Below are 133,581 nucleotides of genomic sequence, written 5' to 3'. Positions count from 1 at the left end.
TGTGGGAATGTGTATGTACGTGTAGTGAAACCTGACGTGAAGTTTTTTTCTGTGTAATGCTTGTTATGTGTAGTGCTGCCATCTGCCACCAGTTTTTCTAACTATGAGTGAAGTGTAATGATTGAATAATTAATCGTTGTAGGCCTGTTGCTCTCTGTGGCGAGAATTTTCAATGGGGAGATCGGCTCGCATTTGCGCCTCGAAGTTGGGAGCCACAGGGAACCAACTTCAGCCGACCACCACTATGGCGACGGTGGGATACGAACCCGGATCCTCGCGATGCGAGTCCGTCATTATGACCACTCGACCACCACAGCGGCTGCCCACTCCCACTAGTTGCGGCCCTTCCCACAAGAGTAGGCATGACTGCAACGACTGCAACTAGATGCTTAGTCAACCGGGGCAAGGACGCATTTTGGTACCTCCCCCCCCCCCCGATCCGACGCCCGGGTCACAAGAGACGTTGCTCCGAGGGCCGTAACTAGAGGGGAGCAGACACAGGACGATAATTATCATTTTTTTGTGTATTTTCTCATATTATAAACTTACTACAGAGGGGGGGGGGCATGAAAAGTTTGGCCTGGAGGCGTACCAGAGATCCCAGCCTAGAAGCCATGCTGTAGGATAAGGGATCCATGGTTTTTATAAATTCATTACAGTGTAATGAATATCCGGTAAAAAAATCTGACACAGCGGCCCTTCTTCTAGAGGGATGGAGGGGACCCGATGCACCAATATGCGTTAAGAACAGGAGTGACTCGAGAAGATATCTGTACTTGTGCGGAACCTATTTTTGGTGTCCCCCCGCCCACGTTATTTTTGTCGACAAAGCTTCTCACTTTTTTCAGCTCAAATTTCGCACTCCTCTTTGAGCAGTGCCCAAGTGAGGATCCAGACGGGGAGCGATCGCCCCTCCCAAGAGTAGAATAATATGGGAGAAATTTGTCTGTCCCGTGAAATACGGATGATCCAATGCACCTACACAGGAAGTCGCTTCTCCGACACATCGCCCTGAATCCGCCTGCCTTCACTCCATTCGAAGCTGAAGATGCCTGCCACGGCTTTATTCGAAGCTAAAGATATCTGTCTCGGCTTCATTAGCAGCTGAAGATATCTGTCTCGGCTTCATTAGCAGCTGAAGATATCTGTCTCGGCTTCATTAGCAGCTGAAGATATCTGTCTCGGCTTCATTAGCAGCTGAAGATACCTGCCTTAGTTCCATTCGCAGCTGAAGATCTCTGCCTCCGCTGAAAATCTGTGCCTCGGCTTTATTCGCGGCTGAAGATGCCTGTACCTCCGCTCCATTCGGAGCTAAATATTTCTGCCTCCACTCATTTCGCAGTTTATGATGTCTGTCTCAGCTTCTTTCCCAGCTGAATATTTCTGCCTCTGCTCCATTCGCAGCTGAAGATATTCACCTGTGCTTCATTCGCCTTTGCTCAGGAACGGATCCAGGGGTGAGGACGATAGGTAAGAACCGAATAATATTGGAAATTTTTCCTGTCCCGTAAAATACGGGATGATCCAACGCTTCCAATTCAATTCGCTTATCCCGACACATCGACCTGGATCCGCACCTGGCGGTACGTGCGGGTCGCACGGCCAAAGAACCGTCCCTAGTTAAGAACACCGATTATGGTTTCTTTTCTGAATTGTTTGAAACTCTGCTTCAACATTACAAGAGGGTGCCAAACAGCTGACTGAACCTTTAGTTGTGGCCACGGGTATACGATGATATTAAGGTGGTACAAATGGGTAGGGGCAGAAAAGAGAAAGAAATCTCTGCCCGTGCGGGATCTATTTTTGGTGGCCCCGATGACGTTTCTCAGCTCAACAATTTTTTTTTACCTCTCAACTCGGATTCGGCACCCTTTCCTAGAGAGGTGCCCCATATGTGGCTGCACAGGTTGATACCCAGTTCGCCCTTGTCAGAAAACCTTCCTGACACAGGGGTACAACAGAAACCGCGATATGACCGCAGAAAAAATTGCTACCGCAGGGAGTCCCCGATCGAAGGGTTAACATACCAACCTCTCGACGAGTATAAAAAACAAGCCTGCCGTTCGGAATCGGTAATAAATTGTAGGTCCGGGTCTAATTAGCTCTCGTGTGCAGAAAATGATTCGTGGTGCGACAAAAATGATCAAAATCAGAAGTGTCTTATGTGGTGATGACGAGGCTCAGGTATAAAAAACTAAATTCTTCTTCGAAGTTCTGATGAAATTTTTGAAATAACTTATGGTTTGTGAAAGGTTAAAAAAAACATTAAATTTGCAAACTGGACATGGGCTAGATAAGTTATAGCTGGTATCCTTATAAGGCTGGGATCACACTATAAAAGTTTGCCAAAACATCTTTTGCAAAACTTGAAAAACAACCAATAAGATTGTTGGTTACATTTGCTTGAATGTAACTAGTAAATGTAACCAGTGCACTTACTTATTGGTTACATTTTCAAGTTTTATAAAAGAACTTTCATGAAACTTCTATTGCATAGTACTGGCCTAATAGGGATCCCTTTCCTAAAGTCTTGGGTCGGTATTACACTGCAAAAATTATTTTATAAAATAATATTGACAAAGAAATATGATAGTGTAATGAGCAAGTTTGATACAATTCCTCTTTGCCAAAGTTTCTTTTACTGAAGTTGGCTTCATCCAATATTTGATAAAATATTTTCATTGAACACAGAGAAACTAAAAACTTCACGTCAGGTTTCACTACATGTACACGCACATTCCCGCATGTACCGATTCGTTGGGGGTTTCCGCGGGGGGGGGGGGGTGCATGTGTGGTGTAGCAGTATTAGGTAGGGCTCGGGGATCCATGATGTTCTTAAGACAGCCACCTCGTTGGGCAATTTGCCTGTTGTGGCGTTGTACTTGTATTTGTATATTTGTATTCAGTTTTGCTCCATATAAACCATAGTTCCCAACCTTTTTTGTCCCACACACACACACATCGCCCCCTTCTTCAGAAATGTTTTTCTCAAAACGCAATCTAACCATTGAGAAGAAATATAATATTGTATTTCTCCTCTTAGAATCTAACCCATAGGATCCTATGTTACACCCATAGCTTCTACCGACCCCCTGGAACATTCCAACTGGTCCCCCATTCCTGGTCCCCCAGTGGGCGTTAACGCCCACGTTGGGAATCACTGTTATAAACAAAGCCTATAAACTGACCTTAAAGATCAAACTTCCAGTTCATTAAATTTTTCAAGACCCAAAGAGACATCCACAACAGAGAACCTCACTGGTAAGATCATAAAAAGTGAATTTTTCCATTTTCCGCTTTATAGTAATGTGCTGCCATCTAATGTCAAATTTAAAAGTGACTCATGTGGTGATGAAGTTTAAATAAAAAAAACTATATTCTTTATTCCGCTCAGTTTCTTATAAACAAAGCTCATAAACTGAACTGGAAATTTAAACTGAAAGTTCGGTTATTTTATTTGAGCATAAGGAGGCGTCCAAAACGAAGAACCTCTTAATGAGCAGACGACAGACAAAAAGTCGATTTGTTCGGTTCCCTACAAGATAAGTTCACAAACAGAACTGACAGTTCGAACTGCCAGTTCAGTAATTTTTTCAGGACACAAGGACATATCCAAAACAAGTAACCTGGAAAGAAGCAGACGACAGTTGTATTGAGCTTATAATTACTGGAGGGATCATTCAGCCACCGCGACTGCAGCGACATCAAATGCAATGAAATCACGGGACTCGATGAAAACAAAGTTCCCGCCTGGAAATTTGCCCATAGAAATGTGCAGTTCGGTCTCTAAATATTGGGTTTTAAAGATTAGAAAAAAAGGATAGAGAACTCTTCTAAAGGTGAAAAAAAATTAAATCATTTATTTCATTAATACTGAAATCATTTCTTTCATTAATACTGAAATCATTTCTTTCATTAATACTGAAATCATTTCTTTCATTAATACTGAAATCATTTCTTTCATTAATACTGAAATCATTTCTTTCATTAATACTGAAATCATTTCTTTTATTAATACTGAAATCATTTCTTTCATTAATACTGAAATCATTTCTTTCATTAATGTCGAATAATTTCTTTCATTAATGTCGAATAATTTCTTTCATTAATGTCGAATAATTTCTTTCATTAATGTCGAATAATTTCTTTCATTAATGTCGAATAATTTCTTTCATTAATGTCGAATAATTTCTTTCATCAATTCTTGAATATATAATATTTTCCTTCATAAATTCTGAATTTTCTTTCATTAATTCTGGAATTATTTCCTTTATTAATTATTATTTTTAATTATTTCTGGAATAATTGCTTTCATCAATTCTGGATTTGTTTCTTTCATTAATGCTGAAATTATTTATTTTATTGATTCTGAAATTATATCTCATTAATTCTGGATTTATCTTTCATTGATTTTATTATCACTTTCATTGATTTTATTGTTATCACTTTCATTGTTTTTATTATTATCACTTTCATTAATGCTGAAATTATCTCTTTCATTAATGTTGAAATTATCTCTTTCATTAATGCTGAAATTATCTCTTTCATTAATGTTGAAATTATCTCTTACATTAATTCTAGAATATTTTCTTTCATTAATTCTAGAATATTTTCTTTCATTAATTCTAGAATATTTTCTTTCGTTAATTCTAGAATATTTTCTTTCATTAATTCTGGAATTATCTCATCGATGCTGAAATTACCTCTTTCATTTATTGTTTTAAATTCCTGAATATGCCATAAGAAAATAACGAGGATCGTGTTTTTTTTTCACGAGTCACGTGATGATCCGACGAAAGATGTTGGGGCACACCGTTCTCAGCATTGAGAAGAAATATAAGGTTCTTATTTCTCCTCTAAAGCCGGGTTTTCCTCGGAATAGGTTTTTTGCGCCGCGTGAACCGAATTAGACCATTTCGCGCCGGCAGAAACGTGTTACATAATCACGCTACGCGTTTGTGTTTTCCTAGTATGGCGCATCAGATCACAGGGCGGTTATATAGTATATGGCCCTGGCAATAGCTACTCTGTTGTCTGCATGCTCCGGTTTGAAGGGAAGGGAAAGAAAACACACAAGAGTGAAGAGAATATCGGCAAAACCGCGGCGCACGACACATTTGACTCATCCACAAGCAGTCGGCCAATTACGCCCGACGTAAAGCGCCGTCGTGAGCCGTATTACGCTCTGTAGGAAAACAGTCATGCTGATTTTCTTATTGGTGAGTGGACGGCGTGTCTCACTGGGCGAATCACGCCTATAGATAAGAATCTTATCTATAGGGGGTGTTGTCTCAGCACTGCCAAGGTGGAGACCGCTGACGTCATACTCTCTCCATTAATATAAGCTAGAACTAGAACTCCTTAATACACGAAGGCGTCATAATATAAGCTCCATGGAGGCTTGAATTATATACTGTTGGTGCTGCCATCTAATCTCGAAATTTCAGGCAACTCATGCGATGATGAAAAAGAGAGCGAGAGAGAGTTCTCTGTTATTTTTTAGCATAAAATATTTTTGAGACGAAAATTTCGGTAACAAAATTCGTAGATTTGCAATAATCGATTTTTATGTAGAAAAATAATTATTTATTTCCACAAAAAAATTCGGACAATATGGATGATCGAACAAATAAGTGAAAATACTGATTATGTGGTCTTTAGATAGGGTTACCAGATTCAAAACTGAAAAAGGAGGACGCCTTGTGTGAATGTTAGGCAGTGCCAACTTAACGCATGCCTCCCCCCACCCGTGGCCGAAAGGCCTCAAGAGAAGAGGTGCCTCAGAAAAACGAGACGTAGTTGAATTTTTCGAGAATTTTTTAGGTATGGCTTTCAAAAAATTCCTTGGCTCGGGGGCCTATGATGCTATTACGACGATCCTGCCTGTCACTGTCCGTCCCACCCTTGTGGGGGGTCGTGGAATTCCAGTAATTGATTCCTTTACTTCTATTAATTTACATTAATTAAACAAAAACAGCAATAAAAAATTCGAAAAATGATCAAAGTTATCGAATTGCAACGCATATTTGATAAAGAGATGATGAAGCGCTTTAAAAGTATGACAAACATTTATGTCTGTTCAATATGGTTCCAGCCACGATGAAGTTTCAGCGGGTGGACCACGCGCTAATTATTATTAATAATTTATGAATTTTGAAAAATTAATTTAAATGCCATTCGCTCTCAATGGATCGCGTTTGATTACGATCCAAACTATCAACGCGTTCCTGAAGTAATAAAAAGATGAGTAATAAAATGCGTTCTTTCTGAAAAAAAAAATTTCCCCTTCAATATTTATGTTCGTTACTCGAAAAGTTTCTAAGTCGGGGAGCAACTACATAAAATTTTTTTAGAGGGGGGGCCCACCAAAATTTTTTTTGCATTGGGCCGCGAAATTATCTTAAGCCCGGACCTGTCTCGGACCTGATTTTTCACACGGACCGTTCTGGCGGACCCTCGGTTGAAGTCGGAGGATAACACGAGAGGGAGATGTGCCGAACACGACACGGCCATCGCGCCGCTCGTGGGAGGCCTCGACCGAGGATCGAATTCCGAAAACTGATACTTAGTTGATCCTGCCAGTAGTCATATGCTTGTCTCCGATTTTTGAATTTAAATAGCTCCGGGAATACTTGGTTTACTGCACGGGCACTTCTGGTACCTGGGTGTCAAGTGACACCCAGTAGTTCCGATTTTCAAGAGTAAATATGCAAATAGGTAGAGGTAGGAATTTTTAGATAGGTAAAGTGCCTCTCTCAGAAAAATCGCTTTGTGTGTGAGCGTATGATAATGTTAAGACTGGGGCGTCGGGCGTACTTTATGAAAATTGTGAAAAGCTAATCGAAAAACTCAGCAATAATGTTAAGTCCAGTTTGCAATATTATTAGTTTCTTCATCTTTCGTGCCATCCTTGTGATAATGATCTTCAACTATACAACCAAGTGTTCTTAAAATTTTAGGATCTTCTATTGGATGATCGATGTTAAAAAAATTGTACATTTAAAAACAAAAACATTTGATATCTTTTGTGGTGCCCCTTTAGTACTGATGCCCTAAGCACGTGCTTATTTTGCTTAATGGTTAATCCGACCCTGGTCTCATTATTATGAGGTCCTTGAGGCCTTCAGGCCGTGCCCGGATGAGTCCATGCACTAAGACGGTACATGATGTTTTTAGCATCATGCGTAATTACATGCAGTGTAAAAAACATTAAAGAAATCGGATTCATCTGGAGCCATGAAGGCTAAAGCTTAGTCAGCCCCCTCCCCCTCCTTCCCCTCACGGCCTTGTTTAAACATTTACAATAATCTAGAAACCTCTATAGCAGTGGGTTCTGGGTGGTTATAATTTAACTGAGTAGGCGTTTTACTGAAATAAACAACACTATCATCACCGCATGAGTCATGTTTAATTCTGTGTATAGATTATCAGTATCAGGGCCGTAACTAGGCTGAGGAAACCGGGACCCCGGGACTCCGAGCCAAATGGGGGCCTCACAATGAATGTACACGTATTTTTCATAATTTTTTCCTTTTCAAGTGGCCCTCAAGAAAATGTCTGCCCAGGGACCCCGAGAAGGCACACTACGGTTCTGATCAATACTATGAATTCACCCCAGGGCCGTCATTTCAACTTTTTCCGGGGGGGGGGGAAGGCAAAGCACATGTACTCAATGTATGTATATATATTTGTGTATATGTATACATATATATACATATATATACCATTTTCAGTGTATTTTCAAAAGCCGGGGAGAGAGACAACGGCCCTCCCCTGCCCCCCCCCCCTTACTAAATGACGGGCCTGGAATTCATCCGTCGTCTGCTTCTTCCAAGGTTATTCCGCTCGTAGGGAACTGAACTGAATGAAAAATTTTTATCCTTTGAACCCGAATACCCGGGCGACCCCCAGCCGATTCCATTCATTTGTGCTGAGTCGGCCGTGGATCACCTCACTTTATTCGCACCTCATAACTCATCTATGATTTCGAAGTTAGATGTCAGCACGTACAGTATAAACTAAATCAGTAGAAATTTTTTCTTCAATTCCCCGTCTGCTTCCTCCTCTTCTTTCTTTTGACCGTGTTTTTCGCTTAAGCCGGGTTTTCCTAGGAGCAGGTTTCCTGTGCCGCGCGCAACGTGATTCGTCCAGCGCGACACGCCGTCCACTCACCAGTAAGAAAAGCAGCGTGACTGTTTTCCTACAGAGCGCAATACGCCTGACGACAGCGCTTTACGTAGGGCGTGATTGGCTGACTGCTTCTGGAAGAGTCAAATGCGTCGTGCGCCGCGGTTTTGCCGATATTCTATTCACTCTAGTGTGTTTTCTTTTCCTTCCCTTCAAACCAGAGCATGCAGACGACAGAGTAGCTGATGCCAAAGCCATATACTTTATATAGCCGACCTGATCTGATGCGCCTCGCTAGGAAAACACAAACGTGTAGCGTTATTATGTAACACGTTTCTGCCGGCGCAAAATAGACTAATTCGGTTCACGCTGCGCAACAAACCTATTCCTAGGAAAACCCGGCTTTAGACGCTTAACGTCCCGTTATTGTTTAGAAAATGTTCATGAAATTTGTCTTTATTATAGTTTTCCCCCCATCACTTCTGAATTCAGTAAAGTACGATTGGCAACAAATAAGAGTAAATAACTGTCACGTGACATGCTCCCGCCATGGGTTTCATTTTTCAGCAGTTTGAAATCAGCGTGACATGGTCATAGACGATGTTTAATTGGCGTTGGTTTCACAAATAACAGGGCTCGTTGAGCAGCTAAAAAGGAGTTTTCATTACAATGTTAATATACCAGCATTTAGCTTTCTAGTCAAGGAGCATCTCTTATCAGGGTATGGATTTTGCAACGGATGCGGGAGCCTTTATGTCAATGACATAAAGGCTCCCATCATTGGTATTTGATGACTTCTTTTGCTAGGTGATCATCATCTTCATCATTTCCCCACAGGTCCTCGTGAGCGTTGACCTATAAGATCTTGACGTCGGGGTGCCTCATTGCCAGATCTTTCGGGCCGTCTGGTGCCTTGTAGTCGGGTTCAGGCACGACCACCTAGATAAGTTATATAGGAGGTCGTGGTTCAGGATGGCCATCATTCCTGAGAGGCTGTCCGTCCTGATGTGGCCTGGGACTTTTGGCCTTGTGACTTTCCTGGTTGCTTTGAGGATGGCGAGAAGCTCGGGAACAGCTTCGGTATAAGGGGCGGATTGGCGATTTTTTTCGGCGCCAAACGTGTCCGACGACGCGATCAAAAGTCACCAAGGCCGTCAGACACTTAGTTCCATTCGCAGCTGAAGATCTCTGCCTCCGCTGAAAATCTGTGCCTCGGCTTTATTCGCGGCTGAAGATGCCTGTACCTCCGCTCCATTCGGAGCTAAATATTTCTGCCTCCACTCATTTCGCAGTTTATGATGTCTGTCTCAGCTTCTTTCCCAGCTGAATATTTCTGCCTCTGCTCCATTCGCAGCTGAAGATATTCACCTGTGCTTCATTCGCCTTTGCTCAGGAACGGATCCAGGGGTGAGGACGATAGGTAAGAACCGAATAATATTGGAAATTTTTCCTGTCCCGTAAAATACGGGATGATCCAACGCTTCCAATTCAATTCGCTTATCCCGACACATCGACCTGGATCCGCACCTGGCGGTACGTGCGGGTCGCACGGCCAAAGAACCGTCCCTAGTTAAGAACACCGATTATGGTTTCTTTTCTGAATTGTTTGAAACTCTGCTTCAACATTACAAGAGGGTGCCAAACAGCTGACTGAACCTTTAGTTGTGGCCACGGGTATACGATGATATTAAGGTGGTACAAATGGGTAGGGGCAGAAAAGAGAAAGAAATCTCTGCCCGTGCGGGATCTATTTTTGGTGGCCCCGATGACGTTTCTCAGCTCAACAATTTTTTTTTACCTCTCAACTCGGATTCGGCACCCTTTCCTAGAGAGGTGCCCCATATGTGGCTGCACAGGTTGATACCCAGTTCGCCCTTGTCAGAAAACCTTCCTGACACAGGGGTACAACAGAAACCGCGACATGACCGCAGAAAAAATTGCTACCGCAAGGAGTCCCCCATCGAAGGGTTAACATACCAACCTCTCGACGAGTATAAAAAACAAGCCTGCCGTTCGGAATCGGTAATAAATTGTAGGTCCGGGTCTAATTAGCTCTCGTGTGCAGAAAATGATTCGTGGTGCGACAAAAATGATCAAAATCAGAAGTGTCTTATGTGGTGATGACGAGGCTCAGGTATAAAAAACTAAATTCTTCTTCGAAGTTCTGATGAAATTTTTGAAATAACTTATGGTTTGTGAAAGGTTAAAAAAAACATTAAATTTGCAAACTGGACATGGGCTAGATAAGTTATAGCTGGTATCCTTATAAGGCTGGGATCACACTATAAAAGTTTGCCAAAACATCTTTTGCAAAACTTGAAAAACAACCAATAAGATTGTTGGTTACATTTGCTTGAATGTAACTAGTAAATGTAACCAGTGCACTTACTTATTGGTTACATTTTCAAGTTTTATAAAAGAACTTTCATGAAACTTCTATTGCATAGTACTGGCCTAATAGGGATCCCTTTCCTAAAGTCTTGGGTCGGTATTACACTGCAAAAATTATTTTATAAAATAATATTGACAAAGAAATATGATAGTGTAATGAGCAAGTTTGATACAATTCCTCTTTGCCAAAGTTTCTTTTACTGAAGTTGGCTTCATCCAATATTTGATAAAATATTTTCATTGAACACAGAGAAACTAAAAACTTCACGTCAGGTTTCACTACATGTACACGCACATTCCCGCATGTACCGATTCGTTGGGGGTTTCCGCGGGGGGGGGGGGTGCATGTGTGGTGTAGCAGTATTAGGTAGGGCTCGGGGATCCATGATGTTCTTAAGACAGCCACCTCGTTGGGCAATTTGCCTGTTGTGGCGTTGTACTTGTATTTGTATATTTGTATTCAGTTTTGCTCCATATAAACCATAGTTCCCAACCTTTTTTGTCCCACACACACACACATCGCCCCCTTCTTCAGAAATGTTTTTCTCAAAACGCAATCTAACCATTGAGAAGAAATATAATATTGTATTTCTCCTCTTAGAATCTAACCCATAGGATCCTATGTTACACCCATAGCTTCTACCGACCCCCTGGAACATTCCAACTGGTCCCCCATTCCTGGTCCCCCAGTGGGCGTTAACGCCCACGTTGGGAATCACTGTTATAAACAAAGCCTATAAACTGACCTTAAAGATCAAACTTCCAGTTCATTAAATTTTTCAAGACCCAAAGAGACATCCACAACAGAGAACCTCACTGGTAAGATCATAAAAAGTGAATTTTTCCATTTTCCGCTTTATAGTAATGTGCTGCCATCTAATGTCAAATTTAAAAGTGACTCATGTGGTGATGAAGTTTAAATAAAAAAAACTATATTCTTTATTCCGCTCAGTTTCTTATAAACAAAGCTCATAAACTGAACTGGAAATTTAAACTGAAAGTTCGGTTATTTTATTTGAGCATAAGGAGGCGTCCAAAACGAAGAACCTCTTAATGAGCAGACGACAGACAAAAAGTCGATTTGTTCGGTTCCCTACAAGATAAGTTCACAAACAGAACTGACAGTTCGAACTGCCAGTTCAGTAATTTTTTCAGGACACAAGGACATATCCAAAACAAGTAACCTGGAAAGAAGCAGACGACAGTTGTATTGAGCTTATAATTACTGGAGGGATCATTCAGCCACCGCGACTGCAGCGACATCAAATGCAATGAAATCACGGGACTCGATGAAAACAAAGTTCCCGCCTGGAAATTTGCCCATAGAAATGTGCAGTTCGGTCTCTAAATATTGGGTTTTAAAGATTAGAAAAAAAGGATAGAGAACTCTTCTAAAGGTGAAAAAAAATTAAATCATTTATTTCATTAATACTGAAATCATTTCTTTCATTAATACTGAAATCATTTCTTTCATTAATACTGAAATCATTTCTTTCATTAATACTGAAATCATTTCTTTTATTAATACTGAAATCATTTCTTTCATTAATACTGAAATCATTTCTTTCATTAATACTGAAATCATTTCTTTCATTAATACTGAAATCATTTCTTTTATTAATACTGAAATCATTTCTTTCATTAATACTGAAATCATTTCTTTCATTAATACTGAAATCATTTCTTTCATTAATGTCGAATAATTTCTTTCATTAATGTCGAATAATTTCTTTCATTAATGTCGAATAATTTCTTTCATTAATGTCGAATAATTTCTTTCATTAATGTCGAATAATTTCTTTCATTAATGTCGAATAATTTCTTTCATTAATGTCGAATAATTTCTTTCATCAATTCTTGAATATATAATATTTTCCTTCATAAATTCTGAATTTTCTTTCATTAATTCTGGAATTATTTCCTTTATTAATTATTATTTTTAATTATTTCTGGAATAATTGCTTTCATCAATTCTGGATTTGTTTCTTTCATTAATGCTGAAATTATTTATTTTATTGATTCTGAAATTATATCTCATTAATTCTGGATTTATCTTTCATTGATTTTATTATCACTTTCATTGATTTTATTGTTATCACTTTCATTGTTTTTATTATTATCACTTTCATTAATGCTGAAATTATCTCTTTCATTAATGTTGAAATTATCTCTTTCATTAATGCTGAAATTATCTCTTTCATTAATGTTGAAATTATCTCTTACATTAATTCTAGAATATTTTCTTTCATTAATTCTAGAATATTTTCTTTCATTAATTCTAGAATATTTTCTTTCATTAATTCTAGAATATTTTCTTTCGTTAATTCTAGAATATTTTCTTTCATTAATTCTGGAATTATCTCATCGATGCTGAAATTACCTCTTTCATTTATTGTTTTAAATTCCTGAATATGCCATAAGAAAATAACGAGGATCGTGTTTTTTTTTCACGAGTCACGTGATGATCCGACGAAAGATGTTGGGGCACACCGTTCTCAGCATTGAGAAGAAATATAAGGTTCTTATTTCTCCTCTAAAGCCGGGTTTTCCTCGGAATAGGTTTTTTGCGCCGCGTGAACCGAATTAGACCATTTCGCGCCGGCAGAAACGTGTTACATAATCACGCTACGCGTTTGTGTTTTCCTAGTATGGCGCATCAGATCACAGGGCGGTTATATAGTATATGGCCCTGGCAATAGCTACTCTGTTGTCTGCATGCTCCGGTTTGAAGGGAAGGGAAAGAAAACACACAAGAGTGAAGAGAATATCGGCAAAACCGCGGCGCACGACACATTTGACTCATCCACAAGCAGTCGGCCAATTACGCCCGACGTAAAGCGCCGTCGTGAGCCGTATTACGCTCTGTAGGAAAACAGTCATGCTGATTTTCTTATTGGTGAGTGGACGGCGTGTCTCACTGGGCGAATCACGCCTATAGATAAGAATCTTATCTATAGGGGGTGTTGTCTCAGCACTGCCAAGGTGGAGACCGCTGACGTCATACTCTCTCCATTAATATAAGCTAGAACTAGAACTCCTTAATACACGAAGGCGTCATAATATAAGCTCCATGGAGGCTTGAATTATATACTGTTGGTGCTGCCATCTAATCTCGAAATTTCAGGCAACTCATGCGATGATGAAAAAGAGAGCGAGAGAGAGTTCTCTGTTATTTTTTAGCATAAAATATTTTTGAGACGAAAATTTCGGTAACAAAATTCGTAGATTTGCAATAATCGATTTTTATGTAGAAAAATAATTATTTATTTCCACAAAAAAATTCGGACAATATGGATGATCGAACAAATAAGTGAAAATACTGATTATGTGGTCTTTAGATAGGGTTACCAGATTCAAAACTGAAAAAGGAGGACGCCTTGTGTGAATGTTAGGCAGTGCCAACTTAACGCATGCCTCCCCCCACCCGTGGCCGAAAGGCCTCAAGAGAAGAGGTGCCTCAGAAAAACGAGACGTAGTTGAATTTTTCGAGAATTTTTTAGGTATGGCTTTCAAAAAATTCCTTGGCTCGGGGGCCTATGATGCTATTACGACGATCCTGCCTGTCACTGTCCGTCCCACCCTTGTGGGGGGTCGTGGAATTCCAGTAATTGATTCCTTTACTTCTATTAATTTACATTAATTAAACAAAAACAGCAATAAAAAATTCGAAAAATGATCAAAGTTATCGAATTGCAACGCATATTTGATAAAGAGATGATGAAGCGCTTTAAAAGTATGACAAACATTTATGTCTGTTCAATATGGTTCCAGCCACGATGAAGTTTCAGCGGGTGGACCACGCGCTAATTATTATTAATAATTTATGAATTTTGAAAAATTAATTTAAATGCCATTCGCTCTCAATGGATCGCGTTTGATTACGATCCAAACTATCAACGCGTTCCTGAAGTAATAAAAAGATGAGTAATAAAATGCGTTCTTTCTGAAAAAAAAAATTTCCCCTTCAATATTTATGTTCGTTACTCGAAAAGTTTCTAAGTCGGGGAGCAACTACATAAAATTTTTTTAGAGGGGGGGCCCACCAAAATTTTTTTTGCATTGGGCCGCGAAATTATCTTAAGCCCGGACCTGTCTCGGACCTGATTTTTCACACGGACCGTTCTGGCGGACCCTCGGTTGAAGTCGGAGGATAACACGAGAGGGAGATGTGCCGAACACGACACGGCCATCGCGCCGCTCGTGGGAGGCCTCGACCGAGGATCGAATTCCGAAAACTGATACTTAGTTGATCCTGCCAGTAGTCATATGCTTGTCTCCGATTTTTGAATTTAAATAGCTCCGGGAATACTTGGTTTACTGCACGGGCACTTCTGGTACCTGGGTGTCAAGTGACACCCAGTAGTTCCGATTTTCAAGAGTAAATATGCAAATAGGTAGAGGTAGGAATTTTTAGATAGGTAAAGTGCCTCTCTCAGAAAAATCGCTTTGTGTGTGAGCGTATGATAATGTTAAGACTGGGGCGTCGGGCGTACTTTATGAAAATTGTGAAAAGCTAATCGAAAAACTCAGCAATAATGTTAAGTCCAGTTTGCAATATTATTAGTTTCTTCATCTTTCGTGCCATCCTTGTGATAATGATCTTCAACTATACAACCAAGTGTTCTTAAAATTTTAGGATCTTCTATTGGATGATCGATGTTAAAAAAATTGTACATTTAAAAACAAAAACATTTGATATCTTTTGTGGTGCCCCTTTAGTACTGATGCCCTAAGCACGTGCTTATTTTGCTTAATGGTTAATCCGACCCTGGTCTCATTATTATGAGGTCCTTGAGGCCTTCAGGCCGTGCCCGGATGAGTCCATGCACTAAGACGGTACATGATGTTTTTAGCATCATGCGTAATTACATGCAGTGTAAAAAACATTAAAGAAATCGGATTCATCTGGAGCCATGAAGGCTAAAGCTTAGTCAGCCCCCTCCCCCTCCTTCCCCTCACGGCCTTGTTTAAACATTTACAATAATCTAGAAACCTCTATAGCAGTGGGTTCTGGGTGGTTATAATTTAACTGAGTAGGCGTTTTACTGAAATAAACAACACTATCATCACCGCATGAGTCATGTTTAATTCTGTGTATAGATTATCAGTATCAGGGCCGTAACTAGGCTGAGGAAACCGGGACCCCGGGACTCCGAGCCAAATGGGGGCCTCACAATGAATGTACACGTATTTTTCATAATTTTTTCCTTTTCAAGTGGCCCCCAAGAAAATGTCTGCCCAGGGACCCCGAGAAGGCACACTACGGTTCTGATCAATACTATGAATTCACCCCAGGGCCGTCATTTCAACTTTTTCCGGGGGGGGGGGGGAAGGCAAAGCACATGTACTCAATGTATGTATATATATTTGTGTATATGTATACATATATATACATATATATACCATTTTCAGTGTATTTTCAAAAGCCGGGGAGAGAGACAACGGCCCTCCCCTGCCCCCCCCCCCCTTACTAAATGACGGGCCTGGAATTCATCCGTCGTCTGCTTCTTCCAAGGTTATTCCGCTCGTAGGGAACTGAACTGAATGAAAAATTTTTATCCTTTGAACCCGAATACCCGGGCGACCCCCAGCCGATTCCATTCATTTGTGCTGAGTCGGCCGTGGATCACCTCACTTTATTCGCACCTCATAACTCATCTATGATTTCGAAGTTAGATGTCAGCACGTACAGTATAAACTAAATCAGTAGAAATTTTTTCTTCAATTCCCCGTCTGCTTCCTCCTCTTCTTTCTTTTGACCGTGTTTTTCGCTTAAGCCGGGTTTTCCTAGGAGCAGGTTTCCTGTGCCGCGCGCAACGTGATTCGTCCAGCGCGACACGCCGTCCACTCACCAGTAAGAAAAGCAGCGTGACTGTTTTCCTACAGAGCGCAATACGCCTGCCGACAGCGCTTTACGTAGGGCGTGATTGGCTGACTGCTTCTGGAAGAGTCAAATGCGTCGTGCGCTGCGGTTTTGCCGATATTCTATTCACTCTAGTGTGTTTTCTTTTCCTTCCCTTCAAACCGGAGCATGCAGACGACAGAGTAGCTGATGCCAAAGCCATATACTTTATATAGCCGACCTGATCTGATGCGCCTCGCTAGGAAAACCCAAACGTGTAGCGTTATTATGTAACACGTTTCTGCCGGCGCAAAATAGACTAATTCGGTTCACGCTGCGCAACAAACCTATTCCTAGGAAAACCCGGCTTTAGACGCTTAACGTCCCGTTATTGTTTAGAAAATGTTCATGAAATTTGTCTTTATTATAGTTTTCCCCCATCACTTCTGAATTCAGTAAAGTACGATTGGCAACAAATAAGAGTAAATAACTGTCACGTGACATGCTCCCGCCATGGGTTTCATTTTTCAGCAGTTTGAAATCAGCGTGACATGGTCATAGACGATGTTTAATTGGCGTTGGTTTCACAAATAACAGGGCTCGTTGAGCAGCTAAAAAGGAGTTTTCATTACAATGTTAATATACCAGCATTTAGCTTTCTAGTCAAGGAGCATCTCCTATCAGGGTATGGATTTTGCAACGGATGCGGGAGCCTTTATGTCAATGACATAAAGGCTCCCATCATTGGTATTTGATGACTTCTTTTGCTAGGTGATCATCATCTTCATCATTTCCCCACAGGTCCTCGTGAGCGTTGACCTATAAGATCTTGACGTCGGGGTGCCTCATTGCCAGATCTTTCGGGCCGTCTGGTGCCTTGTAGTCGGGTTCAGGCACGACCACCTAGATAAGTTATATAGGAGGTCGTGGTTCAGGATGGCCATCATTCCTGAGAGGCTGTCCGTCCTGATGTGGCCTGGGACTTTTGGCCTTGTGACTTTCCTGGTTGCTTTGAGGATGGCGAGAAGCTCGGGAACAGCTTCGGTATAAGGGGCGGATTGGCGATTTTTTTCGGCGCCAAACGTGTCTGACGACGCGATCAAAAGTCACCAAGGCCGTCAGATACTACGGGGCACCGAAACAAAAAATCGCCAGCATTAAAAACAACAACGGAAACCAACAAGCACATAATAATTACTAAATATGGTAATAATAAAACAACATAAGACATCCAGACGAAACAACAGCCCTTCCTGTTGTTTAAAAAATAAAATCGATCAGGGTATAAATAAAACCCAGGCATTGATTCAATAATAAATCGATCAGGGTGTAAATGAAATCCAGGCACTGTTGAAATAAAGGAAAATATTAAAGGTACGATCTGAGGGACAATAGAAAAATCTGATGATGTTGGTTTCCATTGTTTATTATGCTGGCGATTTTTTTTTCTGTTTCAAAAAACGCTCCAGGAACAACGGAAAACAACAACCAGTGTCACTGGCTGTATTTTTTTTATCAGAAAGTACATTATAGAACAACGACAACCCAGCAGGCAACGCAGAACAACACAGCACGCCGGCGCTGGTGATTTATTGTCCAAAAAAGCTGTTCCGAAGCTCGGCTCGACAGATAGAGTTCTCCTGGTGCAGCTTCGCTTTCCACGTGTTCTTGATGGTTTAATCCTTTGTGTGCATGTAGGCTGCTCCCACCGCCCTTCATCCTCGACCCATCCTTTGAGAGGAATGCTGCAAAGATACTTGTTCTGGGCTTCCCTTCCCGGGATGAAATTTATTTGTGTTTGCTTATATCATGACTGGACAAATCCCAGGTGCCAGTTCATCGTGGTGACTAAAGGATTGGTATTGGCGCCCAAAATTTTTCTTTCTGTAGTTGATAAATTGCGGGCTGAGAGCAGCACAAAATGATTGGAATTTATAGCAACACATCTGCCAACACGAAAGGGGATCAATACGTCCTAAAGAAGTCAAAAGAAAAGCATTATTTTGGCCCTTATTCTTATGGTTAATTGTTCTGGCACTAGATTTTTTTTTTGCGATTAGTCCAGCCCTTGCTTGTATATATACTGCAAATTTATTGGGAAGCTACCCTCCATCCCCAAAAATATTTAACTCACAGCTCTTAGGTGCTCATCGGTTATTCCCTGTAGTATTCTGTTGGCAATGGAAAATGAAAGATAAAGCTGTAGTTCAGGGCTTGACTAATTATAGAAAGAGCAAGGTGTAAGAACAGTTTTTTTAGGCGCCGAACATTTTTCCTTCATAAAACAGGTCAAAAATAGTATTTCCTGCAATTTTTCCAGGACATAGTAAGTTTTTGCAAAAATTTCTGAAAAATCGCCAGCCATGGAAAACAATGGGGACTGGACAAAACGAAAATGTATATGTTCGACAAATATGTAAGACAAATATATTTATAAGACTATAGTTAATTATGATATAGCTATATTATCATAATGTAATTTATAAGTCATGAAAATAGATTCAATTCATGAGTCTTTTTGGAAATACGGAGAAAAGCTCGACATTTTATAAAAAAAGGTTTGGATAGCTGAAATTATGGGAATATCCTGTGAAATACGAGCCATATGGTAACCCCTTCTTAGAAATACCAGTTACTGATCCACAAGCGATGGAAAAACCCCTGTCTGACCCGCTGACTGAAATGGTTGTGCACCCCCTGCCGGACAAATAATTATTAAATATGTAAATATTACATATATAATAATTACATATGTAAATTTAAAACTGTGAATGTATTTTACGGAATAATTTCATACAGTGGAATTCTGTGTCCATTTTCTGGGCAAAGCATCAAAATGACTCTGTATACCTCCAATGGTTGTCGCGATAACTGACTAGTATAGATAACCATATTATGCAATGTAATATCATTGAATGCAGATGCATTAAATATTTTAGTGTAATCTGTCTTTTTCAGGTGAATGACATAGACTGCCTTGCAGTTTCCAATGATAAGACAAGATTGGTTACGTGTGATAAAGGTGCTGAGAATGCACTTATCATATGGGATTCTGAGACTAAGTGAGTACAAAATTGAAAACCTCAGTTAACGTGGAAAATTCCGAAAAATGTAAAAAAAAACACAACAGCTTGTTTGATGATAGCTTTTCACTGCAAGTATTCATCTCTGTGATCCCACGCTGGTTCTCAGTATTTTCAACAGACATCAAACTTAACATGAAATTTTATTGTTTTCATTGCCAAACAGTTTTTATTGAAGGCACAGGCACATTATGTGTTTTGCCACATTTTGGCTACACAAATTTCGCTGCCCCTTTTGCCATTCTAGTCGAATTGTCTTGACTACCCTCTTATTTGCCACTGTGTGCTATAAACCGCTTGCTCCCCCCCCCCTCCTGCAAGTACACCTGTGTCCCTAAGTCCCTGTATTTTGGTCACTCCCCATGCTCACACACTCTCATGCTTCCACATTGTTTTGGTCCCTCAATGCGCATGCACATGCTCCAGGTCACTATTTGTTTGTTCACTGACATGGTTCCTTGCTTTGTGGGTCACTCTTTTGATCATTTACATGTTTACACATACTCCAGATTATTCTTTTGGTCATTCATATGCTTGCATGCACTCTAGGCCACTGTTTTTAATAATTCACAAGCTTGCATATTCTCAGGTCACCCTTTTGGTCATTCACGTGCTTGCTTACGCTCTAAGTCGTTCTTTTGCTCACTCATGTGCTTGCAAACTCACTAGGTTTTTTTTTTGGTCTGACCTAGTCTTTAGCTATCTGGGCAGAGGCAGGGGTTTATATTGAGGGTTTATATAAATTTTGCTGCCCTCCCCCCCCCCATATTCTACTACTTTTCTTAGCCACTCATTCTCAGATTTTCCGCCCTGGGCTACAGCCCGCTAAGCCTCCCTGTAGATACGCGCTGATTGAAAGTCATTATCTTTTCTGCAAAATAGCAAACCTTGGTGATGTTGCTATCCAACAAAACTGCTTCATTAAGCTCATAAAATTTAGCATTTTGGTTGTGGCAGTTGTGGCATTTTCTTTTTATGCAGTCTTTATATGAGTTATAACCAGAGAGAGAAAAGACTGCATTTATTTTACTTTTAAACACCTGACATCAGGAGTTTTTCAGCAAACTCCAATCTCATTATCAAAACAAGTTTTAATTTTGAATACACCACATGCAGAGTTTTTCATATTATATTGTGGACATTTCTACTGGTAATAAAGAGTTCTAGATCATTTACAATTTTCTTTAAAGCCATTTTTTTTTGTTTATCTTAAGACAGCCACACTCCTGTCAAGGCTGATCCCAAAATGTTCCAAGGTTGGTCATGACAGGTAGTGTGGCGGCTCCACCATCGGCAGTGATCGTTTAATGTTCGATGTTAGAAGGTATTGGAAGGCTGGAAGGAATTGCTAGGTTCACAAAACATACATGTATATTCCGGCATGAACCAATTCATTAGAAATTCTGTAGAGGAATGTGTGCATATACGGTTAAGTAATGGTAGTAGCCCATATATATACATACTGCTGCTTCTTCCGTGTATCAGGGAAACGCAAATATTTGCAAATGACTATTTGGAAACTCCTGACATGAGAGTGGACCCTAGCTTTCTTCTTTACTACTGATATGTTGAACACAGGAGTCTACCCGTACCTTTTTCCAGAGACTAAAATTTGTAGTTCTTCGAGAACTTTTCTAACCAGTGTATCAGACTTACCAATTGCACGAGAAATTAATCTACACATTTTTGAAGTGTGGATCTTATCTTGAGACAATCTTTTGCCTGGTCTCATTGCCAAAAATTGAGCATCGCAGGAAACAACCACATTAAATGAATCAATAAGCTCTTAGAACTGATGGCTAACCATAAAGATATCCAAATAAGGTGAGTGACATGAGAAAAGGGAGAGAGTAGCTGTGGCGTTTTTTCCCAACGGCATGATGATGCTTATAATGAAATAAATATATATTTATTAAAAAACATTACAAATTTTCAAATGTTATTTAGGGTTAAATTTATCATTAAAAAAATTTATTTTTGGAAAATTCTGGGAGCTTCAATTCTTTTAACTATAATTTTTTTTATCTATAGCTATTGCATTGCTGCCAACTCTCCCAAATTCCTACTTCATTTCCCCGACTTCTGGAAAATTCTTGTATCTCCTGAATTTTGGCCATGAGTGTAAAAAATATCTACTTTTGGGGGAAATAAAATTATTCCCTAACAATTTACCTGGAAAAAAAGATAGTTATTTTTGTTTTTAATGACAAAAATGACATTACAAGCGTAACGTAAATTTCCGCTATTGCGTTAAATCACTAAAGTATTTCATTTGAGGGGGAGACAAAATTTGCAAAAAGCCAGTGTCAATTCTGCCTTTTGACTGCCCGAAATTGATGGGATGGCTTGTATCTACTTTAACCACATGTTCTGTTACTTACCAGATGATGATGTTGGTGCGATTTGATTTCAAAATAGGGCAAGTAGTTTTACCTACTCGCTGGTGATGATTGGTGACTTGGCGCTAATCAGCAATGGCTTTCACAATGTCACATTTTTGCAAAGGGGAAAAATTCCTAAGTTTTACTTTTATTAAAGAAAATTCCTAGAATTTCACTTTCATCAATTCAAAAAACCAGGGTCGCAACTAGATGCTTGGTCAGCCCGGGCAAGAACACATTTTGGCTCCCCCTTGTGATGTTCAAAGAGAGGTTAAAGAGTGAAATTTGCACCCCCTCTGGTCCAGAGCATGGGCACCAAACCCGCCTGCTCTTCCCCCCCCCCTACCCTAGTTGTGGCCCTGGAAAAATCCCTAGAATTTTACTTTCATGAATGAAAAATCGCTATTGGTTTCATCAATGAAAAATTCCTATTGGTTTCATCAATGAAAAATCCCTATTGGTTTCATCAATGAAAAATCCTGTTGTTTTTCAAAAACCAATTTTATATTTAATTTTGAATCTATTTTGTGTATCCGGGTGAAACCTCCCTAACATTTTCATTCTCTCAAGTTGGCAGCTATTATTTTTTTTCCCCTCATGTATCAATTTGTTATGTTTATTCTGTTTGTTCTTTTTTTTTCAAAATAGTAAATATTTTTTCTTCTAATAAGATGTAATTTTGTCCTGTTCTTTTACTTCAAATTCATTAGATTGGCTATCAGGGTGGAAAAGGGACGTTTCAGTGAGGGAGTTTCCAACTTGAACTTTACTAAAAGTGGAAAACATTTGCTGATTATTAGTAAAGATTCACCACAGGTTTGTTATTCAGTAGCCATACTTCTTTCTTTCTTTTACTCTATTTGCTCCTAGAATTCTATTCATATATTCCTTCTTGCTTCATCATGACCATTGCTTTTCTTGTATGTAAGAATAAGTTATCAGCACGATAAATTGTATAGGAGTGTTAATTAAAAAGAAAATAGTCATAAGTGTTTCCTTTGTAGAGTGATATTCAAATGAGACTTGAGACGAATCAGCTTGCTATTCTTCATGTAAAATAACATGATTAATTAATAAGTTTAGTTAATTATTAAATGAAGTAATAAGGCGGTGGTGGTGATTTAATGATAGCAAATTTATGAAAAAAGCGAATGAACTCGCAGAGTCGTAGAAAACAGGCTTTTACTGACCAGTGTTCATGAATGGTTTGGTGAAAGCCTGAAATGGTGTAGTTTTTTTTCCCGTAAACATTTCGCAGGTTTTTACCTGTTCGTTTTGATAAATCCAATGTGTTTTTTTTTCTCGTCTAGAGAATGTGACTACTGGGAAAACCAAAGACCAGTGCCGTCTTAATGCATAGGCCCACCCGGGCACCTCACAAGTAGAGAGGCTTCATAAAAATGAGATCTGATTAAAATTTACTAGAATTTACCAGGTAGGGCCTCAGAAAAACCACTTTGCCAGGGTACCTACGATGTTCTTAAGACGGCCCTACCATAATATTTATACTACTACCATAGTATTTTTCATATACCCAGTTCAACATCATTAATATTTCTTGTCAGCGGCTACAATGCTAATTTCTTTTTTTGAATTTTTCGTTGCCAGAGAATGTGACTGTAGGTAAAACTGGGGCTTCATGATCCAATTTTTGAGTGAAACAGTAAAATTTTAGTCTTTTCTTTATTTATTAATAATTTTTTTCATGTTTTAGAATCTTTATTTTTGGAACTGGAAGTCTCAAAAATTTCCTGCTCCTCTGTATGAATTTCCTGAAAAAGTTGGATTTCAAGTAAATTTTGTATTATATTATTATTGTTATTATTTGCAGTGATACCCTGACTTATATCAGTTATTTTTCCCAAGACTGACAATGTAAGTTGAAGTAAACTTTCTCTATGGTAATGCCCTCCCCCTTCGGTAGAAGAAGGGAGGTACGGTCGAACTCGTTATAGCGCAGGGCTATATAATAAGGGCTGTTTCATGATGCTGATCTCATTTCAGTACCAGCTGATCTCACTTCTCAAACCGAGCTTAGTGTGCCTGCTTCCTGTCAACTATGACAGTTTGCTATCGCTGCACTGCCCATTCCACTGAATTATTTTCAAAATTATCTTTTTGATTATTGTCATTAGTATCTGGCTATTCATTGGTTTGCTTCAACTATTGGTTTTTCAACTATTTTAAACTTTAAATTAAGAAATTTTTCATTTGCTTATGAGATGACTTCCACTGAGAATATTTTTCTCAGATCCATTTCAGTTGAATCACGTACGTTAGTTAATTTTTTATTGGATTGATTGAAAGCCAACTCTGGACACATAATTTCAATTACCTTTTGAACTTTCTAATAATTTTTAAATAATCCTCTGGTGAATGGGTCAAAAGCAACAAAAATTACCTTTAAAAAAATATGACAGGCATAAACTTCATAGTTAGAGAAATTTTATTGTTATTACTGCTGATAGAATTCAGCAATAACTCTTATTTATCTTTTCATTAATTTTTTTACAGTTCTTCAGTACCTTCCACAAACATGATGGGCGTCATTTCCTTACATCTGGGAAGAAAAGAGTTGTGTTTTTTCTTTTGGCAAGTTCATCAGACATTTTGACTTGATATTTATCCCCTTGAAATTCATAATAACTGAAACAAAGAAAAAAGAAAATAGAGTGGAAATGTTATAAATCCTTTTTTTTAATGTTTTGTAAATACTGATACATGGTTATTTATCTTCACAGAGAGAAGGGAAACTTACTGCACATTCTCCCTATTACAGACCTGATGTGAGTAAATTTTTCATCTCGATAAAAGAAAAAACTTATTATTTCAGTTCAGTTGAAATACAGTCAGACCTCTAAATAACATCATCATAACTGGGGACTGAATAAAAATGATTTCATAAGCGTTCTTACTTTATGACGAGTTCTAAACCTAATTTACTAATTATGCTAGCAGGGAAATTCAAAAAATGATGTTATAGGTTGGATGACGTTAAAAGTCAATGTTTTCCTAAGGTCTTTCGAAGTTCCTCCTACTGTAATAGCTAGTAGGATCACTTTATAACAGCAGTGTGGTTAGTTCAACATTCTTTAGTTAATCAGAGGTGAATTTACGGTTTTGCTGTCCTTTACCCATTTTAATTTTCTTGACCACTCATTCATTCCTAAAATTGGCTGTCCTAGTGCTCACTTAGCCCTAGTCTCCTCCCCATGTGAGTATACACCTGTACCTAATTCACTCATTTGGTCACTCACATGCTTACACACTATCAACATCACTTTTTTAGTCACTCCCATGCTTACACACTGTCAACATGACTCTTTTGGTTACTCCAATGCTTACACACTCTCAAGTCCACTCATTTTGTTGTTCATTGATGTGCTTTCTTTCTAGGTCATTCCCATACTTAGACACACTCTAGGTAACTCCCATGTTCACACACTGTTTAGATCGCTCTTTCAATTACTCTTTGACCTTTCACCTTGATTTTTAGGTCACTCAATTTGCACATTGTTTTGGTCACTTACATGCTTGTGCTTTAGGTCACTTTTTGGCCACTCACTAACCTGATCCTTGCTGTCGTAGCAGAAGAAAATTTATGGTTTTGCCACCCTTTTTCCCCCTCTAAAAATTCTATTCTAATTTTCTTGACCATCCATTCCTCGAATTTTCCTGCCTAGGCAAATTTGATAGCCCACTTAGCCTCCCTATAAAGTTGCTCTGCAGTTAATAGGCTACTACTATTACTATAAAAAAAGTGTTTTATATATATTCATTTCTCAGAGGAATATCTAGCAAATAATGCTACATCCTTGAAAGTGCTATGTTTCTCCCATGTGAGTGCACGTTGCGAGTTAACAGATTCGGATTTGAATCACAGAATATGGAGGCCTTCACAAATAGCTATCAAGAATCAATTTACACAACTGTTTGGTCCCAGTCTTGTTAGCCACCGCATGCATTACCATGAGTTTCTCAGCCTCATTGGGCATTTTGCCTGTTGTGGCATTGTATTTGTATTTGTATTGTATATCTTCAATGTTTAAATGCAATGATGTTGCTGCTATGTTTGATTGTTTCCTTAAATTGATTGTGTTTACTAATTTATATGTGACATGATCATTGAGATCTGAATTAAATCAGTAAATTGAATTTTTTCGTGTTTCACACGTATGCTATTTTGTGCCATTATTACAAGTTTTAAAATGAAATATAAAGTTTTTTGTTTGGTAGTTGAGATACAATATGACACACTTGCACATCAATGTAAAATTTTTAAAAATAGTTATTTCAAAGTTCAGTGCGTTTGTGCATTTACAAGTTGAATGGATTTGTATTGATTTCATTTTTTTAACTTTATATAGCTTTTCAACAAATCTATAGGTGATTTCACTCAAACTGCCTATTTTCCCAACTCTGAGTTTGCAGGATCAGCGACAAATTTAGGGAATTTCTTACTTTGGGGCAATACTAAATCGATTGGTAAGATGAATTCACTTGTGTACAATTTCTTACCAGAGTTTATTCACTGACTAAGAATATTATAGATGAAGCTTTAATTCAAATTCATTTGGAAACGTTTTGCTATTTTGGCAATGCACCATATCATATATCTGTGTTCCCCAACTTTTCTGAACTCAGTTACTAGTAAAATATCTGAAGCAAATCAATGAACCACCAACTTACATTGATCATTCTTGTCGCACCACAGTCATTTTCTGCACACGAGGGCTAATTAGACCGAGACCAGAATGGGCCTGACCAGGACCTACAATTTATTTACAATTCCGAATGGCAGGCTTGTTTTTTATACTCATCGAGAGGTTGGTGCGCTAACCCCTTGACGGGGAACTCCCTGCGGTAAAAACATTTTCTGCGGTCATGTCACCGTTTTTGTTGTGCCACTAACTTACAGTTTGTGCCTCTAAAGCCAGGTTTTCTGTTCCACGTGCAAAATGAATCACCCAGCGTTACACACCGTCCATTCACCAATAGAAAAAGTGATACAATTGTTTTCGTACAGAGTGAAACACTCCTCAAGCCAGTGCTTTACATTGGGCATGATTGGCTGACTGCTTCTAGAGGAGTCAAATCTGTCGTATGCTGTGCATTTACCAGATCTTCTCTTCACTTTTGTTGTATTTTCTTTCCCTTCCTCTCTGTCTCCCTCTTTTATTATGAAAAAATACGTGGATGTAAAAGTTACGTGATTCTGAACATGTGAAATGATCCTATTTGGTTCACACAGCACAGAAAAACTTGCTCCTAGGAAAAGCTGACTTTAGGCAGTGGTTTTTAAAGTGTGTTGCGCTCCAAATTTATGCTGTTATTGGCATTGTTAAGTACCCCATAAAAAGCATTTGTAAGTATTTATTCGCACCAAAAAAAATTTTAATTGATCAGCTAATGAATAAAACTCAGTTAATTGTTTCACACAGTAAAGTAGTTTACTGCATAGCACTTACATATACTATACAGATAAGCAGTTTCATTGCAACTTTGTCAACTACTTTCAGAGGACAGATAGTGCAAAATGTACAGATGCTATTGAATATCCACGGAAAACAAAAACTCATGAGGAATCAAAAAATGTATTGGAAGGGGCATTTTTTGAATGAAAAATACAAAGAATATTGTTAAAGCGGTTACAAAATATCCTCAAAAATATTTTAATAGGGAGATTTATCCTATTAAAGGATATTGTTGTATCTAGAAGAGTTTTACATTTGACCAAAGGCAATTTCAAACAAGATTTGAAAAAGTAGCTTTGTAGTGGTATTTTTAGTTATATCAAGTGTCATTGTAGTGAGGTTTCACTGTAATTTAACTTAACATATATTGTAAAGCAGTAACTTGGATTTTGCTCAGTACAGTCAGTTGATATACAGATTAGTGTATTTTATATTTTATTATTTTTTAGGTCAAATGCGAATCCATTCTGTGCTTGTGGATCCAGTTGATAGACTAGCTACTCGCTTGATCCAGCCTCACAAAGTTGAGGAACCTATCGCCATGTTCAGCAGTTTCAAATCATGGCTGATTTCGGGAAATGATTTGGGAGAAGTGCACTTTTATGACAATCAAATGAAAGTCATTCATAGGTAAGGAACTTTTCCAGCTCAGTTATGTGTATTAAACATTCCAATTCACGATCATTTTTAAGCATTTGGTTATGATGTTATTCTCGTGGAGTATGTATTCTTGATACACACAGTGCTACCTACATTTGTATAGCTGGCCTTTTTTTCAGTTTATTTTAATAAAGCTCTGATTTTATTAATTGAGCATGCTTTTGGCCAAAATATTGGCAATTTTGGGCGAATGTGATCTCATTCTGACATTTTTGTTCAATGATTTTCTTTTCTAGCATCAGAAAACTTGGTTGTGGACCAATCAACAGCATAACTTTCCAAGAGGGAGCTGATTCTATAGATGAGTGAGTTAGCGTTTCTTGTGCTTATGTTGAATTCACCTAAAGTGGAACTTCAATGGTGAAATATCTGATTTATGAGCATAATTTGTTCCATGAATGTGGTTGTAATCCAAAACCACTCTTATATCGAATCATACTTTTTCATAGGAGATAAAGGAAACTCAAATGATTTGTTTTATGACTATCTCTCATATGCTCTGATCCTTTTTCAAGGAGCTGTTCATAAGTTCAGGGCCTGGATAAGTATTTATTTTTAGGGCCTCTTGTAGTATCCTTTGAGGCAGAGGCTTATGCGGGGGGAGTCAAGAGGCATGTGAGCCCCTATTTAAAATACAGAAAGCAGCTGGTTTTGGGGTCCTAAAGTTTTTAGGTCCTGGGCATATACCCTTTTTACCTATGCAAGAAACAATACAGGAGAGCAGGGGGTTTTTACTTTGGACTCTCCACTTGCATTAATATACAAAAAGAGGGTGAGACAGTCTTTCATGGGCATGTGCTATGAATGCTACTCCCATAGTCAGTGAAGTCTTAACACCAAAATTTGTTAAAATTTTTTTCTCATATTGCAAAACACTTGTCAGCTGAGTGATTCATAATCCGAAGTTTCACCGTATTAGCAGCAGGTCCTGATTTCAGCATTGGATGGAAATTGATTCATATTGCCTCCAGACAAGCCTTTGTATGCTATTCATAAGCTAGGTATGATACAAATATGCTTTTTTATGGGGATGAGTCAAATTTTCTGTTATGCACTGTAAGACTACTTCAGCTCTAACTAAAATCTAAATAACTTAAATTGTGTGTTTGAATCAAATTCAGCTTGGTTAGCAATTTAAAACAGTCTTACAAACCTATTTGTTCCTACTGCTACCTCTCTCCTCTTAGTAATTTTTTTTCTTGACTCCATCCTCAGTCTTAAGCATACCTGTAGGATCTAGTATTGTACTCATCACTTCGGTGACCCTGTTCTCGTGTTCCAACGTAAATCTGGTGGACAGATTTTTTGTTTTTTATTGCCGTGTATATATTTGACAATGCTTGTAATCCTTGCTGCTGTGTTTTGGTTTTGATTATTTGAGTGAACCATTGTTTTCTATTGTTTTCGGAACATTTGTACATGTGTAGATGCTTTGTAAATTTACACTCTGTGACATAGTGAACTGGAGTACCTACAATACTGCAGGCGCATTTGTCTGTTCGGCAGCATTTCCGTTTCCGTTGATATATAGAGAATGAGCCGTTTCCTGTTATGAAGATAGTCACCTCCCTATTTCAGTTTAGTGGGTTGTATGTGACTCGAGGCACCCCTACGGTATACCATATTGCCAACTTCAGAAACACTGATTTAGAACATCTCATTGAACTTAATTTTATTCAGTGAAATTAGATATAGAAAGGAATAGTTCATAACATTTTGGAAAAACATCTATGTATAGATGCTCAGTTGAAAGTCTACGATATTTTCTGGGAGAATTGGGATTCATGATATGGGAACAAAATAACTTAAGTATTGAGAACAAAAAACATTTTCCTTTAGTATAACATAATATGATGATGAACTGAATTATAGCATTTAATATCACGCACACACATACATATAGAAATACAAATACCAGACCACAACAGGCAAAATGTCTATTCTATTTATTAACAACCCTATTAGAGGAAAAATCTCCCTGCAATACCACCGCCTGGAGATGTCCCTTACCAATCGACACTGGTATCCCCTTGTCAAAGCAGTCAATTGACGGCATATTAATAATTCATGGATCATCCTATTGATCCTGTTTAAAATTTTAAACGCTTCAATCATGTCCCCCAGACACCTGGGTTCTTCCAATGTCTCTTCATAATTCAATCCCTGTGCGCCAACAAGGACATACATAGCTCTTCTGTGTATCCCCAACCAATGTCTCTCTGTAGGTATGGTGTCTGAAACCTTATGGCATACTCCAGTCCAGGACAAACTAAGCCTTAGAAAAGTGGAAGAATAACTTTAGGAGGACGTGAAGAGACATTTTTGAAAATGGAACCAATCATTCTATTCACTTTTTTTACCACTGCTGAACAATGTTCAGAAAACCTAATATGCTTGTCAATGAGAATGATATTTGATGCAAGATCCCAAACAATAAGTATGTCAGACTGTAATGATAAGAAATTTCTTATTGTCTTCATGTTTTATTGTAGAAATCCAGAGGCTGCTGTTCCTGGTATCAGAAAACTTGGCTGCGAACCAGTCAGCAACACATCTAATAAGGGAGCTAATCATCGCAACAGCAGCGATGAGTAAGTTTTTCTTATGAATATTTTTAATGCTGCTGATAGTGACAGCTCATGTTATAATCTATGGGTGAAGTAGGTTCATAGTGCTTTAGCTATGCCCAATAAGTTTCTAACCCTGGAAAGAAATTTGTGGCATATGGTCAGAACATGATATCGCCAAAAAGGGGCTTTTTGATCTAGTTAGGTCTTGCTAATTATAACTGATTAGAAGTGAGATAAATGCAGAAATACTTGCGTACGACTAAACAACATGCTGACGTATGATATTTTCATTTGCATTTGTGTGTATGATTTATTTCTGATTTTTAAATGACAAAAATGCTTATATATCTAAAAAATGTGATTTTGGAGTTATCCTGTTCTGACCAAACACCACAGAAATGACATACAAATCCCATCTTCATTAGATTTAATATTTTAAAAATTAATTTTTTTTGCAGCTAGTTTTTACAGGACTTTTTTTTTTGTGAATGTCCCATTTCTTATCGTTCACCATACTCAGTTATAACCTCAATTCCAGGGCCTGTTCCTCATAAGTGTGAGCTTTGGGCAAATAAAAATGTTTAGGGGTCCCTTTTATATAATATTCATTGAGTCAGGGGAGAGAGGCCTGTACTTTAATGCAAAAAAGCAGGTTTTTTTGGGCCCTGGGCACGTGCCCTATTTACCCATGCATGCAATAAACAGGCCCTTCTCAATACAGATCAACCAGAAAGTTCAAAGCAATCTCAATTTGATTCTAAACCATCTCTATGTGAACTTTAACCTCTATAGCTTGACATAAGCCAATGTCAAATTAGTATAGTTTCATGTGTTTTTTCCCATCATATTGATTTTTAATGAAGGTTAAAGCATCAATATATACAATTGGTCCCTCTTAAATAGATATCAATGGTTCTAGCATACAATATCTGGTTGTATTCGATTAGGCAGGAACCAATTCAATTGCTGTTTAACATTGTTAGTGTAGTTTGTGTATTAAAAACTAATAAAGGGTCATCAGAAAACAGAAGGGTTTAAAAAACTGAATGAAAATTTTATTGAATTATGATGATCACAATACCTATGATTTTTGCTTTTTATTTAGATTTGACACCCTCTATGGGCTTAAAAGAAAACAAAAATTATGTAAATAAATGTACGTACTGAAGATAACTTGGGTACTTCTAAGCCAGTACTAATTCTTTAGTCTAGGTCTTTTTTAAATTGAAGCCATACCTCTACAATGGATGGTTGATGAGATAAAGACTGCATTAGCACTTTCAGGACATTCTGTATAGTCCTAAAAGCATTAGATGAGACTTGGTTATATTATGCTATGTCAGAGAGAGAGAGAGAGACAATTCTATTTTTTTCTGGAAGGAGAAACCAATTATCTCAAAATGAAAGTTCAGTCACTAACGAGCAATCACTTTACCTAAAAATAAAAAGAATAGAACCGTCTGTCATTTGACATAGCCAATACTGCATATCAAAGGTGGCCAAGAGCTGGCCCGTGAAGGGATTTTGTGCAGTACGCAACAAGGTAAAAGTACCATGAAATAATTTAATTTGGGGTCATTATTTTAACTATCGGTTCTAACAGCAGATTTCTTGATTAACAAACTGCTTACAAACTTCTTATTTCTAGTGATGAAATTAATTTCATAAGGAACTAATTAATTCAATTAAAATGGAGCGGCTTATACACTGAAGTTGCACCACTGATGCGACCCGCAAACAGAAAGAAGTTGGTTACCTCTGCTGTATATCACACTACCAATGGTGAGAAATTTCCTAACCGTTTTATTTTTATCCCAGAAATGCCAACGCTACAGCCTCTGATTGGGAAGCACTTCGTGAAGATTTCCTTGTGTCTACAACTAGTGGATACTGTGCCATGTACAGGACAGCTGAAAAGAAGTTGAATGTTATTAACCATGGTTGGGATAAAAAAATTAAGGCTATATCAATTAATCCTATCAGGTACCCAACTTTTTTATATTTAAGTATATGGCAGTGAAATTCATTATTATTTATAATTGAACTTTAAAATTATTTTTTACAGCTGCTTGTGCAATTTAAAATTAGTTTCAGTAATGGAATTTGTTTTTTTATGTCTTTTTTTTTTTTAAATATAGGACTCATATTTGCATTGGTGATAGTGGAGGCAGGCTTCAAATGTGGAACTATGAAAACAAGTATTAAATATATTTATTTGGTTGCCAATGTCAGTCTTATGCATTTAATGTGTTTGTATTAAGTCTTTTGGTCTTATTGATGTAATCACGGAAATAATCCATCAGTTGACTCTAACATGCCCACTTCTAATTTTTTTTACCTGTATAGACCTGTTGTTTTCAGAATTTTCATAGAATTTTTTCATCTCAGCAGAATGTCAAAACAAAATGTTGTAAATTATACAGTAAATTTTCCCTATGAGGCAAAAACTGTGTGCATCTGTTATGAATGGCTTCTCATGCATGAAAGTTAGAGAACAGTTTAGGCTTATTCTATCTTTTGTGTAAAATATATGTGAACAGTTTGTTCTTACAAGTATTATTTATAATCTTTCAAATGTTGACCAGCACATTTAAATTTGATGGACTAGAGGAAACTGGGGGAATCATGGCATCTTAAGGAAATTTTTTTTCTATACTGCAAAGTTACACAACAGTTTAAATATGACAACTATATTTAGTTTTACAGTTTCTTCGACATTGCACAAATATGTTGATGAAGCTTACATAAGTTTTTAACATTATTTAGAAAGGAATTTTCGAAACAATCACAGTGGCTTGATTAACCTGATACATGGGTAATTCCATCACACCCATGGTCACATGTAGGATCGACCTTTGGAGTGGGCACAAAAAGCTTGAGAGGGGGCCATAAAACTTTTCTTCTTGAGAAATTTTTAGTTTCCACCCTTCAAAAACAATAGATATTGGTTAAAATCCTGTATTAGACATTTTCTATTGATATTTAAATTTTTTCCCAGAAATGTTAGTTTTTTTAACAGCTTGGGGCTGGGTACAATCCTTTTAGGCACCCCCCCCCCCCCGGGTACACCTTTGTCCAAACCCAAATTCATGTGGCCACCATGGTAGTATTGTCTCTATTGTAATGACGTTGTTACCCCAGTGGGACAGTATGGCAGATGACCTTAATTTACGGCTACTGAAGATACATAACCTTTATGACATAGAAATGTAGCAGAATATCAGGTGAATGTGCACAAACACTAATTGCGGCTGTAAAATGACAAATAAAGAACTAATCTCAGAATCTCATATAAGTCAGAAATTAGAACAAAACAGTAAAAACAATATTTTCAGCAATAACAAACACATTTTTCCAGTCAGAACATTGGCGATATGGAGACAGTTTCTCCGGTTGCTCGTTAGAGTGCAGCCCTTATCTCAACCTCCCTACAGATTATAGTTTGCTGGTTACATAGCATGGCGCCAGCCAGAAGGTACAGAGCCCTTGTCTGGTCTGACAGTCACTCCCCCAGCCTCCCCTAAAGCTTTCACTGTTGAGATTTCTATCAAATCGTAATGCGTAGATCCAAAAGTATCAAGTCCAAATATGAAACTATGGGAAGATATTTCCATGTCAAACCATAAGAGGATATAGGCTCCTCAAATGGGGAGGGCGAACGAATTACAGAGTGTGTGTATAGCGAATGGGGGTTCCGGCATGTCTATCCCTGCTCTCCAGCCTATGCCAAAAAAATACTTAACTTTTTCAATTGCCCTGCTGCCTTCCCCCCTATATCCATCTATAGGCTGAACAGTCCGATTTCGGGTCATAGCTCTTTATTCTGGAACTATTGTCTAATCACAGTAGGATTTTTCATGTCTTACTCAATTAAGGCTCATCAAATGTATAGTTTTCTTCATTTCTATGTGGGGGGATTCAGCAGCCATCAATTATGTATATACAGTGAAAGTCCTATAAAACGATACATTCTATATAATGATAATTGTTGATGTCAGTGGTTCTCAACCTTCGGAAGCCTGTGGCCCAGTTATTGTTTTTAGGAGTGAAAGACCCAGCAACATGCACACACACAATTAATGGGAAATAAATGAGGGATAAGTAAAATGTGTGATTTTATGTGTAAAACATGAGGCCCAGTACAAGTCCCTGTCCCAGTGGTTGAGAAACAACTGCCTCTATAATATTGCTCTCCAGTCTTGGCATATTTTCTAGTGTTAATATGTTTCAACTGTAATGAAAAATCCTTTTTTATGATACTTTTTCCTTGCCTCTCGAACATTGCTATGTACAAGTTTCATATGTATAATTGTTATTATTACTTGAAATACTTGAATGAACTTAATAGTATGCGGTTGAGTTAGAGTTGGCTTAGTAACTGGCTAAAACTGAGTAAAGCTTTTAACTCTTCTATATAAACCTATAAATTTATATAATCTTTAGAAAACAAAGTGATGGCTACAAATGATGCTGCTTATAATATCCCAAGTTTTACTAATACTCACAGAGCTTTCCCCTTTAAAGCGTTTTCCTGCTTACAATGTTTTTTTGGAAAACATTATGAGCAGGATCCAATGCATATATAATGTTAAAGAAATATTGTAATTTACTATGCATGTTTTCTTAATATTTATGTCATTTCTGTTATGAACTTGTCTTCAAGTAGCATATTCTTCGCTTTACTGATTATTATCTTGTGTAGCAACCATATATATGTTTATCTTCAGGGTTATCGAAAACCTGCAGTATATTCAGAGTGAATGTAAAGACATTTCATGTCTTGCCTATGATCCTACAGGAATTTATTTAGGTAAATAAATTCGTTTCTTCTATGAATATATTATTTTTAAATCAACTTTGTTTGTATGGTTATTTTTGGATGAGGAAAATAGCTTGTGAAACTACATCAAGCACATATGCTGTAATTTTTCATTGACATAAGAATGAATCAAGATGAAAATCTCTTAATCTTCTTGATGATCTGTGATACACATGTATATCTGTATCAAATCTCATTGGTGTCAACTTATATCGGCCCCATGGGCCTCAAGTCGCCCCCCCCCTTTCCCACTGATATGCTGTTGAAATATTGGGCCTGAGCTCTTTCTATATTTTCAAGTCAACTCCATCCTTATGTTATGAATTGCTGTAGATTTATTTTCGATATGAAAGCAATCAAAGAGAAATGTCACTGTCTTCACACTTCAATGCTTGATGGAACTGTAATTTTTTCCCCCATCCTAGCATGTGGTTTGACGAGTGGCAATGTTTTCATTTTTGATGTACCAGTGCTCACAGAAACTCCGAATTTCGACTTTGAAATAAGCAAAGATGAACTTATCCTTTGTAAATTCTCTGGTAATTCTCAATTCCTGGCATTTGCGGTAAGTTTCTGGAAAAAAAACATATTTTCAAATCCTTTCAGATTGAAAAAATAATTATTAGTAATTAAAGCTGAGCTCTCCTTATCAGTTCGTATTTTCAACATAAATCCTTTTCAATCGTTCCTGGTATAACTGTCCATTAGTTTTTCTATTATGCAAATGTGAGAAAATTGTAGCTTAAAGCTTTTAGTTTTTCCAAATATTTGTTTCCTCTATTGTTTTTCCCCACTAAGCACATCCATTTTTATATAGTCAGCACTCAATTTTTTGAACCGGCATGTTTCTACAAAGTAATCATGTAGTCCCAAACCATAAGTCATTTTGTGAACATCTTTCTCGTTTTCAAACTTTTGATTTTACAAACTAATTGCTGAAGTCAGTATGAGTTTGTAAAAGCAAGTGTCAACTGTAATTGAAGAATTGAAAAATATGACATCACAAAAGAAAAATTTTTACCTCCACTTTTTAAGCCAATAGTTTTTCCCTTCAAATATTTATTTTTGAAGTCTGTGTTTGTTCGCAAAACATTTATCACATATTTGCGTGAGACTTCCATAGTGTACGAACAAATTTTTTTTTTATTATGCAAATCTTTATCTATGCACTTATTTATTATACATACAGTTGAACTTTTTTGTTTAATTTGAAGTACAAAAGTTTCAATTACCTTATTAATAATAATTATAAATTATTGTTTTATTAAATTATTTATTATTATTAATATAATATAATATTTTATTATTATTATTTATTTAAAAAAAAACCAGGATAATAATTATAAATTATTAAAATTTCATAATCAGTTGCAAAACTGTTTCCCAAATTCTAATAATTGATAATTAATTTATCTCAGGTGCTATATTATTCTGCTGTTCTGGAATCAGCATCACTGCAGAATTTTTTGACCATGTTCCTAGCCTGATTTACGGAAACAGTTCATGATCATCTGTTATGAAACTGTTTCCCGAATTTTGCTTATCATTATTACGCTATCAAGGAAATAGGCTTTCATTAATATATTACAATCTGAACTTTTTGATACTTTCCATACTCTTGATGATGACAAAAATATTCAGATTTTGAATGTTACACTTTGATCTATTAGTTGAAAAAGCATAATCAGTATTATGCTCGGTATAGTTGGCAGAGTGGTGTGGTGTGGTAAGATGTATCGTCTATCATCTACCACTGTCTAGGTTGCCGTCTTAATGCATGGGCCCGCCCGGGCCTCAAATAAAGAGAGGCTTCGCACAAAAATGAGAACTGTTTCAAATTTTCAATAATTTGCCAAGTAAGGCCTTGGAAAAATCACTTGGCCCGGGGGGGGCATGATGCTCTTAAGACAGTCCTGCTGTCAGGTCCCCGGTTCGATTTGAGAGCAGAATATAGATGACACAAGACAATCAATCTTTTTTATGGGCAATGTATTATATAGCATTACTTATTAGTTTTTCTTTCAAAGATATATGCTTTCATATTGGGTTGCTGTATTTTGGTTATATTTGACATTATGGGCTTCTTTTTTCAGCCACCTCATTGGGAGATTTTCCTGTTTTGGCCTTTGTGTTTGTATTTTTAAAGTGATGCAGTCTCAGTGCCTCCAGCTGAACAATATTAAAATGGGCATTAAGTTATCAAAGAAAAAGTTCAGATTGTAATATGTTAATGAAAGCATATTTCCTTGATAGCATAAAAATGATAAGCAAAATTTGGGGAACAGTTTCATAACAGATGATCATGAACTCTTTCCATAAATCAGGCTTTGAACATGGTCAAGAAATTCTGAAAATAGAGAAAAACAGAATTTTCGTACTTTTATTTGTTTTTAAAAATTTGTTTGAAAACTTATTCAAGAAAAGCAAAGTCTGGATTCTTGTAGAATTATTTATACAAAAATCATGATTTTCTTTCCTCCAGCATCGAATTATCCAAAACTTTGAAAAAAAAAGTTTGAATTAAACAAGAAATTTCAACATTAAATTAGATAAAAGAACTCAAGGAGAGTTCGAATTATTCAAAATTCTACTGTATACACAGCTTCATACTCTGTAGGATTTTCTGTCTTTTCAGTGTGTTGCAATTTATTCATATATTATTAATACTTTAAATTTTGCTGAGATCTGGACATGAATTTCAGATGAATTTTTATATTCATCAACAATTCATATATCAGCTTTTCAGCACGTAGCCCATACATAATTTTTACATGGAACTTAAGTAATGTTAAATTGGTATAAACATTTAGTAATTGTAATTTTTTATCACCCCCAGTTTTCTTCTTTCTATGCAAAACAAAATTTTCTTTACATGCTAATGTATTCAATTCTTCTGATATTAAAAAACAATTTTTATTATAGGATTCGACTCATGCTGTTGCTTTGTTCCACATGCGATGCGTAATTCCTCCTAGACACAGAAAGACAGTAGCTCCCAGGGAAAGACCGAAATGGGAACTTGAATTCAAAGTCAGAGAGCATTACTTAAGAATTGTTGATATGGAATACAATAATCCAATGGAAAATGAAAATCTGTTACTCTTCACTCTTGCAGAAGACAGGACTGTGGTGGGTGAATCTTTTGCTTGTTAATTTAACTTTACATTCCCCTTCTGCTTTTGAATCAAGAATAAATGCTTGATTTTGAAGGTACAAATGTAATGCAAAATCCCATAATTGAATTTCTGTACACAAAAAAGATGAACACAATTGCTATAGTCAGACCCGGTTATAATGAAGTCGGTCGGAAAAAGAAGCAAAAATATTTTTTACACACAAACTTTGCGTAAATAAATACAAAAATCCCACAGCAGACAAAATATTTTTGTATTTATCTATATTTATCAAGCTGGTATATACGAAGTATGTGTGTAATGAATATTTTTGCAATGAATAACAAGCAATACAAAACTCACAGGAAATGGAAAATTTTCATTATATGTGAAAATTTCTGATATCAGTGTTCGTTATAAGTGAGATATGATATGCTGACTGTATTATATTATTAATATGTAGCATACTAATATTTTAACCTATGTAGATTCAAGTTGATGGATTTTTTTTATCCCACACATAGGGTTTTGCTTCTTTTTTTTTTATTCTTCATATAGTTTTTTCTTTTAAATAACTATTACCAATGATACAGATCATAAAATCAAAGATGCAGATAATAGAATTTTTCTATGAATATTTTTCATTCTTTATGGAATATTTTTCTGAGACATACAATGTAAATATTTCATATTCTACATTTAGAATGTTGTGTAAGCTGTAAACCTATTATAAATATTTCACTGATATAATAATTGCAATTAACAGAGGCATATTCAATTATCTGTCATCAACAGAATCAGGATTATGTCATGATAACCAGGAAGGAGGAGGGGCATGTTATTAGTGATATGAAAAAAAATTGAAGTAAAAATAAAAATGAAGTGCAAAATAAGATCTTACACACGAAAAAATAAGGAATCAGAATGTTATATAGAAAATAATATATCAGAATCCTATATATAGAAAATAATATATCAGAATGATTTAGAAAATAATATAGTATAAATTTTATATGGAAAATAAGACATTTTTTCATGCTTTATCCTATCAGTTTTTTCCCTAATTCGATAGCCTAATTCACTGTAGACTGGAACTGAAAATCCTCAAACTGAAACTACTCATTTTTTTGGGGGGGGGGGGGAAGGGATGGTTTCGAGATTGAAGAAAACAAAAAAGAGGGTCTTGAGAAAGAAATTTTAATCCCTCAAATTAAACAGAACCATGATCTTTCAAGAACAATGTAGTACAATTATACCTATACTTCTATCCCAAAGCTATCAGTGGCTTTCGTAGTTCCACAGGTCAAGTTTTCAAACTCCAAACAGCAGGAAGAATGTGAAGTAACCCTACCCGAAGATGTGAGAAAGAATCTTCAACACTTTGAGAAATTTAACATTCTTCATCAATCGAGAAATAAATGTAAAAAGAAAAACTGCTATTACAAGTAAGCAATGTCATAAAAATTTTCAAACTGATCAACAAATGGGCAAATGCTGATCATTTCGGATAACACAATACAAATCCTAGTTGATTATGTGTCGTCATTTGTGTCGAGTTGGAGGCTTTTCTCCATTGAATTTAGTATTGTGCCAACCATCGGAAAAAAAAAGTTGGGTTACTGGGGGGGTAGTCAAGTTATCTGCATGTCCATATATTGAGGTTCTACTGTATTGTGGGATTCCAGTTTTCATCCAGTAAAATTTATTATAATAAAAAACTAAATATGGCCGCTATAATATAGAATGACAATTAACCCCTTAGCTGCTAATGAAATCTTATACAATTTGCTTCCCAGTCTCAGTGCGACCCTTTTTCGATCACAAAGAGTAAAGAGGTATAAAAATTGCCCATGGCAGTTAAGGGGTTAAGTGATTGTAATGGTTTTCTTTTGATACAAAAAAGCATCCTGTGTTCTTTGTACTAGGTAATTGTTCTATTATACTAGGTAACTAGGTATTCCAGTAGAATTTTTTTTACATCGGATAATTATCCAAAATGATCCTATATTAAAAAAGTTATCCTAAATTATCCTATTATCCAAAAAGTCCAGAAATGTTGTTAAATATTGTTTGAATTTCTTTCTTTCTAAGTTGTATTAAATTTCTATGTTCCTACGATTCCAGGTGATTTATGACATTACAGATTGTTTGAAACAAGAGAAACTATTCATAAATCGACTCTACATAGAAGAAATGGCCACACCTACATGCTTTAGCTTGTATCCTCTGTATGAGGACTTTTCAATGCTTGCAATAGCTAATGACGAGGTAATGATTTACTTCAAGTCTTTATCTCTCTCTCACGTATTATTGCAATTGCGTATTTTATCTGGTGGTGATTTTTTTATTAATATCATTCTGAGCAAGATAGCTGACATTAAAATCATTACATCACTTTATAATGAAAACCTTGTACATCATTTTTGTTTTCAAAAAATGACTTCTTCACAGTTTTAGATTGAAAACCTATTACAACTCAGTATCAAACCTATTACAGCTCAGTATCAAAAACCTATTACAGCTCAGTATCAAACATATTACAGCTCAGTATCAAACATATTACAGCTCAGTATCAAACCTATTACAGCTCAGTATCAAAAACCTATTACAGCTCAGTATCAAACATATTACAGCTCAGTATCAAACATATTACAGCTCAGTATCAAACCTATTATCTCACCTATTATAGCTTTTGAAAAAAAAAATCGGTTCTCTATACAGAAAAAGAAGTGAACCCCCTTGGTATGTTATTCAATGAGACGTTCCCATCCTTTTTTTTACTCTTCCTGTAAAGTTAGGAATTTTGTATGTATGAGATTTTCATTATAAGGTGACGATTAGATGTTTAGTTTTACATAACATTAAACTTTTTCTCAGTTTGGTTAATTCACTTTTCTCTCTTCAAAAATCCTTGCTACAGTGAGGTGAGTTTTTGGCTTCCTGTTTGAAATAAATCCCATGTGGCTGATCTACAATGCAAAAAATACATTCATATCACTAAAACACTCACAATTTCATTGCCAATACCAAGTAAACTCATAACTACCTGTACTTGTCTAAGGGCTGTATTCACCGACATGGTTTTAAACTGTAGTCACAGTTTTTGGATAAGAGATCAACATATATTGGTTAAAAACCTGAATTTCACCAATCCATGTGGGTTTCTCAAAAAAATTGGGACTGTAATTTAAACCATGTCTGTGAATACTGCTATAACTAAAACAATGATAGGGTGCTGTATTCCAGGTAGATAAGACACTCTCATACAAAATTGAAAGATATTCTGAGGTGATGTTGTGAATTTGATACCAGTTTGACTCTGCCTTGTCAAAACAGGAATGGGTGGCTTCATGGTACTTAGCACGGTGACCACAGGTCTATTGTACTGTTTGAAAAAAGGATACCATAGAAGTGGTTCCAAGATGGATACAAAAGCACATTGTTACTACATACAACAGGCTCAAACCTCTCAGCAAGAGACATAAAAGAAGAAAATGCAGAACATTGCTGTTCTGAATCAGAAATAAACTAAGTCTTATCCTGACTACTATAATTTCCTGCATATAATTCCATGGATTTATATGTAAAAAAACATCTGAATTTTGTGTGGCTTTTAGACTGCTGGGTATCTTGTTTTATTTCTGAGAGCTCAAGAATAAAAATGAATATTTTTTGAAAATGACTCCTATGAATAGTCAAACCTCTCTATCTCAAAACTGATTGGGAAAAAAAAATTTCAATGTTGAGAGTTTTCGAGAAGTAGAGTTGTTCTTTTTCTTAAGAAAGGAAAAATACGTCAAAAATGACAAAAATTCTGATTGATGAACACTAAAAATGCTGTATTATATTTTACAACATATTAATGAAATTATTAGTTAAGTTAAATATGTTCAATCACCCTAATGCAAATACATTAAATTATGTTGGAATTTTATTTTCTTCAATTCATCTTTCATTTACATATCTTATTTAAAATAATCTGTAACATGATTGACGCATATTTTTTGCACTTCAAGTCTTCACAATTGCATCTATAATAGCAAGCAGGGTCGCAAATAGATGCTTGGTCAGCTGAAGCAAGCACACATTTTGGCGCCCCCTTGTTATGTTGAAGGTGAGGTTAAAGGGTGAAATTTACTCTCCCTCTTCTTCTGGTCCAGCGCCTGGGGCACCACACCCACCTGCTCCCCCCCCCCCCCAGTTGAGGCTCTGCTGGTAAGAGCTACAAATATTTTGGGTCCTATCTTCCCAGTTTGCTACAGTAAATTGCGCAGCATTTTTACAGTTAAGTTAGCATTTTTCACTGCCACTTTTTCCTGATTCCTCTGGAGTATCTCCCGCTGCATTTTCATCACGCAAGTCGGCCATACATTCAACAATTTAGGTATCAGTTAAAGTGATGCAAGTTTGTAGGCGTAGTGAATTTCCATTTCCACAAAAACGGAAAATGAAAGTTCTAGCTTCAAGCGTTTTATAGTAACGTCTAGTGTTCTGAAATTTCATCTTCAGTATTGCTCTGAGAATCGCTGAAATTCGAGTGACCAGATCTGATTCTTCATCAATGAGATTACTGGTTCCAAACCCAGCTTACTTGAAGCTATTTTTTATTGACTTTTTACTAAATCATCTTGGAAACCACTTTTTTTGAACAAGTCGTCCACATGGCATCCATTCTTCCTCCCGTCAATCATAGATTCCATGTATGATTGACAAAATACATCAACCTAATGGGTTATAATATGAATGATGCTTTCTTATTGGTTTCTTTCACCTCTGGAAAAACCCAGATTTGTGCTAAAGAAAAGGAACTTCCTTGTTTTATTTTTACTATCATTGGGCTTGGCTTTCGAGATAGAGAGTCATTTGAAATTACTTAGAATCAGAGAGGTGAAAATCCATTGATTTAGTACAGTAAATGCAAGGATTTTTTTCATTTTTTGAGATATAGAGGTTTGTCCATGTCTAGTTTATGGTAACAGATAGCACACAGATGTAAGTAGAAGAATTGGCATTTTTTTTTCTCTAGAACTAGATTTCTAAAAATTTTTTTATTGATGCATAAAATTTTCACTTGAGGATTATATGCAGACATTTTTTCCCAAAGTAGCAAAGTTTTGATAGGATTATACGCAAGAAATTATGGTAAGCCCTGTGTGTAAAAACATTAGTGTTAAAAAAAAAAAAGATAAAATGACTAAAACAGTGTTGATACCTGTATCAATTGCAAAATACTTCATTATTTTTGTGAAACCTTACAATAACTTTTTTATGTATTCAGTAATATGCATTTCAAAATTTTACAGTAGCTATAAACCTAATTTTTACATTATAATTACATTAATAATTTTACATAACCTATTTTTTTCTATTTCTAGTACAAATTGAAGATACATGAATTGACATCATCCAAATGCATCAAAACCAGTGTGCTACCTATATACGACTCTCCATTCAGGCAGTAAGCTCATATGCATATCAAGATATACAGCGAAACCTCTTAGTGATGGACACCCCTCCCATGGGACCAAAAAATGTTTCAGCTTACTAGAAATATTTTTTATGGGTAGGGTAATACACTAAGCTCTATATCCCACTGGATTAAAAACAAGTCTGCAAAATAAAGATAGCCATTACAGAAAGTTCTGTTGTATATTGCTGTATTTTTCCTTTTTTTAGATGAATCAAATGGATCTTTATGTTTGGAGCCATTCATTACTGCTCAACTTTTAATATTTTAAGCAAGTTTGATATTATAGAGGTTGGTTCTTACAGAACTGGCCCAATGAATTTGATAATAATTTTGAAGTTGATGCATGTAGCCACTAAACGTTAGAACATATCAATCTGGGGAGTCAAATAGTGGGATAATTTGCAGATGATGCAAACAGGTGGCAGCACATACCGTGCTAAGTTCACGAACATGTAACATTGAACACATACTGCACAAGCTGAATCACTGCTGCATAAAATAGTAAGAGTGTGGTGCGTGTGTATCTGATTTGCAAATCATTGAACCAATTTTTTTTTCAACACAACCATGAACATCACAGTATTTTGCCATATTTTCAAGAAATTCGTGGAGTAGTTGAATGATGAGGGAATTCATACAGAGTTATTTTCAGTGGGATTCTGCAAAGTGCTGCATGTCCAAAATGCCCATGAAATTGATAGAGAGCTTCTTTTCCGCTTCGTCATATCCTAAAGGTTTAGCCTCCCAAGATCCCTAGACCTCAGCAGCCTTGAATTCTTTCTTTGGGGTTTTCTGCAGTACACAGTGTGCACAAGCAAACGCCATACATTACAAAATTTGAAGACTAACGTCTCTGTTGCGATCAGAACAATCACAGAAGAAATACTACTACTACTAAACCACACATGCACCGCGTCCACATTACTCTGCGGAACTTCGAATTAATTGATGCATGTTGGAATGTGCATGTATGTGTTGTGAACCTAACATGATTTTTATTTCTGCTTAATGCTTGCTATAGTGCTGCCATCTATTTTTTGAACTATGATTGAGATTGATTTGATCGAAGACTTGTATGTTGTAGGCCTGTTGCTCTGTGTGTGGTGAGACATTTTAACAGGGAGATCAGCTCGCATTTGCTTCTCGAAGTGGGAAACCACAGAAAACTAACTTCAGCTGATTATCACTGTGGCGACAGTAGGGTTTGAACCAGGCAGGGTCCTTGTGATTTGCGTCTGTCACTATGCCCACTGAAAATATAAAACATAGAGTGTCTGGGTGTCTTCAAGAAAATGTCTATTTTTAACACCTGCTCTGATCACAATGAATGACATTCAAAAATACAGTATGCAACATAGGGTTAGTTATGCATTAGGTACGTAACTATATTTGTGATATCTTTTGTAATACACCTTGTTTTGTAGGACTCGTTCTCTATGAATTATCTTGTATTTCATGACTATAAACAAAATTCTATAAAAATTTAATGTTTGTAATTTACTTTTCCCTTATAGAACCCTATTGGCCGACTACATAGTACCAGAGCAGGAAATGATGCGTAAAGCTTTAATAAAAGAAGTCTCAGAAGAGGAGAGAAAATCAAGTTTGGAAGACTTTGATGATTATTATTATGACGAAGAAGAAGAACTCTATAAAAAGACTGAGAAAGTAATGGAGAAAGAGATAGCTAGCTTTTATATCTTCAGAACAGATCATACGATCGGACTAATATCTCTACCTTATGATGGCAATCCATGCAGCACCAAGGCAATACGCACTCACCCGCAGAAGGTGATATACCATAATACTTAGCTTTAAGACTTCATTATCTTGTTCATACATCTGCTACTCCTCTCCATGCCCTTCTTTCCATAATGTGAATTTTAAATTTTAATTTTTAATGCAAATATGTGATAATTATAATAATGTTGATACAATTATAACTTTGCCAGTTTATGCATTAACTCTGTGGCCACACACAAAATGATTATGATTGCCGATCAGGCACCGGTAGAATTTCCTAGGAGCCAAGTAAGATTTTTCCTCATGAAAAAACGCTCTAAATAATTCTTTTTAAATTTTCTGGCACTTAATGGCCCTTCTTATGTGGAAAGAAGTATTGCAATAAAATCAGAAAATTATGTATCGCCCTTGGATTCCAATTAAGCAATCAAATGTAGAAAATTTCAGGCGCCAATACTGATCTTCTAGTTGCCATGGCAACCTGGTGCCTGGGATTGGTCAAGCCCTGTCATATAATGTAATTTCATCAAATTCTATATGTACGTACAATAATCAATAGACCAAGTTCATATTTACAAAGGGAGATTCAAAAAGAATCATCTGATTTCAAATCAAAAACAATTTTGTATTATAAAGCAAGGATGGCTGTGCCACAACCATAAAAATGGCATAAATATTCAAATAAAAAATCATCTAAAATTATTCTTCCTATGAAGGAACCCTAGAATAGTTTTACAGTGGGGTCTGCATTTTGATGTCACTAAGTTTGGTTATCAAGTTATCTGTTCTGCACCATTACTAGGTGCAAGATAATCATTCCATTCTAACTTGTGTTGATAACATCGTCTGCATGATTCAAAGCTAAGAAATCATGTGGGTAGTTATAAATTTCATGATAAAACAGTTGGGCTGACTAAATATTGAAAAACAATTCAATTTTATTTATCATTCATTGCGGAAACTAAAACACATTTCATTTATAAAAAATTCGGAAATGTCCTGGAAAACCAGGACATATGGTCAACATATATATAGATAGATCGCCAACAAAAAAGTTTCAGAACCACTTCAGCAACGCAACATAGACATCCCCTGATGATGCCAATCACTGGCATCTGGGAAACATCAAGATGAAAATTAACTTGTACCGACATTAACCTCGCGCTCTGAGAAATTTCCTTTAAATTTATAATTGCGGCGCAATTACCTTATCAATTGCTTCCAAATTCACATCCTGAAGATTTCGTTAGTTTATTATTTTTATAAGAGCAGCAAGCCAAATTTTATGATAGGAATGATTTTTATATTAAGCGTAGTTTTCAAAGAAACATCTAATTAAACATTAGCAAAACGCACCCTAATGTCTTACAAATTTTATTTCTTGTTTAACACTCAGCATGGTGCTAAAACCTGTTCTTATAATAACCAGTTTGGATAAGTCTATGTATATCACACAAATTTATTTTTTGTAGCATATTGATGTATTTTACGTATTAAATTTTGTTCTTCTATCATGATTCAGATTCGTAACATACAAGTGGAGAAGAAAAATGAGTATCTATTTTCCTGCGGTGAACAAGATGGATGGATGTACATGTGGCATGTGAATCCATGGTAAAGCAATTCCTTATTATTTTTGCCATGTCTATCTGTTAGTCTCAAGCCGTCAGTCATAATAGAAAGTAGTAACACCATCATATTTATATCAGAGAAGCTATATATCAATTGTATAAAATATTTATGAGAAGTACATTCATTTACCATGCAAAATTTAATTACCGTATTCCCCTGCACCCTAGACATCAAGCTGATAAGATGTCTGGATCTTCTGCTCCCGCTATATATAAATTCTTGCTTATCTATATATGTATGTATCTATAATCAATCTGAGTCTAACATAATAATGAATACTTATCCAATGTGTAAGGTATTTTAGAAAAATACCGTTCACCATCCATTCAGCACACCAAAATGTAAAAGTAATATGTCACATGAGTCTAGATATTTAAAGATTTTCCTGAATCTGTGACTTGAATTTCGTGGCATGCAGTGCCATCTTGATGCAAGGATTAGGGGCCTCGTGACGATAAAATTTCTGCTGTGATTTTCAAGAGTAAGTTTGCATGTTGGTAGGTATGTGCATTTCTAACTTGACAGGAGTTTCAACAGACCACTGTTCCCGGAGGGGCCTGTGTTGATGTTAAGACAGTGCGCCAGAAAATATGGGTATTCCAGGCATGCTAATCTCCCTCACTGTTTCCCTGCATGCCGTCTCATATGGGGGAAATACGGCAAAAACAGAAATTGATGGGAAAAGGATTTAATTTCTAAACTTGATTGAAGAGTATCAAAAAATATGTAGTTATTAGATGAAAGAATATTTTTCTCTGTCAAATAAGATGGATTGGCAGACATGTCGTATAAAAAACCAAGATGAATGGTTATACCTACTCATTCCACCTTCTGAAAAAAAAAAATTTCTGTAAATTGCATTTTAATCCACTGTAATTTGTAATAGTGCTCCATTTCCTATCATTAGCGATTTTTTAATTACAAATGAAAACCTTTGAAAACTTTTTGGTGGTAGTTAAGATCCCAGCTTCATTCATTTTTATTGAGGAAATATGTTCAGCATAGGTATAGCGTGTATCATGTAGTGTTTAATGATACTTTTCTACTAGACCAACTTTTGCAGGCTGGACTGGATGGTAACCCTTTTTGCCCACTGGCTTGAGGTTGTGCCTCCCTGATCTAAAGCTTCCAAAGTAACACGTGTTGCTTTGAATGCCTTGGCCATGGAAAAAATAAAATAACGAAAAGACAGTTCAAGTACAGTGTTACCCGGCTTACAAATTTTTTAGCTATTGAAGATTTTTTTGGGTTTTTCCTGCCTTGGCTAATGAATACAGATTTGGCCAACAAAGATTTTTGTTACAATTTTTCAAACTCAAATGCAGATTCGATTTGGTTAATGCGCTCAAACACGACAAATTTTCTAGTGATCTTCTAAATATTAAAATCATGATTTCTGAATTTATGTCAAACTGGAACCTATATTTTTATTTTACAAAGCCTCTGAGCCATTTCATATTAAATGAATAAGTACACTTGAGAAAGTGCTGGTCCCACCAAAAATCCTAGCCTAGAGGCCCTGCTGCAGTATGTGGGGCTATGTTCGGACTCACAACGAAAACATATTTTAGAGAGAAAGAGAAAAAAGTACCAGAAAAAAGGCGGTGCTTCTGCTGGATAATGCTCAATGTAATGATCAGACTGTATGCCTTGATTGGAGATAAGTGTGCATAACTCCAAAACATTAAAAAACATAGAGAAGTTCAATTGACAAATTTTTAAATTCTCCTCCAGCTAAGAGACAGAGGCCAGCTTCTGATAAGCTTACCTTGAATAGACTTTGAAGTTATGGAAGAAGACTAAGTTGATTGAGTTCCAAGTGAAAACTTTGTGTAAATAATGTGAAATAAAAAAAAGATCTTCAGTTTTTTTATCCTCCTTTAAACTCTTCTTCATTCAGTTATGAAGTTGTTCATTCCAATGTTTGGTTTGTTTTAGTTTTTTTATATTATTCTTACTGTTTTATAAAACTTATCTTGAAATTTTGGGTGGTATCTGGGATGAATTAAACGATTTTACATAGACACTTATAAGAAATTGCATTTCAACTAACAGAGATTTTGACTGACTAACATAATTTTGGAACAAATCTTCTTCGTTAACAGAGGTAATCACTGTACTAAAAAAGGAATCACAAAAAAATTGTTTAAAAAATAATCATTTTAACTGATATGAATGAAAAATCAAATGAAGTTTCAAAATACACAAAAGAAAACTGAAATGCATAAGCATAAACTGGATTTATAGTAAGAACTGTAAGCACAATGCAAAATATTCACTGTTAATAACTCATTCCCAAATTTCCATCCCCCAAAAAATCAAGTTGTTCCACTTTGAGGGAACCTAATTATTCAAATGTTATCAAATAATTCATAATTTATGTAGCAATAGTTGCCAGTAATTTCATAGATCAATGATCATGAAGAAAGTTGTGTTTCTTTTTTTATAATTTATGCTAATGATGAGTTACGCTGACTGAATACCGAGTTATATCATGCCATGACCGTACTTCATCTACCGTATGTATTATTTTGACAGGATCACATATCGTTCACATAACGCTGCAAAGGACGATCTCTCCCAATTCTTTGCACTTTTGAAAGAAGATAATCCATTAGAATTGCAGAATAAAATTATGGGTGTGTCTTTTGCTTTGCAGTTGCAGAGGTAAAACTTTTTTTTTCAATTTGTTAATAAATATTAAATTATTGAAATCAGTGCTGAAATAATCAAAATAATATTTAGGAAATTCACCTAGTAAGCATTTCTTCCACTGTAAGTAATGACATGCTATATATACCATTATAAAGGCATATATAAACTATTATACATATATTGGCAGGATTAAAGAAGTGACAAACAATTGTAAAAGCATGTGCATGTCTGAAACGCATTGTTAGGGAACCATTGTAACCAAAGTAAACACTCCGAAAGTAATTCTCGAGGCCCAAGAACCATTGTTGCTGACAGTTTTTTTGCCCATTTTGGGCATTTGTCCATCTCTGATGAACTTTTAAAGTAGCCTATCGTTCAAGTCGGATCCCATTTGGTATATATGCAAAATTTGGAGACTATCGATCTAAAATTGTAGATTTGTATAGAGAACATACACACAGACAATCAATTTTATATACATAGATTAATGGTCTATAAAGTTGTAAATAAGTGGTCTGTCGAATTGTTTCAGAAATTTTAACTGCCTCAGGTTAAAAAAGTTGAGATGAAATCAGGGATACCCGAGCCTATGAATTGATACATATTTAATTACCAGGAAATTTTGCTTTTCCAACATAGGCTTAATTTCAAATATGTCTGATTATAGAGGTTCTACTGTATTTGTATCTATTTGTATTTGGTTTTGATTCTTATTACACAGGGTGAAATACCTTCATTATTACCTTAAGGTTTATACTGTAATATTGGGGACTATATGCATGTTCTGTATCTAGATTGGAAAATGAGTTCCCCAGTGAGATGAAACTGGAAAACAAAATTCTTGTGAGCGATATGCAGTATATAATGGCAGCTCTTGGGTATTTCCAGTCCAACTGTGAAGTAAGCATGTATAAAATGTATTCTGTGATATATTATTAAGGCATAACTGTTATCATGTGCAGAACAACGTTTCGGTTATGATTCAATTTTAATATGCATTTCTTAATTTTCTACTTTTTGTTACATATTATCGGAAAGTTCTGGTACCTTTCACGAATGAGGGCATAAGTGACTTAAAGATTTCAATGTTTTACAAGTGCTTGCTGTGACAAAATATTTTTTAATGCAATGTTTAGGATAATTATTTTATACCCAGTTTTAATGCATGTGATTATTTACTAGTTTGCTTTTTAAATTCCAAAGCTATTTATACAGCAAAACCTTCTCTTTTGCGATCACAGTTGGGACAAAAAAATTTGTCCATGAAAGTGGGGTGACCGCTAATCAAGAGTTCGAAATGTATACTTTTAGTATACAAGGGAAAAGTATTATTTGGCTGTAAAAAGAGAGCTGAGACCGCATCTGAGGGGTGTTCATTAAGAGGGGTTTTACTGTACTATATAAAAGTACTGTTTATTTGTTTTGTGTTGGATACATGCTGAAAATAAATTTCGTTCATTTATTGTAGCTTCAAGCACTCTTCAGTGAGATTTTTTTCAATGAAGATGACAAAAGAGATGGTCCTGCAACCATCAGCTTGGAGAAAGTTATCAAATGTGAGGAGTTATTTTTTTTTTATATATATTCAGTCATATTCAAACTTTCTCAACACCAGTTGGTATCGCCACTCAATTTTAAAAACCTGTGCAATTTATTAATTTATGCATTTTTACAAACTAGTTCTCTGATCACAAACAATATGTTATTTCTCTTTGAACATATTTCCCATTTATGGATCAAGTTTGTATAAATATGTAAAAATGAGTGTCAAATTCTCTTAGTAGAAGTAATGGTTCAATACTAAAAGAAAACATTTTCCCTGACACCGTATCGATTTGTGATGTGTTAAGTGCTGTTTAGTAGCAATAGCTAAAAAAACCAGCATGTTATTTGATCTAAGTTGTATATAAAAAAAGAAAAATTAGTTCTCTGATAGTTTTTATTATCAGAGTAACTCAAAATTTTCCTCTCGTCAGTGATTGAAATAAATAATTTTCCTGAGTACAGCAGAAGAGACTGAAAAGATTTCAACTTATTAAAGTAATATATACGGTATAACTAGTTAATAGGGTGAACTGCCCCCCCCCCTTTTAAAAAGTGAACAGCTCTACACACTGCCATATGAGCATTACATTCTTCCCTATGCTACCTAGCATCTGCACTTTTTTTTCAAATTTTCTCATCAGCCTGTGTTGGCACACAGGGCTTGAGTTATGAAGAGAGACTTCATTTTTTGAATATGTTTACATTGGATGAACGTAGGTGTCGAGGAGATATGATCGAAGTGTTCAAAATTTTCAATGGGATAGATAGGATGGACCATGAACTTTTAGTACACCGCCAATCGACTGCTTTTACAAGGGGACACCAGTATCGATTGGTGAGGGACAATGCAAGGTTATGGTGTCGCAGGGAATTTTTCTCTAATAGGGTTGTTAATAAATGGAATAGCTTACCCCCGGAGGTAGTAAATTGTAACACAATTGACACGTTTAAAAAGAAGTACGATAAACATGTTGGGGTAAATCGAGAAGCTATCCATTCTTAGAATAAGACAACCATAAGTATTCTTTATGGGCATTGTATAATATTTTATCATGTGTATATATTGTTCATAATTTGTGTTAATTGCATTTTTAATTGGGTTGCTGTTTTTTTTTTTTTGAAATATATGACATTCATATTTTTATGGGCATCTTTTTATCAGCCACCTCGTTGGGCATTTTGCCTGTTGTGGCGTTGTATTTGTATTTGTATCAGGTGTTTGTTCATGCAGTAGCTGTAATGGAAGAGTTGTTAGTGGATTGCATAATGAAGTGGTGAATTAATATGAAATTCTGTTTCTAATTTTGGTTAAAACTACAACAGAAATGCGTACAAAGATGAAGTGGTATCTCGTATTCAGTTTGTATTTTGTACTGGAAACACCAAGTTTCGTTACCAGTAACGATCAACTGTAAAAACATGGATTTATTATCTGCCACATTGATAAAGTCGCTGCACAACGTCATTTGCTGTTGGTTTTATTCTTCTATTAGGTGAAGCCTTGCACAAAGTTTATGTTCACTCAAATCCTCTGTCGCAATGGTTCGAATGATTTCACATTGGAAGATTTGATTCTTTCGCCATAACTTGAATGGCCAAACGCTGATCATGTAACAATAACTACCAAATTCTGCCAACATTTGCTGCCATTCTGCTCATCACGGATCTCCCTCAATGATGCTCATCCTTGACGATTTCACAACCTTCACAGAAGCTTGTGAACCACTAGAATACTGTCTAGCAAGATACAGTTTCGTATCTGTACACATTTTGCAGCATTTCGTGGGTTTCTGTTGTAGTTTTACTTAGTTAGAAACAGAATTTCATATTGATTCTCTGCTCCATTATGCAATGCACTAACAATTCTTACATTACAGCTATCGCCTGAACGAACACTTGCGAAGAAATTTTAAAACAAGTGCAGATGTTATGTAACATAGAAAATAACATAATACTGATGTGGCAGTTGAGCTGTTCACATTTTTGAAAGGATGGGGTGGGGGGGGGGTGGGATTCACCTTACTTACCAGTTACACCTTGTATAAATTAAGAACACCATTCCGACATTAATGGGTGCTGTTTTCATGGTGGAAAACAAATAGGTTCTATACCAATGAAAAACATGGTGAGAATGGGAGAGCGTCTGTGGGTGCAGAGTTGTTTACTTCATTTCAGTATTTCAATTGTCAGTTTTGATGTCAGATTGTTGCCATCCGTTGTTAATTATGTCATATGGTTAGATTGGCCCCCTTAGAATGTTGTTCAGGTGTTTTTCAAAATTAAATTGTGACATTGATTTTAAAAATAACTGAGTTTCTGTAATGAAATAGAAGGCATTGATTCTGTGTCATTTATTAATTGTTTATGAAAATCCTTGATATATGTACCTTCAAATAAATCTAAAAGGAATGGGGTATACAAATAAATTTGAAAACACAGGCATGTATCGGCACTCATGAGTATCGTTTTCGATGGTGGAAAACAGTTTCCTATGTAAAGTTCTGTCCCTGAGCTTGTAACTCAGCTATGAACAGAAAAGACAAGATTTTGGTTCGGCCTGACCTTAAAGATGAACTTTTGGTATAAAATGACCTAGATAAAGAATACAGTAGCTCCCCCAGTAAAATTTGGAAATGAGGGGAAATTCATGGTGCTTGTGGAGAAACAAATTTATAGTTGTATCTTATATATATAATATTTTTTTTTTTTTGTGGTAACCACTAAAGTTTCTTTTAGAGTTTATAGGGTTCAATGAAGTGTGTTAAAAAAAAATGTCTGATGTTTCTTTCCCCATTTATTTTCAATAACTTGATTGACTAAAATTTATTTCCCCCCCACAAACAAAACATTCTCTATTTGATAGAAGAGGTAAAAAGGTATCAGGGGGTCGCTCAGAGCATGTATTGGTCAAAAAAGCCCACCCAACCTTGGATGGGAGAAATGTGTGTGTGAGAGAGAGATTCCTTCCCCCTCTCCTCCCTTGTGTGATAAAAATTTGCTTTAACCATGAATTGAAGGCTAAGGTGTGTTGCAACATTGCCTAAAAATTTTGGCCTGATATGATAATTTTCAAAGAGGTTATAGCAAAAAACCTCAAAAAGTGGGACGTTATTACCCCATTTTACAGTGCAACATGGCCTTGAAAAATTGTTTATTCCCTAAGTACGTTGAAATCTTTTCAGTCTTTTTCACTTGACAATCGTTTCCAAACTTGGTTGTTTTAAAAGAACCATGAAATTAATTTGACCATTAGTTTATTTCACATTCTAGTACTTTGACCTCTGAAGACCGGACACACCCCGCTTCCCATCTCATAGAGATATCGAAGCGTTCACGGAGGATGGGTGCATCCGGAAAGTTTTATTATGAAACATTCTAGTACTGCAGTAATATAGTGCTTTCTTCTCAATTTGGCAAAGAGCAGTTTTCAGAGGATGAAATTAAGGTTTTTTTTCTTCTAATATAGTGTATGCAAATCATCGCCCAGTAGAGTCTGTTACTGTTGAACATCTGACAGATGCCTTGATAGTCATGTCGGGTACCAGAGGAAAGGATCCGCTCGTGCCAAGAACCCATTTCTTGAAATGCTTGGAAGAATATGGTAGGTTGTGTTACACAGTTTAATTTTGTTTTTAAAAGCTGGTTTGAGTCAAAAGATCTGTGAGTCCGTGATTAATTTTTCAGAATCTCAAGGAAGATGAAATTTTATTTGCAAATGGAGTACTGACAGTGCATTGAGTAGCCAAGGTAGATGATTTTTCAATGCATTACAATGTGGTACAGTAAAACCTGTCTTCAACAAAATCGCATGGGACTGAGATTTTTTTCCTGTTGAACACAGGTTTCCACTTAATGAAGGTTCAATTGATACATTGTGTAAAATTATGTAATGATCTCATAGGTAATTGAAATAAAATATAAAATAAAAATTAATTCAAAGTAAATTAAGTAATTTTTAAAAATAGAAGAGATAAAATTAATTATATTTAAAATAATTAAATATAAACAAATGAACAATTAGTCTATAATTACTAAAAATAAGTTACTAATTATAAGTTTTTTTCAGCATCTGTATAAAGTTCCTACCTTCTCTATTTTTCTTCTAAAACAACGACATTTACCATCTTTTTAACTTTTTCAAAAATATTCAATCAAGGTGTCATTATCTGTCTTGTGTCAGGTTCAGTTTGTATATTATCGTCTATGCTTATGCAATCTTCAGCATCAGCACCGTAACTAGGAGTTTTGTGAGGGAAAAGAGCAAATGATTTTGCTACCCCCACCATTGTAAAATTCGATGATTTGATAACAATGTTTTTGTTCCTACCTAAAATTTTCTGTCCCCTCTAAATTTTGACATGCCCTATTTTATTCCTATTAATTCCAGCCCTGCTCAGCCTTGCGATCAAGGAATGCACACAACTTGCATACAATTTTATGAGTCGTGGATATCATTTGGAAATTCAACCCTTACACTGATTTCTCCCGTGGAAAAGCCTACTTTTCCGAAAAATTTTATTACAATTTCAGAAAGCAACTGCTTCCTTACATATGACTTATCAAAACCACAGCATTAAGTACAGAGATGTCTTCTGCTAATCTAAGGGATTTATGATGTGGAACTCAAATTTGCAATCATAGATTCAGTAAAAACTTTCGGTGGAGCACTTTAACATTTTGTATGATTCTTTGCTCTATTGGTCACCAAACACTCACAGTGTTTGTGTGACATTTTCCGTTAAAGGATACAATTTCCCGTTAAGAGCATACAATTTGCTATTCCGTTTCCATGTTAGACAGGTTCTGTTTAATCCAGGTTTTTTAATGTGAATTTGGCATTGAAATCACGGGATCACAATTTTTTTCTGTTGAAGACAGGTTTCCGCTTAATACAGGTTCCGTTGAAGACAGGTTTTACTGTACTAGGGTTCCCCTGATGGAAAAACAGAGGAATAATTTTTTGTATAAAGCCTTGAGTCCCATGCCCTAATTACTGATTCAAAATAATAGATGTTGTGCTAACATAAATATCATCCGGCTTTCAACTTTACTTTTGTGTATTAATATTTTAAGTTTGCTCGTTTTTTTACCAAAACTCATTGAATCTGTGAAAGAATAAAAATATTTAACGTATTAAGCAACATCATGCAAGTCGGAAACACATCCACAAATTGTGCAAGAAAAAATATTGTCAATAGAATTTGTTTTATTTAGTTGATGTTGAATGACCCTTTGGTTGTACATCAAGTGAATTGAGATGTCTGCACCGTATGTGTGTTACTAAGTTGCCACCACACATTCACTTCAATTGGGGTTGGAAGGGGCCTCATGAACAAAAACACTGTTCTCTAAAAGAAAAATGTTAATTCGGTCTCAATGGCCTTTCATGTTACATAAACACAGATTTTTGGTGTTCACATTTTTTGCTTGTAGTTTGTTTTTGGTTTATTTGTTAAATGCTTAATTAATTTTGAGGAGAGAAAAAACAGGTGATATGAAAATATACATTCTTAATGATTAACAAGATTTATTTCAATTAATAAGTAGTCAGTTAATTAAAATTAAAAAAAATCTGATTTAAATAAAAAAAATCCAATTTTTTTTATATTTTTTTTTAAAAATCATGATTTTTTTATACCCTGATAAAGTTTGTTGTAAGCTGTATTCCATTGGCTACCAGTGATTTGATTTTTGACTTCACACACAACAAAAAGTGTGCATACTCCAAAGCAGTGCCATAACTTGGCAGGTGCATCCACACAAGGCCCACCTGCCCATTCTGGGCCCAAGAAGGTGCCTAAATGCAAATTCTTGCACAGGAATCGCTAGTTATGGCACTGCTCCAAAGTTTGTGAATGTGATAAATTTGCATTTCAATCCTCTTTCTTTCACAATGGATAAAAAATGAGATGGTTATGTCGAATAATTATCACGAAATTTGCAATATTCCCTAATTGTTTTGAGCAATGTATTATGTGACTGTTTCTTTCCATTTAACATTTGATTTCTTTCAAATCATGATAGTTTTATCCAAACATAATGTTCCCTCTTTCTTTTTTTATGAGTAATTTTTTTTTCATTCATATATTTGATCGCAGGAATGCAACTGAACAAGAAGGAGTTATTCAAAATCATAACAATTTTGTTGGACAGAACTCCGCCGGGTGAAGATGTTGATAAGAGATACATTCATTGGACGAATGACTTGCACTACTATGATGGGGACGTAGCTCCGGTACCGAAACAGTTTGTGAGTTTAGAAAGTTACGCATCCAAAGATCTTGATTGGGGTGATCTTGATGTGGAAGATAAGAAGGAGGAGGCAAAGGATCAGTCTGTGCCAGAATTTATGTTCGCTGCTGCAGAGGACCGTGGTGGAGGTTATCCTTATGATCGTGGTGCAACTGACAAGGTATTCAAGGCAGAAGGTCTGGAATACATCTTGCCACCAGTAAGAAAAAAAGTTTTGATTGTAATTATAATGTAAAATCTTTATATCTGCCTCCCTTCTCGTGAAGAGCAAGTTGCATTAACAGTGGGAATATTTACCTGGACTTACGTCATTAGTCTTGAAACAAATTGCTGACGTCAGAGATATCATTGTACCATATTGCAGGATGATTCACTTTTTTTCCCATTGATGCCACAACACTCTTCCATTTGTTACTGTGACTCACCAAGCTGCAATAGTAAAAGGATGCCTGACTAGTATACTTGGGTCTGATAGTGTGTCTCAGTTGATGAAGGCTTGGTTTATCGAAGCTCTACTGTTTGTGCCAGAGGCGAATCTATGGTTTTGCGCCTGTTGGCCACACACAAATTTCACCTCAATTTATCCATTCTAGTCCATTGATTCCTTATTTGCCGCCCTGGGCTATAGCAACCACCGCCCCGTAAATATTATTTTGACTGAGCAACTTTTGGTATTCACATGCTTATACACCCTATTGTGACACACTAACCTAGTCCCTAGTTGTGAAGGTCATTCTTTTGGTTACTTACACACTCTCTAGGTCACTCTTTTGGTCACTCCCATGTTTATACATTCTAGGCCACTCTCTTGTTCACATACTAACCTAGTCCCTAGTTGTGAAGATTGTCACTCTTTTGGTCACTCACATGCTTGCATACTCTCTTTCAGTTTCTCAGTGGTCCCTCGCTCTTTATATAGAAGCAGATTCATGGTTTTGCTACCCTTCTCACATTCTAATCTAATTTTCTTCACGATTCATTTCTCAGATTTCCTGCCCCTCCAAACTGATCATGGCAATTTTCAGAGTTGCCTCCAAAGGGATGTTTTGCCCGGAGAGGGCCAAATGAGTGACCATGTAAATGGCCATACAATGAATGAGTGAGTACGTGATTGAGCAACGAAGTTAGTGGGTGAGTCACCGAATGAGTGACCAAGTTAGTGGGTGAGTTACTGAGTGAGCACATGATGAAAGACTCACTCACCACATACAATGAATTGGTCACTCCCTTGGTCACTCATACATTCACATACGCATTTATTTTGTCGCTCATGCAGTCACTCCCATGCTTGCAAATTCTAGGTCAATCTCTTGGGCACTGACCTAGTCCCTCGCACTCTAGGTCACTGTTGGTCCCCCACTGACCTGGTTTCTTGCTCTCTAAGTCATACCTTTGTTCTTATACTTGACCTAGGTATCAATTTCACTCTTTTGGTTTGCTCACATGCTTGCACATTATCTAGGTCACTTTCTCTTTTATGCTCTCTTGGTCTCCAACTAACCTAGCCTGTCACTTATTTGGTCATTCACATGCTTGCAAACTCGGTACCTCATACGGTCACCAGGGCTTAACAAGTTGAAAAAATATTTAGACACCAGCCCAATTTTTTAGGAGCCAAGCATGGTATTTTGCTCAAGAAAAATGGTCCTAAATAATATTTTTCTTTTACTTTCCTCTCACGTTAAAAGGCATAACGCAATCAAATCTGAAATTTTGTGTCACCCTTAGGCTCCAATTTAGCAACCATGTTTAGAAAAGTTTTGGCACCAATACCAATTTTCTAGATGCCACGGTGACCTGGTGCCTGGGATTTATCCAGACCTGATGGTCACTATCCTACCCACTTGGTCCTGTCCAAGGTGAAATGTCTGAGGCAAAACATTGGAGGCAAATTTTCCAGAACCTCCTTAGAATATGCCCATTAGAGTAGCACCACACAAAATGTTAGGAAGTTTTTCCCTACCATGGCACAAGAACCTGAAGTTTTATTGCATTGCTTTTTTAATGCCTTTCTATGCCATTAAATGTTACATTGATTTGAAATTGTTTTACTACAGTAAACCCCTCTTAGTGGACACCCCTTAGATGCGGTCATCCCTCTTTTGTGGACAAATTTTTTTTGTCCCGTTGGTGTCTGTTAAAGAGAAGGTTTACTGTATTTGTATATTTATTGATACTATATAATACTCTATATCTATTGTGTGTATCTATCTTTTTTTTTCCCTTGCATTCAAGCGCATATCAAAGAATTACTTTGTCGAGGATCTGCTTGGATTTTCGTTTAAATAAAAGACCTGTTATGACGTACACGTTCCTTCAAGCCCTTCTTACGTAAGAATGTGAATTTAAATAATTTTTTCATAAATTTTTTGTGTTTATTTGATAGACTTATTTTTGAAATAAACTTTCTTTTGTATCTTTGTCGATGCGTGTATCAACTCTGATCATTACAGACTCGTTATGCGTTTCAAAACTTTTACAGTAATTTAGATTTCCGAAGAGCAGAGAGTATTTGAATGCATTGGATACCACTTGTAAACGTTCTCATTTATTCTTCGTTCCTTCTAACCTGGTCCTAATGTAAACAAAAGCTCGTGTGAGATACTCAAAATGATTGGTTGAAGAACATTTCACCTCTCTTACTGTAAAACACCGCCAAAAAGCAATGTCCTTTAATTGTTTGTCCCTTTCGTACCATAAACTGCCTCGTAATTGTTTATTTATTTGGTATCATTTCAAAGTTTTCTGGAAGAAAGTCAAAGCATTTTTGCTGTTATGTCTTCAGGGTGGGTGTTGACCGGATATGCCTTTCTCAAACATTATTTCTTAACAGAAATATCATGGGTTTTTATTATTATTCCTGGTCACAAACAACTTGATATATACCTGTATATGCTTCTTCAAGAGTTCCTACAAAAAAAGCTTTCTTCTTTACAGTTCAATGACGTACAGTCGAATCCTATTATAACAAACTCCAATAGACCAGAAAAATCACTTTGTTATAACGAAATTTCGTTATAAAGGAATTACAGGTTTTTGCGTAGTTCCTATGTGAGGAACTTACTTATCTGTGGAATTAGAAAAGTGTTCGTTACAACAAGATTTTTGCTATAATGGTGTTCGTTAAAACAGGATTCGACTGTATATGCATTTCCAAAGAAATTCAGTTCAGTTTTTGCAGCTTGTTGGCAGTGATACAGTAGAACTTCTTGATAACGGACACCCATGGGACCAAAAATTGTTTTCACCCACTAATAGGGAGAGAAATATGATGTATGGTGGACCTCATTTATACGACTGACATTTGACTTCAGTCACAATTGGTTTCTATATATTTTAATGTAAAAATTTATAAGTTACTGTGCACGTGTAAAAGTGATACACAGGTGGTTATAAACAATCACCAATTGTCTCGATAAAGAAAGTTTGATTCACTTTCACAACATTTACTGGCTATTATGCATAACTCTCAAATAAAAATTCATGTATTTTCTTCTCTTCATTAAACTAATTTATTATTTTACCTGTACATGATATGCAAACTACACATATTTTTCAATAAAAATTGAATTAAAATAAGGGTGAAGTAGTCAGAAACACATTCATAACAATGTTATCAGTCTTGCAATGTTGGCTTTATTCACATGTATCAACAAACAAAACCCAATATTACAATTCGAATTCACCATCCTGGTTGTGTGCAGTTTATTAGGTAATTAATCGACGATTTATCATATTTACTAACACAAGCTTGGGATTAAACATAATCTTAGTTAGATATGATAAATTCTCGTTTAATGACCAAAAATGAATAAATTAGAGTTTGCTTCATTTTACTGTCCGCTAATTGGGAGTGAAATACATTAAAGCCCTATTTTACTGGACTGGGGATCAGAAAAGTGCCCATTAATGAGGAGTGTTGGATAGGGGAGGTTCCACTCAGGGGCGGCTCAAGCGAGAGTGCAAGGGGTGTGGTGCAAACGGGTGGCAGATTGCAAGGGGCGGCAGCGTAGCCTTTAGTTAAGACTCCAAAATGTTTAAAAATTTCAGTGAAAATTCATGTAGGTTTACGCAGACCTGCCAACTCTCCGGATTTTTCATCCTTCCTCCCGCTCTCCGGATTTGTTAAAATTTCTCCGGATTTTTGCAGAAAATTAGATTTTACGCGAGCTTTCATTTTGTCGTGACTTCAGTGACTGCCGTCGTTGTTAGAGAAAACACCCATATAGGATAGCCGTGGCCATTTCCATCGAGCAGCCATAAAAAAAAGTCTCGGTGACCGTATTTAAGCAACTGTCAAAGACGTGACTTTGTTTACGTAGCGTTTATCGGCAATCATTTATCAGGGGCATGACCTTGGTTGCCGAAATTCCTGTATAATCGTTATTGTATTCCATTAACAGCCGTGCGTTAAACACAAGTTTTTCGTCAGCAGCTTTGTATTTTGAAGTTTTTAATTGTTTCTTCCGATTAAATATGTCTTCAGAAAGGAAATATAAAACTTTTAAGCTATATAAAGCTAAATATATAAAGCTTTTAAGAGTTCATAATCATAGATTATCAATCACTGATAGCATCCACGAAAGGAAACACTTATGTTTTATGAACAATATGTAGATGTGATTTCTCTATTTTGCATGGAAAGACCGACATGCAATTATATTCTGCTCGGGAGGGCGATCCAGAACCTGCCTAGCGCGGAGGGGGGGGGGGGATGAAACTTTTTCTTAATTGATGAAAAAAAAAAATTTCGCAAATTTTTTTTTTTTTGATCGAGTCTATGAGTGCCAGGTGGTACCCCCCCTCAAGAGAATCTCCGGGTTTCTGGATTCCAAAAGTTTTACAGCACGCGATGCCCTACAATACGCAATGCATTACGATCAGTAATGCACCACTATTTGCAATGTTCTACAATAAGAAATACCGCACATAGAACAAGCGATTCAGTACAATAAGCAATGCAAAAACCACATCTAGTGATCACCACATCTTTATATGCTAAGCTGAGAGAAATGTATTGGGCTTTTACTACGTTTTAGACATTGGTAGAATGTGGATTTGTTTACTTATATTTGTTACAGACAACTAACTGTTCGCAGTGACATCTAACGAGTCTTTATATTCTAAGATATTAACATAAGCTGAGGGAAGTGTATTGGGCTTTTATTACATTGTAGGCATTGGTAGAATGTCGATTTGTTTACTTATATTTGTAGCAGACAACGCACTGTTCGCATTGACATCTAGTGAGTCTTTATATGCTAAGACATTAATATAAGCTGGGAGAAGTGTATTGGGCTTTTACTACGTTTTAGACATTGGTAGAATGTCGATTTGTTTACTTATATTTGTAGCAGACACTGTTCGCATTGACATCTAGTGAGTCTTTATAATATGCTAAGACATTAACACAAGTTGAGAGAAATGTACTGGACTTTTACTACATTATAGGCATTGGTAGAACGTCGATTTGTTTACTTATATTTGTTACAGACAACTAACTGTTCGCAGTGACATCTAACGAGTCTTTATATTCTAAGATATTAACATAAGCTGAGGGAAGTGTATTGGGCTTTTATTACATTGTAGGCATTGGTAGAATGTCGATTTGTTTACTTATATTTGTTACAGACAACTGACTGTTGGCAGTGACATCTATTAAGTCTCTATGTGCTGAATTGTTATCTTAATAGACTGACCATATTTGCTCAAAAAAAATACGGTAAGTTAAGCTCAGAAATACGGAATATTGCCAATTATCGCCAAAATTGATGCTAGAAGTAAACATATTTGCCAACTCGTGCTAAAATGATAGAGAAGTCCACAATCTCGAGAAATGAAGCCCGCTTCAAATTGTAGTGAATTAAAATAAAAAAAGACTGTGAAATGATTTCTCTAGTTTGCAGTCTTGATATAATTTTTGAGTTTGGGACATGCTTTTATTCGTTGACTTGATGAAGAAAATTAAAAGAATTAAAAGTGAGGTTGGCTTCTCTGAATATAAGTGAAAAACCGGGACATTTTTGCAAAAAAGTCGGGACAGCCAGAAAAACAGAAAAGACCGGGACTGTGTACGGAAGTACGGGATTTTGTATGGTCACCCAACGTAAGGCTCTTATTTCACAACTTGCTATAATATAACAGACACGGAGTGTCTCCACACTATAAATATATATTTAGTGTGGTGTTGAGTCAGCCCCCCCCCCCGCCCCTCATTCTAAAAACATGAACGAATATGACACATCCCCCCCCCCACGATTTTTTTTTTATTTCGATAATATTTCGAGATTAATTTACACGGACGTGGTTTATTTATATCTACTCTATAAAATATAAAATCACAAATTCGAAAAGAACCCGTTCCTATGCAACGGAAATTAGTGACGATTTTATGTAACGGAAGTCGGTGACGCTTTTGTGTAACAAAAAATCTGTTACATTTTTGTAATAAGGAAATCGGTTACGATTTTTGGTCAAGTTTTCATTTAACTCGGGACCCATATATCGGGACCCATTTGACCCATCAAGATCCATAAGTTATGTGCATGTGTCGAGAGGCTCCCACATCCTACAGCAGGGCCCCCCTAGGCTAGAATAGATGGCGAACCCCCAAACCAGCTTTTTCACGGTCCCCTCTGTAGTCAATTTATAGTGTGAAAAAATCAAAAAGTGAGATAAGAAACGTTCCGGCATCTGTCAGCCCTGCACTTGTGGGGGTTATGCCGAGAGGTATGTATACGTATAATATACATATATCACCTGTGCTCCCAACACACAGGGTCGGGGTACCCGGGGGGATCGCACATATAACCTTCATAGGGAAGTTAAAAGGTTTCATTTCCAGGGGCCCTTGATGGATCTGATTGTTTTCTTGCTGCTTTACCGTTTAAAAATTTGCGATAGCCTAAGCCCAAGATATATCCGATCTGGTCACCCCCCCCCCCCGTAAAATTTGTGAACGGATAATTGCGGGGGGGGGGGCTGGATTTTATTCGATGGCAAAATGAATACAAATGAAAATTTTTCATGGCACTCGCAGCCGGGAATGACCGACAAGCTTCCAAGTCGGGGGCCCATGTTTACAGGTTTCTTTTTGAGGCCCCTGGATGAATCTGGCACTGAATAACAATGAAGCCCGAGACAAATCCAGTCTGGGTCGCCCACTAAAAATCTGCGTATTGGGTCCACGCTAGTGGATGTGGGGCCCTGGATTTTATTCGTTGTAAAATTGATGAAATTGAAAAATTTTCGTGGCTCCTCCCAGGGGGGGATGTCCGGCCAGCCTACAGGTCGGGGCCCCATGGATAAGTTGACAGGTTCCAATTCGGGGACCCCTGGATGTATCTCATTAATTTTTATTTTTTAACATTGTAGAATTTACAACAGCGGAAGCCCGAGATAAAGCCAATGTGGGGGCCCCACTAAAAGTATGTGAATTGGTGTCCCGGGTAATTGGTTGGGGGTCCTGGATTTTATTCGTTGGTAAAATGAATGCAAATGAAAATTTTTCATGGTACTCACAGCGGGCGATGACCGACAAGCTTCCAAGTCGGGGGCCCCTATGTTTACAGGTTTCGTTTTGGGGGCTCTGGCTGAATCTCATTCTTTTATGTTGTTTAACATTGTAGAATTTGCAACAGCGGAAGCCCTAGATAAATCCAGTCTGGGTCCCCCACTAAAAATCTGCATATTGGTTCCCCCCTACTGGATGCGGGTTCTGGATTTTATTCGTTGTAAAATTGATAAAAATTAAAAATTTTCGTGGCCCCTCACAGGGGCACAATGCTGCAGGTCGGGGCCCCATGGAAAAGTTGACAGGTTCCAATTCGGGGTCTCTGGATGTATCCCATTGATTTTTACTTTTTAACATTGCAACAGCGGAAGGCCAAGATATATCCAGTCTGAGCCCCACTAAAATTTCGGCGAATTGGAGTCTGGGGACCCCCATGGGCAAGTTTTCTGGGGGTACTTGATGAATCACATTTACTTTTTTGTTGCTTTATTATTGTAAAATTCGCTTCTTCAGTAAGCTGGTGCTTCCAGCATGAAGTGGTACGAAATAAACAAGACATGTTGTGAAGAGAAAAGGGGAGGGCAGAGCCCCCCTAGTATTCTATAATATGAAATCACAAACTCGAAAAGGGCCTGTTCTATGCAACAGTAATCGGTCACGTTTTTTGGTGAAGTTTTCATTTAACTCACCAGGATCAAATTATGTGTATGTACCGAGTTTTTATGTGTTTGCACCCCCACCATCCTGCAGCAGGACCCCTAGGCAGGTATAGTTGGCGGGCCCCCCTTTCCCAAATCAGCTTTTTCACGGAGGCTCTTCTGTGGTTCATTCATAGTGTGAAAAATCAAAAAGTTGTAAGAATCGTTTCGGCCCCTGTCGGCCTTACCCTTGTGGTGGCCATGCCGAGAGGTATGTATATGTATAATATACATATATCACCTGTGCTCGCAGCACACAAGACCGGGGTACCCAGGGCATGGCATTGCACATATACCTTCATCAGGAAAGTAAAAGGTTTTACTTCTAAGAGCCTTTGATATGAATCGCAATGTTTTCTTGCTGCTTTAACATTGAAAAATTTAGAATAGTGGAAGCTCAAGATATATCCAGTCTGTGGCCCCCGATAAAAATCTACAAATTAGTTCCAAAATTTATTTGATCGAAATTAATTTTCCTTATCGGAGCCCCAACGCCCCTCGCTGGGAGGAATGCAAATCCAGACAGAAAGTCGAAAGTGCGGCTTATACAATGAAATTAAAATTTTTATTTGATCGCAATTTGTCATCTTGATTGGCACCCCAGAACGCCCCTCGCCGTGAGAAATGCGAATCTAGACATAAATCGCGATTTGCGGCGTATACGTTAAAACTAAAATTTTCAATTCGACACTTTCGAGATTTTAACCCTGTTGGGATTTTGACCTGTCGACCCATGTCCTACTACTGGTGCTGGAAAAAATATTAGTGACATAAAGTGAATATAAAGATAAGTTTAATTTTCTCCATCAACAAAACTGGTAAGAGAGAGTCTCAGCTTCTTATTGTAAAATGCCATGCTTGAGTTTAAAAGAGCTGTGTGAAGTTATCTCGTTTTAAACATCCGATTCTTGCACATAAAAACTTCGAGGGCGACAAAAAACATTTTCGGAAACTGGCTCTTGAAACTAGAGCTTCAAAAAACGGAATAAAAAAAATAGCACTTCTTTTTGGGAAATGTTAGAGGAAATATAATTTTCGACAAACTTTTCATTACATGTTTATTTGGTAACTTCCATTCAAAACATACAGTACTTAATTAATAATTTTCGACGTAATTTTCATTCCTTACATATTTATAATTGAAGTTGTTTCTCGCTCGCTCACGGACTCGGTAGCTCACTCGCCCACCCACTCACCGGTTCACTCACTCCCCCACTCACACGAACACTCACTTACTCGTCCGCTTACCCACTCGATCACTCACTCACTCACGGGGATCAGTAGCTAGCTCACCCAATCATTGTTCCAATCTGCCACTCACTCTACCACTCACGGACTTAGTAGCTCACTCACCTACCCACTCGCCAAATCACTCACCCACTCACTCACTGGCTTACTCGTCAAACCTATCACCCACTCAATCGCTCCCTCACTCACTCACGGACTCAGTAGCTCGCTCTCCCACTCATTCGCCCCCAATAGCCCAATCGCAGTCACAACGCTCACTCACTCGTCCACTCACTCACCCGCTCACGGACTCAGTAGCTCGTTCTGCCGCTGACTCGCCTGCTCACCCACTCACTATTTAACTCGCTCACGGACTGAATTTTTTCGAGAATTTGCTACGCAGTGTCTTAGAAAAATCGCTTAGTCCAGGGACCCCCCCCCCCCTTCCCTAAGACGGTCTGTGGTCGAGCACTGCTCGCTCAAACCAAGAAGATAGATGCTTGATTTCATACTCAGGAGATGTTCACCGGCAACACCCTAGGATTCAATGATTAGCGTCATGATTATTTCAGTTGAAGCCATGTGTCAGACTTCTTGTGTGGGCGCCTTTCTTCGGGTGATGGTTATAATCAAAGCTCTCGATTCGTGAATGTGCCTCTCAATAGGCTGATAGGGCTCCAACCTCGTGAATTCCAACCGTGAGTTCAACCGGGCACAGCACGGAGACACATGGCTCCCACATTCTTCAGTAGGGCCCTAGGCTAAGATCTTTGGTGGGAACCCAGGTACAGGGAAGCCACTAGATGCTTGGTCAGCCGGGGCAAGCACGCATTTTGGCGCCCCCTCATAATGGCAAAGGAGAGGTTAAAGAGTGAAATTTGCGTCCCCTCTAGTCCGGCGCCCGGGGCACCAGAACCGCCTGCACCCCCCCCCCCTCCTCCCCTAGTTGCGGCCCTGCCGAAGTCAGACTCTTCACGGGTGCCCTCTAATATGAATTTGTAGCCTGAAAAACAAAAATAGAATCACATCTGATGAGACTCATCTCGGGGCCCCTGGAGCAAGGGTCTCAGTTGAATAGGAGCTTCTACTATAAGATCTGGCACAATGATTTATGACAATAAATATGTAAATTAAGAGATTGTGCCTGTGCCCTCATCCATTTTGTGCTGGGCAATGATGTTGTCGGGACGGCAGCAGAGACACGCCTTTTTTGGATTAAATATAGAAAAAATTAGTTTGAGTTCTGTTGAACAGAACTTGGTTTCATACACAGTGTGCCGGATACAGAAGTGTGTATTTACGGCTAAAGCCCGGGGAGAGACAAATTTGAGATATGAGTGGTCAAGAAAATTGAGAGATGGACGGAAAAACATTTGTGCAGGCCACTGGCGGTAAAACAATAAATCCATCTCTGCCTAGACAGTGAGTAACTAGGTCAGCGAGGAAATCGGAAAAATTTTGATAAAGAATGAAAAGATCCCTAAAAAAAAGAAGGGGAACCTAATTTTTTTCCCTCAGAAAATAACCAGCTTCTCTAGAGATAGGTGGCACTTTTTGGAACTGTAAGAAAGGTGTGTTGAGATGAATTAGGTATTCATGATTGTATGATTAACAATTACAATCTTACCTTGAATTTTTATTCTTTATTCGTAAGTCAAGAAATGACATTTGTTTACCACTCATAAATTATGTTATGAAAATTAAAATTATAAATAAGAATATTAATCTCTCACATTTGTCTTGGTGAACGTTTTATTTCGCGAAATTCATTTAAATCCACTGTAATTTGCAGTAATGATTTATTTCCCGCCATTTTGATTTTTGCGTAATTTCTCCAATATTTGGCAGCATTGTTTACTTTTGGCGTCATTTGTGGCGATAATTGGCGATGCCCCGTATTTGGAATCCCAATTTCCCGTATTTCTTTCAAGGAAATATGGTCAGCCTAGATCCGCGCGAAAATCTCCTGAATTGACATTCTCCAAAGCTGGCAGCTATGCACTTTTTACGTACGAATTTTTTCATCCCGCCGGTGACCGCAAAAGGGAGTAATAATTTGTGTAGAGGCGTGTAAAATTTGAAAAAAATAATTTTAGAGTATAAATTAAGAAAGTGTAAAAGTAATTTTAGAGTAAGAAATAATTTCAGAATCAATGAAAGAAATAATTTAAAAAATAATTTCAGAACTACTGCACGAAATAATATCAGAATTAATGAAATAAATAATTTCCAGAATTAATGCAAGACATAATTTCCAGAATTAATGCAAGACATAATTTCCAGAATTAATGCAAGACAATTTCCAGAATTAATGCAAGACATAATTTCCAGAATTAATGCAAGACATAATTTCCAGAATTAATGTGAGAAAGAAAAATCGAAATCCAGATATGATGTGAGAAATTATTTCAGAATTGACGAAAAAAATTCAGAAATGATGTAAGAAATAATTTTGAAAATAATCTCACTACTAATGAAAAATTAGAATACATGAAAGAATTTCAAGAATTAGATTTTTTTTTTTAAATTCAATAATGAATACGTAATAATAATGAAAGAAATAATTTCAAGAATTAATGAAAAAAATTATTTAAGAATTGATGAAAAATCGGAATTTATCCCAGGAATAATTACTATCATTAATTATTTAAAAAAATTTTTCAAGATTATTTCCCACCCTTATCTTCCACTCTTATTTATAAAACACCAAAAGACCAATTATCTCTGAAAAAAAAAAGCGGATGCTCATCAAAAAACATCAATTGTCATGAATTTCCGCCACTGCGATCATTGAATGATAAGCACCTTCTCCTTCAATTAATACAGAGGACTCATTTTCTTATCCCTCACAGAATTATTAATGAAAAATAAGTATTAATGCAAGAAATAATTTCAGAACCAATATAAGAAGTAGTTTTAGAATTATCGGAAGAAGTAATTTTTTCAGAATAAGAAATATATTCAGAATTGATGCAAGAAATATATTCAGAATTGATGCAAGAAATATATTCAGAATTGATGCAAGAAATATATTCAGAATTGATGCAAGAAATATATTCAGAATTGATGCAAGAAATATATTCAGAATTGATGCAAGAAATATATTCAGAATTGATGCAAGAAATATATTCAGAATTGATGCAAGAAATATATTCAGAATTGATGCAAGAAATATATTCAGAATTGATGCAAGAAATATATTCAGAATTGATGCAAGAAATATATTCAGAATTGATGCAAGAAATATATTCAGAATTGATGAAAGAAATAATTTCGAAAATAATTTCAGATTTAATGCACGGAATAATATCAGAATTAATGCACGGAATAATATCAGAATTAATGCACGGAATAATATCAGAATTAATGCACGGAATAATATCAGAATTAATGCACGGAATAATATCAGAATTAATGCACGGAATAATATCAGAATTAATGAAACAAATAATTTCCAGAATTAGTGAAACAAATAATTTCCAGAATTAATGAAACAAATAATTTCCAGAATTAATGCAAGATATAATTTCAGAATAACGAAAGAAGTACAGTAAAACCTTTCTTTTACGGACACCAACGGGACCAAAAAATAATTTCAGAATTAATGAAAGAAATAATTACAGAATTAATGAAAGAAATAATTACAGAATTAATGAAAGAAATAATTTCAGAATTAATGAAAGAAATAATTTCAGAATTAATGAAAGAAATAATTTCAGAATTAATGAAAGAAATAATTTCTAAAATAAATGTTGGTCGTTATGTCTACAAGGCGAGCGAAAAGTTTTTTACTGCTTGTGGAAAAATTTTAATTAACAATCACTGAATAATATAATATTAATAATCATCGATACAGTAAAATCTCTTTTGTACGGACACCAACGGGACAAAAAAACCCGTCCGTATACTAGGGGTGACCGATAATTCGGAGTTTGAAATGCGTAGTCTTGTTATAAGGGGAGAATATTATTTTTCCGTAAAAGAGGGGCGACCTTTAAGAGGGGTTTTACTGTAGTTTCAGAATTAAAGAATTAATGAAAGAAAGAATTTCAGAATTAATTTCAGAATTAATTGAAAGAAATAATTACAAAATTAATGAAAGAAATAATTACAAAATTAATGAAAGAAATAATTACAAAATTAATGAAAGAAATAATTACAAAATTAATGAAAGAAATAATTACAAAATTAATGAAAGAAATAATTTCAGAATTAATTTCTGAAATCAATGTTGGCCGTTACCTCTAGAGGGTAAGTGAAAAGTTTAATTAACAATTACTTAATATTATATTCAAATATTTTATTGTTAATGATTATTCATACAGTAAAACCTCTTTCTTACGGGACAAAAAAGTCCGTCCGTAAAAGAGGGGTGACCGTTAATCAGGGGTTTCAAATCCCTAGCCTTGTTATAAAATGGGAAAATATTATTCGGCCGTAAAAGAGGGATGACCGCATCCATAGGCGTAAGCAGAATTTTCTCAAGAGGCGGGGATTCAATTTTTCTCTTTTAAAGGGGGGGGGGGGGGAAGTTAGAACCCCAAAACCCCCTTTTGCGTACGCCAATGACCGCATCTGAGGGCACGTCCGTTACGAGGGGTTTTACTGCATTAATATTTCAGAATTCAGTTTCAATTATTTGAAAAAAAAAAATTCCAAAAGATAATTACCTTCCCTCCTTCCCTTTGTTTCTTCCGTTCAAAAAACACAAAAGAGATGCGGATGTCCATCAAGAAACATCAATTGTTATGAATTTCCGCCTCCGCGATCCTTGAATAATAAGCACCTTCTCTTTCAATTAAACATAAAGAGGACTCCTTTTCTTCTCTCGCTCTCCCTCACAGCCAACAACGGCGACACTTGAGGAGTGAGTGAAGGGGGGGGGGAAGGAGTCCGCGCAATAAAGAAAAGAAGAAAGTTTGGAGAAGGGAGATAAGAAATGTAGCAAGAGAAGTGGGAGGCGGGGGGGGGGGTATTATACACAAGTGCAACCCGAGGAGAGAGAGAGGAAAGATCATCACCAGAGCTCTCACTAGCTCTCTCTCTCAGCAACAACTCTCACTAGCTATCGCGGGCCGGGCGAGGGGGTCATCATTCATTACAAGGCGCGGCCGTGAACCAGACGAGTCGCAACCGAAATGGCTCGCTCTCGCAGGACTATGGAATTAATATTCGCGCTTGTTGTTGTTTTGGGACTCGTTGTGAGAGACTCGTCGTGTTACGACGAGTATAACATCATAGCGCCTTCGCCGGAGGACACGACCAACCAGCTGAGCTTCTGCTACGATCACCAGGGCAAGCCGCTGAGGTGCATACCGGAGTTCGTGAACGCCGCGTTCAACGTCCGCGTCGAGGCGACCAACACGTGCGGCACCCGGGGCCCGACCGAGTATTGCGTCCAGACCGGGGTCACGGGCGCCACGAAGTCATGCCAGATCTGCGACGCGAGCGTCCCGCATCTCGCCCACCCCCCGGAATACCTCACCGATTTCAACAACAATGACAATCAGACTTGGTGGCAGAGCGAGACAATGCTCGAGGGGATTCAGTATCCGCATCAGGTCAACCTCACGCTCCATCTAGGTGAGTTTGGAATTACTATTAACATTTTTTACCTAAAATTAAAAAAAAAAAAACACTGTAAATTCAGTGTTATATTATTCTATTAAATTTCATTCTGTCCTATATCAGTGCTTTTCAACCAATGGTTCGCAGGGTTGTCTTAAGAACATCATGGGCCCTCGGGCCAAGTGATTTTTCTGGGGTCCTACCTGGCGAATTCTCGAAAAACTCAATCACTTCTCATTTTTCCGAGGCCCCCCCCCCCCGTCTTCTCTCGAGGCTCCCGTGTAGGCCCATGCGTTAAGACGGCACTGGTGGTCCGTGCGAGGCCCACCCCCTACATCCCCGAGCAGGTCCCCTATAGGCTGAGATCTGGCGGGTCAAAGATGTGTAAAAAAAATTAAAAATAATAAGATTTGTCTTAGGCCCCGGTCTGACCATCTTTGCCGTCCAACCCAGTGCCGTCTCAACTCACGGGCCCATCCGTGCACGGCCCGGAGGCTTCAAGTGCACAAGGGGCCAGAAGGATAATGAGATTTGATCATGGCTCCCACAAAGATCAGGCTGACGGTTGCAGCCGTATGGCCCGAAGCAATTTCTAATTTTTGTTCTTCACTATAAATTCATTATAGTCTGTGAAAAGTCTGGTTTAGGCAGGCCCATCATTTTGGGGGGGGGGGGAAAGGCCCCCCCCTAGATTTTGAAAATACACTAAAAATGGTATATATATAAATATACAAATATATATATATATACATACATTGAGTACATGTTCTTTGCCCCCTCCCCTGGAAAAAATGTGTCCCCCCCCTGGAGAAAGTTGAAATGACGGCCCTGGGGGCCTGGTAGGGCCATGGTCCCCCCTCAGGGTGGGGCTGGCAGTGCTCCAGCACCTTGCCTTTTTGTTTTTCCACAGTCTAAATTCATTATGTAAGGAAGTGAGGGGGGACGGCGGGGGCTGCTGCAGGATTTAAGGGGAGGGCATGGATTTTTGGTGCTATAATTTTTGAGAGAAACCATAGAAATTTGTAAACAGGAGCTTCCAGCTTGCAGGAGTCCTCATAGTATAACTTTTCCCGGAAACCCATGGAGTTATTACGACGGCCCTGGACCCCGTTGAGAGGAGAGGGACCCATGCCTAGAATGCAAAAGATCGTTAATTTCGAGGCCCTGATAATTTGTGGGCCCTGGGATGGTTGAGCCAATGCACCGTTTGCATTGCCTGTTTCTCGCATGGGCAAACGAGTCACGTGCCCAGGGCTCACAAAATTTTCAGCAAATTGATTGCCTTTTGTTGTTAACTTCTTCAAGCACTTTGGCATTTTACGAAACAGTTTTTTAAATAAAATTTGACATATCTGACATTTTTTATATGTGAAATTCATATAAGAGATCCATGGGCTCCCCTAGATGGAAACACGCATAAATTCCGGAAGTGTTTCGTTGCCCTCAGATTCCAGTTTAGGCATCAACCCAGAAAATTTTAGGTGCCAACGCCGATTTTTTTATTCGTCATGGCGACCTGGCACCTAGGATTTCTTCAACTCCTGTCGATAAATTATTAATAATAGAACAAGACACTTCAACTTTGAAAAAATGTCCGTAAAAATCTAAACCTCTCTTTTACGGACACCAACGAGATAAAAAAAAATTCGTCCGTAAAAGAGGGGGGGCTACCGTTGAGAGGGGCTTTACTCTAAAACTGTGGCAAAGGATTAGAATTTTCTAAGAAACTAGAGAATTGATCTGTCGCGTAGTCTCGCGACTTTTTTGTTTGCTCTGAACCGTGGGTCTGCTAAGAACCCCCCCCCCCCCCTAGCAAGGGAACTGTGGATAAATGACCGCTCTGACGAAGGAACAGTGAGTCGTTGTCGGGTGGGGGAGGGGGGGGGAGTGGCATTTCAAAGCATAAAAACATAAAAGTACAGGATATGTGACAAGTCACTTTGAAAATCACTGGGAAAAAAAATTCCCGAATACGATCATCAGTTCCTTCATTTTCCGCTAGAGGCACTGGTTGTCAATTTTTTTCCCCACTGCATTGTTACTAAGCGACCGTGTTTGTAAATAAACATCCAGAAAGCATTGTTGTTGAATAATAATGCATTCAACAATGCATCGAGAAAGCATTGTTGTTGAATAATAATGCATCCAACAATGCATCGAGAAAACATTGTTGTTGAATAATAATGCATTCAACAATGCATCGAGAAAGTATTGTTGTTGAATGATGACCTTGAGCGAGGTCGTTGACCGTCAACAATACTACAATATGACCTTGAAATTTGCCTGTTGTACAACAATACTTTTTTTTAACGATGCAATTTATGGGATGCAATACAACGATGCAATTTTATTCTTTACTTACCTAGGCTGGGGCGACCACCGATAGATGGCACCTTCATCTCCCATCCACTGGTAGGAAATTGCCGTATGGTGATATATGAACGGAGTTGGAGAGCGGTGAAGTAGTAGATATATATATAAGGGGTCATTCAAGTATTATGGCATCATCGATGGGGGGGGGGAGGGGGTTTCCGATTTGCTGACTTTTGATGACAAGGGGGGAGGGTTTGGATAATGCTTACGTCATCAACCACCCTTTATGAAAATATGAGTTAGGATTCAGAGGGGCAGAGCTGATGACGAAATTGTGCTGACAAGAGGGGGGAGGGGGTCAGCGTTTTGCTTACTTTTACTGACATGGGGGGGGGGTCAAAAATGGCTAAAAATTTGCTTAACTTGAACGGCCCCTAAAGAGTGGGATGAGTATAACATTTTCAGATCGCTTAAGTGACCCGTGCCACAATTCCAGAGCATTTAGGCGGCCCGTTTTCATAATATATATTTTATTACGATAATTACGGCAACTATCATAAAAATTTACCTCACATATTTTGCCAGATTTCACGTTTGTTCAACTTTTTTTTTTGAATTTTAATTACGATTGGTGATTGTTCTTACTTCTGACGAGGTTTGGCGACAATTGGCGACGTCCCATGTTTTACGTATTTAAGATCTCAGTTTACCGTATTTTTCTCAACGAAATATGGTCATTAGATCATTTGAATATATTTTTTCTTGAAATACATTTTTGTTTACTACGATTTGTATAACAGACCTTTATTTCCTAACATATTGCAATTTTTGGCAAAATTTGGTGATATCCCGTATTTAAGATCGCGGTTTCCTGCATGCTCCTCGATGATGCCTAAGCATCAAGGTATAATTATTTATTTCAATCCATATATGGATATTACTAATATCAATTTCAACTGGTGAATAGTTTCATCAAAACTGCCTGCGGACCACCTATGCCATCGTCACGGACCCCTTCTGGTGTGGTCCGCGGACCATAGGTTGAGAAACGCTGTTCTAATACATCCGTGTTCTGATAGCCATTTCTACACACCGTGAATGAACCTATGTTACCTAGGAAGCTTTCAAAGCAGATGGTGGCATGAAGAGTTATGAAATGTCAAACTAAAACAAAAACTAAACTTTCCAGGTGAACGATCCGAAAAAAGAAAAATCACAACTTTAATAACAGAGACCATATAAACAAATAATAAATGCTGTGTTTTGATTGCGAATACATGAACTTCTGCTGTGTGTCGCCACGAATAGACTTTTCAAATTGCCCAGTATAACACGATGCAACAAATAGCATTATTTTATTTATTTTTTCTTATCAGTATGTTACACCTAAATATATATATGTTGCGTTGTGTGTGCGCCATCGTTACTCATGATTTCAGATAAAGCAATAATAAGAATTAGAATCGAGAAAAAAAAATTTAGCAATAACAGTGCATAATAAAACAGCCGAACTTGAAGTAAACAAAGGGAAAACCCATTCACCGAAAACATGGCAAGGACTACAGGAGTGCCACCACAGCAGCCGACGCCACCCCCCCCCCCCAGGTAAAACCTCTCATCGTATCCATACCGCGTAACACCATCACGATTCTCGTGGTTTACGATGAGGTACTTATTTGAACGATACCTGGAGAACGGGCGCATTTCCATTGAGGTGGATCTGCGCTGGGCAGGCATTGCCCTGTTCCTGTACATCTTGTGCAGAAGCTGGGAATACGTACTCAGCCAGTGATCCCCAAGCTTGCCTCCCTCCCTCTAGTTGTTTTTAAATTTTAATCGTAGGACAAGTTTTGGCCTGAGGGAGGGAGTTTACGAAATCAAATTTGTAGGCATTCCCTTGTAACCCCTTATCAGCCATGGCAAAAATTATGTCGGAAGCTAGCAGACGTCCGCAACAGGTCAGCTAAAAAGCATCCAGTAAGTACTTTACCAACCTCTCAATTCTCTTTCTCTCTGTCGACTCTATTTTCTCAAACTCCATATACATTGGTGTAAGAAATTAAGAGAATTTGCAGACTTTGTCGATTATCTCTAGAACTACTGTACCGATTTTAATGAAATTTGATATGTATATACATTGATACAATACAAAACAAATAACTATTCATTCAATAATTGTAATACACACGCATGATCGTGCGTAACACTCGTTGGAGTCGGAAGGTATGAAACAGCGGTTGCAGAATAAACAAAAAAATGGGTTAATAGATGGGTTAATAGGGGGTATGTTCCCCTGTTACAGATATACAGGTCTCGCAGCGTGATTTCATACTTGAAATAAGGCAGTTTATCATTTCCTGTGGCAATTGGTCCCACTCGTTCAGCAACGCTGTTTTCATTCCCTGGATGGTTCCCGGAGGGGGGTTGCGAGTTGCAATTGCCCTCCCCAGAGCGTCCCAGACATTCTCTATGGGGTTAAGGTCTGGAGATCTGGCTGGCCAATCCATCCGGCGAATATCCTCACTCTCTAGAAAATCGTCGAGAAGAGCTCTGTGTGGCCTCGCGTTATCGTCCATTAAAATGAACTCAGGGCCAACTGCACCCCTGAAAAGGCGAACATAGGGCTCCAAGACCTCATCCCTATACCTCACACCAGTCACAGTGCCTCTTTCAAAGACATGGGGAGGTGTGCGGCCATCCAACATGATGCCTGTCCAGACCATTAAACCTCCTCCGCCATAATGGTCAATTTCGTGGACATTGGAGGGTAGGTAGCGGGTTCCTGGTTCTCTCCATATGAACGTACGGCGAGAATCGGTGGTTAGGCTGAACCAGGACTCATCAGTGAAGAGAACGGTCGCCCATTGATCCATACTCCAATCTCTATGCTCTCTGCACCATGTCTCTGCACCATGATAAACGGATTCTCCTGTCCGTAGAAGTGAGCGGGACGCAAACAGCAGGTCTTCTTGCAAACAATCCTCTCTCATGAAGTCTTTTGGAAACAGTCACCCTTGATACACGGGTTCCTGTGGCTGCATACAAGTCACGAGAGAGCTGAGAAGCTGTAGCACTCCTGTTACGCCTCGCTATAATCGACAAATGACGATCTTCTCTGGCCGTCGTGGCTCTTGAACGACCTTGCCCAGGCTTTCTCTCGATGGATCCGGTATCCTGGAACTGTTTTCATAAGTTACACACGACGCTGGGCGTTAAATTGAACTCTCTACAAATCTGGACTTGAGATTGGCCTCCCCACAACTCGCCACCTCATTCCATCATCTAAACGTTGGTGGTTACTCATTTTTACTGTTACAATTTGAAATTAACCGATTGCTGCAAAATAACACCAAGAAATTCGCCGAGGTGTGCTAGCGAACGAAATGCGTCTTAACTTACGCGCGCTTATAAAGCCTGTTTCTCTACTGGCTCCGCTTACACACGCGTGTACGCTTACGTATTTGACGTACAAAATTTGCATTTTTGTCTAGAAGCAGTGGTTTTACATTCAGTTCAGTTCTTTTCATGAAATTTGAAAAAATATGCAAATTCTCTTAATTTATTTCAGCAGTGTATTACATAATACAGGGTGGGCAAAAAGTCCGTAGAAACTTTAAAAATGAATAAAAACCGGTAAAATAACAGAAATAAAAGCGGTTTGCAGGGTTAGCATCGCTAGGTCACGGGGGGGGGGGAATAAACAAACTCAAAAACAGCCGATAGGTGGCGCTGATACGAGCAACTTCGGTGGAAATATGAAAATGAGACAGTTATAAGAACTTGCGCTCCTAATCCACAATCAGTTCACCGTTGTAAACCGTGCACGTGGACCTGTTACACTCTGCCGTTGCTGGATTTGTGACTCGCCTGCAATGTGTTATCCCCTCCCTCCCTATGGTGGTGGTAGTCATGTGGAACACGTACTGCTGTAATGAACGATTTGGAGGCATTCTGTTCGTTATTTGCGTATCTTTTCTTTGACTTGTGTACGTCAGCGCCACCTATCGGCTGTTTTCTAAGTTATTTTTTTCCTGTCTTGAAAAAAAAAAATCCCGTTACAGCGATGCTAACCGTTTTTTATTTTGGTTATTTTTCCGGTTTTTATCAATTTTTGAAGTTTCTACGGACTTTTTGCCCACCCTGTATGTATCGCGGCCGTTCTAGGTATAAACGTCGATATCTCAAGAACAAAACCTTCAATGTGTGCAAATTTTTTGTACGCAAAGACAAGTACAGAAATAACGATAAGTCACCGAAAACTGAGTGTGTACGTCAAATGCTGTCAAGATTATAGAGCCTTTTCAAAATCAAAAATCCGTCAAGTTCTAGTGTTAAACGACGTGATGTCGTCACGAGACCTGTCGATGATGCTGACGTAATACTTGAATGATCCCTTACGTAGTAATTTAAAATAGTTTTGTAGTTTAGGATACTGGTAACTACTGTTATGTTCTAATACAGATTATCTTCTAATTCTTGTTCTAAGGATTATCTTCCCTTCGGTTTTTCTTGTGCTCACCATTAATGCTTCGGGAAAGAAGTCAAGGCTTTCTTTATCAACGACCGTTGAATGATGTGTGTGTATCCACGTTTTGGTTATTATGTGGGTGAAGGGGGGGGACCTTTGGATTTAGGTCCCGATAATCTTATACTGATGGAAAGAGACGGGAGGGGGTTGGGAAAAAGAAACTTTCAATATACAGTCGACGCTCGTTTTTACGAACCCGTATGGAGTTTACAATTAGTGCGTGCAGTATCGGAAGTTCGTTAATGGGAGAGACAATGAAAAAAATGCGCGGGGGGGGGGAAGGGGAGGAGTTAGTCATTATCCTTTATTGATGATTTCCATTGAAAATAACTTATTTTTGTTTGCTTTATCGCAACATTTTGATAAATATAAGATTCCATGTTGAATTGATGTAAGAACATTTCACGTGAATCTCGCTTCTCTGAAATACAGGGTGATTGTAATAAAAGTTCCCTTACTCTGAGTAGTCTTTCGCAAAAACTGCTTATATCCGAATGCAAATTTTTACGGTATCTTAATGGGAGAGAGATTTATGAAATAATAATAAAAAAAAGTTCAGTTTTTTCGACCACCAGGTGAAAAGTGGTGCTTTTTTTTTTATTGAATTTTCCTTTTCTTCTTATGGACCGTATAGCGTATGCACCAACTTTCAATGGAATACCCCCCTCCAGAACGGGCACTACATTGATCTGAGCAGTGTCAGTATACTGAAACTGCTCAAAAGACCGCTGTTGCGTCCGTTCTGGTGGACTCATTCCACTCATACATGCTTTATGGACCATGGAAAAAAAGGAGATTCAAAAACTGCTGAGAGTAAGCAGGGCCGTAACTAGGATTTTTGCCACCCCCATGACTTCAAAATTCGATAATATTATAACGGTGTTCTTTGTTCCCACCTAAAATTGCCGTCTCTAAATTTTGTCGCCCCCCTCTAGTTACGGCCCTGGAGTAAATGAGCTTTAATTATAATCACCCTGTATTTTCAGACCATTGGAACCACTTGCCGCGGAAACGCTCTTTTGCTGATCTTTGATTAGAGGACTCAATACAATTTTTTGGATCCCGTATTTTTTTGGCAATATCTGTCTTTGTAAGAGTTCGCACATTAATTTCTTTCAAAAAATACTCTTTTCATCTTAAGTCAAGCACAATCTTTTCCGTTTTATTGACATTGCGGAGAGGAGAGTAGACGAACAGCAGGTGGCTGAAATCAGAGTTCGACGATCGCTCTCCCGATTCAGAAATTACGTTATCAATAAACTAATGCATCACAATCTCTGAAACCACCAGTTTACATCCAATTATAATGCACAAAGAAGGAATTACGTTGTCAACTCATCTTCGATTCATAGCCACCCCCTTCCCCGTCAACAATCGAGCCCTCCTTCCTGGCGAGTGTTCGCAAAACACCTGCATGATGGTGATGAAAAATTAGTGAACTGTCTTACTCCCCCCACCCTCCTATACTTTTTTCCTAAGACACATAGAACTTCAGAATTTAAGTTCACTTTTCGTTACAACGAACTCGGATGCGGCTGGAACATAGGCGGAGATAGACATGAAAGGCTGGGGGGGGGGGCATGATGACGATGCCAATCGCGTTGCAATACCCCCCATGTATACCCCCTCCCCGTATCTCCGCCGGGAGAAAAAACAATATAGCGGAAAAAAAACGAGTGCATGAAATAGAGATTTAATAAAAATGAGTTTTCGTTAAAATAAATTAAATTAAAATTAAAAAAGAAATTAAACATTGGCTCTATGGCATACCGTTCAGGACGGAGAACCAGTTCGTAAAAAGGTGCTTGTTCGTAGATTGGAGGTTCGTAAAATCGAGCGTCGGCTGTACCATCGAATCCGCTTGCCATGAAGCCGACAAACGTAGTGGTTACGTTCGTTATATCCGTTATATTCTAAGATACGTCTAGTAGACTGACTATATTTTTTCGAGATAGCTACGGCTATTCGAGATCCTTGGTACGGAGTATTGGTAATTGTCACCAAAAAAGTTACTACGCATTTTTAAAAAAGCTATGATTATCGCTGAAAAATCTCCAACTGTTGGAAATAAAGCGTCATTGCTTCTGGGGACGAGCAGGTCTCTTTCACTTATCAAGAGCTAGGGGTACTCGTGTCTTAAGGCGGCGAGGAGGGGTTAGCAAATGAGCTTTCTATGCATTTCTAGTGATATATACACTTTCTTCGCATTCATGCAAATAACGCTTTTTTAGGGATAGCAAATCTCTTCCGCATGTGAAGGTTGGGAAAGGCTGAAAAAAGACCCTACTTATCCTCAGGGAAATGCTAGTCTCCGTTGCCCCTCGAAAGGGAGTACGTACGCTTTTTACCTATCCCTGAAGATACGCAAAAGCCTCCTTCACGTATTTAAGGGGTACAAACGATTTGCGTCGACCATTTACAGAGTTGCAGGCCACGGCAGCAAGCGGGAAAACTCCCACTCGAACAGACGTGGGTGAAAAAACGGGGACTGAATTTCTCCGACCATGGTCCAATATCACGAAAGCTGTTCAAAAGTTCATCAGTCGCTGTCCACGAAAAGCTGCTAACAGTCTTTTTTCCTGTTCGTTTCAGGCAAAGCTTTCGATATAACGTACGTGCGCCTTAAGTTCCATACGAGCCGTCCCGAGAGCTTCGCCATCTACAAGAGGACCAGAGAAGACGGGGATTGGATACCCTACCAGTATTACAGTGCCACCTGCAGAGGAACCTACGGCATCGAGAGCACTTCTTTCGTCGGCAAGGAGGACGAGACGCAGCCCCTGTGTACCTCGGAGTTTAGCGACATATCGCCGTTGACCGGTGGCAACGTTGCCTTCAGTACGCTCGAAGGAAGGCCGTCCGCGTACGACTTCGAACATAGCCCCGTACTCCAGGTGAGTGAATTCATAGTTTGAATTTTAACAGTAATCAGACCTTTATGGATAACATTCATTCTCTAAACACAATCTTATATGCGGCAATCCCGAGATGTCTCGTCAAGCGATTTGCCTTTTAATTTCGGTCGACCTGAAATATCTCGGGTTCTTAACAAGCATTTATTTCGAGTGTGGCAACTATATTGCGGATCAGGAAAGTTTTAAAAACCGCTTAAAGGGTTATCAGTTGCCATCCCGAGCTATTCGGGAGATAAAGATCCATACTCATCCGAACTAGCAGTCCATCAATTAAGAACAGTCAGAAGTAAAAATTATTAACTAAATTCTCATCAGCATGGGGGGGGGGCGGCTAAATTTGTGAGATTTATCTATATGTGTAAATTATCTATTCACTTTCAAAAATTTATCTTTGCTAATAGAGTCAAGTGTATTTTCTTTATTTTTCTTTGTCAAGAAACTTTCCCCATTCCTATCTTACCCATTCTTGAATTCAACTTGCTTTACGTGATTTCGTCTTTACGCGGTAATTTTGCGGAACCAATTAACCCCCTCGCGAGCAAGCTTGCCCTCGAGCAAGCCCCCCTCGAGGCGACAAATTTAAATGATCTCCATTTGACGAATCGGCGATAAATCTGGTAACTTTGTCCTAACCTAACGGCACGTTAGAAAAAAGAAGGGAAAGAAAAAGAAAAGGAAGAAGAAGTAAATATAGAAAAAGGGAAATATAAATAGGAAAAGGGATAAAATGAATGAAAAAGGGGAAAATGGGAAAAAAATTATTGGAATCGGAAGAAAAAATATAAATATAAAAGAAAGAAAAATAAATAGAAAAGGGGAAAAAATACATAGAAAAGAAAGAAAAAATAAATTTATAAAGGAGAAAATAAATAGAGAAGAGGCAAAAATATAGAAATTGGACAAAATAAATATAAAAAAGAAATAGAAAAGGGGAAAAATAAATAGAAAAGAAAGAAAAATAAATATAAAGGAGAAAATAAATAAAAAAGGAGGAAAAAATAAATAGAAAAGGAGGAAAAAATAAATAGAAAAAAAAGGAAAACAGTTAAGATTAATAAGTATATTTCTCTTTTCACCCTCACCCTACGCGTTCTCTTTCTGTCTTACATGTTTATAGTGGAAAAGTAAGTGTCTTATATTTGGGGGAAAAATCACTAACAAGAGTATAGAAAAAACGAGGATGAAAAAAAAAACCCCCTCCGATTCACAGGGTTTCATTAAAGCTGCGCGATGATGTGGAAATAGGAAAGATAATACAGGGAACTGGATTGAATTAATTCCACTGGCGTTTGGACGAAATATTTCGTCCGTGATCTTAAAGGGGTTAATCGCTCGAAGCTAGGGACGCGCCTGTATTTCTGAACGTGATTGGAGTTTGCGAGATTTGATTTTTAATTCTGTCGTGGAATACGAGGGTTTCCTGAAATCACAGGGAAACTATTAAAGAAAGCGTCGTTGTTCCCTTTGGAGCGTTATGTGTAATTAGTCTTCTCGAGAAGTGAGGTGGAAAAACATAATCAATAGGTGTGTGTGTGTGTGTGCCAGTGGAAAAAAAATATCCCGATCCTTCATTATGTTCAACGAAGAGTGTGGGGAGGAGGAATCACTCTTATTAGAGAGAAGTGTTTGTTTCTCGGAGTAGGAATAGATGGCACCGGCGACTTGTTGACAGATCCTACACAGAAGCTGTTGAAAGCTGCGTGGGTGGGTTTGCTCGCCTACGTTTGTTAATCTCATTGTGTGGCTCCCTCTCCCCACTTATTATTTATCTCTATCTTAATGCATTGATACCTTGGCTTATGATTTTTTTTTTCGGCTAACGAAGATTTTTTTTTTTCACTGTTTTTTTGGTCCCTCACTTTGGATTGAAAACCCACGTTTAACCCTGAACAGTGCAACGGTACTGATTTGAGAAGTCTCATTGATGGACGGCTCGGCTTTATAAGCGTAAACTTGTGTGTATAGCTCACCCCGCAATGTTTGGCGCCGTATTTTTCAGCCCCCCCCCCAAATATTTTCAATAACTTTACGCCAGGGATTCACAAATCCCAGGCGCCAGGTTGCCATAGCGAATTTAAAAAAAAAAAAACTCATAATGGCGCCTAAAATTTTCTGTGTGTGATTACTATAGTCCGTTTCAGGTGAACTTTGTAGTGAAGAGAAAGCTACGAGGGAACCGCATCACTCGTTGCTATGACAACGAAAGCCTCTTAACCTATGTATCGATGCGCGGCCTCGGTGAGGTATGGCTGATTCTCGCCAATTTCGCAGAAAAAAATATTTTTTACGTGTAACGTAATGCTTGTAGAAAAAATTGCAGTCAGTTAGTAACAAAAAATTAGCTAATGAAAAAAAAAAATCATTGTCGACACTTTCAGAAATCAAAGTTACGGTTTTTGAAATCATTTTTTTTTTTATTGAAAAGTATCTTAGTAACTCCTATTAACCCGGTTTTCACGTTTGAATTTGGGAATAGCCCCAAAAAAAAATAATAAAAATGATAAGGCAAAATTTAGAATTCTTTTACTCACTTTTCTTGCCGAAATTTCCGTCGCTCACCCACCCAAACGCACGGTATACGTCGATTCCACTTACTATCACTACAGTTTTAGTAATTTTTCACGGATTCCCATTCTATGGAATCCTCACTTGACGTTGTAGTCAAGTATCTGATTCTCTATTACTTATTAATTGTTGTTGCTCCATCAAGCCACCTGCAATCCAAAATTCCTCTTCTTTTTCAATAACGTGCTTTATGCATTATTGCCAAAAAGAACGGAGAACGTTTTAGCGTGTCTATCTCTGGTGAAAAGCAAGATACAACTGTCACAGAAGAAAAAAATACACTGCAAGCCTAAACCATTGTGGGCCTCTCTCTCTCTCTCGCTTATTTATATTTATCTGAAGAGACACTGAAGGGTCATCTGGAGGAACAGCCTCTGCTGTGGGGGAGGAAGTTGGTGTGGGTGAAAAAGAGACATTACTTATGTCAACACCCTCCGCTATCGGCTATTGGAATTCAGAAACCACCCCTATCCTACGAACACGGCAAGAAATAGATATAAAAAAAAGGGAGGGGGGGGGGGTCTGGAACCTTAACCTACCCCCATAAAGAGAGCCTCTCACAACGGTATCGGCGCTGTCGTGAAAGAGGGACACTTCCTGTAATCTATGAGTGAATATCTGAATTCGTTGGAGCTTATTTTCGCGAGAAAAAAAAAACTAATTGAATATTCGTCTGGGTGTGTAGGCCTATAACTACATGCAAAACTGAATGAAAAATTGTATCGGAAAAAATTCAACAAAATGACGATATAATATATATATATAACTCTCTCTCTCTCTCTGAGCAATCAAAAAAAAAAAGAAGCACGATAGTAATATTGGCGGGGAAAATTTCTTGGAAATCGCGCCAAAATGTTCTTGAGCTCGCCATGGATTTTTGATAATGGTAACCAATATTTTTCTAATTTAAAAATTTTAAACGAATATACATTGGTTCAAAACGGTATTTTTTTAGTACCTTTTTCAAAATCATAAAAAAATTTGAAATATTCTATATAAATGATCATCAGAAACCTCCGATGTATGGGAACTATATTTTGCGGCGAAGGAATACACTCTCTACCTTTCTCTCCACTGCAAAGTTAACCTGAAACAAACTATAGCTCAGGCAAAACAAATACGCTTGGCGACTAAAACATTTGGTTGGCGGCTAAATTTTTTCGCTCGTGCTTTGTCAATCCGTGGCAATTACGGCTATGGATTTTCTGGATATTTTGCCGCAGTGGTCAAAAAATCGAATAGAATGTGCTCGGCTTCATTCTTATGAGTGTCGCTTCCTGTTCCTTCCCCCCCACCCCCAAAGCCAGTCTTTCTCTTACGAGGCTTAGTTCGTCCTGGCCTAGAGTATGCCGTAGGGTTTTGGATATTATACCTGCAAAGGGGGGGGGGGGGACATGGACTTTTTCGAGGACGTGCAGAGGAGAGTTACGCGAGCTCTTGTTATTGTTAGTACACGGGGCTTGAGCTATGAAGAGAGACTTGATTTCTTGTATATGTTTGCATTGGAGGACCGCAGGTGTCGGGGAGGATATGATGGAAGTGTATAAAATTTTTAACGGGATGAGCAGGATGGACCATGAGTTATTGTATTGATACCCCGTCAGTCAACAAGGGGACACCGGTAGTAAGGGGCATCGTTTAGAAGGGGCAATTCCAGGTTGTGGTGTCGTAGCAAACAGGGTTTTGAATGCATCTAAAGCTCACCCACTAGTTCTACCACAATTGATACGTTTGAAAAGGAATACGATGTTTTTAACGGGATGAATCGAGAAAAGTCATCCATACTCAGATAACACAACCGTAATTTTTCTTTTATAAGCAGTGTATTATAATATTTTATCATAATAATTATTTTTTTCGTGATAATTGCTCTTTTTTGTGTTGCCATATTTTATCGGGAGGGGGGGGGGGGCTCGAGCTCACCTGCCGCCCGGGTGCGGTGCAAAGCCTCATATGTCCATTTTCCCACCTTACAGTTCTCATTCATAAGCTATCATATTTTCCCTTTCTTTTGGAGTGGAATTCTTCTTAATTAGTCTCAAATCTCCAACGTAGAGCTGAACTTTATTAACGCCAAAATACCTACTTCAAGGTTCCCAGGGCAGAAACTACAGGGAGGGAGGGGGATTCTGGTGCCCTAGGCCTAGGTCAAAGGAGAATCCAAATTCTCTCTTTGCCTTTAATTTGACTGCTCTTGAAAAAAATGGCATGATGTGGGGCATCAAAAATCAACACCATACTTGCCCCCCCTATTATTTCATTCATTCTAGTTTTTGCTATCACCAGGGCCGTCTTAAGAGCATCATGGGCTCCCGGGCCGAGTGATATTTCTGAGGCCTGGCAAATTCTTTAAAATTTCAACCGTGTCTCATTTTTGTGAGGACCCTTTTCTCTTGAGGCCCCTGTGCCGTGACCGGGTGGGCCCATGTCTTAAGACGTCACTGGCTATCACTGCCCAGGGCCTTGTCTGTTCCCTCATATTTTCTCAACATTTTCTTTGTCAAAGTATGGCTCAAAATAGTGACAGCTTAGGGTGTCTTGTGGATTTTTATTATCCCAAAATTCAAGTCTTATGTGTCTAAACGCAAAAACTTGGGCTGCCACCCCTTAAAACCTGCCGCCCGGGTGCACCACACCCCTTGCACCCTCGTTTAACCACCTAGTTGCCCTGTTGTGGCTTTTGTATTTGTATTTTTAGTCTCGGCTGACGAATACGAATTTTGCTAAGGAACGTTTTAGTTGATATCGATTGCACCCTCCAATATGACACGGTGTGCACATTTTCCAGGAGCTTTTATCTTATTATTATTTTTTCCCTTGTGTTTAGGAATGGGTGACGGCTACCGACATCCGCATAGTGCTCGACAGGGTCAACACTTTTGGTGACGAGATTTTTGGAGACTTCAAGGTCTTGAAGTCTTATTACTACGGTGTCTCTGACTTCGCTGTCGGCGGAAGGTAATAATTTATCTCTAACCAAGATTTTTTCCTATGACTGTTTTCGATGATTATTGTGTTTAAATTTATCAGGTAGAGTTACGCAATTTTATCCTTACAATAAACGCTCGATTGAACGGAGTTCGAATCGGAAGAAATTTCACGGCAACTTTTTTTCTTTTTGCTTTCGGTAATACCATCTACAGCAGAAGGCCTCCGCGCGAAGCTCGTGACGTCACTGAAGAAAGTAATCTCACCTATAGCCATTGGATATACCAGGCATCTTCAACCCGTTGCTCACGAGCACCACGATGTGCTCGATGCTCATGTTCTATTTCGTGCTCACGAGCACTTGATCGCCGTTCCAATTAAACCACCTTGTACAAATTGCATTCAAGGATTAAAATCGTCCTCTGATTTCACGCATTTTTATGTCAAACTTGCTGTAGGAGTGCTCTTCTTTTGATGAGGGGTACAGGCAGTGCTCGCGACTAGCAAAAGGTTGAAGACCTCTGGGATATACTACAAAAAAGGGTAAAGATGGCGTAGCCCTTCTGCTATAGATGATGTTGGTCACAGTCCTTCCAACTCAACCTTTTAAATGCTCATTCGATAATACGGGGGCGACCAAAATATAATATATGTGCCCGTCCAGATAAACGCACACTGACTGGCCACCTAGGGGCCGTTTCATCCTCTGGTTAACAATGTGCCCGTTTCATCCTTTCCCAATTCATCCTCTGGTTGAAAATAGAGCAGTTTCGTTTCGCCCTTTCTCGATTCATCCTCTAGTTCAGTGGTTCTCAACCTTTGGAAGCCTGTGTCCCGGTAAATCTCTTTTGTGTAAGTAAAAGGCCCGGTCATACATACAACTAACGAGACATTAATGGGAAAAATGAAACTGAATCACTCACGGCCCGGTGTGACTAGTGTTAGGGCCCAGTACTGGACCGCGGCCCGGCGGTTGAAAAACACTGCTCTAGATAAAATGGGGCCGTTTAATTCTTTCCCGATTCATCCTCTGGTTAAAAATTGCACCGTTTCATCCTCTGGTTAAAAAGGGCCGTTTCATCCTTTGCGGATTCATCCCCAAAGTGGGTAATATCTGGTCCCTGTGGAGAGGCGATAGAAGGGTCCCAGGGGTTGGCTTCCTGGCTTTATAGTGTAGGATCCTTTGGGCTGGCTTGCATTTGATGATGGGGGGGGGGGGAGAGAAGAATTGAAGCGGTTGATGGAACGAAAAGTTTGGGGTAACCATAAACAAGGAAGTTGTAAGGGATTCATAGCTCAATGAGTCAAAATAGCACCACTGTCCTATTGAAACGGTAATTATTCCATTTTTGGATAAGGGAGGTCCCTTAGGGGCGAGAAATTGAATAATTATTATGGGAGATTCAAAACATTGGAGATTAATGTAGGTTCTTCAAGCTTTCAAAAAAAGGTGTCCTTGTACTTGCTGGCGCAAAAAAAAGAGAAAAAAAGAGAAACGACGGCCTCTCGAGATAATCTAAGTGAAAGAAAAAAAGAGCCAAGCAACAACGTCCGCTTATATTTGCTGTTCTTGCAAAATAGCATTTGCTGTTCCTCTCCCTCCCCTTCAACACACACATTCGCCATCTTTGCTCAGTCACGTGACTTGATAATGGCTGTTTGCGGAAACGGAAACGTTCCTTGTTATTATTGTTTTTTTTTTCTTTCAAAATATGCTGTATCAGCAGAGTTGTTGTGGCATGTCCTCCATTGCCATTCACTAAAAAAAAAAAAAATACGCTCATTTGTATTGGGTTAATTCAGTGTTTTCCAAAGTGGGCGATATTTGGGATGGGAAGGTGGTGCATCAGGGATGCTGTAGAACGAACCATTGCCCCCCACATATTGGAGCCGAGTCCCCCATCTATAGTGAATTTACAGTGTTAAAATACAAAACAATAAGAATTGTGCAGGGTCTCAGGGTGCTAGCTCTGCCAGCCCTGCTCTTGTGGGGAGGGGGAAATTACAACATAGGATCCTATGGTTTGGCTCTGGACATAGGCGGAAATACACTTGAAAGTCTGGGGGGGGGGACGATGATGATTGCTGGAGGGACATGATGATGATGATGTCAATTCGTTTATACGCATATACATTAGATGAGGCGGCTCCCCTTCAATGCTGGGGGGGAGGGGGTGCCCATGCTGCTCCCCGTATCTCTGCCCATGGCTCTAGGAGAGGCAGATGGAGGGGGAAAAAATCTGTTAACGAGGGCCGTGATTATGATGAGTATTTCTCAATCTTGCGCCATATGCCTTTTCGTGGCCCTAAGATATTCCAAGAAGGCCACCGGTGAAAATCAAGTTGAAGGGGAGCCACGTGACTCTGCTGAAGGGGGGGGGGGCACAAAGAGCTGTGAAAAAATTTCATATGTAAATAAATGAATCAATGAATGATAAAGTTAGTATAAATATAGATGGGGCCCTCTGATCTAGCTAAATTGGCCCTTGCATAAAGCCAGAGGCTCATCCAGGCATGGCCCTGGGTGTCTAATTCACCTTTAAACCGGCATTGGCGAAATATTTAACCTCCTTAAAAGCCTCTTATTCTATCATTGACAGGAACAGATGCATGCAAAGTTGATTTTCCCGATGAAACACTTTGCTCTATACGCCTTACTTTGCATCTGCTGAAAATCGGAAGAAAGCCTACTTCTTTAAAGAAGATACTGCTGTACCGCTTGGGGTGGGGTGGGGGTGGGGGTTAACAAGCGTTCGTACATCAGGAAGCCATGGCCTCTACATACTGCAGCATGAACCCTAGGTTAGTATCTTTGGTGGGAGATCCTGATCAGATTTTCACGGGCCCCACTATAGTGAATTTACAGCGTGAAAAACAAAATAAGAATCGTCTTCTTCGGGCTCTGGGTTGGAGCCCCTTTCAGTCCCCCACCCTTGTTGCGGTCATGACCCTCTAGTACTCAGTAGCTTCTTCCTGATGATAGCCCACGTATACATAAATTGTAGTGGGCCGCAAAGTGTTCAAACCCGGTCCCACTTTTTTTAGTGTGTACCCAGAGTGACAGGACCACGAGTATTTTTTGGGGGTCCATATAACAATGTATCTTGTTAATAGAAATGTTCAGTAATTTCCGAGTCAAATAAATGTATTTGATTCGGAACCCGAGGGCCCACCAATTCTTACTGTCGCATGTTGTATGATACACAGTTGCAAAATTTGCAGTTACGGATCGTCTTTCTTCCCTTCTCAATAAGAGGCCAAGCTTAGGGCTCCTTGGCCGAGCCTAACCGGCATTCATTTCCTATCCTTATTATTCATCATTCTCATACGTTTCGGCTGTGACACAAGGTGCTCGGTGCTCTTTTCTTTTACGTGTCAGAAAATCTCGTAAATCTCAAAACTGTGTAGGTACTCCCTCACTCCCAATTCAATGGAAGAAATGTAATAAATGGTTTAGAGCAAAGCCGCTTGAAAGATCTCTTAATGCAGCTTTGGTTTAGAGTGAGGACTTGGAGGGAGACTATAAAGACTTTATAGATGACTGTTATGGACCCCCCCCCCCCACACACACACAGCTGAACAGCCTGTTGGGCTTGCACGTGTTGATAAGAACGAAGGCCTAAATGCCCGCAATGGTTCCTAACCTGCGATTTTCTCACCTTGCTTTGCCTCTCAAAAATGAATGTAGGGTAAGCTTAATTTTTTTTCGGGTCCCGAATGTGCCCCACAATCAATGTGAAGAGTTTCATTTATTAAAAAAAAAATTTCCCATATTTGAATTTTATCTCGCATGGCGCGCCGCTTCAGGAGGGGTGCCAAATTCGAGTTGAAAGAGCGGAAAAAAAAAAGCTTTGTCGACAAAAAACGTAGGCGGAGGAGCCAAAAATAAGTACCGCACGGCCTTATAGTAGAGTAGCCCCTGTTGGTGAGTGACCAAAAGTCTAAAGAAGAACCTAGAGCGCGCGTGTACAAACAAGAATTACCAAAAAAGTGACAGAAAGCGATAGATCATTAAGTGAGCGACCATAAAAGCGACCTAAAGATATTGTGAGCATAGGAGAAACCAAAAGACCTAGAGAGCAAGGGATCGTGGTCAGTGACCGAAAGGCAGGCAAGAAAATGACCTAGAGAGAGTGAGGAACCATATCAGTGGGTGACCTGAGGCTTGGTGAGTATGGGAGTGACGAAAAGGGTAGGCGAGCGTAATTACATGAGGGGGGGGGGTGGAAGTCCACCCCTTTGTCTTTTCGGCAAAAAGAGTCTATGGAATGCGGATTGCCAAGAAATCTTGGACGGATTTTCACTTCCACAAAAACACCTGCAATCCGTGAAGTAATCCTCTTAGCAAGCGGAACAATACTGCTAATTACACCACTGACACCCAGCAAATGCTAACGGAACGTTGTTGTTTTTCTTTTGTCTCGCAGGTGCAAATGCAACGGCCACGCAAGTAAGTGCATCGTCGGCGGTACGCAGTACAATCCTTGGGAGCGCCGACTCGTCTGCCAGTGCGAGCACAACACTGCCGGCGCAGACTGCGAGCAGTGCCTGCCTTTCTACAATGACCAGCCCTGGGCTCGGACCACTGCCACCAACATTCACGAATGCAAGCGTAAGTCATTTCATCGATCTTCCCTCAAGTAGTACTTCAAGTACTAGAACGTAGGTATGCGTGAAAATTAGGGCCATTTTAATGCGTGGGCGCGCCCGACACGTCACTCATACGTACTAGGGCTTTATGATTATCAAATCTGATACTATGACATAGCTGCCGAATAAGCCCCGCATAGGGCCATCTTTAGAGCATCATGGGCCCCTGAACCAAGTGATTTTCTGAAGCCCTACCTGGCAAATCGTTGGGGGGGGAGGGGGCGGTCAGCATCACCCTTGTAGGAGGAGAGCGCATGGCTGCCGAATTCCATTTTGGCTGTGATGAAAAAAAAAGTCCCTGCTTTTGGGACCTGTGTGTTCCCCTCCCAAAATGACGTTGCATACAGTCTGGGCCTGCTTCTCACATGGGCAAACGGGACACGTGCCCAGGGGCCCACAAATTTTCAGTAAAATTGAGGCATTTTAGGCATGACCACATGTCCCCTCCCCCCCCCCCCTCCCCATGCCTCAAAACAACACTATACTGTATATAAGAGACCCCAAAAATTCATATGGTATTTGTAAAGGTGCTCAACCTTTTGGAGAGTGCGGGCCACTTCATTGGTTTGGAAATGTCGCAGGCCACTTGAGTTATCGGGAAATGTGCCGCGAGTCACTCAGGTGATCTCAAAGTGAACTTCTTGAGTGATTTTAAAATGCATTTCGAGTCTCTTAAATGATCTGGAAATGTGCCAAGTGATCTATAAATATGCCACGGGCCGCCACTTAATCGATTTGAAACAGTGCGGTAGGCCACTCGAGTGATATGGAAATGTGCCGCGGGCCACTCCGCTGATTTGCAAGTGTGCCGCGGGCCACTCAGCTGATCTGCAAGTGTGTCTCCTGCCACTTGCGTGAACCTGAAAATGCGCTTCGAGTCTCTTAAATGTGTCAAGAGCCGCTAAGTGATCTGTAAATATGCCGCGGACCGCTTAAGTGAACTGTAAGTGTGCTGTGCAAGTCACTCGAATTATCTCTAAACGTGCCATAATCCACTGAAAATGTGCCGCGGGCCTCATCATATGACTCCGTGTGATGCACATATGGTCTGGGGAAGGGGTGGCCAACAACTGGCCCGCGGACCGCATGCGGCCCATGAAGTGATTTTGTGCGGCCCACGACAAGGTAAAAGTACCGTGGAAAAATTAAATTTGTGATTACATTATTTGAACTATAAAGGTTCCAACAGCAGATTTCTTGATTTACAAACTTCTTAGTTCTAGTCACGAAATTAATCTAATAACTAACTAATTAATTCAATTAGTAATGGGGAGCGGCTTATACACCGAAGTTGCATCACTGATGCGGCCCACGACTCTATAGCTGACCATTACGTTGGCCCACGAACAGAAAGAAGTTGGCCACCCCTGGTCTAGGGCATAGTTTCCCAAACTTTTTGTTCCATCGGCCGCCTTCTTCGGAGAAATTTTTTTTCCCTCATTGCTCCCAACTCAAGCCAACCCATAGGATCCTATGTTATATCCATAGCTTCTATCGCCTCCTCCCTGGACATTTCCATCGCCCACCAGGGGGTGATATTGCCCACTTTGGGAAACACTGCTCTCATTGGGAAAATTTTTCTACGCATAGTTTGCACACTAAAATCGAATGAGAAATTTTTTTGAAATCTAACATGGTATGGAGTTGATAGAATGTATGTTACAGAGAATCTGTGTATATAGTTTTGCCTCACCCCTCTACTTGACCAAAAGCAAATAGAGAAAAGGGAGAGGCCTCCTCTTCAAGAAAATTCTTTCTTTGGTGTGAGCACTTTGTGGAACACGTTTCTTCTTCAAAGAGTAAAATCAAGACACTCTCTGGTGTATTCTTCTTCTGAGTTACCTTATTCAGACATGGGAAATTTTTCTTTCTGCATTCTTTTGTCGATTCTCAGTTGTTCGTTCTGCGTCAAGTCCCATGTTTGGAATGGATCTTCCTGGGAGCGTGAGTTAATACAGTTCTAATTTTCAACTTGAGTACGTAATAATGTGCATATACTAGAGTTTTTCCTTCTATAATGTTTGAAAATGAGTACGTATCTGTGACCCATGTTATCATTATCACTGAAATTTGAGTACTGTTAATGAATTTTTGTCTTGTGCCCGGGCAGAGGCGGATTTATGGTTTTGGGGGGGGCTACACAAATTTTGCCACCCTTCTTCTATTCTAGTTTAATTTTCTTGACTATTTATTTCTCTAATTTTTCCACCTTGGTCTAGCCCAGGCCTCTGCAACTTATGACCCACGAGACACAGAGTGACCCATTCATAATTTCAAGTGACCCACTTGAGTTCTGAAAACAAAGTATAATTATATTCGGGTATATACTTTATATACCCCAAACGTCTTCTTAATATTTGTACATACATTTTGGTTGATTTTGACCCACAGCCAAAAAAGGTTGCCAACCCCTGGTCTAGCCTATAGCCTACTTAGCCCATGCTCCTGTAAATATGCCTCTCAGTCACTCTTGTGGTCACTCCCCATGATTGACCACTTTTTGGTCACTCCCATGATTGACCACTTTTTTGAGTCACTCTTTTTGTCTTTCATTGACCTGGTCCCTATGGTCTCACATCTTAGATTTGGGCCTATAGGCTGAGATTTTTGACGAAATGAATAACGCTTGCACAATGCTGTCTTAATGCTTGGGCCCATGCTGCACTGCCTGGGGGACCAGGGCTGTCTTAAGAGCATCATGGGCTCCGTGGCCAAGGGGTTTTTCTGAGGACTTGGTAAATTCTAGAAAATTTCAACTGGATCTCATTTTTGTGAGGCCTCTCTTTTGAAGAGAGACTGGATCTCATTTTTGGGCTCATGCGTAAGGGACCCTCAGCAGCAAAGGGCCTCATACTAATGAGATCTGGTTACAATTTTTCATAGTAAATATTTATGCCAGAGGTAGAGGGCACCATGTCATAAAAAGGAAATTTTACGGGAGAGCCGTATGAAGATTTTTTACTATGTCTTTCTATGGAGCTCGCTTGTTTTATAAAATGGATATCCCTTATTTATTGAAATAGAGAGAGAGAGAGGACTTGGTGTATAGTGTAATGGAAGTACTGGAAATTAATAGTGCTATCCCAATATTGACGAAAATGGACATAGTGCCCTTTACCTCTGGCACGTGTGCCAATATAAACAAGGAGTCAGAGGAGTCACTTTTCCCAGATGCCTATGATCCTCTTAAGACCGCTCTGCTCTGACATCACAAATATGGTATGACTAGGCATGCACACATTAACACACACTTTCCGACATCCACTATATAAATAATTATAAATTCCCCATAGGAATATTTACAAAGTATGTGTACTGTGAAAGAGTAATAGTCAAAGGAGGGGGGCGCTCAAAAACGGGCTTGTGTGGTAATTTTGTAGGGGAGGGGGTGACACATTTTAGGGATGACAGTGAAAAAAAAATTCACTTGAAAACATAACGTTAAAAATCTTCTTTGTTGTATAAGTGAATGGAGTATAGAATGAATGGAGCATGACGTTTAGTGTTGATAAGTGCATGGTCGCTCATTTCGGTTCGAACAACCCACGGTTCTCTTATGAGTTGAATGGTGTCAGTATCCTGGATGCAACTAGGGTCACCGATTTGGGAATTCTCATTGACGAGTGGCTTAGGTTTTCTGAACATTGTTCAGCGGTGGTCAAAAAAGCGAATAGAATGCTTGTGGTCTCAATTTCAAAAAAGTATTTTCACGTTCTCCTAAAGTCATTCTTCCGCTTTTTCGAGGCTTAGTTCGTCCTGGACTGGAGTATGCTGTAAGGTTGCTGAGACCATACCTACAGAGGGACATAGATTTGGTTGAAGAGGTGCAGAGAAGAGCTACGCACATGTCCTTATTGGCACACAGGGCTTGAGTTATGAAGAGAGACTTTATTTTTTGAATATGTTCACATTGGATGAATGCAGGTGTCGAGGAGATATGATCGAAGTGTTCAAAATTTTCAATGGGATGGATAGGATGGACCATGAACTTTTAGTACACCGCCAATCGACTGCTTTTACAAGGGGACACCAGTATCGATTGGTGAGGGACAATGCAAGGTTATGGTGTCACAGGGAATTTTTCTCTAATAGGGTTGTTAATAAATGGAATAGCTTACCCCCGGATGTAGTAAATTGTAACACAATTGACACGTTTAAAAAGAAATACGATAAACATGTTGGGGTAAATCGAGAAGCTATCCATTCTTAGAATAAGACAACCATAAGTATTCCTTATGGGCATTGTATAATATTTTATCATGTGTATATATTGTTTGTAATTTGTGTTAATTGCATTTTTAATTGGGTTGCTGTATTTTTTGAAATATATGACATCCATATTTTTATGGGCATCTTTTTTTCAGCCACCTCGTTGGGCATTTTGCCTGTTGTGGCGTTGTGTTGTATTTGTATTTGTAAGTAACACAATCGTATGAGTAAGACTTTGTTGCATAAGGACATTTATTAGTAATCGTATACTTCGACTCTATGAGGGCTACTAGCAAAATAAAGTTATAGCCCTGTATAATCATACCATGTGTAAATATTTAAGCATGTTGATGTAAACAACATAGTAAGTAAGCTGTATATATTTGAATGTAACACATGCCTTTTTCTTTCCATAGCATGTAACTGCAATGGGCGGTCAAACAAATGCTTCTTTGATCATGAGCTCTGGACCCAGACTGGTCATGGGGGACACTGCACGGATTGTATAGACAACACGGATGGCGCTAACTGTGAGCGTTGCAAGGAGAACTTCTATCAGAGGGAAGATGGCAGATGTATTCCCTGCAACTGTGACTCTATCGGTAAATATACAATTTCCATACAAGATTTTAAACCTCATAATTGTATTACTGCGAGACTGACATAACATCACTCTCTTTAGGAGTACTTCATAAGTGGGGTGAATTATCAATTGAATTAATCAATTTGCTAATCATGTTGGCGGGGGTACTCCAAAAGTTGATGTTATAAGTGGGAGTATGATCAATTTTATGCCAATGTCTTACTGTGCATGTTGCCAAAAATAAAATGTAAAACATGGTATGTATTTCCAGATGTACATCTGCATAGAGACTTTTTTATTTTTCTCCTATGCTTTAAGGATCTAGGCATTTGCAATGTAGCAGCAATGGCCAGTGCCCATGTAAACCAGGTGTTGATGGACAGCGTTGCCACAAGTGTGCTGAAAACTTTTATGACTTTACATCCTTTGGATGCAGGTGAGATGTAGAATTATTTTTTTCCTCTCAGATGATCATTGCACAAACTTGGCTGCACGCTCAATCAAACCATCCTATCTTAAAAATACATATGATTTTTAAAAATAAGACCATAATGTACATTCACCTTAAGTTGGACTAATTATTGAACCCCCCCCCCCCTCATTGTGAAGTTTGTTGAAGTCAGAATGGCAGCATTAATGTTTTATCAGTGGTTTTCTTGACTACATAATTTTTTACTACTTTGGAATTGAATTTTTTTACGAAGTAATTATTCATTATTGAATTAAATTTTTTCCCTTGTTCGATGACAGACCATGTGGATGCAATGTTGCTGGCAGTGTTGAAAATAAGCCGTCTTGTGATCACGTAACAGGTATATGTCGCTGTAAGGACAATGTTGAAGGTCAAAGATGCGACCAGTAAGTTGAATTATATGCTACAAATATTGATAAAAATAGTGGATCCCGCTTAGTATGACTTATTTTAGTGGTAACAGCTTATACTCATCAAGATTTCTCGTTTAAGGTGTTTTCCTGCTTACAACATTTTTTCCATGACAGTTTTTTCAAAAACGATATAAGCCAGATACACTGTATTATATACATAATGACATCGCTCAGCGTGGAAGTGAAATCTGATTGATGTATTTCATGTCAAAAAATTGTCCTCTGATGTTTATATTCATTTCTGTTTTCTATACAAGATGCAAACCAGGGTATTTCGATCTGCAGGCGGAAAATGAATTTGGATGTCTTCCTTGCTTTTGTTTTGGACATTCTTCTATTTGTAGAAGTGCAGTAGGGTACTCAGCGTTTTCCGTAGAAACAGGATTCTACCGAGGTAGTATGTCCTGATTACTTTGATTACTTACTTTTTTTTTTTGTATATTTAAGCGTGAGAAAAAAGATTTCTGTCAAAATTCACAAAAATAAAGTGAAAACTAAACATCTATCAACTGAAGTATATAGCCAGGCAGACAGAGCAAGGTTGACCAGGGGGGTCATAGTTTGGGTGTGTGTGCAGGATGAAATACCAGTAAGAGCAACAACTCCACTGGTTGGAATTTGCAGTATGGCCAATGATTGTAACCTCGTCTAGCAAAATTTCCCTTTTGACTAGATTTTTTTCACAATTTCTGTAAAATGTGCTGCCATCTACTGGGAAAAATACATAGTCAAGTATTTACAACCGAAAAGTATTGCACTGCATTAACTTTCTTATTTTTTCAAAAAAATTCTTTTGTGTGATGAATTCTCAAAATTTTTCACAAACACTAAGAAATTTCCCACTTAGACAAATTTTGGCTAATTTTTCCCATGTATGTATACCTCCTCCGTGAAGTTATGTGGGGGGGGGGGGTGAATAGGAGAGAGAAAATATGAAACTGAAAATAGTATCCTACAGCAATAAGGTGAAAGTGAGCTTTAATTACTCAAGTCAAGTTCACTACCAAAGGATACAGACAAGATACTGTGATACTTCGGCTAATCAATGCCTCAGCTGACAAATTTTCCAGATGGCAAAGATTTTTTTCAATGTTTTTCTGCCTCAGCTAACAAATTCGGATTCGACTTACAAACATTTTAGTTGGTATCAATGCATCAGCTCCCATAAAACAGCTACTACTAAACCACATGTGCACCTTGTTCACATTCTTCTGTGGAACTTCTAACGAATTGATACATGTTGGAATGTACGTGTAAGTGTTGTGAACCTAACATGGTTTGTTTCTTCTTAATGCTTGTTATGCGTAGTGCTGCCATCTGCCATCGATTTTTTTAACTATGAGTGATATCATAAAAAAAGTTGCACCATGAGCTAAATTTTCGTGTCAATCGAAATTAATCTGATGAGTAACTGTCACTTGAGAAAGATTAATATTTTTCCACCTCAGAATTTCTTCCTATAGATACCCTTCTCTTTCAGAAAGATTTTGAGTCATTTGATGTGTAATGAATGATTGAGCTAGAAGAAAATGCATAAAATCCTTAGACTATTGACTTGAATGGTTTCAGTGCATACAGAAATTCTTAATACCGAACTGAACAATTTGGACATTCTAGGAACTTATTTTTTCTAGCTGCATGTATGTGAGAGAGAACTGAGAGCTGACTATTACAGCTGCTGTGCAGTCGTGCACATCTTATGAATAAAATTTGATTTAAATTCGAGAAATAAAAAATAATGATTTTAATGTTAATTAATTATTATTAATTATTAATGTTGTTAACTATTTAATGTTAAATAATTTAAATGTTTCAATCACACTCTGCAGCATCTTTTAAAATTTCAGTGAAGTTTGATAATAGAGTACCTTTATTTTCGTTTTGCTTTTCTAGATAACGAAAGGTGGATCGCAAAAGATTATAATGGCAAAGAAATACCTACCCAACACCACCCGGTGACACAAGACATAACTGTTACTGCTCCATCAAGAGAACCTGTATATTTTATTGCTCCTGGTGAGTAGGCAATATTTCATTTTTTATAGATAATATGCTCCGAGAAATTAGAACAATTTTTCAATCTGCAGATTTATAGGAATATTCTACAATGAGAAAAAGCAACCAACACATTTGTGGCACCAGGGTCTGAAAGGAATAAGCTGTGCAAGATTGTGACGTCTAAGCATTAAATAACACTATTTCCCTGTGGAACATACAAACTTCTAAAGTGTTTCTGGCAATTTATATTACTTCCAGATATCAGAAAATTTTAAATATAGGAGTTATATAGACTGGAGTCGGAAGGTTTAAAAAAACTGGTCAACTGACAGGTAGAAGCCTCAGCACAAGCTTTTCTTCATTGTAAAGGTGCCATCTATCTTCCCCTAAAAGAAGTGCAAGTGCTGTACATTTTCTGAAAACAGGATTTTTTTTCCTTGTATCTGTTTCCACAGTAACAGGATTAAGCACATTATATTCTGCAGCGAAAATTGAGTATATTGGTAAATTTTTTTCCCCTCCATAAAAAATTCGCCTTTGCTTATGATAGGCTACAAAGTTTTGTTGTGATATATAATGTATTTATTTGGTTCATATTGACCGATCAGAGACTATAATACCCTGCAGTAGGATTGACCTTTGAAGGGGGGGGGCGCAAAAACTTCCGATATTTGAATTTTTTTCACCAAAATATTTTGTTTTCCTTCTAATTTTTGGTTAGCTTGAGGGTGGGGGAAGTACAGGATCCCCTAGCACCCTCCTCTGCATGCCTCTTATACCCTGTGACGTCAGGTTTCACATTTTTCTCTTTGTTAATGATGGTAACCTATCAAAACATTATAATTGAAACATTTTTGTTTTCCCTGATTTGCTTCTGTCGCATGCATTCCTACACATGAAAATGGATGCTGTTGTTCGAAATGTTGCTGTGTGTTTTGTATATTTACATACAAATTTTGTATATTTACATCTGTGTTTTGTGCTCCAAAATCTCCTCTTGGGAATGTGAAGTGGGGTGTTTCTAGTCTATGTCAATGCATGTTTTGTTTGAGCTTATGATTTGTGAATAAATGTACCTAGAACTATAATTGTCATTACCTGCAAGCCATCAGACTCAGGTTCTTTATTATATGTAGACTATAATTTCCAGTGCTGCCCAGCTTCCTTGAATTACTGGGAGGATTGAAAAAGTGATTAACCATTATAAAAGAATAAATTATACATAATACAGGAAGCCTTAAAGAAGAGACAAACCATTCTAAAGACATATGCATGTCTGAAACACATTTGTAGGGAACTACGCCAAACAAAGTAAACATTCCAAAAGTGATTGTTGAGGCCCCAGTAACCATTTTTGCCCGACAGTTTTTTGCCCATTTGGGGTATATTCCTGGCTTTTGCAAACTTTTAAAGTAGCCTATCTGGCCAATCTGGGTCCTGTTTCGTATATACAGTCGAATCTTGTTATAACAAACTCCAAGAGACCAAAGAAATCACTTCATTACAATGAAATTTTGTTATAAAGGAATCCCAGGTTTTTGCATTTTATTCCTATGTACGCTTATCTGGAGGATTAGAAAAGTGTTCGTTAAAACGATATTTTCGCTACAACGGTATTCGTTAAAAGAGGATTCGACTGTATATATGCAAAATTTGGCGATGACTGATCTAAAATTGTTGATTCATATAGAGAACATACACACACACAGAAAATCAATTATATATATATATATTATTTGACTTATATATCTCGTATGCACTAACATTTGCTCTATCCTCTTATTCTGAACAGCTAGGTATCTTGGCGACCAACGATCATCATACAATCAGAACTTGCGCTTCAGATTCCGGGTTGGAGAAGAAGGCCCTCAAGCTACCCTCGAAGACATTGTTCTTGAAGGTGCAAGCTTGACAATATCTCTTCCCATATTCAGTCAGGGGAACCCTATGCCTACTATGGGATATCAGGACTATGCATTCAGATTACACGAGCATTCGGCGTATGGTTGGAATCCAAGGCTTAGTTCTCACGACTTCATAACTATAATATCAAATCTGACAGCAGTGAAGATCAAGGCAACGTATACTCCAAGAGGTGAGAATACCATTAATAGAACTTGCCTAGTTCATCAAATACCCGATGTTTGATTTTCAGGTGATAACCAGGTCCTGTTTCTCACAAGTTCGGGATCTGGGCAAATATGAATTTTCGGTGGCCCGTATATATAGTGCTCTTTGAAGCAGAGGTGCGGGGAGAGGGGTCTGTGCCTATTATGCAAAAGGTAGGCAATTTTGGGGCTCTGAAAATTTGTGGGCATCTGGCAAGTGTCCCATTTGCCCATGTGAGAATCAGGCTTTTGTGGTCTTTTAGATTTGTAGTTGCTAACTATACAATATGTAAAGGTTTTGTTATAAATAGTTATAAAATTTATAGGGTCATCTTTATGAGTTTGGAGCCGCAGGGCCTTAACATTTCTTAGGGTTCTTTTTCGGTATCTGTAAAAAATATCTTTTAGTGCGGAAAAAAATAATTATTCTATTATAATAATTATTCTAATAATATTATAATTTATTATTTATTTATAATAAATAATAATTATTAATAAATAAATAACAATTTATTGAATATAAAAATAGTCTTAGATTGTTTTGAGGGTTTTTCTTTGACTCTGAACCACGGCTCAGGCTCGTTAGCTGACCCATTAAGATACCACTTAAGGTGCGATATTGTTTCTTTCTAATCGTACCTTTATATGTTATTACACCTTTTTTTTCACAATGAAAAATAATAATCTTTCCCGATTTCCAGGTACTGCCTTCTTAGATAATGTCGCTCTGGATACAGCACAGCGTTCTCCAATAGGTCCAGATGCAACTTGGATAGAAATGTGCACTTGTCCTGAGGGATATGTTGGACAGTTCTGCGAGTCATGTGCCCCAGGTTTTAGAAATGATCCTCCTGGTGGAGGAAGATTCGCTCGATGTGTTCCTTGCAACTGCCATGGCCACGCTGAGTACTGTGATCCAGAAACTGGTGAGTTTTTTTTTCTAGTGAATCACATTCAGGATATTGTTTTGCTCTTCTGTTTGAATTTTTCCAATAATTTTTTACTTAAATTTAAAAAATTGCTAAGTTTTCTGCTATAAGCTGCTATGTGGGCATCCTATTGGACTTGTGTTGCAATGGTCTATTTTTAAACCCCATTGACGGCATAGTGTAGGTTGGCTGAAGTTGGTTTTCTGTTATTTTCCAACTTTGAAGTGTAAATATGTGCAGATATCCCATTTAAAATAGTCTCTGCACATATCACTGTGGAGGTGGAAATTCCTCTACTATCAAAACTGAGGTGATCACCAATATACAGTGCCCCACATTCAAGTCCACCTCTTGCAAAAATTGTGATAGAGCATTTGGTCATATGGACGAATGGTACTTGATATGTGAACACATGTCACACTATATGGTCTGCTGAAGTGGGTGTTCTGCGGTTCCCACCTTCAAGTCACAAATGTCAACTGATTTCAAAAAGTTCTGCCACAGTGAGTAGCAGACCCGCAACACATAGATACATTAATATAAAATACATACAAATTTGGAAGACTGATATACGCATATGCTGCTTTGACATACAGTATGCTGTAGGTAACCTACACAAAATAATTCCCACACAATTAACCTCTTCCAGTTAAAATGGTAGTAAATAGCCTCAATAGTGATAGATTGGGGGTTGTGAACGGTTCTAAAGTAAAGTAGAGGGAGCAGCAAAATTATGTTAATCTCTACCTGAATCCTAGTTACAGCTCTGGCTTAAGGACAGTGGTTACAGCCAATTAACTTACTACTCTTTTTCGATTTGCTAAATTTTGTTTTGCATCCAGAACAAAACTTTACCGGTCTTTCCTTTTTATTTACAGGTCGTTGCATTTGTCAACACAATACGGCTGGTGATAACTGTGAGCGCTGTGCTCCAGGGTTTTATGGAAACGCTGTACTTGAAACACCTGATGCGTGCCAGCCATGCCCTTGTCCTGAAAACGGTGCATGCGTAATCTTACCTAATGAACAAGTTGCATGTTTGGAGTGTCCAGAAGGATATGCTGGTAAAATACAGCTTGCTATAATTCTATAATCTCATCATTCAATTGCGGCATACATACATTCTCGCAAATCATTCCTGCAAATGACATATTTTGCTGTTGTCTACAAATTGATGTTTGATAAAATGTTAAATATTTAGATAGCATGTGATAAAACATCATAAAAGACGTTTACAGAATGCCCTGATCTTTAGTATCGGCTATAATACACAATGAATGGTCAATAGATCATGTCATAAAGTCAATCATCCAATCAGCATAACCTATCATTAGCCTATGTATTTGTTCAAAGTGCTATGTTTTATCTAATCTAATGCACAACTCCCCAGGGCCATCTTAAAGGCATCATGGGCTCCCAGGCCCAGTGATTTTTCTGAGACCCAACCTATAAAATTCTCGAAAAATTCAACTACTTCTCGTTTTTCTGAGGTCCCTCTTCTATTGAGGGCCCTGCAGCTTCCCCACCTCAAACCCAGATAAATGGTTTTATCTGGGTATGGGTCAAATTTGGTGCTGATATTAGGAAAGAATACTAGTTTTCGCAGCTGATAACTAAAGTGTGATTGGAATGAATATAGTATGTTTAAATTATTTTATACGGAACAAAGAGGGATGTATCTAGAAAATGTGTGGTTGGAAGAAAGCTGCCGTATGGATTCAAAAAACATCTTTGATGTAATTCTCTTATGAAACACTTACAATTAAGTTTGATTCTTGATGAATATTATGCTTACCATTTCAGGTCACAGATGCAACCTCTGTGTTGATGGTTATTATGGTGAGCCAGCTGACAGCTATGATCAAGCGTTGTGTAGAAGATGTGAATGCAACGGCAATATTGACCCAAATGCTGTTGGAAGTTGTGACAGGTATTTGTTTTTGTTTTTGCAAGCATGCATGCATAATGGTAAATACATATACAGTTAAGTTTAATAATGCTATGTATAGGGAAATTTAAATTTCATTACAGCAAATATAGCCTACAATGAGAATTTTGCTATTACGAGTAATTTGCAAGTGATTATCAAAGAGCCAATGTTAAAGATGTGAAAAATATTCTATTATAGAGCAAGTTGATAATAAGAAGCTTTGGCTATAACGTCAAAAAATTATTGAAAACACCAATTTCTCGTTCCTCTCACTTCAAAAATTAAACCAAGGATGGGTTTTTACCGCTTATCATTGCTCATGGTTCCCGTAAACATTATTCTGAGACACTTCTAAAAAATGATGGACAGAAGTCACAATTTTTTTTTCCATTTCCTTTTCTTATTCTTAGGTTTTACCAATATGGGACATGTGACTGTCGACTGTTGTTACTCCCAGTGACTGACAGGATGAGGTCATCATTCATTGCAAAGGTTTATTTGATAGGAACTTGGGTCATTTCTGAATGTCTGGACAAATCATGTTAAAAAAACCTTCTAATCAGCGGAAAGATTTTTATCAGTCCATTAAGTTATGGAATTAAGCAATCAGATAATTGTGAATTTTAATTGTTCAGTGGGGAGCAGTGTTGTGAGAATACAAAATTCTGTGTAAAACGTTCTAGAGCATAGTTTCCCAACCCTTTTTGTCCCCCCCCCCCCTTCTTCACAAATGTTTTTCTCCCATCGCAATCTAACCCATAGGAACCTATGTTACACCCGTAGATTCTACCTCCTCCCAGGGGGGCGTTAACACCCATGTTGGGAATCACTGTTCTAGAGGATGAACTGCTGTTAGCCAATAATCAATTTCATGATTGGAATCCTGTTCATTTGCTAATAACTGAATGAGAGTGATGAAAAACAATTTTAGTGCTGCTATAGTAGGAATGAATAAATTCTGAGCTAACAAATCCTCTTTCCTTAGAGCCTAACATGGACAGTCAGACCTTACTCAGGCCAAAGCTTGCAATTTCTGACACTGCCACCAGATGGTGATTTATACAAAAAAAGATGATACTCTCCTCTATTACTACGAAGGTTTAGGCTGATGGGAAGAAAAATCACGGAAAGAAAATTCTTAATGGTTTTGCTGGGAAACAAACCCACGTCCTTTCTACACTTGCTAGGTGTGAGTTCACTAGACTACAAAGCCTGTTCAGCATGCACAAGCTTAAAGGAAAGAGGATTCATTGGCTTTGTAGTCTAGTGGTCACCCATCAAGTGAGAGGATGTTTGTTCGATTCCCCGCAAGGCAAGTTCGAATCATCTTTCTTGAATTTATCTTCGCGTCAACCAGCTGTTGAAACCTTTTTTGTGGTAATAGCATAGAGTAACATCATCTTCGGATCACGTAATATTGCCTATTTGTTTTGTATGAACCAGTCATTTTACAGACATGTGTTAGACACAATAATTCTTAATGACACTAATTTTTAAAATTTGCATTTACAGAGTGACTGGCGAATGTCTCAAATGTGTTAACAATACAACAGGCAGACATTGTGAACTGTGTAAACCTGGGTATTTTGGCGATGCTCTCAAGGAACCAAAAGGGGACTGCAAAGGTCTGTTTAAATCTTCAATATTGATCTTTCCCTCCCATCTAACTAAATTCTATTGATTACCAACACAGTGTTCGCCACCTATTAAAACCACTTTCATTCTGAAAATTTTGATTTTATGGACTGATTTCTTTTAGACGGCCAATCAAAACTGAACGTTCAAAAAATGTGCTTTCAATAAAAAAAATATGTAAAATTATGTGGTGTGTTCTACACTGATAAACATTATTGTTGCCATGATATATCATTACTTGTCACTATTAATAATTGAAATTGTTGTTTATATGTTATGTATCATGGCGTTATAATGTAAAATGCAGAATCTTTCGTTCCCATAACATTTTGCTCAAATTTTTATCTAATTCTCAAAAGGTGGTCCCTAGACTCCCCAACAGTCCACATAAGAGTTCCCTTCAATGTGTTCCAGAATAAATAAAAAATTCGAGAACTTATCAAATGAGTATAATATTGAACAGGGTATCTCATTCGTGTTTGGCCAAGGGTTTTTTGGGTAATGTAAGCAAGTTGAAAAAACACAGTTCAAGTGAGTTTTTGGGGGCATCAGCTGTTTATAAAATGATAATTTTTTATGTGAACCTATCAGACTGCTTGTGAGGACCTTTTAAGGTCTTTTAAATTTCACTATTCCTGAGTAAGACTTCCCCTCCAACGTTTGTCGTAGATTGAGGGGTGTATTTCTACAGTTAGTAAACTACATATACACATCTCATAAATATTTCTCTAAACAATTTGTAATGGATTGGGGCCATGCTTGAAAAACATGTGTGTGGATAGATGTGGCCATAACATTTATGATATCAGTGTTAATCATGTTTCGTGTTTAAAATGTGATGCCATCCATGTTAAATATTGAATTAAATGTGGTAGATGCCTTATTTTATGATTTTATGTAAGTATCGTGTTGGTTTGACTGCAGAGAGACTTTTTTAAGTGGAAAACTGGCCTGCATTCGCACCTTGTGGAAAACCGCAGGAAACCAACTTTATTACGTCAGCTGGTTGATAAATGTCTCTTTTACTGATCGATTGACTCTGGGCCCTTTTCAAACTTTGTTACAAATACTATTTTCATACATTTTGTGACACTTTTCATACTTTTAACATAGATTTACATTATGGCTATTCGTTGCATGAGGCAAACTCTGGCAATAGCAATGACACCCTCACTTTTTCACATCTGCCGAGCAAAAACAGCTTCCTCCCTATGCTTCCAAAAGAAGTATCGCATTTACTCGATGCTCCAAAGGTCTCTGAAGATGATTTGTAGCTTCATTTGAAGTTTTAAAATTTGTTTCAATTCAATTTAAAAAAAAAAACCAATTCATAATTTTTCCCGCAGCATGCAACTGTTTCCCAAGAGGAACAACCAAGACAGACTCATCATCAGACGTGCTGGTATGTGACTATGGCAGTGGACAGTGCCCGTGCCTCCCTAACGTGAGAGGTCTACATTGTGATGTCTGTGAAGATGGGTTTTGGAATATAGCTAGTGGTAGTGGATGCGAGTCATGTAATTGTGACCATACTGGATCTACTGGTCATAGTTGTGACATAAACACTGGACAGTGTGTATGTCATCCTGGAGTAATAGGACAACATTGTGATGAGTGTTTGCCTTATCACTCGAATTTCTCCGTTGATGGATGTAAACGTAAGTATAAAATTGATCGATTGATCAGACAATCATTCTGTATCACATTCTTATATCCACAGATGTCAGTGCATATTTCTTGAGAGAATGTCTCCTCAAAGTCTTCCAATATTCTGGAACGCTTACAGATTATTCAGATAATGATCAAACACTTCACATACAGGCTTTTGGCAATAAATTCGGATGATATGTACATGAACTAGTATAGATAAATCTCAACAACTGGTATTATTGCTAACATATAGGAAACTTTATTCAACAAACCATGGGGGGAGCAAAGAAAAGAAAAATAATGCTGAGGTAAAGGGGAAAACATTTTCATTTACAGAGTTATCAATGAACAGGCCCGAAAGAAGAGAAAGCCTTGATGTATTTCTTCCATTTGCAAAGATACAAGATATCTTGTCCCTGTATGTTAACTGGTTCATCATGTCAAGTTAAATATGAATTTAATATTTCAGTGAGCGTAAAACGTGTTTAATCTATGTTATGATATACAGTAGACATCGATTATTAAAATCATGGCTGATGTTATTAGGGTATTGTTATCAGTTTTTGTGAAATACCAAACAGAGAGACCTATACCATAACATGGAGAAAAATTCCTTTATAGTTATCAGGACTTTAGTTTATGTTATCAATTTTTTTCTTATCAAAAGTTTTCTTTTTTGCATATTTTGAAGCTAAGGTTGAACTGGACTCATTCCCCCCTCCCCCAAAGAAAAATAATGCTGAGGTAATTAATTAATTACATTATTAATCTGTTAAGATTATTTTGGAGGCCAGAAGGCTCCCTTATTTGTGAGGATTTCCATACGGTTCACTATCCCCGAACCAGGCCGTGATAGCTACTATGATCCTATATGTGTAGCTCTTCTTGTGCCATTTTTTTCTTACAGTGACGGCACATGTAAGGAAAAAAGTCCCCTTTCTTCAGTTCAGGGTAAGTTTCTTTCAACTGACCACATTCACAGTTCCTTGGTCTGAGAAATTTCTTGGAGGACGTATGGAGCATAATATATGCATTAAAAGAAGTAATTGTAATTCCCATATTAGACATTTACACTTGAACCCCTCACAATTTTTGAATAAAAAAAAGTAGCTCAAAGGAGAAAAAAATCATGTTTTAGGACAATTGAAAAAAACAATGCAAAAACTGAGTTGATTGAACATTCTGAAATATGTTATGTGGAAAAGAAAAAGAGTTGTCCTGTTTCCATGCATCTCGTTCAACCTAATTGGACATATGGTTATCATACCTACAACTGAGATTTTTCAAAGATGTAGTTATCAATTGGCTGTTGCTATCAGAAACCCAGAGTGTTGTTAAGATCACATTAAGTGGTGTGCAATGTATTTCATTTTAGTTGCAAAAAAATTACAATTTGACAAGTTTATGTATTACATTTTGGCATGTATTAATTAAAATTAAATGTTTCTATCCCTTTACAGCTTGTGAATGTGATAGTATCGGTTCCCTATCAGCTCAGTGCAACGAAACAATGCATTGTGAGTGTCGTCCAAATGTTGAAGGTCTCAGATGTGAACGTTGCAAAGAAAATACATACAATAAAGCTGCTGGCTGTATAGGTAGAGAATAATAATTTTTTTTTACTATTATTACTCTTCAATTTAAAGAACATGACAACAGGATTGTTATGAATAAAAATGATCAAATTTGTATTGGCAAAATGTTAATGTTAACTCCAGTTGTATGGTATAAGTGGTATTTTCCAAGGGTCGTAATCACCAAAAAGGTCAAACAGAAGGCCTTTCTACCAACAAACACAATACTACAATGTGTTAAACTTTTAACACACTTTTTTTCCCCCTAAAAGATATTAATTCAGTTTTGGCTTTGCAAGAAATAAGAATTTTGGGCCAAAAAACTTCCTAAGTTTCTTTGATGTTTTAAGTTATTATAGGATGTTTTATGCTTCGTGCTTCTATTTCCTCACAGCATAGAAGAGTAACAAGGTTCTTTTGCTAGTAAAACTTCTTCCTAGAATCTGACCATAGGCATTTGTTACTCTTTAATTAATTTTGGGCTATGATTGTTATGCTGTCATCAAGCATGACAGAACTTTGAGAACATCATGCATTTTTCAAAAAAAATCAAAGCTATACACAGTTAATTCAAATAATACAGTGAAAAATACTAATGAAAAATTTGGTACTCCGAACAGCTTATTAAATTCAGTCATGAATTGATAAGTTTCACTGGTGGTCATGAGTAGGTACCATAACTGTTGTAAGGTATCATTTACTTTTTGTCGTATAACTGTATAACCACACCAAATTTTACTTAAATATGCCCATTAGCTTCTTAAGAATGCCATCACATTCCATAAACAAATTTGATCTAATACTTATATGAGAATGCATATTCATATATTTTGTGTCTGCAAAATTATGTGATTTGTGTTATTCATTCTAGACTGCCCACCTTGCTACAATCTTGTTCAGGAGGCTGCAAATGCTCACCGTGCTAAAATGGCTGAGTTGGCCGAACTTCTAGATGCTATACAGAAGAATCCACATCTAGTTGATGACGAGAATTTCCTCCGTAGACTTGAGGAAGTTCATGGAAGAGTTGACGCTCTTTTGGAGGATGCAAGGACATCTGCAGGTGAGTTGGTACATGACACATGTCTCCTAATAGTAGCCCATCTAGGTATTTTTTGAGATTCTGAATGATTTTAGATAACCAGAGCGAGACATTTTTAGTATGTAAAGGTTGAGCAAGGGGTTTGGTATCAAGATTAAAGAGTGGAATTTACAATGAGAGTATACATAGTCCATATACTGACTGTATACTCCAGATATTGATAAACGTGACATTCAGGGCCGCAACTGGATGCTTGGTTAGCTGGGGCAAGCAAACATTTTGGCGGCCCATTGTAATGTTAAGGAGAGGTTTTAGAAATTTATCACATCATGCGGGAAACTTTAGCATTGACTCTATGGGAGGAAATTTTGATTCCAGAGGATTTTATTAGTACATGCAGGGTATATCAGACTATCCATTACCCAATTGAGTAGGGCCGACTGTATATATTGATTAAGAATAAAAAGACAAAATAATCCATGCGTTTCGAATTGTTTTTTCCACATGTTGGATTTCCCAAAGGAAAAATGAGAAAATTTACTCATACGAATTCAAAAAGAAAAAAGTGACTATATATCAAACCAAAACTTTTTTTTGAATGTTCATAGAAAGCATGAAATTTTTAACGAAAGCAGATGATGAATCAAAAGTGGATTTAATGTGTTTATGACCATACTATTAAATTTTTTGTAAAAAATGAAGAATTTATTGACAAGCTTTCATATTATTTTATCTTTTTTTCAGTATGCATAATTTGGAATACACAGGTAAGATGTGTGGATATGTTACTGTCCAAATCAAAAGTCTAGCATCTTTGCTAAATGGTTGGCCACTTTGCACATTACCCACTTCAGACTCCTGTAACTTCGCAAGTGACTGACCACTTTGCAGAGATGCTAGACCGGGTATAGATAGATGGGTCATTTGTGGTTGTGGTTTTAATTATCTGTCACCTATACAATAAATTTGATGGTATTGAGATATATTTCATGTGTAATGCGTAGGCAGAGATATACATGAAAGGCTGGCGGTGGGGGGGGGCATGATAATGAAAGCTGAAGGGTATTATGATGATGCCATTCATATTTATGCATATAAATTACATCAGTCAGATCGGTCATTGACGCTGGAAGGGGGGGGGGCAATGCTCCCCTGCCCTTCCTCTGTATTTCTGTCTGTGGTGTGATGCCAATATTTTAAGGATTGGTCAACAGCAGTGTTATCCGAAAATATAAATTTGGAGAGTAATTTCACTCTTCAAAATTTTAGGGGTATTTTTTTTATCAGCGAGAAATAGCTGTAAAAAAAATTACCTAAAATTTGAAGGAGTATTTTCACTCAATGAAATTTGGAGAAGTAAAATCAAATTTCACAATGCATGAATCATGCATATAGATACACATTGGCACACCTTATTGTTGACAAACACTGGTCAACAGTAAGGTGACAATATGTTGAAGTTGAAATCATTGCAATGAATGCTGTTTTTTTTTCTGAATTTATGCTGACCCCCCTCTTCTTTTTTTTTTTTCAATTTCTGCTCTGTTTGCCCTATTCCAATTTTCTTCTTTTCCTTGCCTATTTTTGAATTTCTGTTCCTTTTCTAACTTTCCTTTGATTTCCCATCCCTCCCCTCCCCTCCCTGTTCAGCCTCCAACATATTAAATCTTTTACCTTTCATGTCTTTGGCGCTGTTTTTGAAATTCTATAAAGCTGAGTTGTAGCACTAAGGATCTGGTTCCCAACTTCAAAGTGCAAATGTGAACTGATCTCCCCCATTGCAAAGTCTCGCCACAGAGAGCAACAGGCCTACAACTGTGCGATTATTCAATCGTTACACCTCACTCATAGTTAGAAACATGGTAGATGGCAGCACTATGCATAACAAGCATTATACAGAAACGAACTTCACGTTAGATTCGCAACACTACGCACATATTCCAGCATGTAACAATCCGTTAGATGTTCTGCAGAGGAATATGGACGAAGTACATGTGTGGTTTAGTAGTAGCACTAAGGCAAAATGACGCTACTACTACTCTTGAACTTTCTTTCTTTGGATGGACAACAACTATGCATATCACAGAAAGTGAAAAGTTAATACAGTCATAGGAAAATTTTAGCAAAACAAATGTAATACAAAGGGGAGTAGGATGGGCAATGCATGATGCATGGGGGGGCATACAACTACTCAGGCCCGTGACCAAAGTGATAGAACAATAGATTTGACCATCTTTTCCCCTTTTTCAATCTAATCATTTTCTCACATTTGGGGGCTAGGGGACCAGACCCCCCCCCCCCAAGTCCCCCCCTTGCTATGGCCTTGACTGCACAAATACACTTCGTAAACAACATTCCTTTGCAGATTTTCTAACAAATTGGTTCTTGGAACACGTGTGCAAACATGGGTGGCCGTAACACATTTATGTTGTTAGAATTAAGCTTCTTCAAGCTTGGTCTGGTGCTGCCATCTGTCTACCATATTTTGAAGTGAAGATGGTAAATGCTTGACTTTTCCTATTATGCAAGTATCGTGTGGAAGGTCTGTCTGCTTTCCATGGAAAAACATTTTTCAAATGAAAGACCACTTCATATTAGTGCCTCAAAATTTGGAAACTGAAAAAAAAACCTACTTCATTTGATCACCACTGTGTATTGATTGTGTATCCTACTCTGTATTGATCACCAGGGGTTTGAACCTGGATCCTTATGATGAGATCCTGGATCCAGCATGTGGCTTGCTACCTTGTGGCGTGTTGCCATCCCTGGCAAAATGATTTTTGAGAACACAGCAGAAACAGCTTGTTGACCAAAAACCATTGAACACCAAAACATGCATACAAATGGTGAGTATTGGGTGCCCAATACTCCTGAAGTTTTGCATTGGAATGTAGGAGTAGTCATATGTTCGGTCTTTCTGTATTAACAGCTTTCTTTAATGCTTTGTGTCTTAACTCCTACTATTTAACATATCGATCATTTAATTGACTTCATTTTGAATGCACCAGAACAGTTTCCCAAACTGTTTTTTATATCGTCGATTTTTTTTCCCGATCTCCCCAACCGAAACAAGCCCATACGATTCTGTATAATACTCACAGCTATACCATCCCCTTGATCATTCCAGCTCACCCTCCCTGGATCATTTTATTGCCTACATCGGGAAACACCACGTAAAATAATCTGTGAATTGCATTGATCACAAGTTCGAATTCACTGTCATTTATATTATGATAGGCTCAATGTGCATTGCATAAAATCAAGCTGTTGCTAATTTCTGTATTCTGTTCAGGTGTGGATGGAAATCTAGTTGGGAAATTGAAAGATCTTCACAAGAGGCTTATCGAAATTCAAAAAACTGCTGGTGTGGTCGCCCAAAGGATAGACGAGGCAAAAGGGATCGGCCAGTTTGGAGAGCAAAATATCACTGCTGCGGAAGATATAATCAAGAGAGCACAGGAAGCTCTTTCTGCAGCGAGGAAGTTTTTAGAAACTGAAGGCAAAAAAGCCCTGGAAGATGCCTTAGAGCGTTCTTATGACTTTGGACAGAAATCTGAGAGGATGTCTGAGATTGCGAGGGAAGCTAGAAATCATGCAGACAGGTAACATTCAGTAACAAATGGTGAATTCCTATGATTTACACAATGCAACATTAATAGAAAAGAATTTTGTGAGCATTATAACACCAGTATGCAAGAGGGCTTGGGTTTAATGTCATGAGAATGCTTAAAATATATTGGTGACAATTCTGTTGATGCAAGCCAGCAAGTTATGTCTCATATGAATTAACTGAGAGCATTGTGAGATTTCTTAGCATGGGAAAGAATCTAAGAACATGTTATCTTCTTATTAATATATTTAAAGTGGGTTTTTAGAATGAATACTTTAAGGGAAACTGAGAATGTTGCGATCATGACAAGACCATCATACACTATGAAAGAACCAAAGATTTCATATTGATTTGATTTCACTAACAATTTTTTTCTATTTTTTTAGACAAGAACAAGAAGCAAAAGAAATTGAAGGCATCGTTTTTTCAGCAAGAAACACATCAAAAGAAGCTTTTGAGAAGGCCAACAAGGCATTACAAGATCAAGTATTCACATCTGAAAATATAAGACAACTTGAGAGAAAGTAAGCCATATCCATTCATCTTGCCTACTTCTTAACTGCAAATGCACCTCATGCACATTCCTCTGGGGAATTTCTAATGAATCAGTACATGCTAGGAATGTGTTATGAGTGTGTGCGTAGCCTTAACATACAGTGAAACCTCGATTTAATGATACTCTGAGGACCAAGAAAAAATATCATTGTAGAGGGATTATCATTATATAAAGAGGCAGCAGTTTAACATTGGTAGGGTTACCAGATTCGAAAACTGAGAAAGGAGGACACCTGCGCTCACCCTTAGTGACATAACTTATCTCAATTTCCCCAGTAGATGGTCTCACTATTCCAACCAACACAAAACCATCCAAAATAATAATTTTTCTCAATTCGAAAAACATAACTGCTAAAAAAACAGAAACAGAAAAATTCTGGGGATTTTGACAGCTATTGGTGAATGCATGTGGGGGGAAAAAACACAAAAACACTCATGTCAATGAAGAAATATGTTTCACAGCAGGAAAACAATTTTTTCCCAGAAAGGAAGAAAAATAATAATCTCTGAAACTTTTTTTTGAAAAGGAGGACAAAAGGGTGAACTTTCTGTAACATAGGAGGATGCTTGAAATGACATAAAAAAGGAGGACATTTGAGTAGAATACACATTTCCAACCAAAATTTGAGGAAAATATCTGTAGAGGGGCTTATCATAAAATCGGGTATCATTATAGCGAGGTTCCACTTTATTTATGTTGTCAGAATTGTGCTTGTTTCGTGTTCTTGCTAGTGCTACCACCTGTCTTTGATATTTTGAAGTGGAGATGGTAAAAATGTTTGACTTTCCAAGTTATGTAAGTATCGCTTTAAATGCCTGTCTGCTCTCTGCGGAGGTATTTTTTCAAATAGAAGACCAGCTTGCATTCGCACCTCAAAGTTGGAAAACTCCAGAAAACAACCTTCAGCTGACCTCTGTGCTACCAATGGGGTTTCAACTTGAATCATCATGGTGAGAGTTCAGCACGATGTACACATGACTGCACAGCAGTATTTATCTTGACTATCACCGTTAAATGGGTATAACTATATTAACTTTACATAAGAGAGTCTTTTAAAGAATTATACACACAACACAGAAGAGCTTTCCTAACTTTTTTTCTGACCCAGATCAGTAAATTTGGCTTCAAAGTGTTCTAGTTATTTTTTGAGTTACAAGGCTGAGTGGATTCCATTTTTTTCTTTTAATACTGGTCCCAAAGCAATTTTTCTTTTTTAAATGCAGCTCACAAGATGCTCAGATAGTTACAAGGTTTAGATAATCAAGGTTTTGATACACCGTTTTTATAGACAAATCATTCAGAGGGAAAAGAAATGTTCCTTAACTTGAGATAATATGAAATCGTTTAACCATTTCTAGTTTGACTGATACAGAAGCCATGTTGAAGAGAGCAAAGGAACTTGCTCAAGAGGCTAAGCAGAAAGCAGATAAAGCTTATGATGAAGCTTTGGACCTGTATACAGATGTGAACTCTATTGTACTTCCAGATGTTGATCCATCTTCCATGAGAGAACGGGCTTCGGATATCATTGCTGAAGTAAGTCGATGAAAAACAATTTAATAAAGCTGATATTTGTAATAATAAGAATGAAGGTATCAAGTATTTCATGCTATGATTATTTGTGATAGGTAATTGAAGATTTTCTTACAAAAAATATTTTTCCTCCAATTATTTTTTGGATTGTGGCTCAAATATATCCCACTGGTTTTTTCCCTACCAACTACAGTGATACAACACATTGATGTACATCAAGATCAGAAATAAAACTTAAGCATCCCCCCTTTCCCCCATTTTTTTTAAATGGAATCAGTTTTTTTGTTGTACCACAATTATGTCCTCCTCTTCTTTACTAAGTTCTTTCTTTTGAAAAGCTAATGCTCAATGGTTTTCAATTTAAAAAGCCATGATAAAAGTGAAAGTCAAATCTTAGAAAGATTTCTAATGTCTGTATATCGTTTCAATTTCCAGGCCAAAAGATTCCAAGAGAAAATCAATGGAACAGTTGAAGAGAATGATGCTTTATTAGAACAATTGCAGAAGCAGAAGGAAGATGCGGAGGGTTTGTTGCAAGATGGAGAACGCCAGAGACAAGTAAATCTTTCATTCTGCAATGTTCGAAGAATGACATTTTGGAGGAAGTGAATCACTCAAGACACAATATGTTTAGCACACCATTACATTGTTGCTCATTGACTATTGCATATATATTATTTGTAAGCATCTAACATGCACAGTAAAACCTTTCTTTTAACCCCATAAAGATGTTCACGTTTGCAATCTCTTTACACGCTCTTTTGAACCACTTAGGGAACTACCAGACACTTTTCATGTTGACAACATTGTAAAGCATTGCTCATTTGACACTTTCATGTGAAAAACAGTGTTCAATTTTTTTTTTCTTCACTAACAGCATTTACCATTGCTTATAATTCAGTTTTGCACGCAAGAAATTGATTGATATTTACTTTCACTTACAATGCTGATTGATTTTCCATTGACGTTATAGAAAATTTTTAATTATTGTAAATGGTTGCTGGAGAGTGGAGTGTTTGAAGCCACTTTCCTGCAATATCTTCACCACAATAGATGTGTATGCTTTGCGGACAAACTTTTCAAGCTGCGGACAAACTTTTCAAGCTGATAGTTTTTTTTTTGCTGAGAACAATGTCGTCTAAATGGCCTCACAGAAGGAAGTCGGGGAAATAAAACGACTTTGGCCCCATCTGTCAGTTGAAATTGTAATTTTGAAAACCAGCACATATTTAAAATTTGAGGCCTGCACATTAAACGTGCCACTTGTTTCACCTTTCTCTATCTTTGCTTTTAAGTTAGGGAGTCTTTACTGAAACCGCCCGTAAAGCGAGGATAAAAACAATTTTTTTTCAAAAGTACCATCTAGTGGTGAAACTTTCAAGTCAAGAAATTATGGGTATTTTTTTAAATTTTTGTGATGTATGAGTAGATTATATATTTTGATAATTATATTAAAAGTTTTTAATAGAGTTTAACAAATAAAATACATATTTTTTTAACAATTAAATGCCTGAAAAATGTAAACTTAATATGTATTAATTTTTAAATGATCATCATTCTAGGTGTGAAATAAGTATTAGACTGTTCTTCCAAATTACTCTCACACCCAAGTTATTGTAGGGTTGAATATATGTGGATGTTCACTCAGTTGAAAAACACATTTTCAATCACTAATTTGTAATCGATTGAGTTAGACAGTCAAACCTCTAACTGATGGGATCAAAAAACTTTTCGGGTTAGAGAGTTTTTGAGAAACTGAGTTTTCTTTATCGGGAAGGAAAAACACACCATAAATGGCAGAAAAAAAAATTTCATTGATAAAAACTAATAAATACCTTACTATATTTTACTACATACTAATGAAATTATTGGTCGGTTACACAATCAGTGTTCTATTACACTATATGCAAATATGATAAAATACACTCAATTTTTTTGTTAAATTCAATTTTATTTACATAACTTTTTTAAAATGATCCATAATCTTAGATTGATGCACATTTTTTGCTATTTGAGCCTTCACAATTCCATCTATACTAGCAAGAGCTACAAATATTTCACCCCCATCTTCTTGATTTGCTCTAGAAAATGGTGTAGAATTTTTACAGCTTGTGTTAGCATTTTTCACCGTTATTTTTTTCTAATACTTCTGGAGCATCTTCTGCTCTATTTTTGTCACCTGGGTCGGCCATACATTCAGCAGTAATTTTGGTATCAGTCAGGTTGCTGTAAGTTTGTAGTGCACTTGTTCATTTCCACAAAATCGGAAAATGAAATTTCTAGCAGCAAGTGTTTTTTAGTAATGCCCTAATGTTTTTAAATTTTATATTAAGCATTGTTCTGAGAATCAGTCATTGAAATTCGAGGGAATCACCAGATCTGATCTTTCATCACTGCTATGACTGGTGCCGAATCCGAAACTTTCTTGAAGTAATTTCTAATTCTGTTGGCTCAATTTTTGCCATGCTGAACAAGCCATCCACATGGCACCCACCCCCGTCAATCATAGTATCCGCATATGATTGACAAGATCCATTGACACAATGGGTTGTTATACGAATAATTCTTTTTTATCAGTTTCTTTCACCTCTGTATTAAAGTAAAATTTATGCAGTAAAAAAAGAAATTTGTGTTTTTTTTTATTGTCATTAGGCTTGGCCTTCCAGATAGAGAGTTTTTCGAAAATTACTTTGAGACAGAGAGGCGAAAATGAATTGTTTTAGTACAATAAATGCAAGGATGTTATAATTTTTCGAGGTATAGATTTTTTCGAGAAATAGAGATTTTGGGAAAGAGAGGTTTGACTGTACCCAAAATCAGAGACAGAAGTACACTCCAGAAATATTAATGTCAAGCTATTTGGACAAACATAATCAGCGTGATCTTATGCACATGACATTGAGTTGTTTCGTTTTGGACAGACAACTGAAATAGAGACTCAACAAAGTTCAAAACAATTGGCCTAAATAGAAAATGACAGATGAATAACTGCAGAAACATAATTAGAATACAAAAATAAAAACTATGTTCATGTGTAGTCAATGTTGGTTCCTGTTCATAAGTCACACTCAATAATGCAATCAAGCCACAGTTTTCCCCAAGCAGAATTTAAAAAAATACTTCAAATGCTCACAGTCATGGTTACAATGCTACACCTAGTTTAGTATTGTAAGCAGTCACATTCGTAGGGGTGTTAATTTTTTTAGACAGGCACACTGACAGAAGACTGTAGAGGAGAATATTATCCACAATTTCACAGTACGTGTGTGGATGAAAGCAAAAACCATTAGTTCAGTTGTAATAACGTGAAAATAAACAAAGCGCAAAAATTTTGCTCTTGTTTATTTTCAATAATTAAAGCAAATTTGAGAACAAAATTTGTATTTTGAGAGAAAATAAGAAATTTTGCTCTCAAAATTTTTGCTTCTTAATGCGAATCACTCCTTAACTGAAGTTCCACTGTACTTGAATTTGTAATTGTAAAAACAACTATGATAAATTCATATTGGATCAATCTATTGTTACTTATTATTTTTCAAAGATTGCTGATGAGATGTTTGCTGAAGTTGACGAAGCTTTAAGTAAAGCTAAGGATGCAGTGGCAGCTGGAGAAGAAACGCTAGCTGAGGCCCGCCAGACTCTTGAAACCTTGGAAGGTAGACTATGCATCAGAATGTTTTTTACAACAAACTATAGAAACAGAACAGCAGTAGTTATTAAGTACTTTTTTTAAATGAGCATAAACGATTTACATTTGGCAAAATTTTTTGCTGAAAAATGGTTATTATTATGGAATACAGTAAAACCTCTCTTAACGTACACCGCTCAGATGTGGTCAACCCTCTTTTACGGCCAAATAATAATTTCCCCTTGTATAATAAATGTATGCATTTCAAAACCCCCTGATTAACGGCCACTCTTTCTTTTTACAGACAAATTTTTTTGTCCCATTGTTGTCCGCAAAAGAGAGGTTTTACTGTATTTATAAATTTTAATAAGAAAATATTTGATTTTCAAATGAAACATTAAAGTTTTTTAAATACATAATATAGATTCTATCTTGAATGAATATAATTTGATTCCATCATTTGTATAGCGTTTGACCTGCTTGTGCAAGAAAGTAAAGGAAAAGCAGATGATGCATTAGCGAAAATCCCATCTATCGAGCAACTGATAGAAGATGCAGAAGCTAAGACTGAATCTGCAGAGGAAGGTCTCAGCGGAGCAAAACTTGGTGCAGGAGAGGCTCGTTCCACTGCTCAGGAAGCCCAAAATGTTGCTGAAAAAGTCTCAGAGGTTTGTGATGAAAACACACACTTTGATGTTTAATTTTTTCTTCCTTTTCCTACACATTTCACTTCTTTTTATTATTAACGAGGAAACATATCCTTGAGGGGGGGGGAAAGCTTGTTCTAAAGTTCTTGTTCCTTAACAGCATTAGGGCCTTTCAAGTATTACGTATGTACCCATGGGGAAAGGGAAGTTGTCATTCACTGATTTTTGATGACATAACTGGGGGGAGTTTGAACGATGATTGCGCAAACACTAGGGTATGAAATCGGGAAATAATCTATGATTTCCAAAACTGTGTATATAAATTGGAAGGCTCTATCATTCTGGTACTTGTAATCAAGCAGAGAGGGGCTACAAAACATTATTTGGCCTGGGAAGGTGGAGCATGATATGGGTTATAGCAAGATCGGGGCTAGGCAGAGGCAATGAAGGTTTGATGTTATGGGTGACAATCTAGAGAAGACAGTAAATTTTAGGGATGGGAGAAGGGTAATTTGAAGTGTTTCTTTGGGGGGGGGGGCCCTTGTGGGAAAGAACCCACACCCTCTCACTTGCTAGGTGAACATCCTGTGGTTCACAACCTTTGGAAGAGGATGGCCCGGTAAATGTCTTTTGTGTAAATGAAAGGGCCAGTCATACACACAACTAACGAGAAAAATGAAATTGTAACTCACTCAGGGTCCAGTGTGACTAGTGTTAGTGTCTGGTGGTTGAGAAACACTGCCCTAGATCATTAGACTACAAAGGCAACGAATATATCAATCTTTCCTTAGAGCTCATGCACACTGAACGGGACCGTACTTGCAAACGTAACCGTCCTTGCTTTTTTCCTCCTGTACTGAACAGGACCAAGTAAACCCGTTCAGTACAGGACGAGAAAAGTTGGTAAAGAACACCAAAAACTAATGGACACACAATGCTCCTTCCCAACTTTTCTCTTATTTTGGAATTTGAATATCTCAGCGAATATTGAACAAAAAAATTTTTTTGTTAACCTCATGAGATACAGGGCAACAACTGTCTAACTGGAAGTTAGGAAACAAAGGGGCATATAAAAATTTAGATTTTTTTCTTTTTGTTGCACACTGCATTTTCACTCTCAAAACTGGTACAGGGTAATTTTTTAATGCTTTTTGAGCATTTTTTAAAATTGAAATTGTACCTCTAGTATAGCCAGTTGATAAGATAACGGCAGCATTAGCACTTACAGGACATCCTGTGTATAGACGGAAGGTCTATAAATTGAAAAAAAAGTACTTATAAGGATATTTTATAAAATGAATTTAGGTTTCTTTTGTTAATCACTGCATGCTTCTGATCTACTGACCAATCGGGCACAGTTGGTTGCATCTCATTGATGCATTGATGCACCCCTGACCCACCCAAAAGTACACAGGTTAACTTTCATAAATCAGGTGCTGCAGTCCTACCCGGTATGAAACTTGGCAGGGTGAAACAGAAATAAATCCTGAGTCAAGTGCCAATGAGGTCTGATTTGCAGGGGGGGGGGGGGGGAAGATGCCACACCTCTTAACGTCTGTCATGAGGTTTTGCTATATAGATACACACAGATCTGTAATAACCTTCAACCGCAGAGCTTAGCGCTACATAACGGCAGTGCCAAGCTGAAGCCCTATCCTACAAGTATAGGGCAAAATACCAAACAGTGGGGTGGTAAAACTAACCTGTCTCACGACTGTCATGTGCACTGTTGGTAAGCCCAATATGACTGAATATAAACTTTACACTTGATTTTATTCATAATTTGAATGTTTTTTATTTTCAGAATGCACGCTCGGTCCGGGACGAAGCTGATCAAACAAAAGACAAAGCGAATAAACTGAAAACTCAAGCAGATGAACTTGCTGGCCAAGTTGAAGCTACAAATGGACGAATTTTGGAATATGAGGACCGTGCTACTGATGACGAACAACTCGCAAAAGAGGTTTTGAATGTTTTCATGTGATCTTTTCATCCTCATAAATTTTATTTTAGGTCTTTTTCTCTTGCATAAAATTTTAGGCATAACTTGATTTGAAAGAAATACATTTTTTTACTGCTAATAAACTTCTTTTTTGATTACTGCTACTTGAAGTCACAAACGTTTTAGCTTTTTTTTATTTGACAGTTTTCTCGAATTTTTTCAGGCCCTGGAACAAGCTAACCAAGCCAAAATCAGTGCCACAGATGCTTCAGTTCAGGTCAAGAATGCATTGGATACAGTTGAAGACATTTTGAGAGCTTTAGGTATTTAATTTTAATATATTACGCTTTCTCACAGATATGGAAGGTTTTCAGGCTGTTGCATATTTCTTGCTTTTTAACAATGAATTTATCATCATGAATTAGTATATGAACTCATTGCTTACAGAAGACGGGCATCTTCAGGAATCATTGAGTAAATTTATACTTGATCGCTTGAACAATCACTCGTTTCGAAAGATGCTGTAACTAAAGCAAATGAATGGCACATTTATTTACTGTTTTGAACTGGATAAATGGCAGAAATCCTTTCATCATACTATCATTGGAAGTTGCATCTCTTTGTATCTGAGATTCGATGCTTCACTGATATACAGTCTGAACTCATTATAGCATATCAGAAAATTGTTTTAGAGAAATAGTTCTCAGGGCCGAGTAAACGAACAAAAATATGAGGGTTGTGGTTTAAGAAAAGCTTTTATAAGTAAGTTGCATACTAACCGTATTTGAGCTCAGTGAAACTCTGCTATAATGAGTAGAGCTTATAATGAGAATCTATTACGAGTAGTTTGTAAGTGATTGTCAAAGAGTTAATGCTAACGATACAAAACATATTTGTTCATGACGAGTTGAGAATCAGGAAGCTCTTGCTATAATGTCAACAAAATTCTCAAAAATCCCCTTTCTTTTCCACTTTTCAAGAATTCAACGAGGCATGGATTACTTACCACTTGTCATCACACATGCTCCTTGTAAACATAATTCCAAGGTATTTTAACAAAGGATGGACACAGAAAAGTCAAATTTTTTACCTCTTTTTTCGAATGTTAGGCTTTACTAATATAGTATAACTTGGTTAATTTAAATTTTAGATAATTTGCAATTTTGTGAACTCCCCTTGGGTTTTCTATCTAATGTAATGTTAAAATTTCTTATTTTATTCAAATTTTTTTCAAATGTTTTGGATAATTCAAAGTTGGAGGAAAAAAGTCATGATATTGGTATATGAGTAAAACATGTGTATTTGCAGATGGACTTGATGACATTGATACAAGCTTGTTGGATGAACTCGAGACCCGATTAGACCAAGCGGAAAAAGAACTGAAAGAAGCAGATTTTGAACCGAGAATGGCGCAGCTAAGACAATCCAGGGAGCACCAGAACCACTGGATGAGAGACTATACAGAAGAAATCAAAAAGCTGGAGAAAGACGTTGCCAACATTGCAGATATCAAAGCAGCATTGCCAGACAAATGCTACAGAAGTGTTGTTCTAGAGCCTTGATTTATGTTTTTTTATTTTTAAATTCTTTCATATGTTCCTATATCATCTCAGGCATAAATGACTTTAAACACTGATCATATCATCGTCACTGCCTCTTATCGAAACGGAAGTATTTTTACAAACCAAAAAAATGAAATAAATGTATTTCAGATACCAAAGGAAGGTTTCACATCGAAATATTTTCATTAACAACTATCCTTGTGTACAAAAGTCTAATTTTTGTGTTCATCATATTTTTACAACATGTGTTACGGACCAAGTCCAGCCACTCCACGAAGTGCCCAAACTTAATGCATTGGCTGTGGCATGTATAAATATTAGTGTGCCATGAGTAACTTTTGTTTCTTTGTCTTATATAGAAATATTTTTTCATATGAATAAGCCAATCCTGGCTTTAATGATGTTATCGTGATAATAATTATAACGACCCTAAAAATGCAAAAATCCTTTGATACCTTATATATATATAATCATTACGAACCAAATAATTATTTCAAGAAGATATCATTTACGGTCGATCTGAATTATTTTTATATTGTGCCAAATTTTATTATCAAATGTTTTCATTGTAGTCAGTCAGTAAGCAGTTTCGTTTTTGATCATGGCTTCATTATTGTGTGTTTATTTCATTAAAATATATATAATATATATTTACATTTTTAATGAATGGAATTTCTTTTCGTTTGCTCATTTTGAGGCATTTTATGATTAAGTAAGTATTTGTGCAATGAATGAAAAAAAAAATTGTTTTTGTTTTTTTAATCAGGTTTTTGTATTATTGCCGATTTGAAGCTTCAATAAATACAATGTTACGTATTCAAAATTTCAAGGTTGTTCATTCATATACTGTACAATAAGTGCAGCGAATGATGAATTCCAAAAAGTTTGGGAACTACTGCTTCAAACGAATTGGTGTGTGCGCCGGAAACTGCTGCATGTGTGTCCATAATGCAATTAAGTATGTCTGAGGCATGTTTGAAATACCGCTGTGCATCTTCCGAATCGAAGTGAAAGTGGCATTGCAATAGTTTTTATGTTTGATGGTCTACCGGCTTCCTTTTTGAGAAATTGTTTTTAAAAAACTTAAGCAGGCATTGTGCACAGTATATGTATATTTATTTCTAGTGAAATAAATTCATGGGGTGTGCTTTATAACAAATCAGAGAAGAATGGAAATATATCGGATGATGAACGGCACAGAGACTGGCACTTGGGTTCTCAAACTTTTTCATCTGCGGTGCCCCCTTACTCTAATCAACATTTATCTACAGCTCCCCACACAAAGCAGTTTAACAAAGAATCTCTTTGAAAAACCTTCGGGTTGCTCAGCGGTGCTGCAGACAAAGGTTGGCGCGAGCAGTTTGAGAACCCCTGGACTAGAGAGTTCTTGGTTTTTCTCCTCATTGCTTCAAGATTCTGTTTTTTAATAAAGGTGGGAACAGAGGCTCATCTGAACCTGCTTCCAGATGAAGAGCTTGAGAATAATTTTCGAAAATGGTAATGAAAACCTCCACTTTCTTTTTTTTTTTCTTCTTCGCTTAAAGAACTAGTACAAACCCAATCACTGTGAAACTGTAAGAGGCACATATAAATGGAGATTTTTTTAATTTTTATTTTTCTCACTCATCGTTTTAATCAATAAAGGTGGAAAATGAAAAATTCAATTTTTTTGAAATTAAGTTTTTTTAAAGATCAAAAGTCATTTAGGAGAATAGGCGCCAATGTAGACAAAGCAACAACTCCCGGCTACGCCACTGCACGGGAGAGGCACAATGCATGCTTGCCCGTTTGAAAGAGTATCTAGTTGCGGCCCTGGGTAAAAGGTCTCCAATATTTAAGTGCCAGTGAGAGTACATTTGCAAACTTTTTCAGTGGACACTATCATCCAAATTTGTTAACAAATCATTTTTTTTATGACCATGCATTAGCAGTTTGGTAATCATTCTAGGGTGCCAATGTAAACCTAGTACACACTTAGGTATTCTTCTACACTAGGGAAGTAGAGTACGTGGGATTTTCTCGTGGGGGGGGGGGGCAATGTTTCACATTTCTTCTCTTCCCGGGGGATTATGTTCCTTATTGCAAAAATTCACCACTATACTGGGAGGGGATAGCCCTAAATACAGAATAATTTTACAGAAATTGCTACAGAAATAAATTTTTCGCCATGTTCCTTACTTGGGATGCTGTCTTCCAGAATTGGGAGGGGTTTTATAATTGGAATCTGGTTTCTAGTCATAGTCATTGAAAGAAAAAAAAAATCCCCTTTAGTTTTTTGAAAGAATTCGCTTTGGTGGCCCGGTGTGGGCACTCCTGACGCACAGAGCCGCAACTGAGAGAGAGAGCGTGGAAATCCGGTGCGCCGGGCACTTGACCATGATGAGCGCTGAGTTTGCACTTTTTCCTTAAATGTTACTGGGTTTGAGCGCCGAAATGGAACCTGGCCCTGGCGTCAGATTAATTTTTTTTTCTAGTTGCGGCCCTGCTTAATTCTGGGCCTGGTTATCTGGAATTTGGGTTTCTGAAACAACGAAAGGTGTTCAGTTGTGTGTAAATGTGTACAGTGCCATCGCTAGCCATTCCCGTACCCTGTACAAGAATTTGCATTTATGTCCCCTTCTGGCCCCCTCCAAGTGGGCCCTGTGCGGGTGGTTTGTTATAAGTTTACCGTCCACGTATAAATGCGTTGCACTATTAGGAAATTCTTTTGAGGCGAGAGACAGACCAGGGATCTGGTGCGCCAAAATGCATGGTTTCCCAATTTGTGAGAGCACTGTACATTTTTTCTAATTGCTCCTTGTGAGATGGATAGGAAAACGGCAACACCAAACGTAGGATCTCTGTTCGAGGAGGGCCTAGAAATCAGAAGACTCATTATTTCTTACGCCAATATTTAAAAAAATGCGGTGTTGGCGATTCGATTGGGGGGGGGGGGAGGTATTGGGGAACTCGCTGACGGCTCTGCCGACTGAAGCTCAATCAATGCTGCGCTTTTAACAGTGATGGCAACTCGTGGGCGAAATTGGACAACATAGGAAATTTCTTGGTGTTTGTGGGAAATTTTGAGAGTTAATCAAACAAAAGAATTTTTGCTGAAAAAATATATAAATGCATAAAACTGCTTTTCTAGTGTAAAAAAATACTTGACTACATATTTCCATCGATAGATGGCAGCACAATATTCGAAATGTGTGGGAAAAATTTAGTCAAAAGAGAAATTTTCGAGTGAAATTTAGCTCGACGAGGTTGCCATCACTGGCTTTGAAGCTAGGTTTTTTACGCCGCGTAAACCGAATCGGGCCATTGCACGTCGGCAGAAACCGGTTACATAATCTCGCTACGCGACTGTGTTTTCCTAGCTTGGTGCATCCACTGAGCTATAAGTAAACTTACTTTACTTATAGCTCAGTGAGCGCATCAGATCACAGGGCGGTTATATAGTATATGGCCCTGGCAACAGCTACTCTGTTGTCTGCATGCTCCGGTTTGAAGGGAAGGGAAAGAAAACACAACAAAAATGAAGAGAAGATCGGTGAAACGCGCGGCGCACAACGCATTTGATTCCTCGAGGAGTCAAATGCAAACAGCCTAGAAGCAGTCCGCTAATCATGCCCGACGTAAAGCGTTGTCGCGAGCCGCGTTGCGCTCGCTGTAGGAAAACAGTCATACTGCTTTTCTTATGGGTGAGTGGACGGCGTGTCGCGCTGAGTGATTCACGTTGCGCCACGGGCGGACATGCGTGGGTGAGGGGGCCCAGCATCAAGGGGGGAGTTAACTGACTGATCTAATGCATATATGTATATATGAATTGACATCATCATCATTTTGCCCCCCCCCCAGCAATAATGATCGTGCCCCCCCAGACTTCCAAGTCTTCCACGCCTATGCGTTGCGCGCAGCACAGAAAACCTGCTCCTAGGAAAACCCCTCTTTAATTCGGGCCACGATTTGAAAGGTATCCAGTTAATCAAGTGATCTGTAAAGATGCGGTAGATCACTCAAGTCCGGCCCATGGGGCCCGAGCCTTCCCCCAATATTTTTGTGCACCAAACTCGGCGCCCCAGAAAATTCGGGTGGATTTGTTTCTCACACTTTGGCTCAGAAAAAACTGTTTTCTCTGATAGTGAAATCATCTGCTCGAAATTTTATTTGTTTACTTTCCTTTAGAATCTCAATCCATTTGTTCTTTGACAACTTGTTCCAGGGCCGCAACTAGATGCTTGGTCACCCGGGGCAAGTGCGCATCGTGGCGCGCCCTTGTTGTAATGTTGAAGGAGAGGTTTGAGAATAAAATTTGCGGCCCCCCTATTCCAGCGTCCGTCTACTCCCACGACCACCTAAATTACACATCTAGGTGGTCGTGCTACTTCCCCATAGTTTCGGCACTGGCCATATTGCCATTCGCCCCGCTAGGAAAACACAAACGCGTAGCGTGATTGCGTAACAAGTTTCTACCGACGCGGAATGATCCAGTTCGGTTCACGCGACGCAAAAAGCCCATTCCTCGGGAAACCCGGCTTTAATTATGTTTTATATAATTTTACCGTCAGTATAGTAGCGCCATCTTTTTCAAAAAATTAGAAAAGTAGTGTTATTTAAGGTGAGCGCCAGGTGTCCTCCTTACTCAGTTTTGAATCTGGTAACCCTCATCCGAAGACCACATAATCTGTATTTTCCATCGAGCTTGTAGAAAAAGTATAATTATTTATTAAAGATTACTTATTTAAAATATAAAAAATTTCATGATAATTTCATTCCTCAAAAATGAAATTAATTATTATTATGTTATTAATTATTAATTATCATGCAAATTAATTTGCATGCATAAGAGGAAGTAAATTATCATAAAAAGGTTCCCCCCCCGCCCTCCCATTTTGATCAATGGTTCTTTGGTTCATAAAAATTACGAAGTCAATGATGTTATTATTCTAAAAAAAAACCGATCTCTATCTGTCTCGCTCTTTTTTTTCATCATTATTTGAGTCGTTAAAAATTTTGAGATTAGATGGCAGCACCAACAGTATATAAATTAAGCCTCAGAGTTTCTGTCGTCTGCTTCTTCCAAGGTTCTTTGTTTTTGGCGTCTCCTAGTATTATGAAAAAATAACTGAACTTTTAGTTTGAATACCCAGCTCAGTCTGTGAGCTTAGCTTGTAAGGAACCAAACGAAGCGACTTTTTACCTGTCGTCTGCTCATTAAGAGGTTCTTTGTTTTGGATGTCTCCTTATGCCCAGATAAAATAGCCGAACTTCTAGTTCAGACTCCCAGCTCGGTTCATGAGCTTCGTTCATAAGGAACTGAGGGGAATGAAGAATATAGTTTTTTCATATTCACCACATGTGTTACTTTTAAATCTGATATTAGATGGCAGCACCTACACTATTAATTGAAGTGAGGTAACTGACTTACCTGTCGTCTGCCTGTTGGAAGGTCCTTTGTTTTGGACGTCTCCTTGTGTCCTGCGAAAATAACTGACCTGTTAGATTGAACTTCCAGTCTTTCCTCCATGAGTTCAGTCTATGAGCATTGTAAAGCTGTAAAGCCGCCATTCCCATAGCCTCTTTTAAGCCCTGTACCAAAGCGCTTGAAGAGAAAGCGTTCTCACTTCAATGGGGAAACCGGTCGTAAGCTTGCGCCAAAGCGGACGGGGTCAGAACTACTATAAGTCGCACTGCGCATGCGCATCTGATTTTTTTTTTAAAAAAAAAATTGGATCCTCCATTACTTTTTTTATCCATTCCACGTGCTTGTTGGCGTGTTTTTTTACGTCTCATTTCCACTTAAATTTTGCCGTTTTTTAACGAATTTGTCAAAAGGCCCTTATCAGGGCCAATTTTTTTTTATTTTCTCATCGGTTTCTCTGTTCTCTAGCTTTTATTCTTTTCCTTTTTATTTGTTTTTTTTCTCCCATATTTCATCGTAATTCGAAATGTCGAATCACTGCAGCTTCCTAGGATGCGAGAGGAATTCGAAGTCCGAAGGAGCTCATATGTTTCGCTTTCCGAAAGACAAGATCAGGTTAGTAATGAATTTATTTTGTTTTACAATTCTTCATCAGAGACGTATGCAGGGTCGTTGTGAGGGGCCCCTAAATGTCAAAGCGCTTGAAGAGAAACTGTTTGCAAACGCTTTGCTAAATGTGCGAAAATGCCTAAAAAAAGTGGAAAAGGTGGCCAAATGTATTGTTCTAGCACTTAGGTCCACCTCCGAAAAAAATTTCTGGCTACGGGCTTGCGCGGGGGGGGGGGGAAATATTACGTGCCCTGTGACAAAAATATTTTCAAAAAAATTAACAAGGAAAGAAAATTTGAGAAGGGGCGGGGGAAATCATTGTCCCTGTGCAGAAATTACCAGAGATAATACCACTGCACTCTAATTTACCTGGGTCCCGGGACCAAGGTTATTGGCAAAATCGATGTACTTTTTGAGTGAAAGTGGGTCCCTCCAAAAAGTTATTGTAAAAAGTAGTATTGTCCACTGCCCCCCCCCATCATTCACTGGTAACCCTGCGAATCAAATAATTCATGCTGGTAGATGCAGTCAGGGCGGTGCAATTGCACGAGGTGTCAAATGATAAGGGGCGTCGAAACACATTAGATATACATTGCTAGAAAAATGACGAGAAAAAAAATTGAAGGTTTGAGTGTATTTAATACAGTCGAATCCCATTTTAACAAATACCGATAGAGCGAAAATCTCGTTTTAATGAACAATTTTCTAACTCCCAAATAAGTTTACATGGGAACAATGCTAGCGAAACCTGGAATTACTTTATAAGAAAATTTCGTTTTAATGAAGTGATTCCTCCGGTCTCTTGGCGTTTGTTATAACAGGATTCAACTGTATTGCAATTTTCGAAAAAAGAATGCATGGGCAGTGCACCTAAACATGAACAATACGTAGCGATTTCGTTCGTTTTTCCAAGGATTTATAGACAGGATAGAACGCTTATTGTCTCAGGCACATTGTTTCTTGTGATTTTTTGTTTTAACTAAGATGCATTGCATTGAACATTTTCTTTGATTTTTTTTTATAGATGCCGAGCATGGGTAGATGCCTGTAGAAATTCGAAATTAGTTGGGATTCCTGAAGCAAGGCTGAATGCAAACGCCCGTGTTTGTGACCATCATTTTCAAGAATGGTGCTTCATGAATATCAACCAGAGAGATCGTTTGGTCCACAATGCCATTCCAAATGCTCCTAAGCCTCCTCGCAATGTCCACCCAGACACGTATGTATCTGATGACTGTGATAAAGGTACCATACATCCAGTAACCATGGTCAGCAACCATCAAGGTGTGCTTTCTGGGTCTATGCTTACACCTTCCTTTACTCCACCATCAACTGCAGATACTTCTCAACAAACTCCTGCATCCTGCAGTAGACCTACTCCAATGTCCTACAGTACTCCTGTGTCCAGTAAGAAATATACACCTCGAAAGGTAAAGCTGGCGCAAAAACTCAAAAAACAGAAGGATTCTGCACGAAGATTGAGAGCAAAGTTTGCCAAATACAAGAAGTCCATCCAGATTGCTACACAACGCTCTCTGAAGCAGAATCTTGTCGAGCAAGGTGTGAGCGATAATCTTTCAACTTTCATCGCCCGGCAAGTGAAACTCAGCACACAAAAACTGAAAGGCAAGAGATTTACGCAATATGATAAAATTAATGCATACAAAATTTTCTGCAAGAGCCGTTCAGCATATCGTATGCTTCGGAGTTTTCTGCAACTGCCATCACCACAGACACTTCAGCGTTTTATTTCATCACGTTTGTCTAAGCCCGGAATTAACAGAGATGTTTTAACTGCATTGAAAGACGTTTTGCAAGGAAAGGGCAAGCAAGAACGATTGTTTGCTCTGGTTTTTGACGAGATGTCGATCAAACCATTCTTGGTTTACGATAAAAGTGCAGATAGCATTGTTGGGTTTGAAGACTTCGGAAACGGTGTGAAGTCTGAAAATTTGGCCAAACAAGCACTTGTGCTGATGTTGCGCAGCCTGACAAGTAAAAGAAAACTGCCTTTGGGATTTTTCTTCTCCTGCAATGGCATGCCTGCAGATAAACTGAAGGAAATTGTTTTGGGTACTCTGCAGGCATTGTGTCAAATTGATGTTGTTGTGAAAGCTCTGGTTTGCGATCAAGGCCCAAATAACTCGAGACTCTTCTCCATGTTAAACATACAACCTACTCAGCCCTACTTTTTTTTCAATGGCCAAAGAATTTATGGCATTTTTGATCCCCCACATCTACTGAAAAACTTGCGTAGAAATCTAATGAAGTACAATCTGGACACAAGTAAAGGACTAATATCTTTCCAACATATAAGAGACTTTTATGAGTTGGACAAAAAAATGTTTGCAAGATGTGCTCCAAAATTATGTGATAGTCATGTTTATACCTGTGGTCTGAACTCAATGAAGGTGAGGCTTGCTGCTCAAGTGTTCAGTAACTCAGTATCGGCAGGTATGAATTTATGTCTAATGGGCGGTTTGATCTGTGCATCTGCTGCACCAACTGTAGAATTCGTGAAAACTATGGACGACATTTTCGATTCTACAAATGGAACCCGGCGGAAACCTTTTCGTGGCAAGCCATTGCATTGCGCTGTTTCCTCTGACAGTAACCATTTACAGGTCTGGGAGGAAACCTGTAGTTTCATTGAGTCGTGGAACTTTGTGAGCTCTAGTCCTTCTAAGAAGCCACAGAAAAGACCCCGCTCCAAAGCTGGTTGGACACTGACGTTGAAGGCGTTAATGATGCTGTCCAAAGAACTGTTGTTAGACATGCAATTTTTCATGCCCGGTCGGTGCAATCAGGATTGCATCGAAAATTTTTTTAGTCGAGTGAGAGGCAGTGGCGGTAACAACACAAATCCCAATGCTTTTGAGTTCCGC

General features: G+C 37.8%; 2 protein-coding genes and 1 long non-coding RNA gene across 3 annotated transcripts; all 3 read left to right on the top strand.

Moving 5' to 3' along the window:
* Positions 1-19,317: 19,317 nt before the first annotated feature.
* On the top strand, positions 19,318-24,416 carry LOC149080999 (uncharacterized). The gene is made up of 4 exons (XR_016193405.1): positions 19,318-19,422; positions 22,535-22,640; positions 23,539-23,616; positions 24,339-24,416. It is a non-coding gene; the product is annotated as an uncharacterized LOC149080999 (long non-coding RNA).
* Positions 24,417-35,252: 10,836 nt separating this feature from the next.
* LOC149080998 (cilia- and flagella-associated protein 251-like) lies at positions 35,253-60,181 on the top strand. The gene is made up of 12 exons (XM_089237723.1): positions 35,253-35,338; positions 38,270-38,476; positions 40,585-40,728; positions 43,836-43,918; positions 45,445-45,721; positions 47,196-47,287; positions 49,844-49,972; positions 50,755-50,860; positions 51,429-51,516; positions 54,972-55,106; positions 57,604-57,956; positions 59,993-60,181. The coding sequence occupies exons 2-12, from the start codon at positions 38,300-38,302 to the stop codon at positions 60,044-60,046; spliced, it is 1,638 nt and encodes a 545-aa protein (XP_089093849.1). The 5' UTR covers positions 35,253-35,338; positions 38,270-38,299; the 3' UTR covers positions 60,047-60,181.
* A 12,020-nt stretch (positions 60,182-72,201) lies between these two features.
* Positions 72,202-125,502, top strand: LanB2 (laminin subunit gamma-1). Its single transcript, XM_089237722.1, has 26 exons — positions 72,202-72,778; positions 82,197-82,498; positions 87,912-88,042; positions 92,440-92,624; positions 97,288-97,473; positions 97,773-97,890; positions 98,205-98,312; positions 98,597-98,733; positions 100,233-100,355; positions 102,130-102,432; positions 103,147-103,371; positions 104,253-104,438; positions 105,178-105,304; positions 106,817-106,929; positions 108,286-108,597; positions 110,050-110,187; positions 111,035-111,226; positions 114,498-114,807; positions 115,202-115,339; positions 116,730-116,907; positions 117,340-117,462; positions 120,446-120,560; positions 121,001-121,200; positions 122,984-123,142; positions 123,345-123,444; positions 124,430-125,502. Exons 1-26 carry the CDS (start codon positions 72,334-72,336, stop codon positions 124,681-124,683), a joined length of 4,908 nt encoding a protein of 1,635 aa, XP_089093848.1. The 5' UTR covers positions 72,202-72,333; the 3' UTR covers positions 124,684-125,502.
* The last annotated feature ends 8,079 nt before the right edge of the window (positions 125,503-133,581 follow it).

This window comes from Pholcus phalangioides, unplaced genomic scaffold (genome assembly GCF_987345545.1).
Source record: "Pholcus phalangioides strain wild (caught in Gottingen) unplaced genomic scaffold, Ppha-v1.0 ptg000010l_1, whole genome shotgun sequence".
NCBI lineage: Eukaryota > Metazoa > Arthropoda > Arachnida > Araneae > Pholcidae > Pholcus > Pholcus phalangioides.
Note: the sequence above shows the minus strand (reverse complement) of the source record. Positions and strands in the feature narration are given on the sequence as shown.

Bases quoted from the DNA above. Each gene is read 5' to 3' on its own strand.
- LOC149080998 (XM_089237723.1), top strand. From the start codon at position 38,300: ATGCGATGCGTAATTCCTCCTAGACACAGAAAGACAGTAGCTCCCAGG. The intron at 43,919-45,444 runs GTAAGCTCATAT...TTTCCCTTATAG, and splicing joins TACGACTCTCCATTCAGGCA to AACCCTATTGGCCGACTACA. The intron at 47,288-49,843 runs GTAAAGCAATTC...TTATTTTGACAG, and splicing joins ATGTGGCATGTGAATCCATG to GATCACATATCGTTCACATA.
- LanB2 (XM_089237722.1), top strand. From the start codon at position 72,334: ATGGCTCGCTCTCGCAGGACTATGGAATTAATATTCGCGCTTGTTGTT. The intron at 111,227-114,497 runs GTGAGTTGGTAC...TATTCTGTTCAG, and splicing joins GGATGCAAGGACATCTGCAG to GTGTGGATGGAAATCTAGTT. The intron at 117,463-120,445 runs GTAAATCTTTCA...TATTTTTCAAAG, and splicing joins ATGGAGAACGCCAGAGACAA to ATTGCTGATGAGATGTTTGC.